This window comes from Procambarus clarkii, chromosome 49, assembly GCF_040958095.1.
Source record: "Procambarus clarkii isolate CNS0578487 chromosome 49, FALCON_Pclarkii_2.0, whole genome shotgun sequence".
In the NCBI taxonomy this organism is placed as follows: domain Eukaryota; kingdom Metazoa; phylum Arthropoda; class Malacostraca; order Decapoda; family Cambaridae; genus Procambarus; species Procambarus clarkii.
Window position 1 is genome coordinate 16,497,725 of NC_091198.1, and position 117,893 is coordinate 16,615,617.

At 39.9% G+C, this 117,893-nt stretch overlaps 4 protein-coding genes and 1 long non-coding RNA gene across 13 annotated transcripts; 3 read left to right on the top strand and 2 right to left on the bottom strand.

The window, feature by feature from the left end:
- Positions 1-24,844: 24,844 nt before the first annotated feature.
- On the top strand, positions 24,845-29,499 carry LOC123763423 (uncharacterized). The gene is made up of 2 exons (XR_011222431.1): positions 24,845-24,984; positions 28,464-29,499. It is a non-coding gene; the product is annotated as an uncharacterized lncRNA (long non-coding RNA).
- A 3,200-nt stretch (positions 29,500-32,699) lies between these two features.
- Positions 32,700-56,020, bottom strand: cin (Molybdenum cofactor synthesis protein cinnamon). 4 transcript variants are annotated; one of them, XM_045750242.2, is made up of 9 exons: positions 55,945-56,020; positions 51,322-51,455; positions 49,688-49,837; positions 47,989-48,149; positions 43,905-44,430; positions 40,950-41,190; positions 34,963-35,237; positions 33,610-33,795; positions 32,700-33,018 (listed from the first exon to the last, which is right to left on the bottom strand). In XM_045750242.2, the coding sequence occupies exons 2-9, from the start codon at positions 51,445-51,447 to the stop codon at positions 32,791-32,793; spliced, it is 1,893 nt and encodes a 630-aa protein (XP_045606198.2). In that variant the 5' UTR covers positions 51,448-51,455; positions 55,945-56,020; the 3' UTR covers positions 32,700-32,790. The 4 variants fall into 4 exon arrangements, with proteins under 4 accessions (XP_045606198.2, XP_045606195.2, XP_045606197.2 ...); XM_045750239.2 differs by having other exon boundaries at positions 55,898-55,994; XM_045750241.2 differs by lacking the exon at positions 55,945-56,020 and adding an exon at positions 55,034-55,164.
- Positions 56,021-64,239: 8,219 nt separating this feature from the next.
- On the top strand, positions 64,240-78,432 carry LOC123763207 (extracellular tyrosine-protein kinase PKDCC). 6 transcript variants are annotated; one of them, XM_045750246.2, is made up of 9 exons: positions 64,240-64,598; positions 66,883-66,982; positions 68,421-68,586; positions 69,684-69,866; positions 71,287-71,500; positions 72,870-73,121; positions 74,693-74,863; positions 77,367-77,526; positions 78,077-78,432. In XM_045750246.2, the coding sequence occupies exons 1-8, from the start codon at positions 64,460-64,462 to the stop codon at positions 77,453-77,455; spliced, it is 1,314 nt and encodes a 437-aa protein (XP_045606202.2). In that variant the 5' UTR covers positions 64,240-64,459; the 3' UTR covers positions 77,456-77,526; positions 78,077-78,432. The 6 variants fall into 6 exon arrangements, with proteins under 6 accessions (XP_045606202.2, XP_045606203.2, XP_045606205.2 ...); XM_045750247.2 differs by having other exon boundaries at positions 64,250-64,598; positions 68,421-68,601; positions 69,729-69,866; XM_045750249.2 differs by having other exon boundaries at positions 64,250-64,598; positions 69,729-69,866.
- A 2,266-nt stretch (positions 78,433-80,698) lies between these two features.
- On the bottom strand, positions 80,699-99,540 carry car (vacuolar protein sorting-associated protein 33A). Its single transcript, XM_045750251.2, has 11 exons — positions 99,382-99,540; positions 97,435-97,628; positions 95,780-95,969; positions 91,794-91,967; positions 89,862-89,979; positions 88,784-89,074; positions 87,022-87,176; positions 85,517-85,770; positions 83,820-83,956; positions 82,847-82,969; positions 80,699-81,591 (listed from the first exon to the last, which is right to left on the bottom strand). Exons 1-11 carry the CDS (start codon positions 99,469-99,471, stop codon positions 81,506-81,508), a joined length of 1,812 nt encoding a protein of 603 aa, XP_045606207.1. The 5' UTR covers positions 99,472-99,540; the 3' UTR covers positions 80,699-81,505.
- A 535-nt stretch (positions 99,541-100,075) lies between these two features.
- Positions 100,076-117,172, top strand: LOC123763209 (enolase-phosphatase E1). Its single transcript, XM_045750252.2, is given in 4 exon segments — positions 100,076-100,208; positions 101,224-101,380; positions 102,805-104,883; positions 104,885-117,172. Coding segments are annotated over 3 exon segments (2,400 nt in total). The 5' UTR covers positions 100,076-100,208; positions 101,224-101,251; the 3' UTR covers positions 105,077-117,172.
- Positions 117,173-117,893: the final 721 nt, after the last annotated feature.

The following is a 117,893-nucleotide window of genomic DNA, read 5'->3' on the forward strand; positions in this document are numbered from 1 at the left end:
ACCATCACGACCGGACAAAATGAGGTGATAGCCGAGGCTATTTGAACCACCCCACCGCCGGCACTCGGATAGTAATCTTGGGCATAACATTTTACCAAATCACCTCATTCTTTGGGGCACACGTGAGGAACACAAATGCGAACAAGCCTGAATGGTCCCCAGGACAATATGCAACTGAAAACTCACACCCCAGAAGTGACTCGAACCCATACTCCCAGAAGCAACGCAACTGGTATGTACAAGACGCCTTAATCCACTTGACCATCACGACCGGACAAAATGAGGTGATAGCCGAGGCTATTTGAACCACCCCACCGCCGGCACTCAGATAGTAATCTTGGGCATAGCATTTTACCAAATCACCTCATTCTTTGGGGCACACGTGAGGAACACAAATGCGAACAAGCCTGAATGGTCCCCAGGACAATATGCAACTGAAAACTCAGACCATTCAGGCTTGTTCGCATTTGTGTTCCTCACGTGTGCCCCAAAGAATGAGGTGATTTGGTAAAATGCTATGCCCAAGATTACTATCCGAGTGTCGGCGGTGGGGTGGTTCAAATAGCCTCGGCTATCACCTCATTTTGTCCGGTCGTGATGGTCAAGTGGATTAAGGCGTCTTGTACATACCAGTTGCGTTGCTTTTGGGAGTATGGGTTCGAGTCACTTCTGGGGTGTGAGTTTTCAGTTGCATATTGTCCTGGGGACCATTCAGGCTTGTTCGCATTTGTGTTCCTCACGTGTGCCCCAAAGAATGAGGTGATTTGGTAAAATGCTATGCCCAAGATTACTATCCGAGTGCCGGCGGTGGGGTGGTTCAAATAGCCTCGGCTATCACCTCATTTTGTCCGGTCGTGATGGTCAAGTGGATTAAGGCGTCTTGTACATACCAGTTGCGTTGCTTCTGGGAGTATGGGTTCGAGTCACTTCTGGGGTGTGAGTTTTCAGTTGCATATTGTCCTGGGGACCATTCAGGCTTGTTCGCATTTGTGTTCCTCACGTGTGCCCCAAAGAATGAGGTGATTTGGTAAAATGCAATGCCCAAGATTACTATCCGAGTGCCGGCGGTGGGGTGGTTCAAATAGCCTCGGCTATCACCTCATTTTGTCCGGTCGTGATGGTCAAGTGGATTAAGGCGTCTTGTACATACCAGTTGCGTTGCTTCTGGGAGTATGGGTTCGAGTCACTTCTGGGGTGTGAGTTTTCAGTTATATATATATATATATATATATATATATATATATATATATATATATATATATATATATATATATATATATATGTGTGTGTGTGTGTGTGTGTGTGTGTGTGTGTGTGTGTGTGTGTGTGTGTGTGTGATTTAGATTGATGATTTCCTTTCATTGTGTATCATCCTTTTGAACTCCAGGAGGTCAATGTCTCCATTTCCATTAATTTAACTTGTATTCACTTCCGGTAGCGAGTTTTCCCTGTCAACTCTCGGGGGAAATGGTACAAACTTTGTTGATTCGACTTTTCTCATTACTTTTGCATCCTCCATTGCAATCCTGCATGCAACCCATGCAGGATTTGACCCCGCTGGCTGGGTCATGGACCTCTGAAAATCATGCTTCTGCTTGCGTTTAAGATCCTGTCAAGATGGGCAAGTTCCTGTCAACTGTCACAGGGATGCTGCTGATGTATCCTCTTGCCATCTCCGCCTTCAACACAAGAACCGTAGCGTGAGAAAAATTAAAAATAAAAATCCGTGAAGGATTTATTAGGGACCAAATATACTCCAGGTTTGAACTTGAATGCAGTTGCAATGTTCTTGACACTCTTACACTCACTCTCTCTCTCTTTCTCTCTCTCTCTCCCTCTCTCTCTCTCTCTCTCTCTCTCTCTCTCTCTCTCTCTCTCTCTCTCTCTCTCTCTCTCTCTCTCTCTCTCTCTCTCTCTCTCTCTCTCTCCCTCTCTCACACTCTCTCTCTCTCTCTCTCGAGTAGCTACGGACATACAGGGTACACAGATAATTCCGCTGCCGTAGACGCACGCTGGCTGACGCATGCCGTAGACGCACGCTGGCTGACGCATACAGCCTTACGGAGGCTGTGATAACAAGAATAATTGAATATTAAGCAAATTTTCAAGCAATTAATTTCAAGCGAATATTGCAATGTGGGGGAGCTGAAGGAGAGTCTTCTCCTGAACCGTGCTGGAGAAGCATCTAGTCATATATGGAGCTAGAGGAACACTTTGCCCGGGATATCAAAATTATTTACAAACGTCCCATCCCACGTACACCTTCCCCTCAGGTGATATCTTCAAGTCCCATCACACACACACACATAAGACGTCTCTTGGACGTAAACATTGGACTTGGTTAACAATGTCTGGAGCTGACTGATCCTGTGTAACGATAATCTGATATTCGAGAGAGACCAGACGCTGCTCAGAGGGGGAAAAAAGCCCAATTGCTCCGGATTTGCACCTCAATATGTAAATGAATAACTAGGTTGAGAGGGGAGGGTGAAAGAGGGATGGGTGGGGGGGGGAGAGCTTATATAGAGAGAGGGGGTGCGAGTGAGGGGGAAGTTATAAGAGGAAGGAGTGGGCTGGGAAGATGTTGAAACACTGATGTACAAGAAAATTAGTGACGGCGGGCGAAAATGACATAATGTCCCGTTTTCTGTTTTGGCTCCTCTGGTTAGGTTAAGACGATTTAGTACGACGGTTTCTTGACGTTGGGGACGCTGACGAGAACGGGCTGACTCCAGCTGAGGGGTCCCCGATAGTACGTGGTGGTAGTTTAGCACATTCAGCCATAAAAATGGTGATTTTGACCCATTCGCGATGGATAAAAACAATCATTTGGACAATCAGGCACTGAACTCTGGCACTCTGAACTCTGGCACTCTGAAGTGTACTCCTTCGCTCTGAGTGTCTTCTGTAACTCAACCCACGAGAGGAAATATTTCTTCATGATTTGATTTTTTAATTCATTTTTCGAAAAGGCACAGGTTTGGTGAATCGTTTATGGCACATATGACTGAAAATGCCAACAAGCCTGAATGGTCCCCAGGCATATATGCAACTGAAAACTCCACACCCCAGAAGTGACTCGAACCCATTCTGCCAGGAGCACTATGTAAGTGGTGTACGTGGTTTTGTACAGTCACTGATGGTCGAGTGGTAGAAGTCTCCTTTACACGTGAAGGGACGACGACGTTTCGGTCCGTCCTGGACCATTCTCAAGTCGATTGTAACACACTAGAAGGTGAAGGGACGACGACGTTTCGGTCCGTCCTGGACCATTCTCAAGTCGTCACAATCGACTTGAGAATGGTCCAGGACGGACCGAAACGTCGTCGTCCCTTCACCTTCTAGTGTGTGGTCTGGTCAACGATCAAGAAGTTGTCCTGCGTTGCTTCAGCGGCAGCTGCCCTCCAAGCTTGCTCCAGCATAAGCTTGTTCCTCAAAGCTTACTCGAGCGCCCAGCATCAGTTCTCAAAGCTAAGTACTCTCACGAGGGCTCCACAAGCCCTTGGGACTTACTGTCCACATAGTCTACCAGGTCTAGGCGCTCAGAGAGGATTATTACTTGTAACTCAGGAAAGTTCCCTGGCTGGCCACTCAGAGGTCACTCAGACGTGGCTATAACTACCCAGTCTGTCCACCAGGCAAATGGTGCAGGTGCGACAGATGTTCTTCAACATCTGCACAGAACAACTGGGTCTCTTGAGGTTATCTTGAGATGATTTCGGGGCTTTAGTGTCCCCGCGGCCCGGTCCTCGACCAGGCCTCCACCCCCAGGAAGCAGCCTGTGACAGCTGACTAACACCCAGGTACCTATTTTACAGCTAGGTAACAGGGGGCATAGAGTGAAAGAAACTCTGCCCATTGTTTCTCGCCGGCACCTGGGATCGAACTCGGGACCACAGGATCACAAGTCCAGCGTGCTGTCCGCTCGGCCGACCAGCTCCCTGGGTCTCAATCTTGTGACAAATATTCAGTGTTTTATTTCTAAAAAAATCGAATCTGTGGGATGTTTTTAACACACAAATAGACTATTTAAATTGCTACACACATTTGGACAATGTGATACTTAGTTGAGATAACAGAAGCTGGAAGCACGATAGCGGTTTCAATGCGATATATAGTTTGCGATATTTTTTTTTTATTTTTTTTGTTTAAGGTGCGATAGATTATTTACGCGTGACTGGGTGAAAACAAGAGAGGTGCGGAAGGCGCCAACACCAGCCAGTGATATACGCAGTGAGTTGACGCGTTTGTGGACCTGATAAGGTTTTTAGTAGTGTCTGTGAGGGTGACGTGGGTCTCTCTCTCTGTCTCTCTCTCTCTCTCTCTCTCTCTCTCTCTCTCTCTCTCTCTCTCTCTCTCTCTCTCTGTCTCTCTCTCTCTCTCTGTCTCTCTCTCTCTCTCTGTCTCTGTCTCTCTCTCTCTCTCTCTGTCTCTGTCTGTCTCTCTCTCTCTCTCTCTGTCTCTGTCTGTCTCTCTCTCTCTCTCTCTCTCTCTCTCTCTCTCTCTCTCTCTCTCTCTCTCTCTCTCTCTCTCTCTCTCTCTCTCTCTCTCTCTCTCCCTCTGTCTCTCTCTCTCTCTCTCTCTCTGTCTCTCTCTCTCTCTCTGTCTCTGTCTCTCTCTCTCTCTCTCTCTCTCTCTCTCTCTCTCTCTCTCTCTCTCTCTCTCTCTCTCTCTCTCTCTCTCTCTCTCTCTCTCTCTCTCTCTCTCTCTCTCTCTCTCTCTCTCTCTCTCTCTCTCTCTCTCTCTCTCTCTCTCTCTCTCTCTCTCTCTCTCTCTGTCTCTCTCTCTCTGTCTCTCTCTCTCTGTCTCTCTCTCTCTGTCTCTCTCTCTCTGTCTCTCTCTCTCTGTCTCTCTCTCTCTCCATTCTTAGATAGATTCCTGGTCCCCTCAACCCCCAGCCATCCCAACTCAAGGATAGTCTGCACGGATAGTTTTCTACAATGCTGCTTGGTATATCCTTCACTATCCGTAGGGAGCTTAAAAGGACTCCGAGGATCATTGTCCCCACGGCCCGGTCTCCAGGTACGCCAAAACCTTTCATGAACACCGAGCAAAGGTTCAAGAGAACATTGATAACACCACACACACGTATGGACCAATTGGAGCTGCCTCATATGGACCAATAGGAGCTGCCTCGTATGGACCAATAGGCGCTGCCTCGTATGGACCAATTGGAGCTGCCTCGTATGGACCAATAGGAGCTGCCTCGTATGGACCAATAGGAGCTGCCTCGTATGGGCCAATAGGAGCTGCCTCGTATGGACCAATAGGAGCTGCCTCGTATGGGCCAATTGGAGCTGCCTCGTATGGACCAATAGGAGCTGCCTCGTATGGACCAATAGGCGCTGCCTCGTATGGACCAATTGGAGCTGCCTCGTATGGACCAATAGGAGCTGCCTCATATGGACCAATAGGAGCTGCCTCGTATGGGCCAATAGGAGCTGCCTCGTATGGACCAATAGGAGCTGCCTCGTATGGGCCAATAGGAGCTGCCTCGTATGGACCAATAGGAGCTGCCTCGTATGGGCCAATACGACTTCGCTGTTGTTGTTATAGATTCAGCTACTCGGAACAAAGTTCCAAGTAGCACGGGGTATGGTGAGCCCGTGAACGACTTGGACTTGTTATCTACGCCATTTACGAAGGGCTGGGTGAGTGGGGGGCCTGGGTGTAGGGGTCGATGGGGGGGGGGGTGTTCTCTGTATCTATACCCTCTCCACCTTCATACATCCCCCCATCCCCCCCTTCTTCCCTCTCCCCCCCCCCTCCATTCCTCCTTCCCCCTCCTCTCTCCCCACCTCCTTCTATCCCCCCTATTCTCTCCTTTCCACCCCCCCCCCCCCCCACTCTCACCCCGACCAATAAGTGGAGTTGGAGTAATTACCCTCCCAGAACCCTTAATTGAGGCACTAATTCCTTGTTAATTATACCCACAGCTGCCGGCATTAATCAGCTGCGGTTCAGCTGAGTCTGATCTTGTAGGGGAGAGGTGGAGAGTGAGAGGAGGTCAGGTGGAGAGTGACAACAGGAGGAAGATGGATAGAGGATAAGGTGAAGTCACAGTGAGAGGTTGTGTTAACCGGAGCTCCTGAGTGTTGTTATATCATCATAGCAATATGGAAGTTGTAGTTAAGGACCTGGTGACTCTAGTGGGAGCCCTGAGGACAGAGTTGGACTCTCTGCGGGAGGAGGTGCGTCAGCTTAAAAAACATCGAGAAGTAACGAAGGAGGAGACCAGCAGTAAAGGGACCTCGTCTTGGAGAGTTGCGAAAGACAGGGGCCTTAAGAAGACTTTGATAAAGCCGCCTTCAAACGCCATAGCAACTTCAAATTCATTTGACGTTTTGGAGGACGAGTGCTGTGGAGAGACTGTGGATCGCGCAAAAGGGAAAGCAACGAAGAGAAAGGAAGCGCAGGCCCCTCAGAAAGTAAAGGAAGTACCTAAGCAAACATTAGTTGTGGGAGATTCCCAGATAAGGTATTTGGATAGAACGTTTTGTGCTAGAGATAGGGGGAACAGGTTAAGGGTTTGCTATCCCGGAGCTGGCATTGGTGATATTATAAACAACATGAATGATATTATGGCTGGTAATGGGAACAATCCCATTATTTGCATTAGCGTGGGAGGAAATGATGTTGGTCGAGTCAGGAGTGAGGAACTGATTCAGAGGTATAAAACAGCCATAGAGTTAGTTAGGAGCAAGGGAGGAATCCCGATCATATGTGGCATTCTTCCAAGAAAGGGAGTGGGAAATGAATGGATATCGAGGGCACTTGGTGTCAATTGCCGGCTGGAAAGATATTGCAAATCAAATGCAATATCTTTCATAGACAACTGGGAACACTTCTATGGAAGAAATGAAATGTATGCTCGTGATGGGGTGCATCTATCGAGAGCTGGGGTTGTTGCTGTTGCGAACTCGCTAGAAGAAGTGGTTAGAGGTGTTTGTTTGGGTTTAAACTGTTAGTAGATAGAGGTATGGGAATTGATTTGGAGGAAGGAGGTAATAAAAGTATGTGTTTGTGGGAGAAAGGAATTGGCAAAACGATCAGGGAAAGAGAAGGTCCGCAAAATAACAATTCACTTAGGGTATATTACACTAACAGTAGAAGTCTAAGAAATAAAATTAACGAATTAAATGCTCTTGTCTGCACAGAAAAAATAGATATTATTGCACTTACCGAAACGTGGATGAATGTAGAAAATAGAGAACTATTAGCTGAATATCAAATATATGGATTTAAACTATTTCACACAGATAGATATATTAGACGAGGAGGTGGAGTAGCCATATATGTTAGGGACAATTTGAAATGTAGTCTCAAAGAGGGAATCAAAACAGAGCCACACACAGAAACTATTTGGATTGAATTAAACGAAAAAGCTAATAATATTATAATAGGAGTAATATATAGGCCACCAAATTTAGACAGAATGGAAGCAAAGCATCTATGGGATGAAATATCTAGAGCATCTAGATCTAACAGTATTTATGTCATGGGTGACTTTAATTTTAGCGGAATAAACTGGTTGAACAAAACAGGGAATAGTGAAGCAGAAGATTTTCTAGAATTAATTGACGATTGCTTTCTTACGCAACACATTAAGGAACCAACACGGGAAAATAATATTTTAGATTTAGTGTTAACTAACAGGGAAACGCAAATTAATGACATCGAAATAGGGAGTGAGCTAGGGAGCAGTGATCACAAAGAAATCAGATTTAGCATAGAATGGAATAGACCAGTAGGAGAAAATTCTGTTAAAGTGCCAGATTTTCGAAAAGCTGATTTTAATAGCCTAAGAAATTTTTTGGGTCAAATTGATTGGAAAGGCTTGGGTATGGGGTGTGGGCCGGTCTTGGAGCGAGACATGAACCCAGCGATAGGTGACTTAAATGGGGATTTCGATGTGGATTCAATATATAACTTATTTAAGAATATTCTAAACAAAGCACAGGAACGTAGTATACCATACAAATTGAATAGATCGTATACTAATGACCCAAAGTGGATAACAAAGAATTTGAAGAACCTTATAGGTAAAAAGAGAGCTTGGTACAAAAGGATTAAAAATGGGGAGGTCACTTTAGAACAGGAATTCGTACAACTGGTTAGAAATGTTAAAAAAGAGATAAGGAAAGCAAAAAGAAACTATGAAGTTCGCATAGCAGGGCAAGCAAAGACAAATCCTAAAGGGTTTTTTCAGTTATATCGTACTAAGACTAGGGAAAGGATAGGTCCATTAAAAACTGAGACAGGTCAAATAACAGATAGTGATGAAGAGATGAGTAGTATTTTTAATAAATATTTTGTATCTGTATTTACTAAAGAGGAACTTAACAATATGCCTTCAGCCGAACAAGTCTATGTGGGTGGGGACGAGGACAGGTTGACGAGTTTAGCAGTTACCAGGGAGGATGTTCTTAAACAAATAGTAAAACTCAAACCAAACAAATCCCCAGGGCCGGATGAAGTGTTTGCTAGGGTGCTTAAAGAATGCAAAGAGGAGCTTTGTGACCCACTGTCAACCATATTTAATAAATCAATAGAGTCAGGCAGAGTGCCAGAGTTTTGGAAAGTTGCTAATGTGATACCAGTTTTTAAGAAAGGAGATAGATCACTTGCGTCTAACTATCGACCAATTAGCCTAACGTCTATTGTGGGAAAGTTACTCGAATCTATAATAGCAAATAAAATTCGTCTTCATCTTGAAAAACATAAATTAATAATTGAGTCGCAACATGGTTTTATAAATGGCCGTTCATGTTTAACAAATTTGTTATCTTTTTATTCTAGCATTGTTGAGGCAGTTGATAGTGGTAAGGATTGCGATGTTGTATACCTTGACTTTAGCAAAGCTTTTGATACAGTGCCACATGAAAGACTGATTAAAAAAATAGAGTCTCATGGTATTGGGGGTGCTATATTAAGCTGGATTAGGGCATGGCTATACCAAAGGAAACAGAGAGTTAGTATAAATGGAATCAAGTCAGAGTGGGAAAATGTTGTAAGTGGAGTGCCTCAAGGCTCTGTCCTGGGACCTCTGTTGTTTATAATATATATAAATGATTTAGATTCAGGTTTGAGTAGCAACATTTGCAAATTTGCCGATGATACGAAAATCGGTAGGGAAATTAATTCGGAGGAGGACTCACTATCACTTCAAGTTGATCTAGATAGGGTTTTGAAATGGTCAAAGGATTGGCAGATGCAGTTTAATGCTGATAAATGTAAAGTTCTGAGGTTAGGTAATGATGATAGAGTTACAAGATACGAGCTAGATGGTGTTGTGATTGCGAAGTCGGATTGCGAAAGGGATCTGGGAGTTATGATTAGTAAGAATTTAAAACAAAAGGATCAATGCATAAATGTTCGTAATAAGGCAAATCGGACACTTGGATTTATTAATCGCAGCGTTAGTAACAAGACACCTGGTGTGGTTCTCAAGCTATATCTTGCTCTAGTTAGGCCCCATTTAGATTATGCAGTTCAGTTTTGGTCGCCATATTATAGAATGGATATAAATTCACTTGAACGTGTCCAGCGTAGGATGACTAAGTTAATTCCCCAAATTAGAAATCTTTCATATGAAGAAAGATTAACAAAGCTTAAGTTGCATTCACTGGAAAGGCGAAGAGTTAGGGGTGACATGATAGAGGTTTACAAGTGGATGAATGGACATAACCGGGGGGATATTAATAGGGTATTAAAAGTATCAACACAGGACAGAACACGAAACAATGGATATAAATTGGATAAGTTTAGATTTAGGAAAGACTTGGGTAAATACTGGTTCAGTAACAGGGTTGTTGATTTGTGGAACCAATTGCCGCGTAACATTGTGGAGGTGGGGTCCCTCGATTGTTTCAAGCACGGGTTGGACAAGTATATGAGTGGGATTGGGTGGTTATAGAATAGGAGCTGCCTCGTATGGGCCAATAGGCCTTCTGCAGTTACCTTTGTTCTTATGTTCTTATGTTCTTATAAGGGAGGTGACTTAAGATATAGGAAGGATAAAGTAGGGGTTAAAGAAAGTGCCCAGAAGGTTGGAAGGTCAAGACGTGATAAGAGAGAGAGAGAGAGAGAGAGAGAGAGAGAGAGAGAGAGAGAGAGAGAGAGAGAGAGAGAGAGAGAGAGAGAGAGAGAGAGAGTCAGAGAGAGAGAGAGAGTGTGACAGAGTGTGAGAGAAAGAGAGTGAGAGAGAGAAAACACTGAGTCAGTCGTAGGAAAGTTTTCTCTGGTCCTCAATTATTCAAGTCCCTCCCAACTTGACTGCTTCCTGAGTACAGAAACTTTGCCCCACATTGAGTTTAAAGATTGAGACACAGCAAGGAATGTGTTTACACAGCCGGATAATACCCATCTGGCCTCTGGGTGTAAACAGGACTCTCTGTTTATGTATTGGTTTCTACTTTATTAGCCAATTTTGTTGATTTTATGGGAATATATGATGCTGCTAGACTTGCAGAGTTCTTGAAACAGAACTTGGAGGGCAATTCAGTGGTTAATATGCTCCGCACTCTTGATTTGCCACTCTAAAAAAAAAAAAGGTCAAATCTCCTAACCAAACCTAACCTAACGTAACGAAGCCTAACCTAACCTAACCTAACCAAACCTAACCTAACTTAACCAAACCTAACCTAACCTAACCAAACCTAACCTAACCTAACCTAACCTAACCAATCCTAACCTAACCTAACCTAACCAAACCTAACCTAACCTAACCTAACCTAACCTAACCAAACCTAACCTAACCTTACCAAACCTAACCTAACCTAACCTAACCTAACCTAACCAATCCTAACCTAACCTAATCTTACCTAACCTAACCTAACCTAACCTAACCAATCCTAACTTAACCTAATCTTACCTAATCTATTCTAACCTAACCTAATCAAAGACGTACGACCACAAGCAACCCTCCCAACCCCATCGAGTCCGATGCATGAACAAGACAGCTATCTGTGACCCGTTACTTTTCACAACAGGTTGTATTTGTAACGGTAACCACAACGTCAAAAACGTGACGTGCTATTTGATAGGACGGGCTGGTGTAGTTTCAGTTTGACAGCAGTTAGTTATAGCTCCTGGAGCCGTTAAACTGGTGAGGAAGTAGAGGTTAATGATGATTTTGTCATTCATAATATTAGTACTCGTCTCTTGTGTGGTGATCATTGGTGAACTTTCTTATATAAGAGAACTTATCTTGGAGATTATCTAACATTATCTTGAACATATCTAAGGTTAGTACAAGTACTCGGTGTTAGTGATTAGTACAAGTGTGGTTTATTCAGATAGACCCGCTTAGGGTGAGGCGTTGTTCTGTGCCTCTCCCTACAACCTGTTTTCCTAATAGAACGTCGCATTTTGACGTACACTCTTCCTAAAGCCAAAAAAAGTATCGAAAATGGTAGCGGCTCGCGAAATTGACATACTGTCCCGTTTTCTGTTTTAGGTCCTCTTGGTAGGTTAGGATAAGGAACGTTAGTATGACAGATTGTTGATGGAGATGCTCTGGAGAAGGGGCCAAGTCCTGCCAAGTCCCTTTCCCATCTCTAAACTACTCCCCCCCATCCTTGAACGACTCTATCACCCCCTCTTCCTCCATTCCTCAATGTCTCTCCCCCTCCTCCCATCTCCCAGTTCGGAACATTATGGGGCAAACAATAACATTGGTCTCTGATACGTACAATGCTCTCATGAATTGGGTTCAAACACATGCAGCATCGCCACATGAGACGAGAATGGCAGGACAAATATCATCGCGTTAGCCATGAGATACCTTGACCATTTCCCGCGCCTTGCTGCTGCTGCTGCTGCTGCTGCTGCTGCTGCTGCTGGGGCTAGTGGTGATGGTGGTGGTGGTGCTGCAGAGATTACTGCCCCGGCTCCACGGTGTGAGGGCCCAGCTGTTCCTCCTCTTCCTGCTGCACCAGTGTCTGTAATAGTGTATGAGGTATGAGGCCGGCCTGCTCCTCCACAGCCTGGTCCACCAGTCTGGTCCACCACCCTGGTCCACCAGCCTGGTCCACAAGCCTGGTCCACCAGCCTGGTCCACCAGCTGGTCCACCAGCCTGGTCCACCAGCCTGGTCCACCAGCTGGTCCACCAGCCTGGTCCACCAGCCTGGTCCACCATCTGGTCCACCAGCTGGTCCACCAGCCTCCCCCCGAAACGTCAAAATATTGCCTGGCTCTCGTCGCAGATTTTCAGTATTAAGTAAATGACTCTTTTTAGCGCCGGTTGACCCCCAGGTTGGGTGCCAGTGGCGCTGGCTTGAGTCTTATTGACATTATCGGCGCTCCCTCGTACCCACCTCCTCTCTGTTTACTCTCTGTGTCTGCACACTCCAGGTATTAGCTCTTGGGCCCGGGATGGTACTGTGTGCTGGCTGGGGTCGATGCTGCCTGCTGGGACGAGCCAGGCTTCGAATCCCGACTTTTGAGCGTTTTTTAATTAATGTTCCCACGTTTTTTTTATTTTAATTTACTTATAAAATCTGTATGGAGTTCCTCTTAGAATCTTATATGTTGTTATCATGTCTCTTCTCCACTCCAGTTCCCTAGCTTTTCCTCGTAGTTCAAGCCCTTCAGCTCAGTGGTGAATCGATCTTGTTACATATTGCTTAGCATCTGCTAATTTTGATGTTCTTTTTCATATGAGGGGTTCCATGCCGGGGCTGCACACTGAAGAGTGAGTCCCACATATGATTTACACAGGGCCCAAAAGGCTCTTTTTGTCCAAGTTGCTAAAGGCTACATTGGCCATAAGTACATTAAAACATAAGAATGAAGGTAACTGCAGAAGGCCTATTGGTCCATACGAGGCAGCTCCTATTTATAACCACCCAATCTCATTCATATATATGTCTAACCTACGCTTGAAACAATCAAGGGGATCCTAATTCAGAATAGCTATGGTGCTTCTTGCATTAGATGTGAGGGTTGCTCTCTGGTCATGTTGACTTTTCTGGTACAAGAATTGTCCTGGTCTCATCCGGTATTGATGTACAGGCCTTCTCCCTCTAGTTCTAATCCTCAGAACTCTTAAATTAACTTTCTAATCCTCATAATCCTGACTTCAGTCCCAATCCTCATAAGGTTTCAATTGGCTCAGTTAAGTTCTAGCAACCAAACTTTAGTCTAAATATATAGGGGGCAATTTCAGTTTTCAGGTCGTTGACATTTTGATAGAAACAGAATGGGTCCAAACACAGATCCTTGTGGTACTCCACACGTAACCTCTCTCCACTAGGATAAGTCCGCTCTCACTGTAATTCTTTGGTTCCCTCCTGAGAGGTACTCCCCTCACATATCAAGCACCCTAACATCAATAGAAGTTTTTCTGGGGTACATTATCAAACGTCCCTAACACTGGCACCCCCTATTAACCCCCCCCCCAGGTCCCTGCCTGTCACTCTGGCACCCCTGTAACCACCCTCAAGGCCCCAGCACCACATTCTGAACTATCAATACAAAACGTCCAAATTTCAGAGGCGAGTGACCAGCGCGAATCTGACCGCCATTCCCATTGGTAATGGTGGTCGTAAGACCCGAGGCTAGTGCCAGGCCCGGCCACCAGGGGTCTGCCCGCCCCCCCCACCTGTCCTCAGGCTCGTTATTCTCACACACCTGTGAGGCCCTGATGGAGGCTGGATATATATATATATATATATATATATATATATATATATATATATATATATATATATATATATATATATATATATATATATATATATATATATAATTAATCTTACCCTTTCTGTTTACCGAAACGGTAAGATTAATGATTCTAACACGAATCTTCTCAATATTTCTTTTGTTTTTCTAGATTGTCGAGGGAAGTTGAAAAATGAACTCTCCAAAGTTTATTTTTAATTTTATATTTATTTTTGCCTAGGGATGCGTTTTGCAAGGTACTCCTTACATTTTCAAAGGCAACTTTAACATGCTTTTGCAAAGGCTTATATTCTCTTTGGGGTGAGGTGGTACAGGACGTGAGAGAGATGAACTAGTGGATGAAATAAGTGGATGAATGGCGTAACATAAAGGATATTAATAGGGTATTAGTTGCACCAACATAAGCAGGTATGTTTGTGCTGCTCCTGGCTCTGTGTTGGCTCGGGGTCTTGAAGTGGGTAGGATGTAATTATGTGTTAACTTGCTGTTGATTGCTGGAGTTGACTTCTTGATGTGTAGCGCCTCGCTGATGTCGAGTCTCCTGCTGTCGTTATATCTGTCGATGATTTCAGTGTTGCTTGTTAAGATTTCTCTGGTGATGGTCTGGTTGCGTGAGGAGATTGTGTGGTCCTTGATGGAGCCCTGTTGTTTATGCATTGTTAATCGCTTAGAAAGAGACGTTGTTGTCTTGCCTATATACTGAGATCTTTGAGACTGACAGTCCCCAAGTGGGTATGTGAAGGCATAGACGACGTTGGTTTCTTTCAAGGCGTTCTGTTTGCTTTCTGGAGAGTTCATCATAGGTAGGTTGGCTATCTTCTTATTCTTGTAATATATTGTTAATTTTATCCTCTGATTGGTGTTTGTGGGGATAACGTTCCTAACAATAATATAGTTCAGGATTTTTTCATCTATTTGATGAGCCGTGGAAAAGACGTTCTGTAAAACAGTGTGATAGCGGGTACGTGTGTTGTGCTGGCTGCTTCTTCATAGACGTTTGGGCAGCGGGAGACATGATACCATTCTTCAACACATTGTTAGGTTCAGGTGAATGTTATTCTTTGATACGCAGGAGCGTGGAAGTCACTTCTAATGTCAAGTTAGGCGTCTCTGCAGTGCTGCGGGAGTTGGGGGCCCAGGATATGTTTTCTTCAGAGGGAGCCAAACCTTAGAGCTGTTGGCATTGGGCTGAAGGGTATTTTTCCCAGTGTGTGTGAGCAGTGAATGTTTGGTGCACACACACACACGCCAGCTGAGTGAGGCCATCTTCGTGATCTGGTCCTAAAGGGGCAGGACCATCTGCTGCCTGTGTGTGGCTCTGTGCTTCTCTTACACTGTGAAGGGGGACCATCTGCTGCCTGTGTGTGGCTCTGTGCTTCTCTTACACTGTGAAGGGGGACCATCTGCTGCCTGTGTGTGGCTCTGTGCTTCTCTTACACTATGAAGGGGGACCATCTGCTGCCTGTGTGTGGCTCTGTGCTTCTCCCCGCACCCCTGGACTTCCCCCATCACCCCCCTCCCTTCCTCCCATCCTATCTTTCCCCTCCTAATCCCCCCTCCTCACTCCCCCTTTCCCCTCCCTACTCCCCCACTTATCCCCTCTTCTTTTTCATAAAATATAATATTAGTGAACAAAGAAAGTACTTGTGGATTTAAGGGAATTATTTTTCAGGTAAAAACTCTTCGGGGATCTCAACCAATGTTTCATACTTGACCAGACTTGAATCCCTGAGAGTCCAATTGGGTGTGAATAATAACTAATATTTCTTAAATCATTTAACTTAGGCAGGTTCAGGGGGTAGACCTATGTCTATCCCACACCACACACCCTTCCCCCTATAAATATGGTTTAGGCTAGTAAGATACATGAGTCTGCCCTCCAACTTTGGATTGGCGTAAAGACACAGACACATTCTTTATTATAAGTAGTGTCTGGGTTCGAATCCTTCAGGAGTGAGAAGTTTTCAGTTATATATATTTATATATATATTTCATGAGATATAAGCTAATGAGCATAGTCCCCTCTGAATGCCAGGATATCGTGGCGTTGCATTTGCGGGTGGATAATTGTCTTCTGAACGTCTTGGGGCTTGGATTATCGAGTGGGTGCATGTAAGGAGTCCTTCCTTGACTCAGGAGGCCACGGATGAACAGGGATTTGATCTCAAGTCACAAGAAGGGAATGACAGTTAACCAGATTAACTTCATTCAATTTATATCGCGTGTGGCTTGAAGCCATTCTTGGTTGTCCTCTGTACTGAGGCTTGAGGGAGCAACCAACACCACCACTATCACTACAGTTCTAGCCATCATCACTGTAGCTAGCATACACACCACCACCACCACCACCATAGCCACCATACGCACCACTACCATCACCGTAGCCACCATACACACCACCACCATCACCGTAGCCACCATACGCACGACTACCATCACCGTAGCCACCATACACACCATCACTGTAGCCACCATACACACCACTACCACCATCACCACCACCAGGGTAGGGAGCCTGCGTTGGGATCAACACCATGATGAATGATAGCGTGAGAGGAGGCCGTATCACTCACCCCGGCCCGGGCCTCACTAACCCCCTCCTCTAGACCCCACTCGGCTTCCTACTCACATAATTAAACTCTGATTCATTGTTTACTCCTTTTTTTAAGTTATAATCACCCTGCTAACACACGTTATTTTTACAAGTGTTAAATGTTTATCACACTGAAATGACATTTTTGTTGATGTTATTAAAACGTTTTTAATTGTTTTAAACACGTTTTTATAACGTAATAAAAGCGTGTTATAGTTCTGTGTTAAATTGCTGTTGTTAAACAATAACAACATATTTGATACTAATAATATATCTCCCTAAACATTATTTCAACAGATTTTGGGGACAATTTTATTGGTTTATCGAATTCAAGATATTTTTATAATTATTATTATGAACTAAAAATAAACAAATGGCCCATTAGCAAGATGAGAGAATGGCGGCAATTTCTCCATTATTAACTTGGTTATTTTTAAGATAATTTTACGTGTGCATGTTAAGGTCGGGAGTAGACGGTCGTTACCATAACTCTCACTTGTTTAAGTTTTAACAAGATGGAGGGAATATGTGCAGGTGAGTATGATACTGTCCTGGGGCAGCATACTCCAGGGGGGTATAATGTTGTCTGGGGCAGCATAGTCCAGGGGAGTATAATGTTGTCTGGGGCAAGCATAGCTCCAGGGGGGTATAATGTTGTCTGCGGCAGCATACTCCAGGGGAGTATAATGTTGTCTGGGGCAGCATAGTCCAGGGGAGTATAATGTTGTCTGGGGCAACATAGTCCAGGGGGGGTATAATGTTGTCTGGGGCAGCATACTCCAGGGGAGTATAATGTTGTCTGGGGCAGCATACTCCAGGGGAGTATAATGTTGTCTGGGGCAGCATACTCCAGGGAGAATAATGTTGTCTGGGGCAACATACTCCAGGGGATTATAATGTTGTCTGGGACAGCATACTGCAGGGGAGTATAATATTGTCTGGGCAGCATACTCCAGGGGAGTATAATGTTGTCTGGGGCAGCATACTCCAGGGAGTACAATATTGTCTGGGACAGCATACTGCAGGGGAGTATAATATTGTCTGGGCAGCATACTCCAGGGGAGTATAATGTTGTCTGGGGCAGCATACTCCAGGGAGTATAATATTGTCTGGGCAGCATACTCCAGGGGAGTATAATGTTGTCTGGGGCAGCATACTCCAGGGAGTATAATGTTGTCTGAGGCAGCATACTCCAGGGGTGGATATAATGTTGTCTGGGGCAGCATACTCCAGGGAGTATAATGTTGTCTGAGGCAGCATACTCCAGGCGTGGATATAATGTTATCTGGGGCAGCATACTCAAGGGAGTATAATGTTGTTTGAGGCAGCATACTCCAGGGAGTATAATATTGTCTGGGTCAGCATAGTCCAGGGGGGGTATAATGTTGTCTGGGGCAGCATACTCCAAGGAGTATAATATAGTCTGGGGCAGCATACTCCAGGGGAGTATAATATTGTTCGGGGCAATCTTTGGAGCCGGTCGGCCGAGCGGACAGCACGCTGGACTTGTGATTCTGTGGTCCTGGGTTCGATCCCAGGCGCCGGCGAGAAACAATGGGCAGAGTTTCTTTCATCCTATGCCCCTGTTACCTAGCAGTAAAATAGGTACCTGGGTGTTAGTCAGCTGTCACGGGGTGCTTCCTGGGGGTGGAGGCCTGGTCGAGGACCGGGCCGCGGGGACACTAAAAAGCCCCGAAATCATCTCAAGATAACCTCAAGATAACCTCAAGATAGCATACTCCAGGTGAGTATAATATTGTCCGGGTCAGCATACTCCAGGGAGTATAATATTGTCTGGGGCAGCTTACTCTAGGGAGTATAATATTGTCTTGGGCAGCATACTCTAGGTTAGTATAATATTGTCTGAGGCAGAATAATATTGTCTGGGGCAGCATACTCTAGGTTAGTATAATATTGTCTGAGGCAGCATAATATTGTCTGGGGCAGCATACTCCAGGGTGTATAGTAGTTTTGGCAGCATACTCCAGGGGATATAATATTGTCAGGTGCAGCATCCTCCAGGGGAGTATAATATTTTCTGGGTCAGCATACTCCAGGGAGTATGATATTGTCTAGGGCAGCATACTCCAGACCAAGGTCACCACACAATACGAGGAAGATTACACTAGTCTGGGCTCCATAACCACCTCCGTTCTCTCTATTTCTCACTCCGTATACAACCCAAAGGTTTTGCCTAACCAGCCTGACGTATCGAAAGGCATAGAAAACGTCAATATTTCGTGCGATCACGAGCACGAATACGTCGTATTTGTAACGAATTTCTTGATTGCGACATGTTAGTAATGAGGGCGGGTGGGATTAAGACGTTCTTTAATAGCAGATGCACTTTTAGGCCCGTAGCCCGCAAGATATCTCGTAGACGACGCTGTAAAATATGGGGGAAACTATCTTAGATCATTGGTGGCCGACTTATGAATGTTTAGGCGTCGTGGGCAGGAGGTTGGGGCATGGGCAAGAATAGAGATGGGCAGGAGGGAACATTCAGTTAAAATACGCGCTCACCCACCTTCATATATTTGCCACAATCATGGTGGCACTACGGGCTCACCATAGCCCGTGCTACTTTGAACTTTGTTGCAGGTAGCGAATCTTTAACAACAACAACAACTTGGTGCTTACTGACGGCCGGTCCTGTAAGGGGAGAGTTCATGGTATTATTATGGACAAGGATTCCTGGTACTGTTAGTGGGGGAGATCCTAGCAGAACTGTTCATCCAAGTGTTCTGGTAGCACAAGTAGGTCATTTTTAATAAAATATTAACAAATTTCGTGAACATTGAGAGTCATCTTCCAATGCTATACCATAAGTGATGGAAGGGGCGCGAATAATTTTGGTGGGCCGGTTTACACTGCTTCAGGTATACTCCGGCAGGTAATGTGAATTCCCAGAAATAGGTATAACAGAGGGTAAACCAAGCAGCAAGTAATATCCAAGGGTCTGTTGATATATTTGGCTGATCCATGTATATGTGGCTCCTGTTGTATCACCGCCAAGGTAGTACAACCCGTTCTCGCACTTTCATTAAGTCAATATTGACATTAAATAAGTGCATATGTGACATACTAATTTATTGTGAATGTTTTAGCTTACCTTGAGAAGCTTCATAGAAAACACCGACCTTACCTAACCTTCTTAGTATGTTAAGATAAGCATCTTATTGCTTCGTAATTACAATTATTACTTAACCTATTATAGGTATAGGTAGTAAGATGATGGGATAGACAATGTTAAAATCACTTTACCAGTTAAAAAAAAAATTGAGATCCTGGTTATATTATCCTGGGATATTTAGATGCAATCCAAAATTATAATAAACGCCATGCTAAGGTTGTTTATCGGTATGTTGAGAATAGTAATGAATTATTACAAACAAATATCCATCGAGACACGTTGTTCCAACATTCAGTGATCACCATTGAAAAGACAATTTTATTGTAATTAAGATGTTCGTAGTATACAAAGTCATTGATAGCATTAAGAATACATTACTTTATGACCGACTTAAGGACTAGCAAATCCTCATGTTTCTTTACACTGCTCGTGAGCTACGTCACTGAGTATTTGTTATGGAAGCCGTACGCAAAGAGAGGCCAGTAAAGTCTTCAGAACGACCCACAACATCTTGACTGACGAGGGCGCTTTCGTGAACGCTACGAGGAGGAGAGTTTTCTCGGGTGAAGGAGATGGAGAAGAAAGAAAATGGAATATGTAATACGTAGAAGGGAATGAGGAGATGGAGGAAAAGTAGAAGATTAACACGAAAGAAGGAAAAACCATGAGACACATCATTATTCCTGCTAACACTGAATAACGAATATAGCGAACAGAAAAGTAGCTGAAAAGAAATAAAATAACAAATCCAAATCAATGTTCTCAATATGTATCTAACCCAAAAAATCACCAACACTGAAAAAGCCCGAAAAAAAGAGAGAGCAGAATAAACAAACCCCCCAAAAAATCCCATGAAGATAATCTTTACGAAAGATGTACCTCCTAGCACACCAAAATACGACTCTCCCGGTTCAGACTCCCATTTAGATATGATTTACGATGCTCCTTTTAAAGTTCCGAGAGGTCTGTAGGATTTAATGTTATCGAAGGTCGTGTTCTGCTCCAACTGATCCTGTATAGTTTATAGTTAACGGGGGAAAAGCCCTTATTGCATTGGTGGTACGAGCACTTGAGCGATGTTGATTGTATTGGTGGTAGATGTACGAGTAGTGGTGGTGGTGGTTATTGGCGTGGTGTATGGTAGTTGTGGCAGTTATTGTTGTCATTGTATATCTGGAGTGTTAGCGTTTATTGTTATCGTTTACTGTCCTACTTGTATAATGATCCCTGTGATAGCAAGAGGTGTGAAAGCCCTCGTTAATGTAGCTATGATGAATAAATAAAGTTGTATCCAGGGGTTGTTCCATGTGGTACCTCATTATAAACTACCCCCGGGGGGGGGGGTTGTTTATAATGTGATACAGCGCCGCTAAACGGTGACGAGCTGTGATCCCCCCCCCCCTGACAGATGGTTCTTGTAGGCCAAGGTCCTTGTCATACACCACTACTATACATTGAGTGACAGGAAAAGGTGCAACACTTGATAACAGTTAAATAACCAGGGGACAGAGATCAGGCAAGACAGTTTGGACAGACTGCGTGTTTTTTGAAGGTATTAGAAAGTCCTTGACACAGTACTACACAGGTTCACAACAGAGGCCAACTCATTAAGTCACAATATCAAAGAGCAACGTCAATTCAACGCAGAATCAACGTTATTAACGTCGATTCAACGTGGAAGCAACGCCTCTCTTGGATATTGTGTAATCTGAAGCAGATAGGATAGACATTCCTCTCAATGCTGTGTAGATAAAGTCAGATTTACGCGAATAAAACAAAGCAGACGAGAAATAAACTACAAAATAATATGAAACCTAACTCAAGTAAGTACCAAGAATGTAGACGAGTCATGACGATATCATAGGGAACACAAGAACATGAGACTGAGAGAACACTGCTGGAATCAGACGTAAAATGAGAGCTGGAGGTTGATATCACGCCGAGCCTGTCACCCAAAGCGGATATAAACGCCTCATATATGCAAGATTATTACGGGCTCACCATAGCCCTTGCTACATGGAAATGTTAGTTCCGAGTAGCTGAATCTTAAACCACAACAACACTGGAAGATTGACCAACGTAAGAACAGTCTTTAGAAAACTTAATGTCAAGCCCGTTGTCTAGGAGACTTGGTAGGTAGCTGCCAGGGTGTGGTGCTCGCTGGGGTGGCATTTGAGCTGTAATATTTTAGCCATATATATGTGCCGCCATCTTTACTAATCTTGTTGGACACCTTTTTCTCTGCTTCGTGTTTATATCTTCCCTCTTCACTACTGCTACTTTGTGGTGAAGCCTGCTGACGACTCGGTTCCAATCTCGAATATTTTGTATTTATTTATATATACAAGAGTTCTTACATTCTTGTACAGCCACTAGCACGCGTAGCGTTTCGGGCAGGTCCTTAATCCTAATGGTCCCTGGAATACGACCCGCCTAAATCGTTTAAGAATCTGGTGTTCGTTCACTGCTGGGTGAACACAGGCGTAGAGTTAAGGAATGGTGCCTCGTTAATCCTCCCTAGCCAGGATACGAACCCAGGCCAAATCACTCGCGAAGCGTAGTGCGAGTGTATTACAACTGCATCCGCAGAGACTTGCGTTTGAGTTTTATGTTCTGATGGAGGACGTGTTGAATACCTCTACTGACTCTTCCCCCCCACGCCTCTCCTGCTTCTGTGGCTGGCATGAGCTCCAAGCCCCCTGTGGTGGTTACCTGGTCCCCTGTGGTGGTTACCTGGTCCTCTGTGGTGGTTACCTGGTCCCCTGTGGTGGTTACCTGGTCCCCTGTGGTGGTTACCTGGTCCACTGTGGTGGTTACCTGGTCCACTGTGGTGGTTACCTGGTCCACTGTGGTGGTTACCTGGTCCCCTGTGGTGGTTACCTGGTCCCCTGTGGTGGTTACCTGGTCCCCTGTGGTGGTTACCTGGTCCCCTGTGGTGGTTACCTGGTCCCCTGTGGTGGTTACCTGGTCCCCTGTGGTGGTTACCTGGTCCCCTGTGGTGGTTACCTGGTCCACTGTGGTGGTTACCTGGTCCACTGTGGTGGTTACCTGGTCCCCTGTGGTGGTTACCTGGTCCCCTGTGGTAGCTACTTCGTCCGCTGTGATGCACTGTAGAATAATGGTTTAAATCATGGGTTGAAACATTTAGTTGACACAGGAATGGAGACTTTTCATAACTTTTTGACCTCTTTCCATTTTAGTAAAGAGAGCATTTAGCTGTCAACAGCTATCACGCTGACGACTTCACTATAATCTTAATTATTAAACCTTAAAATCATCCAAAATACTGAAATAAGAAGCAAATAGGTTGTAACTATGTATTCCACAGATGAACTATGAATATAATGCAGCACTGGTACTCTGAGCACCAGTGCTGCTTCGAGTCTTCATAGGTACTTTGGTTGGTGAGGACGGGACTGAGGACAAAATTCTATCCGTCAATGAAAGCCCTGGCGAATCTGATTTTTCGATCAGGTGGTGTGGGTGTTTGTTGCTGGCTCCTGCGTTGGCCTGTTTTGATGTATTTGCGAATTGTTTTGTGCTTTGCCTTTGTTGTGTATGGGTGTTTGTGTGCGGTTGTGGGTGTTTGGTGTTCTTTCTTTGCGCGCGCCCCGTGTGTTGGGGGTGGCGGGCGTATTGGTGTGGTTGTGTATGTTGCTGTTCCGTGTGTTTGTCGCATGGGTTGTGTGTGATTATTTGTTTGTCATTGTAATTGATTTATTCTTTGTACATATTTTATGTTATTTATGTTCTTATGTGCAGTTTTTGGATTTACTGTTTACTTCTTGTTGGTGTCCGGTTGTGGTCCTGTGTGTGCGGGGTGGGACTGTTCTTGTTGGTGTCCGGTTGTGGTCCTGTGTGTGCGGGGCGGGACTGTTCTTGTTGGTGTCCGGTTGTGGTCCTGTGTGTGCGGGGCGGGACTGTTCTTGTTGGTGTCCGGTTGTGGTCCTGTGTGTGCGGGGCGGGACTGTTCTTGTTGGTGTCCGGTTGTGGTCCTGTGTGTGCGGGGTGGGACTGTTCTTGTTGGTGTCCGGTTGTGGTCCTGTGTGTGCGGGGCGGGACTGTTCTTGTTGGTGTCCGGTTGTGGTCCTGTGTGTGCGGGGCGGGACTGTTCTTGTTGGTGTCCGGTTGTGGTCCTGTGTGTGCGGGGCGGGACTGTTCTTGTTGGTGTCCGGTTGTGGTCCTGTGTGTGCGGGGTGGGACTGTTCTTGTTGGTGTCCGGTTGTGGTCCTGTGTGTGCGGGGTGGGACTGTTCTTGTTGGTGTCCGGTTGTGGTCCTGTGTGTGCGGGGTGGGACTGTTCTTGTTGGTGTCCGGTTGTGGTCCTGTGTGTGCGGGGCGGGACTGTTCTTGTTGGTGTCCGGTTGTGGTCCTGTGTGTGCGGGGTGGGACTGGCCGTGTTGTGGTCCTGTGTGTGCGGGGTGGGACTGGCCGTGCTTGTGTTATAATTTACTCCCCTTTTGTGTTCTAGGGGTGGTTAGCTTTCTGTACATGTGTTGTAATTGTTGTGTATTTTTTCTTGTACATTTTTGGTATTGTAATTATGTCATTTCTTTGTTGTGTATTGTATGCATTCTCTGTCCCATGCTGTCTGTGGGTTTCTTTGCTTGTGTCCTGTGACCTCATGTATGTATTATATGTCTGTTTCATGTATGTATTATATGTCTGTTTCATGTATAAGCCCCATTGTTTGTATTTATATGTTGTTTTGCACTTGTTCCCTGTTTTTGTACTTTGTTTTATATCCAAAAAAAAAGTTGCGTCAAAGTATCGGCCAATTAGCTTCACGTATATTATGGGAAAGTTACTTGAATGGATAATTGCAAATACCTTTCGTCTTCATCGTAAAGAAACAAAAGAAATAAAAGAATCACAACATGGTTTTATAAATGGCCATTCATTTTGAACAAATTTTCTATCATTTTATTCCAGCATAGTTGAGGCAGCTGATAGTGGTAAGGTCTGTGATGTTTGTTGTTAAAGATTTAGCTACTCAGGAGGAAGTGTCCATGTAGCACGGGCTATGGCGAGCCCGTCATCTGTGATGTTGTTTACATTGACTATATATATAGTCATATGAATGACTATATATCCAGTCATATATGAATGGGTGGATATAAATAAGAGGTGCCTCGTATGGGCAATGGGTCTTTTGCAGTTAGCTTCATTCTTATGTTGTTAATGAAGATTATGACATTAGTATATTCACGAATAACATTCGTAAACCATCATCACTTGTAATGTAACAAAAGTAAACTCAGACGTGTCTCTACACCGAGAAGCGGGTATACATGTATATATTTCAGTTTCAATAAATAATTGTCATGAATTACTAAGGTATCCAATTAAGTGGAGCCGACCAATGAGAATAGAGCTAGCGAGAATGTGACGGCAACTGAAATTGGGGGAAGGTGATTGGGTGTTGAGTCGACCTGCTCGTTGGGACGCAACGGAACGTTATTTTGCCCCTGTAGTTGGCCGGGGTTGGAGCTGTCAGTGTTGTAGGCTGAGTTGTGAGCTCAGTTGAGCAGTATACGTGAATTTTAACGAACTATCCATTATAAAAAATACGTTAGTAAGTGGTTTACCTCGGTTCTATTGTGTATGAGTTAAAGTTCAAACATTATAATTTTTGAGAATGAGTTTTAGAAACCCGAATCAGTGGGGGGATTGAGGTTAAATAGAATTACAGTATGGCTATATAGGTAAAATAAATGTACCGTGTAACACATGCTAAGTATCGTTGATGAAATTTGACTTGTAAGGTTTCGGATCTTTATTACGCGTTTTAGTACTAATGCTTAACTAAGGTTTGGTAACGTGAGTGAATAAATCCATGCAAAACAAAAATCAAAGGATCATACATTCTTCGTAAAGTGATGGTGGCAGTGTTAGGAAAAGTAGTTGTTGTCGATATAACACTTTAACAATAATGATGGTTTCCTTACAAATGTCGAGTCAGATAGTGCCTTGTTGCATAGAGTAGGTAGTGTGTGAGGGGCAATGACACGAGGTAGGGAAGTTATATTTGCAAGTAACAATAGACTAAAGGTAAATGTAATAGAGAATGAGTAGGCATTTAGAGCTCGAAATCCTAATGGGAGGATGTTAGTTAACCGTAGGTTACATAGGGGTTGAAAGAATTGCGTTAGTGGGAACGTTATTAAACAGTGTACCGGGACGAACGCTGTGGTGTATATTGAAGTGGCACCCACACTAGGGGGCCAGATGGCACTCACACTAGGGGCCCAGATAAGTGCGTTTAGGTGGCTATACGAAGTGGGATTTAGTGTAGAGTAGGCGAATGTAAAACAAGGGATGAAGCGCGAAGATTGATGACGTGCAATAGAATAGGTGTCCGGGTGGTGTTAGGTTAGTCGGTGAGGTGACGAAAATATGCGGTTTTGAGACTGGATATGCCTAATAATGAACGCTCTATTTCTCTCGCCTCCAGAGTCAGTTTTGTTTAAAATATGAAAGTTTCCGCAATATAATGGGCGTTAATGGAGGAATCATTAAAGGTGGTAATGCAAGAGAGAATTTGAAAGTTTCCCTATTAAGAGGACTCAATAGCTTTGGCCTCGCACACTTGGGGTCGAGGGTTCGAGTCGCCTAGAGGCTATGAATGGAATGTTATATTGCCATCCACAGTTCCCTTGAAATAAAGTTGTGGTCAGTAAAGAGGGATATATAGTTGATGTATGATATATTAGGGGAGAATTGTTGATAAAGGAATGTAGTTAATCAGAGTAAATAATATTTTATTGGGAAGTGTCAGTTATTTTCGGTAACATCTACTACCAAATGCTGCAAATGTAGTATTGTTAGGTCATTGAGTGTAAAATGCATTTACTCTATATAGAGTAAATGGACTAGTGGTAGTTGTTAGCATGGGTACAGTACACGCCTATATGTGGCTGAGCTCTGGGTGTATTGTCCCGGCTCTCAACTGATGTACATGTTCTTGAGGCTACTGAGCTCTTATACTATGTACATATGAAAGTGTGTATGGAGTCAGCCTGCACATCAGTGCCTAATGCATTTGAATTGTCAGTCTTGACACTAACAAAGTTGTAATATATCTGGCTGATTTTGGCACTGAGTTGGCAACGGTATCCCCTATTGCGCGTGTCACTTGTTAAGGAGCATGTCTTGATGTACCTTGTAAATTGGTTTGAGAATGTTATCATATCCCCCTCGGTATATGTTGTCTAGCAACGTGAGGTTTAATTCCCGTACTCTCCTCGTAGCCCTCAGTTCGGGTACTAGTCTTGTGGGGAAACCTTTGAACGTTTGAGTTTAGTGTTATGGTTGACTAGATACGGACTCCATGCTGGAGGTGCGTTCTCGCGGAATCGTCTGACATAAGTGGTATACAAAGTTCTGAATGAATCCTTAGACAAATTTACAAATGGTGGTGACATGGGCTTGAGAAAATATTGAAATATTTTCACATTAACGTAAATCTTAACCGTCCCGTTGTGATAATTGGGGATAGTTTCGTGGTATGCTTAATTGACGTTACCCTGCTGCTGGCCGTCAATTTATGGAATGATTCTGATAGGTGGCGGCGTTTGCCAGTTTTGGTGTAACAGAGGGTACAGTGTCCTTGAGTTTGTGATATGTAAATGGTGAAACGTTTGTGTGAATTGTAGTGAAGGTTAGACAGCATAACTTGTTTCTGTATATATTGGTATAATAACGAGGCGCATTTACCCAGTAAGCAAGGATAAAGGCTGATCCCCGTAAATAGATTGTTTGGTTCCATACATGCAGTATTTGTTTTGCTTCTGGGAATGTTCCTTTTTAGGCGGGATAAACGTGTTTACTGCCTCGTGACACAGTCCATGATGCCAGCCGTTTGTTTCGCAGTTATCTTTTGGGGTGAGATAAATTGTAGGAGGTAGTCAAAGATGGATACATTGTGAACACCCATTTCCAACGGTGCCTAGAAGTTTGTTCCCTGTATGCCACTCGTGTAGGGTAAATATCAGATAAAGCATGGCTTGTTCATGTGTTGGCATAGAAAGTTTGACAGGTAAGCTGCTGGACGTTGGAGCAATGTGTGTGGTTCTCCAGTCGAGTATGTTCTTGGAATGTATGTACTCGTGGTAGAAGTGTCCCATGAATAGTAGTGGTGATAAATTCCTGTTAAAGACGGGTAGTCGTCATGATATGTTATATAACGAATAAGACAAGGGGGGGGGGGAAGAAATTGATGTCCTTCAGGTGCTGTGGTAGCTGTTGTGTATTGACGCCTGAATAAAAACGGGCGGGTTTTCTTAGCAGCAGAGGTATACGACCAGGACGTCATGTTTTCCTCAACACGATATTCGTGTGGAGAGAGAAATTGTTTTTGATAGGTAATATATTGGTAGCCATTGTGAAGGTAGGTAGTTGTATTTGTAATCCCATGTATGTTAGTGTAGATTACGTTGAAGCTTGCTTCTGTTTATTGTCTTGTTGGTGAGCGTTTTGCTGATGGGGGAAGATGTTAGATGACTGGGAGGTCACCACCTGGAACAGTAGTTAAGATTTGTTCCATTTCACCTGAAAGTAATGTATTGTAGTATAAGGTGAATGGGTAATTATTTTGTACCACAGTCATGGCCACACCTGTACAATGGTAATGATCATGTATACAAAATTTAGAGATGGTGAGAAATATAGAACAATGGAGATGTGATAGTTGTGTGGTGTACATAACCATTTTAAAATGAAAACAAATTGTGTAGGTTACATTAAGTGGTCGATGTGTCTTTTTACCTAGTGTAAATAATGTTAATTTGCAAAGGTTAAATGTAATTTTGATGTTCCACAGTTTATACACGCGCACACTCGTGGCTGTCGTAGTGTGAGAGGGTAAGATAACGTGTTATTAATCACCTTTAGTGGTTAAGGTCGATTTCGAAGCTAACGTCCTAGTTACATCATGGGATGTATAAATGATATATTGAATTTGTACACATGTATCAAGTGCTATAGTAAATACAGTTCAGAAATGTAATATTCCCAGTACAGAGGTTGGAAATAAAGGTATACCATTTTTTCTAGTGTGGTGGTTGATTGGCGGTGCAGATACGATGGTTCAAGAGGTGCTACCAGTGGACTTTAAGGTCGAAGAGAAGTATGGGGACGGATGTCAAGAAGACAGCGGAAAGATCGCAACTGACGTCAGATATCATATTGTCCAGAAACCGCAGAGAGAAAGGAAAGACGACGTTCAGGAGTTTTGCCGGAAGAACGGCGACAATAATGTAATAGACTGTAAAATGGGTTTAGTTCGAGGAGAGACGAATAAAGGGCACAGTGTCTTCGATGAGATACATCCGTAAATGTTTGTTTGCTGAAATAATTTAGGCATGAAGAATAGGTAAAGTTGTGAAATGAATGTTATTAGGTGAGGTGTAGAGCTAAAAATTGTTCATAATTTACAAAGAAATAATTGTAACCTTCGTTACATAATACCTGCATTCTTTTCAATATATCAGATAAATATTTAGTCTTAAGTAGGTCAATATGTACAGAGAGGGAAGTAAAGAATGTGGTAGTAATAAATGGTTGGCTCCTGATGTATGTAATTTGACCTTTATACTTTTGTGAGATTGAATAGGGAGACGTATTTGTGTAACCTAAAGACTTTACCTAAGTAACTAAATTAAACCTACTTACAAGTAAGGTTGATGTAGGTATGTATTCCGGTGAATAGTTAGTGTCGCTTTTGAGGTCCCACAGACATTAGGGTGTCTCCAAAACAACTTTCAATAGGACACTCTTACGTTCACTATTTTTCATGTTTGTAATTCATACTAGTGTAAAAATATATATATGGGCATCTCTGTAGAGGTCATATAGTGACATTAGGGTGTTGTATTATTAATACATTTATTTGCAGGGTTGACATACATAGTGATAACTCGGAGAGGGAATATTGATGCGCCAGTGTTCATAACGTTTGCATGTATTACTGGTATAGGAGATTTGAGGTACACAAGTGGTCAGTGTGTTTACCTTTCCTGTTATCACTGGCGTGATGGTGTTACTAAAAATACTAGACAGTGGTAGTGTAAATATATATGACCAAATGGTATCCGACTTGTTTTTTTTCATGTATCAGTACTATGAACTGTTAATTTTCATCATTTCCTCTTGAAATACAGTAAAAGTTAAGATACTTGTGCTTTGTTGGGACAGGTTCGTGTGGAAAATGTTCATACACGTGGCTGAAGTTTGGGACATTTGTCTTGTGCTGATCAGGCAACTTTTTGTATCTTGTTAACAACACCCCCAAAAGGTGCTTAATGTTATGGATACAAAATAAAGCATAGTGAATTGAATTCATTGCAGGTAATGTTTAGTGTTTAAGAAAAGGTTTAGTTCTATAACTTGTAAACACGATTCTTCACTGTTGTAGCTTCACTTTACAGCCCTAATACTCTTTGAAAAGGGGCACACTAACAGGTTGCAGAGAAGCTTAGTTTCCAGTTGTGATGACATCGCCCTCAGGATTGTTTGAGAGGCTGGTCCAAATAGCCGAAGCTCGATACTCATATCTTAGTTTATACACGGTTTTTTAAAACAGATGGAATGCATTAGGCAAAGAGCCAAGCTGTTAACTTTCCACCAATGCCTAGCTTGAACATTGTTTACAAGTCTTCCCCCTCTCTAGAGGCAGCACCTGGAAAAAGTATGTAAGCTGTATTGTGATCTTCATGCAGCTAAAAAAAAACGTTAAGCATCACGATCAGACTATATTGTAGTATGGATAATGTTATTCCGGGGTTGGGGGTGTGCCTAGACTTGTTCCTATATGGAAAGGAACGAAGAGTTCTCTTGCCTGCGCCTTTTTAAATTGTGCCCACACGTTCCTGGCAATGGAGATCAGTAAGGCGGCAGCCCCCCTTAAAACTATACACAATTGCAGTAATAAGCCACTAAGTTTACTTATCAGCCTAGAGGTTGATCATAGATCGCCTATGCAGGATGAATGGATACTTAGTATGGGGGGGGGGGGGGGTGTTAAATAATTACCACACGTTTAAAAGACTTGGTCCACATAAGCAGAACAAGCTAGGGTAAACCTTGTATCCTATGTACTACTAGTAAGACAAACATCCAATTTATATAATACTCTACAACACACCTATGCCAGACAATGTAACGTTCTCACAGACTTGCTGAGTATCAGCAATAAAGAAACCAGGAGGTTCGTTTCACCACAGCCAGCAGAGAAGAGCCTCTCGCTGCCAGTACACTGCTCAACTAATCGTACAGTAATCATATCCCAACTTTCTAAAGTGTAAAGAATTAGTAAACATAGCTTGATTATTAAATAGGCAACAACTCGGTCTTTAAATGTTGTGAAATAAGTTAATTTTTTTTTTCCCCTGAGGACCCCAAATTGCAGAAGATCAAGCCTGTTGTGGCTCTCAAGTTTGAGAACTTTGAAGCATTTACTTGTCATTCACATTTGGGGGGGGGGGGGGGCATCAATACCATCAGTTTGAAATGTAAACTCGTTCGTCATTATTCCTTGTCCTACTGCCTTTTTTTTTTTTAAATCTACGAGCACAATTAAAGCTGTCAGATGCATCTGGCAGTTTAAGACATCAACGGCACTGTTTATTTATTACAGAAAACCATGTCAGCATTATCTAGCTGAAAAAGGGATCTTAAGGAAACAGGAGCTGGGGGGGGGGGAGAGAATTAATGGAGTCTAATTATAACTATGCATTTATGGTGTGTACAACAAAACTAATGGTTTACAATTATTGCTCATAGCGGCCCACAATATAGTTCTATGGATAGAGAAATGTAGGTAATTAAGAAGTCAAATTGGAATAGGGTTAAACACTTGAATGGTGACTAGACTCGTGCTAAAATTAAGTTTCTCCAACTAACTAATGTTTGCCAAGTCTCATTCTAGATACCTAGCAATATCACTGGAAGATGGGCCCAAAATTACTTTCACAGTAATCCACCTACACACTGACGTGTTGGGTGGGTGTGCAAGAGATGGTGTATGTGGTACAGTTTTATAGACAACATTACTGGACCTCCAGGCTAAGGTATTCAAGATGTGCTACTTAATTTACAACTTTGTTACACCACGAAATTTTCTGCAAAAACAATATATCATAGCCTGGTCTTACAAACTGGCATGACATTGCCCGTCATGTAAATCCATTTATAGATGTTCTTCAGTACCAAGACAGTCCTTGTCTCCCCACCCTGGATTACCATCACAACAATTATATTCCTTAACACTTTTGAAGTTCATGTTAACTTTCACAGACTTCTTTACAGCCAAGGAAGCCCTTATGAGTATCTGCACTTAAACAAATATTTACAAAACATACGGGGTGTTTATGACAACTTCAGCTGTGCAATTAAATAAAAACCAGCCATATGGAGAGACAGGAGTTGGTGTAGAACAGTCACCACTTGTCCACATGAACTGTATCCCACCTAACAAAATATGTAATTTTAGAAATTAAACTTCACCATTTGGTAAACCATATTAATCAAGCACAATCATATTTCAAATACCATGTGCATAAAACTATTTTAACACTACTATTTTAAATAAAGACACTAGTAACAAGTAAAATCACTTGTTAACACTGAAGTAGTCCTTATCCCTGTCTTCAATACTAACTAGCTGGAAGCCTCTACAAACACTACCAGTAAGAATTGCCACAAAAATTTTCAATTTACAAATATTGCACACATTTCTCCTTCAGAAACTTGTGTAATAAATCATTCACATTCTTATGACATAAATGAAACTAAAAAGTCTGATATATATATATAAAAACTCATTTACACTCTTGTTTACCAACTACCACACATACAATTAAAGACTTAGTATTTTGGCCAACACTACCTGCAATAAGACTCCACCAATTTGTTTAACAACCTGGTACCCATTTTACTGTTGGGGTAAATGGAGGCTACAATTCGGGATTGACCCCCCAGCAAATCCTCCCCACCCAGGATACGAACTCTGGACAAATTGCTTGCGAAACCCCTGGACAGTTTTACCACAGGACTCCATATAGCACTAAATGCAACAGTTTCATCCACACACTTTCCTACACAGAAATAAAGCCCATTAGCCAATATACAACTTAACCAAAACACTAATTTCAGGTTTTTATTAGCCACCATCTTTGAATAACATTAGATTTCTTATTGGGACACTACTGAATGATGTATTTTCCAACATCACAAGATGCTGTATTTTAGGGAACTTTCATAACACTTTCAGAGACCAAAGAAACTATGTAACACTTTATTAAACATTTTAATAAACTATTGTACATCCCAACAACCAAAATACAATTCTTACCACATTTATATATATATATTTTTAACCATTTTAGAGTGACAGCAGCAATGCATCAACAAGTGTGCCTGCAGGCAAGCTCTCTCTTTCTGGAGTTGCTGCTGGAAGTTTAAGAAGAACCTGAGCCGACGCCATGGAAAGGAGACGAGAAGACAACTGGTTGCCGGTGGAGTGAGCCACAGGAATGTCTTCACCAGAAATCCAAGTGAGAGTAGCTCGGTGGTACTCTGGCCTTGGGTCAAGCTTTACCATTTCTGACAACTAGGAGAGAAATAACAGTTTCAGTGTGCAATACTTGTTATATTGGAAAGTACAGAGGAAGGAGGGAGAATGGTTTAAGGGGGTTTATATGTTATCAATACATTGCTTTCACGTCAACATAATTCCTAATACTGTACTGTACATATACCAAATACAGTACACGCATTACCAACATTAAAGTTCAGCATTCAGTACTTTTGCACGACTACTATTTTAGCTTTTTAACTTATTTTAAGGGTCAAATTTCCATTTCAATTCTACACATTTAACTTTAATCTAAATGATAAATATCTGTACAATGTAATTGTCAAGCACAACATTTATTACCTGAAAAATACATTTTTGTATCCAAAGGGAAACATCTCTGTCTATTCCAGTCAATAAAACAAACTTAACACTAGCAAACACCAATTATTTTACTTTTTTCCCCAATGTTCATATATTGTCCTACAAACAGTTTTCTTTAAAAGGAAAGAGGGACTCCTACAAATAAAGCCATTTCAATTTATTATTCTTCTATTCTCTTACATACTATGTTTACAGCCAATTTAATGGCTTTTTACCCAACATTCAGATTCTATTTGCACATACCTTTGCTCTCATGCATGTATTTTCACAGGCACTTCTGCCACTCATCTTGCGGCATAAGGGCAAGATGAAAAGAGTAGACGTCACAACAGCAGACACTGGATTACCAGGAAGTCCAAGAATCAGTTTCTTCTTGCCTTCAAACATACATGTAGCAAAAGTTGTTGGCTTCCCTGGTTTCATGAAGAGCTGGGAAAAAACATTTGTGCTCAATAAGAGGACTATAGGTCTCACCAAATTTATAGTCAAGTGCCATGCAAATTATGTGCTACAGTCCTTTTATTATGCAGTCAAACACCAAGTTTTCAACCACACTGACACCAAATGAAAGATTGGAAGTCAAAATTTAAACATCCTAGACCAAATATATTGGTGCCAATTTTCTCTTACAACTATCTGTAACAATTATAGCTACACTTTTGCACATGCAAAGTATTACAGACTTTTCAGTTTGTGGATGAAAGAAAGAGCATTAAAATGACAAAGTAGTCAAAATTATTGTCCATGCACAATTTGCAGTTCCTACTATCCTGTTCCAACTTGTCAAAGTAATGTAGGTTGGTTACTTTCCTAATACAAGCTCTACAAGCATGCTCATTACATCTTTATATTTCAATTTCGTACAGTCAGTAATAAACTAATTACTTGTACAGTAATAATTTCTAACTTTCCTTTTCCCAACTTCATAAACTATTTTTGCAAGCATGCTATACTGGCCTTCTTTGTACTGAATACATTCTACTATCAGATTTAAATCTGATCAACTCGTGGGGAACCGGTGGCTCAGCGCACAGAACATTTGACGCATGATCCTGTGGTCCTGGGTTCAATCCCAGGTGCTGGCGAGAAACGACGGGCAGAGTTTCTTTCACCCTGTTACCTAACAGTAAATAGGTACCTGGGAGGTCGTCACTTGTCATGGCCTCCTTCCTGGGGGTGGAGGCCTGGTCGAGGACCAGGGGACACTAAAGCCCCAAAATCATCAAGAATTATCTTCTTGAAGTTATCTTAACATTATCTAACAAAAACAGTTTCCATTATCACCCATAATGCTTCAATACTTTCTCCTTTCAAAGTTGGACATTTAAACCTTTAATGAAGTGTGTTTTAGTAAATGTCCAATATATGAACAAATCCACAAGGGCCGTGACGAGGATTCGAACCTGCGTCCGAGAGCATCCCAGACGCTGCCTTAATCGACTCTGCTATGACATGGTAGCCCTTGTCGATTTCTTCATTTGATGCAATCGCACAATTGTGATTTGTGTGTGTAATGTCCAATTTATCATGCATTCATTGCTCATTATACTGAAAAATCCTATAATTGTCCATGCATTATGGATTCAAAATATTTACCTGGGCAAAATGGATGTCTGCATTAAAATCAGAGACCAGCACAGGCCGCAATATATCACGCTCGCCCATTGACACTCCTCCACTGGTTACCAAGACATCTACACGGGCAAGGGCACATTTCATCTTGTTCATCAGGGCTGTTGGATCATCCTTTGCAATGCCCATATCAATGACAGGATATTGAAACTGCTGCAACAGAGCCTTAATAGTGACCCTATTACTGTCACGGATGTGTCCATATATAAGGGGCTCATTTGGTTCTTGAAGTTCATTACCTAAGAAAATCAAAAGACACACTGCAATATACATTATGATTTTTATAAATCTATTTTATTAATTTAAGTGTTGCCAAATTCTTTAGTATCTAAAATAAACAAAATACCAACTCCCTACTAGGGAAGATGGATATTACCTTCATTTACTTTTACTCAAATTAAATTGTTCAACACCCAACAATATTTTGATTCCAAGGGCTAATGCTTCAAGTGTACACAAATGAACCTAAAATAAATACGTTTTTGAATCATTAGCCTAAAGGGCAAACAATTTATAAATAACTACAGATTCTAACCTCTTTAACCCTCCTGGCCTCCACAGCTATTATTACACAACATTTAAGGCATCATTTCAAGATGCCTAGATGGACCAAACATGTCCGAGTGCTGTGACCAACTGCCAAGAACTTTGCACTTCAAGCTGCATCATGTTCACTGATATCTGAACATTGTAAACACAGCCTTTATCTGTCACGGTCTATGATGCCATCATATCAAATGTACACACATTTCATAATTTAAGGAATGCAGTTGTCACAAGCTGAACAGCGATACTGTTAGCTTGTGCTGCATGCGCCAAATCTTGCTTGCTCACTACCTTCACACCCTGGAACAGTGTCCACTACTGTATTATTAAATGTGAACCCAATGTAGTTGCACAACTTTAATCTTTCAAAATACTCAAACTATTAACGTATACCAGTCGGGCCAAAATCTTGTACTTATAACACTAACAGGGTTAAACCAGTCTTCAGCATAATACTGTATATGACAGACCAAATATAGCTCAGGCATCCTCAATCCATCCTCTTTCTTAGCTAGTACTTATATGTACAATAGTTGTCATTACTGTATCTACTTAAAAGCCAATTTGAAAGTAGAAGCCTGTACTATTCAATTTAGACAAACCGAATGTTTCTGCAAAGAAAATTTAGGCCTAACACTATTCAAGGCAGAATAGTACATATACATGCTATACTAGGCCTAGGTATTTGTTTTTATAGCTTTTTTTTTTTACTAAAGTGAATGTTGCTGAGTTCTACTATGCATGTACTGTACAATAGTCTAGTTACAAAAACTACCACCTAAACAGGAGGAATTTGCATCCTACATTATGACCTAGGAATGTTTAGGTCTAGTTTTAGGCTTATTTTTTCCGTGCATTCTACAGAATATGTTTTACAAAAATGAACATTGTCAGCCGCATCACCCCATTTTTAACATTTTACCAAATAGTCCCTACAGGTACTATACAAGGGGGTGGGGGGGTTCATTTTCACAGGCAAATTAGTAGGCTATACATCTATACATTTGAAGTGAACTAAGTATTTATCAAACCTATTAAGAACCCAATAACCAAACCTATAAATTTATAAAATATATCTCTAGATACTTTAAATTTTTTTATATAAGCCGAGGCCATGATATTGTTTTGTGGTAAAGCAAATGATCAGCAATTGTAAAGTATAGTGTGGCCGTGGTGTAATGGACCAAGAGCAATTGCTCGTTTAAATTGCATAAACAAATCTAAAGCAAATTCCTGCCTTTGAAGCCAAAACATTTCAGCAGGAACGTATACAACACATTGACCTGCCCGAAACGCTGCGCGTGCTAGTGGCTTTACAAGACTAATTACCATAACTGTATCCTCACATTCCTTATGTACATTCTTGTATATGCATAAATAAATAAATAAATAAATAAATAAATAAATTCCTATATCCCTAGCTAGTAAAAACCCTGCATTTTATGTAATTAAACATTCTGGTGGCTCCTTGTAAGCTATCTCAGATGACTAATCTGCCAGTCACACTAGTTGCAAGAATTCAAGGGGCCACCAGATCCAAAACCTGGCCTTTTCACACAAGGCCTAGGGAGCAAATAGCATTCCACCGGAAAAGCATCTACAAAATCAAACCTTTAGGAGACACCTGCTAGGTTCACAAGCCTCGTGTTTACAAAGCAAGGGCCCCCCCCCCCCTCTGAAACGCAGCCATTTCATTCTTCACCAGAAAAGGAGAGCGCGCTGCAGCAACATCATGACGTCATGCTAGTTTGCCAATTTTCATTGGGGAATTCTGGCCACCTGTTCAGCTTTTGGTCACAATTTTACCAGAATAGGGGTTTGTTTTGGGGCGCTTACCTTTCTGGGTGCCTGTCCAGGTGGTGGCAGACATAGAATGCTCCTAACCACACGGGGGTCTCTAGGCCATTGCTCATCGTGCCTCTAGAGGGGGCCAGGTTCTGGCTCGTGGTCCCTGGTAGGTAGAACTCCATGCATTTACCGACGCTACACAGATATACATATCCATCCAGCTCCAGGGAGCCAACGGGGATACCAGCAGAAAAAATGAAAGTACAATAACATACAAACTTAAATTTAAGAAAGGTGTCGGAGAAATGCAAAACGAATGCCAAGCTACTTTATACTACCAGCTGGAAGATAAACAGATGGGAAACTCCCTGCGATCAACATATCTGCATCAAAAAGTACAGTTGAAGAAATGCAGTAATGTCAAACTAGCAAGGAACGTCGCTGAACCAATTCTTTGAAAGAGGCAGAATCACAAAAATGCCCAATTTTAACAGCAGGCTAGATGAGCCAGAAATGGAAGCCAAGTCAGGAACCATAAGAATAACTTCCGAAAAAACCCAGAGCAACAACTGAACCGAAGGAAAAAGTAAATAAACCAATCCATCTGAAAAGCACCTATTATGAGAGCCTCAATCTGCACCATGCTGGAAGGAAGACACCGGTTCCATGCTGGCATGAAGAGATCCGCCTCAGCTCAACCGAAAGTTTTACAACCAGGCTCCCACACAGCTGCTTGACCAACCACCGAGTCACCCTGGGTCAATCTAACACCAGACAGCGATGGAGCAAGGCCAAAGAACAGGGACAGGAATGTTCACCAAGATTCCCAGACAACACCCAGCCTAGTTTGAACCTGGGACAGAACCGACTTCTGCCAGTTCATTAGGAACTCGAACCAAACAAATTGGGAAAGAACTAAATCCCCGGTAAGCCTTCACTGGCTGGGAGCCCAAACCAGCCACTTTTTCAGGCAAGCCAAAACTACCCGAACTACTTTCCCATATCCCTTAACGAGGGCAACAGCAAACGAGTAGTCCTCAAGCAGGGGAATAAGGAGTGCCATCCAAGAACACCAAGAATGCTCAACATGCTACACTATTCAGGCTTGGCATGCCAAGCCCTTGAGGAAAAATATGCCAGGATGGATCTGAACCTCTGATCTAGCCAAAAACGCAATGCCGACCCAAACTCAAAAGGCAGTAGGATCCAAACTCATGGAAGCAAGGTCCGAATTCCACAGGGCATACCGCAAAAGTTCTTTATAACGACTTTATGAGACTGAAGAGGGAAACTTCCGGAAAAAATCTGCAGGACTGAATTGCACATGGAAACTTCACTGTGGTGGAAGGGGGAATGGGGGGGGGGGGGGAAGAGGGCCACTCACCATGGTCAAATCCAATACTGATCAGAAGGACAAGAACCCTTCTCAGAATTAACAAAATACGAAGAAGAATCCACGGGTATCCCAGGGCCCAAATTGGGCTTCCCCTAGGCCCTGGGATCCTGCCATGAATACCAGAGCAGTACCAAAGTCATCATCCAATGACTGCAAAAGGAAGGTGCTCCAATAGAAATGTACACAGGAAGCATGTGGTTTGAGAGATAATGCGGCAACTCTGGCAAGACTAGATGGCTGCACGACATGCTCCAAAAGGAAGAGAATCCCTCAACTGAGCTAAACCAATACCTAAACCCTTTCCCCAAATCCAAAACCCTCAGACATTTTGGAGCTGGAAGCAAGGTGGGAGGAACTGAAGCAGGCCAAACTATGCCTGTCTGGGAAGGACGAAGAGATCTTGTCAGAGCCAAGGTGAAGATCAAGAATACCTCCGATTCCAGGTCCCTGTACACCACACATGGGGCAATCCTGATGTTTCCATCTGAGCCACAAACGCCAATCAAATAAACTTGGCCCGTAATGCAACGGCTGCCTGAAATGCCTACCCCAGAAGTAGGATCAGTGGATCAGAACCTGTGGGGAACAAACAGGATACAGGGTCATAAGCCGTCAACCCAAGAGGCAGCATGACAGGCAGCAATAATGCTAGTCCCCACATAGCAAAGGCAATGAACAGCCTTCAAACTTGCAATGGATGAGAGCAGGCTCAACGGGTTGTCCTTTATGCATAACAGACTTCAGAGAACAGGAAGTGATTACTAGGGCCTGCTGGTAAGTAGCCAGGGGCACTCCCAGGCACTGAGAATGCTTGCTAAAGAAAATGGGAACCACAAGCAGCCCCACTATGCTGCAAGATGGCACCCCACAGCATGCCATATAAACAAGTGTGAGCCCTGATGGCACCCCCACACAACCTAATGAACACCCCTGAATCAAGGGCTTAAACAGATCAGAAGACCCCTGAAATACTCTAAGGCACTACACTCCAGTGGCCTCATCTCAGAAGGGCATACCCCTAAACACACTAGCAAATAAACTTAGTGCAAGGGCAGTGCTCTTTATGAATACCCAGGAAAGTCCACAAAATCAAACCCGCACAGCACACACACGAAGCAAATACTGTAATGTAAAGACACACTAGCAATTAAAAGGAGGCTCGCACAGAAAAGGTCTAGGATGGCCGGTACTTTGCATAAAAGCTCAGGGATTTGCTGCAAGATTATGCAACAAAGAAGCACTACTGTATGGCTCAGGACTAGACATGAGCAGATGAACTTATCCGTTAGTTAACACTGGGCCACACAGTGGCAGTATTCGGTACTACAGTATCTGGTTCTAGCTAGATTTGCATTTTGTTCAGTTATTTTGTATTCTTTTGGAGAGTTACTTGCCAGTAGTTATTTGAGGCTTGTGAACCTAGTAATAAAGCGGTAAATCTAAAGCTTCACCGACTGTGCCAATTTGCTGGGAAAGCATCCAGAAAGTCATTTGCTCTCTGCACCTCATTTGAAGAGGCCAGGTTTTGCCTTTGGGTCCTGGTAGGAAGAACTTTCAACCGAAATGCCCGATAGATAGGAGTAATCTCGGCAAGATAGCTACAGGGAGCCACCATGGGGCTTCCGCCAGAAAACTGTGTACCATTACAGTATTTTTCAGAATCTAGTACATAATTGCAGCAGGTGATTATGTATAGTAATATGGCACTATGCCCATATAGTACCTTAGCTTCGGTTAAGTTTGTAATCTGCTCGTATTTCAAGCCTTTTATCCAATTTACTACTGCCAATTTTAAACTTATAAATACATCACTAATTTATCTGATTAAACTGCTGTGCTGCTACTACTACTATAGTCTTGTGGAACTACAGTATTGCCATTTGAAGATTTTGTATACAGTACACATTGCTGTAAGTTAGTAATTCTAATTCATCTCTGTTGCCATAGGTTTCACTAACTTTCTCCACATTTCAGCAATTTGGACCTTTACTTTTTCAGAGAAGCATCACACAAATTAAGATCAACCAAACCACACACCAGAAGACAAGACGATGACATTTCGGTCCGTCCTGGACCATCATGGTCCATTGTAATAATTATCCAGGACGAACCAAAACGGTATTGTCTGGGCATGTGGTTTGGTCACCAAAGCAAATTTAAACTGAAGCCATCGTTAAATTTTGAGCAAATGCAATTTTAATTTAAACATGAGGTAGCATACCAGTGGAAAGTACAGCAACTGTAGGCTTGCCAACCACAAGCACTTCAACCGCTCCCACAGATGCCAAGAGTCCCAACTCAGAGGGTCCAAGAAGTGTGCCAGAAGCCAAAATCTTTTGTCCCGTTGCAATGTCACAACCCACCGGCCGAATATCTTGCCCCTGCGTAGGTGCTTTCAGTATCTTTATTTCAAGCTCTGTACAATTGTCGTCTCCTGCTTTTACAAGTTCTGTGTCTTCTACCTGAAATTTAAAAAAATATTAATAACTTAACTATGGGTGACAAGACAAAATGACCCAACACACAATTATCAGCATTTCTACAAACTCTTTCCTAATAAACCAAATTTTAGGTTATGCCATCCAACAGCCTGGTTGACAAGTCCAGCAAGGAGGAGGCCTGGTTGACGACTGGGCGGCGGAAACACCAAGCCCTGAAAGCACCTCAAGGCAAGGTATGCCATTTATCATACAGTGCAAGCTAAACCTAGTCTACTAGATCTTTCACCTACCACTTTATAGTAATTTTGCTTGTGCAGTAACATTTTAAAATATTACTCCAAAATATTTAAATCCTTAAAGCTTACTACTATTCTTTAAACAGCATTAAGTATTGAAATTAAATAGAGTAGAAAGACTGGATTGACCAGTACTTAACCATAATGACTAGTCCTATTTTGAAAGCTTTGATCCCCATTATTTACCCATTCTTCAACAAAAGTTTAAAAGATTTAAAGAAAAAGTTTAAAATTTTTTTAAGTTTAAAAGAAAGTGGTTTAAAAGAAAGTGACTGCAGACTTTCCTATAGTTAAATTAAATCTTGTATACTGTACACATGCACAAAAACACAGAATGTGCATCAATACCAAGTACCAAAGATTTCATCCATAAACTAGCTTTAGACAATCTGCATCCTATGTGATAACATTCAGTACAGTAAAAGCTTATTTTCGTTTAACCATTAAACGGCGCAAGTTGTATACAAGATTTTGGTACCATGCAAGATTTTAGTCCCACAGCTACACAGGGTTCACATCGGCTTCCAGTAAAAACATTAAAAAAAACATTGGTACCATTCCCAGGTGTGAAGGCCTTGGTACCTGAGTGAGCAACCAAGGCTGGTGCATGCGCTAACTGCACTGCTGTTCAGCTTTTGACCACAGCATCGCTAAAAATTTTAAAAAATATACATGTAACTGCTGTTATTTAGCAACAATAGCATTACAGAAGAGCCCAACAAAGAGACTTTACAATGTTCAGATATCAGTTAACACACTGCCATTAAAGATATTCACAGTGCTAGGCAGGTAGCCACATCACACTGCCTTTGTTTGGTACATCTAAGAATCTTGAAATGACTGTTCCTTACAAAATAAAATTGTGCAAAAGTATTCATTTACAGGATTTAGTGACCAGGATTCTGATAATAGCAGCATTGTCAAGAGAATTAGCAATGTGCATAGTATGTTGGGAGGAGGAATCTTGCAGCAAGGTAGTTGTCATCCGACTGGTGTGTGGCAGCCACTATATTGTTTACACAAATCACTAAGCTGGAATGGCATGGTGAATAAATGTAGATACATTTATATAACTAATATTCTTTTGTTTTATGAATATATTTGAATCGCTAATATGCACACCATACTTTTGAGTAGCAATGGTTCACACATTATACAAATGCACCACACTTATTACTACAGAGAAATAAAAATTGGAATAATTAGGCAATATCTTTGTGGCAACTCCTGCCTGACAGCTCAGCTGGAGGAGACCAGCCCAGATGTGTACTCTTTCAGGACCATTAGCTTGTCAGACTTCCTCGCCCTATCACAGGCAAAGTATGTCGCCCATGATTTCTCCTACCAATGAACATAGAAGGAACACCTCTTGCATACAGTGTGTTGTCAGCTATTAACCTTTACACTGTTACAGTCTTGGCTGTAAATGGGGGTATTAGCTGGGGCTGGGCAAAAATATATTTGAATTCTGTGAAAATTATTATTAAATGTTAAATAAATCTAACTTATTGGCTTCAAGCATTGTGAAAGTTTCATACCAATATTTTCATAAATGGATTTTAGACAATTTTGTTTAAAAAAGAAGAATGCTTTGTTGATAAGAACAGCTTTTAACTGGAACCGAGGGAATAATGCAGTAATAAAGAGATGCAAACACCTGTGCAATGCACAAAGAAGAATAGTAGTTAGAAGTGCCCATAACGATGGATATGCAGCTGGTGCCTTTATAACATTGCCAAGTAATACATAAAGTAGAGCATAACACTCGTTATTGTTACACATCATACAAATACATTGTCCAATGGTAATACCTCTTTCACCAATGTCCACATTTTTTTTAGGCGAGTTTTTTTTTTGTTTTTATTATCCGATTTTGTTGTAACCTCTACATCCTGGAGAACGCATACCCATCTCTAGCATTGTGAAGATTGATTTATTTGTTGACCAATTTAATTCTATCATAACTGGCAGAACTTGGAACTTTGAATTTTTTGGGGGGGCCAATTTTTTTTTCAGATTTCAAACTATTTTCCTTGTTTCTTTAAATTGTTTTGACGATTCGGGACCAGATTAGGGCTTTTTGACATCAAGTATACTCTAAATATATCCCCCTAAATCATTATAATTATCCCTATATTTTGTTTTTTGGGGGGATTTATTTCTTTACTTCATTTCGACACACATTGACCTACATCTTTCACATTCGAGTATGAATGCCAAACAATGATTATTAAAACGTACAAGTAAATTAATGAATTAGAACTACCTTATACATTGTCGATAACTTCAACTTAAATTATCTCTAAAATTAGTGTTTCAACATTGAGTCAGCTTAAGCAAGACAATAGTCTAATTGTTCAGCTCAAAGCTTATTTTATGTACAACTATAAATACTTTATTCTCAATAAACAGCATCATACTGCAGCCAATGATAAATACCTGAACTACAGCATCAGCTCCAGGTGGTATTGGTGCACCAGTGTTTACTCTCACACACACTCCACTGCTCACTTGGCACTTCTTTGGTTCGCAGCCTGCCGTCGAGTCGTCGGCTACAATTCGTAAACCAGCACCATCAGATGCCAGCACAGCATAGCCATCTTTAATAGAAGCTGGAAAAGGAGGCAGTGAATCTTTGGCAAAGATGTCTTTGGCCAGAACAAAACCTAGAGCCTTGTCCACTCTCACTTTAATATTAGGACACACTTCTGCTCGAGAAAGTACAATCTCTAAAGCTTGAGAGACGGCCATCATTGGATAAGGAGACTTCCTCCATCTGGTACAAATACGAGTAACATCTGCTTTCGAGGGTTTATGATCAGCATGCCCTTTAAGTGTGCCAGAAGTTTGAGTACTAGCAGACTTTACAGTGCCCTGTGCTTTCAGTACATCATGAGTCTTTTCTACTTGTACATTCCAACCCATGAGCACATCAACAGCATGCGATATAGCAGGTGCCACAAACCTGTGAAACAAAGCAATTTTACAAACAAATTATCAAGTGTTAAGCCAATATGGTTATACAACACTGCAAGTTTTAGAATAATTGCCAAGCCATATCTCTCAATACCCACAAGGACATCAGATAACATTCTAGATAAAGATTTTAAAACCACTTTGAAAACTTTATCAAACTATCTTCTTTAATCCAGAGTCACTTGCACATTATGATTTTTAAAAACCCATGCCATACACAGATTTAAACATTAAAAGGGGAGGGGGAATGACGGGGTTGATAAGGCTCAGTTTACATCAAGTGCAAAAGTTATTCTTGCATAGCCAATATTTAACAGCCAAGGAATTGTCAACATTCTATTTAAGTTGCAACAAGGCATTTTTTTCAAGTCAATTTTACAACTTGCAAATTTAATCTAAAACTGTAGTTTCGGGACTAGGAACAGTACCGTGGTTTCTTTAACTACATGCCCAGCACAGCTCTACTCAAGTCTACTACAGGCTCACCATACAGCCTGTGCTACTTTGAACCCTTGTTCCAAGTAGCTGACTAACAACAGCAGCTTCACTCTTTTCTGTTGAGGATTGAAACTTATTTGAATTTTTTTTTTTTTTTTTTTTTTTTACTTTACTGAATAAATAAGCCACATTACCACTTTCTGGCAAATCTATATCCATTATTTCCCATCTCCACTGTTAAAATATAATTTCTACATATACAGAGGCCTCACTTGGAGTTTAGGAAAGTACTGTATCTTGCTCAGAAGGTCCAATTGCTTCATGGGTGAACCAATGGAAGGAAAATAAGATGGAGCCCTATTTGACATTTCTAAAATTTGGGTCAAACAAGTTACAGTATACCAAATCAAGCCCTGGAGGCAAGTAGGTAATTGGTAATTGCATCCTATTACATTCCACTTTTTAGGGAGAGTTGCATCACCTGCTGTAAAATGATTTATATTCCAAACTTGCCTTGGATACAAGGTTTTATTCGGTGGCTTCGAGAGTATCATTTACACAATTCAAGAAGTATTTAAATATGTACATATATAGGACGAAATCTTTTTTAGCGAGTATAATTGGACAGGCTTGTTGCTAAGCAAGGAAGTAAATGAGATTTATGTCAAGTTTTGTGAAATATATGATAAAGGCACAAACAATTATACCAAACAGAAGCAGAACCAGGAAACAAGACAGTTTCCTGGTTCCAACAGACATTTCAACAGAAATTGCAAGAGGGCCAGAGACCAAAAGACAAAAATGTAATCAATGTAGGAAGCGGCCAAACCCCCAAACATACCAGCGATCCAAAGATGCGAGAAACAACTACACGGCAGTGAGGAGAGAAGCAGAAAAATTTTGAAAAAGGACAAATTTAAAAACAGAACCAGACCTATTCTATAAATTCAAACAAATTGCAGGTAAAGGATAACATTCAGAGGTTGAAAATGAGAAACAAATTCACAAAATGAGAAGGAAATGTGTGAAACATTGAACAAAAAGTTCCAAAGTGTGTTTGTACAAAATGAAATCTTTAGGGAACCAGACACTAACACAACACAGAGGTGTCTAGAGACAAAGTGGAAAAAATACCCAAGGAACTAAGCAAGAACAAAGCAGTTGGTCCAGATGGATTTAAACCATGGGTTCCGAGAGAATGTGCACCCGACCTCAGCATTCCACTTCAACCGATTTCTCAGGCGTCCCTGTGTACAAGAGTCATAGCTGATGTCTGGAAAAAGGTTAACGGTTCCAATCTACAAAAGTGGCTGCAGGGAAGATCCCCCTCAATTATAGACCTGTATTGACAAGTGTAATTGTCAAAATATTGGAAAAAAAAACAAATAAAAGTAAATGGGTAGAACACCGAGAAAAATTATACAATATCGGACAGATAGCGTGATTTTCAATCTGGAAGATCCTGTGTAATTAACTTAGTTTCTATGATCGAGCCACAGACTTTACAGGAAAGATGGTTGGGTTGACTGCATCTATCTGGATCCAAAAAAGGCTTTCAATAGAGTTCCACACAACAGGTTCTGAAAACGAACATAGGAGGTATGACAAGCTTCTAACATGGATGAAAAATTTCTTAACTGACAAAAATGAGGGCTGTCAGAGGCAATGTATTTGACTGGAGGAATGTCACAAGTGGAGTACCATAGGGTTCAGTTCTTGCAGCGGTAATATTCATCGTCTACATGCACGATCTACCAGATGGAACAATTCTATGAACATGTTTGCTGATGATGCCAAGATAATAGGGAAGATGAGAAACTTATGATGGTTGCCAGGCCCTTCAAGAAGACCTGGACAAAAGTATATGGAGCACCACTTGGCATATGGAATTTAATGTGAATAAATGCCATGTTATGGAATGTGGAATAGAACAGACCCCACATAACCTTTAAATTATGCCAGAAATCTTTCAATAATTCAGATAAAGATAGATATCTAGGGGTGGTTCTATATAAAAAAAAACTCCGAGGACCACATTAAGAACATTGTACAAGGAGCCTATGCTACACTAACTTCAAAATTCCTTTTAAATACAGTACATAGAAGAAATAAAGAAATTTTTCACGACTTTTTAGACCATAGCTGGAATACGCAGTGGTTGTATGCTGCCCATATCTTAAGAAGCACAACAAATTGGAAAGGTGCAATGACATGCCATTAAGTGGCTCCCAGAACTGAAGGACAAGGGCTACGAGGAGAGGTTAGAGGCATTAATATGCAAAAACTAGTAGATAAAAAAAAAAGGCGATATAATCACTACATACAAAGCAGTAACAGGAATCGATAAAATTGATAAAGAATTTGAGACCTGAAACTTAAAGAACAAGAAGTCAGATTTAAACTAATGAAACAAAGCTGCCAAATAAAAAACATTCTTTTGTAAACCAAGTGGTAAATGGAACAAGTTAGGCGAGAAGGTGGTGGAGGCCAAAACCGTCAGCGATTTCAAAGTGTTATACGACAAGTACTGGGAAGACGGGACACTACAAGCGTAACTCTTCCTGCAACTACACTTTGGCAATTACCATTTGCAAATCTTCACACCATCCAGTGCCACTTCCCACCCTCCATTCTAACTGAGGGAACTCTTACCCTTTTGAGACTAGGGGGTAAACTGCTATTTTGCTCTAAAATTAGAGTCAAAGCACGAACTGACATTGCCAACACACCACCCAATCTCACATTTTCTCCAGTCATAATTCTAAAATGACAACCAACACCCACACGAGGCAAGCTCTGCGAGTGCAGTTTGATGCAATGTAGTAAGAAATGGCAATGGGGGGGGGGGGGGGAATTAATCCAGGTTGTCCAGCAGATAAAACCCCTTATGATTGAAGCCACAGCACACACTGCCATTGCCGACATTACAAGAAAAAAGACGGTCAATATATAACAAAAATCAAGAGAGGAGAGTAGAAAAGGGGAAGCAAGACACAGAGGTTCACAAGTTGGAGATACACTGTGTTTAACTCAATACCAAGTACTGTAATGCAACCAATTTTAATATGGAGCAACAAAGATTAACATTATGTAAGGTTTACAATCTTACCTTAAGCATTCTTCCGACCCCTTCTTGCTTCCTGGCAAAGTTATAATCAATGTCTGGTCTCTGCAGCCACAAACAGGCCTGGACAACATGGCTAGTGGTGTAACCAAGAGGGACTCCATCAGCATGTACAGCGACATTCCAGGTACCTCTCGTTTAATAACCTAAATTAAAGCAAAAACGAATAATAAACTATAGCTAGTTTATCCAAAATGCCACCGATGCTCTAGTACTTAATTAAATACCAGTATTTGTTTTATGAATTACAGTTTCCTCCCAACTCAAAAGGAGTCATTGGGGGGGGGGGGGGGTGTTGGAAGACGACTTATAAAGTTAAAATACTAAAATGTCCACAATATTTATATACTGTATATAGCATCACAAGCCATCACATGTTCTCATAGCTGGTCATGGCATTTATTTAAAGGAATCTTCTATTCCAGACCAACTTTAGTGGATTCTTGAAATTTACAAATCCTTCCCCCCACCCACCCAATTCCAATTCACTAAGAAAAACTGAATTCAAGAGGCAAAACCAATATTTTGTTAGTTTATCACTAATGTTTTGCTCAGTATTTGCAATTACAGTATTCAAAATGCATTTAAATTTTACTGTAAAATTTGTACAAAGTGACTTTGCAAAGACATCCAGGCCATCTGGATGCAAGGTCATGTATACCAAATCTTTCAGTTCGAGCTCTATTTGAGCCTTTTCACTTCCTTTTCCTCAGATACATTAGTCGTGGGTTGAAGCAACGTCATGCAAAAATAATATGGGTATATCAAGAGAAAAACCATGTTCAAGGTAATGTTATTAGGAGAAACCACAATCAGTTGGGGAGGCAGTCAGCAGGCAGGATTTACCATTTGATAATGGTATTGTGACAAAGTACAGAGAGAGTAGATAATAAAATGGACAGCAGTGACAAACTTTTGAAATCCAAGCAGGAGGATGTCGTCTATTTCATTTACCAATGATTTATAAGGTACTAGCCTGGGGGCTAGCTGTTGATATTCTGTACAGTTAAGCGTTTCTGAGAGAAGCTGCATAAAGTAAGAGCATCAAAGTCCAAGATCAGTTCAGGGGTAACTGTAGGGGTTTACCAGACAGTATTAGACCCAAACTTTGCTGCTTTCAAAAGACTTGCCTGTACTATAATAAAGTGAAGACATTCATCTTTCATTTCCAAGTAACATATGCACAGTCATATTCGGATATATACTGTGTGCCTCATTTAAAACTGGCTAGAAGAAAATATTAAGACTAGGTTTCACAAATCAGACTAGTCAAATAATGATCTAGATTTGCAAATGCTACTACAGTATATGCAGGCAACTTTTGTACACATGTCTCTGGGAAGAACATTGTCACATTACTTTTCAATTTATGATCAGAACACGTGTTACTAGACCCACTGATTTTATTCATTCACATAGCAAAGACTAATGCTAAAGCCATGCCCTCAATACATGCAAGGGCAACAAACTTTAAAAATTAAAAAGTGAAATTAGTGCTACCAAAGTCAATAAGATTAACTATATAATTTCTAACCTTTCCAGCTAGAAAGCTTCTACACTTTCAATTTAATTGCTACCAGGAGCATTTGAGTTATTGCTAGAGGCCTACTTTATTTAATAATCAGTAATATCTTTAAACTTTATTTTGACTACTATATAAACTTTTATGAAATAGATAGCATACCTCTTTAACAGCCTCAGGCGTTACATCACGAAAAGCCAGCCCTGTCCCACCTGTAGTCAAAATAAGTTGCAACTTTTCATCATCGCACCACTGTTCCAGGACTTCCTTGATTAAGGTAGCATTATCTTCAACACACAAATATTTGCAAACCTGAAAGTAAATTAAGAGTGGCAATTTATTAAATCTTTCAATCACAACTTTCATCCTTTAGTGTTTAATGCTTGACAAGTTATATTGACAATGTCAATACAACTTGACAGTGTCAAGTTATGCTTCATGGCTAGACATTTACTCTTAAAAAAGTTACGGTACTGCTAGACATAGCAGGGCAAACACTACAATATTCTTAACTCTTCCTATAAAATCAACACTGTACATTCATCAATATACTGTACTGTACTACAGAAATTTATTAATACACTCCCCACCACACTGAAGTTCATTATGAGCACTACCAAAATATATACTGTATATACCTTTAACATCTTAAGGACTAATCCACAGGTCTGTAGCAATTAATACCGCTAGACCAGCTGCTAGGATCTTATTATGTTGTATGTAGACAAGTTTCCATTAAGGTCTGGCTGGAGAATTCTTACTTTAAAAGTTGAAGAAATTGATAGATGAATTAATTTATCCTAACCCTCAAAATTCAGTATACAAAACTGCTCCCCCAAATTAAAAGCACAGGAGGAGAAAAAAAATTCCATCTTTATTTTGGGCTGGACTGTGGTTAATATTCCTCTTGTCATTCTCTAGCATTAAATTGTGATGGGAGCCAGGACCAAAAAAGTTTCTCCATACAAAATATTAAAAGCAAGAAATTTGTGCAAAAGTAAAAATACCAAAACTAATTTTTTTTTTTTTTACTTTTTGCACACTTTTTAGCTTTTGAAAAGAATTTTATCAACCTATAATGTGGTATAGGTTATAAATATGATTGTCTATACCCCGTGCTATAGGCGTGATCGGGAATGACGTGCTAAAGAATGTCCGTTATTTTATCGTTTTGACAACTGGGAAACTACCAAGCTATTTGAACCATAAGTAAAACGTTGGTACTCATTTGCCAGTACTCAACTTTAAAAGGATTAACTCCGTGCACTGGACATGCCACACAAATGAGAGAAAGAGGGAGAGAGGAAAAAACAAAAAAATCTAAGATACAACAGTATATTACAAATCTGAATAGTACATTCAATCTTTCCTAAATAAAAATGCAATTGGATACAGTGATTCAGACATTACATTAAATTGCAACAGGTGAACAGGAACATTAGAAGGTCATTGTGAAAGCCAAGATTCACTGCCGTCTTAACCAAACTGTTCCAACACACAATAGGTCTAAAGATCCAAGATTACCATGTTATTGGTCAGTTTTATGAAAATTTTAAAATTAAGCCATATTACAAAATTTGCTTTGTATTTCAGATAAGCAGTGTACTCATTAATTGCATCCAGATCACATTATGTGATGGTATTTTGACGAGGAAAGTGTAGATTTAAATGTCATGAGAAGGTCTGCAATCTTAGCTTCAGTTTAAAAGAATTTAAGCAAACTATACATTTGTTCATTACCATACAATGAAAATTTTCAGTGTTGCAAGTCTGAATTTTTTCACAAAAATAATTACCTCTCCATTAAAAAGTTCGCCACTGTCAACCAAACCCTGAAGATTACAACCACTTTCATCAACTGCCGAGCCACTGGAGCAGCGGTCGCTCACCGTCAGCACGCCCACTCTGATAATTCTCGACATTGTAAATTCTGGCAAGAAAAAAAAATTTAATTAGTAAAAGTACACTTTTGTATCCGTTTTATACGTCATTTCAGTGTCATTACGTCGATATTTAAACTGAACTGTAAATCTTATTTTTGTTCTCTGCGTATCTTTCTAGTGAAAGAAAGAGCCCTATGGGTTGCTATAAGCAACAGCCCGACTTAAAATGTTATCAAACAAACTATGCTCAATTATGGGTATAAAGCCAACCTATACAAATATATACAAGGCCTTGCCTCAAGGTTAAACCTGAAGTAAACTCGTTTCTTCAGAAACTTTAATTTTACTGTTAAAAACCCAGAAATTTTTTAAAGCCTCTCCAAAATTTAGCCCTTGGGGGTCCATTGTCACGATTCCTAGGCGACTGCAGTTCCAGTAATTACTTGCAGATTTTAGTTATTGTCAGACTTATAGAACTCTGGAACAGTGTTGTAACTCCATTCATCTGGGCTGTATGGGTCTAACCATGGACCCCACGTGTGCAAGGCCAAAGCTCTATTGACTGGGCTACAAGTAGTCGTAAGGGAAGGTTCCAGAAGCAGCGTACTGCTGCCAAACTGGCACTTTCCAGTCTGGCAGCATGATGCCATTTCGGGAAACTTCCCTAATTAAAAGTACTCATAGCCCAGTCGATAGAGCTTTGGCCTCGCACACGTGGGGTCCACGATTCGAGACTATTCACCTGGGCTGCACGTATGTTTATTTCCACGGAAGTTTGGATGACAATTTATATTATAATGCCTTGTACAGCACATGGCTGTAGCAAGTTAACCCTGACCATTGAAATTTTTTATTTTCTTGTTGCCATGATGTAATTGTGAACTAGAAGCTTGCAATCATCAAGTCAATTGGGTTATTCCCACCAACATTGGTTAAACATGTCTGGACAACAGTTCCAGACAATAGAGTAGCAACTCAGGACACCAAGCCGTGTCAGGGACAGGTTAAGTATCATATGGTGTACATACTGTAGGCCTACTTACAGGCCTCAATTCTGTACACAAAGTTGAACAAAATAATTAAGTGAAGCCTTTAACAAAGACCATTCGCCTATCACTAGCCTGAACCACAAGCAGTCAAGCCAAGTATCTTGCCGACCCTCTGATTCCTCAATCTAGCTACAGTGTACCCTATAAAAAAAATATAGTCTGCTTTCCTATCCCTCCCCATCCCCTTCCACAACTGAACCAAGTGCTAAGGTAATTCAACTACCTTCAGTGCAAAACCAAGTAGGCCAGCAGTAACACATTTTACTTAATTTGGGCCATCAAAAACAGGACCAGAAGAAAGGAGTAGGAATCAAACCAACTATAGCAAATGATTTAGTAAACATTCAAAGTAGTACTTATCCAAGTTGGAAACATGGTAACGGTATATAGTAGGCCATTGGTGACTACCTTTGCTTGCCCTCCCAATCACCAGAGAGTTGCCCCAAGCCACTCAGGCTCTTACACAATTTAATTAGAATTTAACACACCCACAGGCGAATGAACAAGCTTTTACTATTTAGCCCCTTTAATGCATCAAACCCTCAGTCATGTCCGAGCCATCTTTTCAATGGTTAAGAGACCACATTCCCAGAAAGAAATTAAAACCGACAGGGGATCACTCAGTGAAGAACTGTCACAAAAAGCAGGACCGAGAAAAGTCATTTGGCAAAGTGCAACAAACCAAGTAGAAAGAGATATTAAGCAAAAATTGCTAAAGCAGCATAGCTTTGGTAAATCCTTAGTACAAGGACACACGGCATTAAAAGGGCGAGAGACCTTAAATGACTTTAGAAAGGCCTTTGAACCTTTAGTCAAACAAGTGTTGCAAGAGGCACCAACATTTAATTACACTACAACCACAGGCCAGAATAACTGGCGAAATAACCTGGAGAAATCATTTTAACCAAAATCATACTATACTAGAAAACCAATTACCCAGTTCAAATGAACATCACACTGATGAAGCCTTACCTTTGCCAAGACTATAGAAAGCTAAAATTCCAGTATTCGAACACTTGGCAAGAGCTTTAAAACATGCATTCCATATATAAAATTAAGTTTCATTACACATTGAAGAATCTTAATATCAATTGGTTGCATTTGTATCTAATTTAATAAATTTGTTCTAGTGGACAATTTACTTCACAAATTAGAGTTACCACTACTGTTAAGTAGTGTGCTAACCACTAAAATGTCATTTGGATGAAAATTATTTCAATTTGCATACTTGATACAATACTGTGTAACTAGTCTATGAAGACCCTTTGCCAATAAGCCACCTTTCTATGGGTCTACCCTGGTCTTTTCCAATTGTTACCTATACACTAAAATAAACTAGTGTAATTCCCCCCCCCCCCCCCCAAACAGAACGTTTGGATTTCTAGATAGAGCTAGTACACACTGTATGCCTAAAGCCACTAATAGGCATAGCATTTCAGGCAAGCTGTGGGAGAAACAACTTAAAACTAATCTACATCAAAAGCAAAGTGAATGGGGGGGGGGGGGGGGAAATATAATATTATAAATAAATAAATAAATAAATATGTTTATTCAGGTAAGGTACATACATACAAGTGATGTTACATTAATGGATTGATATATAGATAGAGCTAGTACATACAATGCCTAAAGCCACTATTACGCAATGCGTTTCGGGCAAGAAAAACATTAATATCTAGAACTTAATACTAATTGAACATAAAGAATAAAAAGTGTTGAAGACAAATACAAATAAAGATAAAAAAAAAGGGGGAACATGACTGAAAAAGCAGCACAAATACAATAGGTTGACAAACAGTGTTGATTAAAAAAAAAATAATAATAACAAAATAACAGACATGGGTTGACAATAAAGGAGTGAGGTGGGTTACAGGGAATTTATAATTACATAAAGGACATTGCTGGGCAGTTAGCTTTGTGTAATACATGCAAAATTAAAACCAGTCTTTTACTGGAGAAGTAAAACTGGAACCATCTTTCTAGCTTCTCTATTCAAATCTGTACCCAATGTACAGTAATTCAATACCAAATTTATATTAAAATTTATCAATATATAAAATTACCCAAAACATGATGCATGTTAGCGGCTTTTCAAGAAAGCCAAAAATGATGTATTCAAACCCAACGTACCTTGTATAAAATAAATTTATATTGGGGCCTAGATTTAAATAGGTTTAGAATAATTAGATCACACGGGAGTTAAGATACCACATTTTAAATAAGCTATATAGCCCCATTTTGTAGCTGTATCCTTTAGTCCTGTAACTTATCAGTGACCAATTAGTACTAGACAAGTCTGGTTACTCTGAATAAACAGTTCCTAAACTGCAGCTGAAGTGGCCTAGTGCAGATATGTAGGAACTAATGAATCAAAAGTAGCCCACTAATTAGGAAGCCAAGAGTGACAAGTGTGGGACGAGGGATGGCCTTTATACTATTACACAGTGTCATGCATCAGGACTGACGAGGGAAGTCCTTGACACTTATCAAATAGTGTCATTCATGTATCAGGATCAAACTAGATAAGGTTAAGCAATGTCAGTCATTCTAATGATATGCAGCAATGTTTAGCTTGCCTGCTCTTGCTCATACACCAATTTAAATTTGTTTTACACAGCAATTGTAAAGACTTCTGCGGGTATAATACACTAATAATGTAGTCAGCTGCCAATTAAAAGGGCGATGAGGTAGTAATGTTTCCTAGTAGTAAAGCTGCCCGGCAGCGGTGACCCCAGTAGTAAACAATCCGGCAACGACGCCCAAAGTATCGTACATTAGGACCTGTCTAAAGCGCTATACTATATGCTATGGTAAAAATTATTCTGCTATGCGCGTTAGTGGCTTTGCAAGAATGTAAAAACTTCAATATTATGTACACAAACTCAATGCATCTTATAATATATAAATAAAAAAATAAATACAACTAATATATGTATAATTTACGTTGTATGCGCCACGAGGGTGCGTAGTAACACAGGACTGCGCGCAACTACCATTTTGGGTTAACCAGGTCATTTGTAGTCTTATTACATAGTGGGGGAAAATTATACGTGGGGATATAAATCACACCCAACGATTTAACCGGCTCACAAAATGTAGAAATTACATAAGACTAGCAATGCCTGCATACGCCTCAAAGCTCTCCTCTAATTGTTTAAACTATCCTTTAGACAATCTAGCCAAAATATATATATACACACACACACACACACATTATACTCGGTACTTTTACATTAATCCGGACGAAATACTCTAGTATGAGAGTGCTTACTGGGCTTTAAAAATATACAGTATATATACATGGAAACACTATGAATACAGGAATGTTTAGCCTGTGTTGCTCATAGACCAATTCAATTCTTGTTTTCCACTGTATAATGAACCCTCATCACGGCCCTTGTGGATTTGTTCACACTACGAACATATTTCCCCGAATTTACCTTCGAAGCCAACACACACACACAAAGTGGAGCTCTTTGCAACCCACCTTAACACGGCAGCAGCCAGAGAGCAACTGGCCATTCAGGGTCAGGGTGACCCTCCTGCCCTCTGTCATACCCCCAGTAACCTCGTGCCCAGCCGATACCCACCCCTCCACCCTAACCCCCCCACCCTCGTCCACACCACCAACCCCCCACCCCACATACATACTGTATTTACAGATAGTGCTAGTATACAATACCTAAAGCTACTAATACGCATAGCGTTTTGGGCAGGTCCTTAATCTAACAGGTAATTTTAGGTAGGTAATTTCTAGCAAAACTGAAATTGAAAAAATTAAATATATTTAACAATATAAGCGTCGAAGCGTGTTTCCCAGCTCTTGTTCTCATAGTTTATATATATATTGGGAGTTCTCACATGGTGGAGTGATTCATTACTTAATTGCAGGTATCTGTTACAAGTAGTGATATGACACGGTATCACTGTCTAATACTCACCTAGTTGTGCTTGCGGGGGTTGAGCTTTGGCTCTTTGGTCCCGCCTCTTAACCGCCAATCTACTGATGTACAGATTCCTGAGCTTCTCGAGCTCTATCATATCTACATGTGAAACTAGTCTAGTAGATGTTTGGAAGTGGAATAAGATGGAAGATGTCTTGGAAGATGTTTCTAGTGGAAGAAACATCTAGTAGAAGTTTTGTGCTGTCCGTACATACAGCACAAACATATCATGCCTCTTACTACCAATGTTTGCTCTCTATTGAGTGTCATGATGTTTTGAAACCCCCAATTATAATGCCGTGTAGTGAGATTATAAGCAATAAAGATACTTAGATCTAGTTCAGTATCATGTTTGTTACAGCCGCGTAACAAACGCCTAATAGTGTCGATAATATTATCGATGATGATAATGATAATAAAATGATAATGTATCTGCCTCGCCCGCGACACTATATTGAGTAATATGTTGACTAATATATCAGGCGATATCAATACAAATGAGATTCTACAAATTGTAGAACGTGACAATGACAATTTTATTTAAAGAAAAATATATATTAAACATATAAAATGAGTTATAGACAGACAATTTTATTTCTAGATAGAGCAAGTAATGTATCTAGATACAGTTCATACAATCGAGAATCTCAGGGCATCGACTTCCGTATAGTCTATACCTGCCTGTATATACACAATACAGTTATCGTCTATAGTGGAATATATTATCGTTATTGTCACTTTTTATTGTCTCTGATTATTCTGTTTTACTTTATATAAGATTTAGTACTGAAAAGTGACTTGGTTCTTGGCAATAGTTGATTTGATATGTTTATTTTAGAATTATGATCTCTTTTATACACTGTGACGTCACACATTTGTGGCAAAGGACAATATTAAACACCTTCGGGATTCTCTAGTTAAATGATAAAGTTAAATGTTCTACTTTATATAAGATTTAGTACTGAAAAGTGACTTGCTTTTTGCCAATATTTTATTTGATATGTTTTAGAATTATGATCTCTTTTATACACAATGACGTCACACATTTGTGGCAAAGGACTATATAAAACACCTCCGCGGATTCTCTAGTTAAACGATATATCTATATGTAAATCTATAAAATAAAATATCTATCTATCCAAAGTAAGAAGTCAGATGCGTGGAGATAACCTCACCCAACCTTCCAAGATGACACACTGGGAGTGTGTGAGTATCACAGGCTAGTCGGGGTCGGCCCCATAGCCACCCTTTACAAATTATTGGCACCTATAGCGACCCCCCTTCCCCCACACCTCTACCCAATTTTCCTCTGACAACTAGAGCTAAAGTTCCAAACTTACCGATTACCTTTTGAACAGAGATCTTGTCGCTCAGCCGTAGGAAGTTGGCAGGTCTTATCAATCCAATCTTCCTTTGGTTGGAGATGGCGGATCCCAATCATGGAATTCAATTCCACAGCCACAAAGAGTCGACTTAATCTCTTTGAAATTCACCAGATCAGACCCACTAAGCTTGTAGTCCCTGTGTCGTCTCTCGTGTGCTGGTGACACACTCTTGAAAAGGTTCTCCTTAAGCATACACATCAATGTACACCATTTGACAATTACGGGGCAACATAGTTGAATCTGGCGCGAAGTTCCCGTAGAGTTTCATCTTGATGTAGTTCTCATTATTACTGTTCCAGTACAGTACTGTATTGTCATCATTCACAGGTCTGGGTAGTACAGTCGGGCTCGTTCTCCACACACAATCGATAATTTCAGGTTCGAATCCCGGACGGGACAGAAATAGTTGTGAACATTTCCTTTCGCCTAATGCCGCTGTTCACCTAGCAGTGAGTAGGTACTCAGGAGTTAGTCAGCTTGTTGTGGGTTTGCTTCCTGGGCGGGGTCAGTAATTCAATCTTGGCGGGGGACGGGGGGGGAGACCTCGATATAAGTCTACCGTGTATGAACACACCCTGGCTTCCTGTCCCCCCGACACAATTATATATATTGTGTCCTGAAAGATATTATTAATAGGAACGTTATCCCCCACAGACACAAATCAGAAGATACAATTAGCAATTTACTACAAAAACAAAAAAACGGCTCATCTACTCATAAAGAACTTCCCAGACACCAAACAGAACTCCTTGAAGGAAACCAAAGTCGTCTACATGCCTTCTCATGCCCACTTGGGGACTGTCAGCCCCAAAGATCTCAGTATATAGGCAAGACAACAACGTCTCTTTCTAGGCGATTAACAATGCACAAACAACAGGGCTCCATCATGGAACATATAATCTTCACACACAACCAAACCATCACCAGAGACATCTTAACTTGCAACACAGAAATTATCGACAGATACAACGATAACAAGAGACTCGACATCAGTGAGGCCCAACACATCAAAAAGTCAAAACCAAGAATCAACAGCCAATTAACACATAATTACATTCTACCCACTTCAACCAACTGTGAGTTTGTCAAATAAACAAACTCACACTAAACACAGAAAAGCCCTACTACATTTTATTTGGTAGTAAATCATCAAATCAAATTCAACTTCAGATAGACAATGTTAATATTACCAATAAAAAGTGAGGGAAAGTTCCTTGGCCAATACAAAGACAAAAAACTGAACTTCAGCACCTACATACAATACATAACAAAAATGTTTCAAAAAGCGGTCGGTATAGTCTCTAAAATCAGAAATTATATTCCCCACCCTATTCTCTCATTATACTATGCGCTAATATATCCCTATCTTACATACGGTATCTGTGCATGGGGTTCAAGCACTGCAAACTACCTCAAGCCTATCATTAATCAGCAATCTGCTATCAGAACTATAACAAACTCTGTCTTCAGACAATACACAGCCCCTCTGTTTAAGTCCCTTAACATGCTAAACATACACTTCACTCCACACATTCTCATGTGCTATCTACATGTACAAAACCTTTTCATAAACTGCTAATCTTGATCTGAAACTTTTATTTGATAGGTGTAGTTGAACCCATGAGCACCACACCAGAAATAAATATATCTTTGATATCTCCAAAGTCAAATTAAATCTGTACAAACACTCCATGCAAATGAAAGGGCCCTAGTCTATGGAACTCACTCCCTAATGAATTAAAAAAAATTCCAGCCTATGCCTTATTCAAAAGTAAAACCAAAAAGTATCTAATTTCATCCTCATAGTTTCCTAACTTGTGCTTCAAACTCACACTGTATCTTGTACTGCCCTCTTCCCTCAATATTAGTACTTAAGACATATCTTCACCAGTGTAATCACCTCTGTCAATTTATATTGCAGTTATATGTTCATATAAATTTGTCTACAATGTACTTTTTCATCTGAGATGTTAGATTAAGGACCTCCCCCTAGACTGCTATGCGTGTTAGTGGCTTTACAAGAATGTACACATACCAATTTTATGTAATCTGAACACACCCATTGTACCTCCTTGTAAATAAATATTATTATTATTATTATTATTATTATTATTATTATTATTATTATTATTATTATTATTATTATTATTATTATTATTATTATTATTATTATTATTATTGTTATTATTATTAATTATTATTATTATATGTTAGGCTACATTGGTCTAGGTTAGATAGGCTTGAAAATCCGTCAGTGAATCGTCATGTGAACTATCTGTTCTGTATAACCGCTGCGCACTAGTGTGTTGCTAGGCAAGTCTGCAAGCGTTGCAACACTTACGTCATCCTCACTTGCATCACCAATTAACTACTGAATCCATTAAATGTTGTTTATCTCCAAGAGTGGAGAATTCGACACGATCTTCAATTGTCTGGACAATCAGGGTGTGGGCGCACCAAAGACATACATTTGAATTACTACTCAAGTTCAAGTTTAAGTATGTTTATTGAGATAAGCAAGAAATACATCTCAAAGAGATAGAGTAGCTTAGGCTTAGGCTACTACTTTCTTTTCCTTAAAGGCAAAAATATGCAGGATTATCCCTTGGGTTTGGTTATTTTTTTGTTTACTGTAGCTCCCACTCATGCGACTTTCAGTGAATGGAGGATTCTGACTTCAAGGTCCCTTTCTTCATCAATCTGCTGCAAGGTAGTGCTGTTAATTTAGTAGTTGTGACGTGGATTGTTATGCCCAACATGCAAGGTCTTGCATTTATCGTTATGAAAACTCATTTGCTTGTCTTCTGACCATTTGTAGACTCCACACCCATTAAGCTTCAAACAGTAAATATTGTTAAGTTATCCTATTATCATATTGGTTATATATATATATATATATATATATATATATATATATATATATATATATATATATATATATATATATATATATATATATATATATATATATATATATATATATATATATATATATGCAGAGATAATGTTAATAAAACAATTAAAATCGTTTAATGTACTCTATATATCATAATAGATTACTTTGAAACCCGTATCAGTCACTAAACAAAAAATTGGGCTACTCTTATTACAAATTCGCTACTTTTAGACCATCAGCTCGCTACTTTTAGACCGTCAGCTCGCTACTTTTAGACCGTCAGCTCGCTACTTTTAGACCGTCAGCTCGCTACTTTTAGACCATCAGCTCGCTACTTTTAGACCGTCAGCTCGCTACTTTTCGACCGTCAGCTCGCTACTTTTAGAACGTCAACTCGCTACTTTTCGACCGTCAGCTCGCTACTTTTAGACCGTCAGCTCGCTACTTTTAGACCGTCAGCTCGCTACTTTTAGACCGTCAGCTCGCTACTTTTAGACCGTCAGCTCGCTACTTTTAGCAATTTGAATCTGGCAACCCTGAGTCAGAATTCGGCTCAATAACCACACTCAGGAGTCAAATTTCCGACATTTCAGATATTTTGAAAACTGCAGGGGGGTTTGGGCAAAATATGACCCATCGCCGTTTTCAGTAATTGGCATATTTTCGGTATAAAAAGTCGTAATTTGAAAATGAAAATAGGTGCAGAGAGTCAGAATTCGGCTCAAAAACCACACCCAGGAGTCAAATTTCGGACATTTCAGTTATTTTGAAAACTGCAGGGGGGTTTGGGCAAAATATGACCCATCGCCGTTTTCAGCAATTGGCATATTTTCGGTATAAAAAGTCGTAATTTGAAAATGAAAATAGGTGCAGAGAGTCAGAATTCGGCTCAAAAATCACGCTCAAGAGTCAAATTTCGGACATTTCAGATATTTTGAAAACTGCAGGGGGGTTTGGGCAAAATATGACCCATCGCCGTTTACAGTAATTGGCATATTTTCGGTATAAAAAGTCGTAATTTGAAAATGAAAATAAGTGCAGAGAGTCAGAATTCGGCTCAAAAACCACACCCAGGAGTCAAATTTCGGACATTTCAGTTATTTTGAAAACTGCAGGGGGGTTTGGGCAAAATATGACCCATCGCCGTTTTCAGTAATTGGCATATTTTCGGTATAAAAAGTCGTAATTTGAAAATGAAAATAGGTGCAGAGAGTCAGAATTTGGCTCAAAAATCACGCTCAGGAGTCAAATTTCGGACATTTCAGATATTTTGAAAACTGCAGGGGGGTTTGGGCAAAACATGACCCATCGCCGTTTTCAGTAATTGGCATATTTTCGGTATAAAAAGTCGTAATTTGAAAATGAAAATAGGTGCAGAGAGTCAGAATTTGGCTCAAAAAATCACGCTCTGGAGTCAAATTTCGGACATTTCAGATATTTTGAAAACTGCAGGGGGGTTTGGGCAAAATATGACCCATCGCCGTTTTCAGTAATTGGCATATTTTCGGTATAAAAAGTCGTAATTTAAAATGAAAATAGGTGCAGAGAGTCAGAATTCGGCTCAGAAACCACACCCAGGAGTCAAATTTCGGGCATTTCAGTTATTTTGAAAACTGCAGGAGGGTTTGGGCAAAATATGACCCATCGCCGTTTTCAGTAATTGGCATATTTTCGGTATAAAAAGTCGTAATTTGAAAATGAAAATAGGTGCAGAGAGTCAGAATTCGGCTCAAAAATCACGCTCAAGAGTCAAATTTCGGACATTTCAGATATTTTGAAAACTGCAGGGGGGTTTGGGCAAAATATGACCCATCGCCGTTTTCAGTAATTGGCATATTTTCGGTGTAAAAAATAGTAATTTGAAAATGAAAATAGGTGCAGAGAGTCAGAATTCGGCTCAAAAATCACGCTCTGGAGTCAAGTTTCGGACATTTCAGATATTTTGAAAACTGCAGGGGGGTTTGGGCAAAATGTGACCCATCGCCGTTTTCAATAATTTGCATATTTTCAGTGTAAAAAGTCGTAATTTGAAAATGAAAATAGGTGCAGAGAGTCAGAAATCGGCTCAAAAATCACGCTCAGGAGTCAAATTTCGGACATTTCAGATATTTTGAAAACTGCAGGTGGGTTTGGGCAAAATATGACCCATCGCCGTTTTCAGTAATTGGCATATTTTCGGTGTAAAAAGTCGTAATTTGAAAATGAAAATAGGTGCAGAGAGTCAGAATTCGGCTCAAAAACCACACTCAGGAGTCAAATTTCCGACATTTCAGATATTTTGAAAATTGCAGGGGGGTTTGGGCAAAACATGACCCATCGCCGTTTTCAGTAATTGGCATATTTTTGGTGTAAAAAGTCGTAATTTGAAAATGAAAATAGGTGCAGAGAGTCAGAATTCGACTCAAAAATCACGCTCAGGGAGTCAAGTTTCGGACATTTCAGATATTTTGAAAACTGCAGGGGATTTGGGCAAAATATGACCCATCGCCGTTTTCAATAATTGGCATATTTTCGGTGTAAAAAGTCGTAATTTGAAAAGGAAAATAGGTGCAGAGAGTCAGAATTCGGCTCAAAAATCACGATCAGGAGTCAAATTTCGGACATTTCAGATATTTTGAAAACTGCAGGGGGGTTTGGGCAAAATATGACCCATCGCCGTTTTCAATAATTGGCATAATTTCGGTGTAAAAAGTCGTAATTTGAAAATGAAAATAGGTGCAGAGTGTCAGAATTCGGCTAAAAAATCACGCTAAGTAGGCAAATTTCCGACATTTCACATATTTTGAAAACTGCAGGGGGGTTTGGGCAAAATGTGACCCATCGCCGTTTTCAGTAATTGGCATATTTTCGGTGTAAAAAGTAGTAATTTGAAAATATGAGTCTGCAATATACAAGAACGAGGTTGTGGATGCAGATCAAGATCTTGGTAATCTTCAACTGTAAAGACGTGGAAGGACTCCACAGCCATTAAGCTTCAAACAGTAAATATTGTTAAGTTATCCTATTATCATATTGGTTAAATATATATATGCAGAGATAATGTTAATAAAACAATTAAAATCGTTTAATGTACTCTATATATCATATATCATAATAGATTACTTTGAAACCCGTAACAGTCACTAAACAAAAAATTGGGCTACTCTTATTACAAATTCGCTACTTTTAGACCGTCAGCTCGCTACTTTTAGACCGTCAGCTCGCTACTTTTAGACCCCTACTTTTAGACCGTCAGCTCGCTACTTTTAGACCGTTAGCTCGCTACTTTTAGACCGCTACTTTTAGACCGTCAGCTCGCTACTTTTAGACCGCTACTTTTAGACCGTCAGCTCGCTACTTTTAGACCGCTACTTTTAGACCGTCAGCTCGCTACTTTTAGACCGCTACTTTTAGACCGTCAGCTCGCTACTTTTAGACCGCTACTTTTAGACCGTCAGCTCGCTACTTTTAGACCGCTACTTTTAGACCTGTCAGCTCGCTACTTTTAGACCGCTACTTTTAGACCGTCAGCTCGCTACTTTTAGATCGTCAGCTCGCTACTTTTAGCAATTTGGATCTGGCAACCCTGTATTGTTGTTGATTGCGGGGCGACCGAGGGATGGGATGCTCCCCAAGATGAACCTTTTTCATCTTGACTGAAGATGACTGCACGATGAGTCGTGCAGTCATCGGGAGGGCAAACCCTTCATGCTAACTGCACCTACTGTCAAGAAGAAGAAGAACCTTAAAGTTGCAGTGGCAGAGATTGTTGAGTTTGGTTAATGTAGAAAGAGGAGGATGGCGAGAGTGTCCCGTCTCGGTGTATATGTGACAGCATACCTGTGCTTGTGTCTGCTTGCTAATGTAGCCCTGGTGGTGATATTCATTGCCGGGAAGCACTGGACATCCTTCACACCAGCGGCCTTGTCAGCTGATGGTCAGTGCTGCTTCTTGTCTTAGCCTAAGCTACTCTAGCCCTTTGACATGTATTTCTTTCTTGTCTCAATAAACATACTTGAACGGGCAGCGATTCTCATTTTATTTTATACAGTAGTTCCATACGCTGTACCATAACAAGAACGTAAAAATTGGATGAAAATGATTTAATCAGTTATCGTCCACTTGACAAAGTAAAAGAATTTGAGATTATGGGCTAGTGGCCCATTATTTTGCCATGATCGTTTTGTTGACATTGGACATTACCTATCTATTAGTACTTACCTATTATTGTGTACAAGGAAGTGAGATCTAGCTCTTTATCTAGCTATAAAATTCAATTTTATACTTTAAACTCAATTAGTATTAAGTTTTAGTCTTTAATGTTTTTCCTGCCCTGAAACACTTTGCGTAATAGTGGCTTTAGGCATTGTATGTACTAGCTCTATCTATAAATCTATCAATTTTTGTAAAATCTCTTGTATGTATGTACCTTACCTGAATAAATATTTATTTATTTATGCCCATAAAGAGCTACCTGTTGTGTTACACCCTAACTACTCTAACTTTCAAGTTCTTCTTGAATCGGGCCTTAAAGTTGTGGATGGAGATGACTTTCACAACTTCCTCTTTTAGAGCATAACACATGTTAACTACCCCATACAGGGTACGAGTTTGGTACTGCCTTACATCCCTTCAGCTCGTTTATGCTTCCAAACTTCTGATGGATATGAATGACTAATGTTGCTATCATAATCCCTTAATCAGTACCAACCGACCAGTTAATAATGTTGATTATATTGATAACACGGTGGTACTCCTGAGCTAAGTGTTTAAATCAATGCTGTTATTTTGATATCCAAACTCCAAAATATTATTTTTAGTTGTAAGGAAGGAAAAATTGAACCACCCTTTGCCACTAAACTTACCCCAACCTATCTGAATGTAACCTAACAGTACACAAAGTCCCCAAAATATAAGGAACAGATGTATACCTGAAGGTCACCATCTTGTGGTTGGAGGATTGTTAGTTCTGATAAATTCCTTTATATTTTACCTAAATAAACATTTGAATTTGAATTTTGAATTAGAATTCTTAGTCGTAAAGGCTTGGCACTTATTCCTGATAGTTCCCATTCCACACATTCTCTTGTGCTATTTACATGTACAAAACCTTGTTCCTAAATGCAAATCCTGATTTCAAACTCTTCCTTGACAGATGTAATAAAACCCATAATCACCACACCAGAAATAAATATATCTTTTTGATATTCCCAGTCAAACTATATCTATCCAAACACTATGCAAATAAAGGGACCTAGTCTATGGAACTCACTCCCTAACAACTTAAAAAGCTGTCCAACCTATCCCTTATTCAAAAGTAAAACCAAAAAGTACCTGATTTCATGCTCATAGTTTCCTACCTAGTGCTTCAAATTCACACTGTATCTTGTGTTATACACTTCCCCAATGTATGTGCCTAAGACATGCAATCTCACCACTGTAATCACTTCTATCAACTTGTATCATAGTTGTTATGTTGAATGCAAATTTTGCTACAATATACCTATTAATAATCCTCAAATTATGCTACAATGTATCTGTTATATTCCTTAAATTTTACTACAATGTACCTGTTACAATCCTCAAATCTTACTACAATCTACCTATTAAGATTCTTCAAATTTTCTTACAACATACCTATTAAAATTCTTCAAATTTAATACAACTTACCTATTAATATTCTTCAACTTTTGCTACAAATTACCTACATAAAATTATCTGTTAGCTTAAGTATCTGCCCAAAATGCTGTGTGTTAGAGGCTTTACAAGAATGTAAAACATCAATGCTATAAACTCTCATAAACCCAATGTACATTCTTGTATATAAATAAATAAATAAATAAATAAATAAATAAATAGCAATTGGCATAATGCTCTCTAAGAGCATGATACTCTGCAGGATGACATGGCATCCATAAAGTTATTGTATTTCATTTCAATAACATGAGACATCTTCACAAAGTGGCTGAGGTTGATTTTCTGTCTTAGTCAATATCCTTAATGTTTTAATGAGATCTTCCCTGTCATGTGCTTTCAGTCTATCCAGTTTACTCAAGATGATTTAAATGGTAGGATACTTTTGGCTAACCTAATCTGCACTGAATTTAGCCTAGTGAAACCCTTCTGTAGAAAGGGTATTCATGCTTCAACACAGTTATTTTATGTTACATCTATATCAATTCTTCCATTATATTAATATATCGAGTTTTGTCTTATTCTAGAATGGGATCCTTCAAGGGGTTGGACTTTTAAGTGTGCTGACCTTCCTTTTATTACCAATCTGAGCATTATTGGTTCCGGATGGACAAAAGCTGTATATAGGTAAGTAATAATGGAGTCAGTTGGCAAGCTTGGAGATAGTTTGTGTTTTGTAGAAATAAATTTCTTCTTGTGTAAGACTTGTTCATCAATATGAATGCCTTAATGATGAATGGTAAATATGAAAATATTCTTTTTTTTTTTATAGAAGTGTTACAAAATATTAGAATATAACACTAAGCAATGTAGGCAAAAATAGGAAAAATATATATTTGGCTTCCTTTTTTTTCTAAAATACATTATAAAATACATTTAAATATATTTAAAATACATTACTTGGGAGGGGCTGTCCTAACATATACATCTTGAGGCAAATCATAAACCAAGTCCCCATAACAAGTGAGGTATGGAAATACACACACGTGAAGCAAACGCTGAACTTGGAAACTAACACACAAATTGAATGGTCCTCACAGGACAAAGTCCAAAGGACAGCCCACACTTACTTAGGAAAGAATGGGACTTGCTAAAGCTGGCAACTCAAGGAGATGCACACTCATTGAAGTCAGTGACAGAACTGAGGGTCTGATGATGTGGGAGCCAGGAAGACTCAATGGTGCTGCCTCCTCTTGGTGGCTAGCCATAACTAGGGGAATTCAATCTAACAACCAAGTGAATTGCTTGCAGTCATTTGCTGCTTTAGTTCCTTTCTCTCAGTGAACCTTGCTGTTGTCTATATGGCTTTGCTGACTTCCTGGATATTTCCATTGGTTAAGGTGATTGTAACAATTCCCTGCTCCCTCTGCCTCGGTGAAGGGGCCAGGTTCTGGCACTGGTCCCTGGTAGGCCATTCAGGATTACAGTATTAAGGCTGATGTGAATCATATGAATGGAGTGACCTCAGTGAATTAGCCTCAGGAAATCACCAAGGCCCAACTAGAAAGGCGCTTTATTACATTCAACACTTGTTTTTTGACATTCTGTTCTCCCCCCCCCCAAGTTTTGTTTTTGCTTTGTTCCTTTCCTTAGTGTCTGTCCCTCCTCTTTTACCCACTCATTTTTCAATTACATAATGAAATCACAATAGCATGATATATGTATGAGAAAATCATCGCAGCAAGAACACGTCTAGGAATACCCAGGATGCTGGTTTGATCTCTGTCCTGCTCCAATGATTTTCCTATAGATATATCATATTACTGTAATTTCATTGTGTATTTGAAGGGAGTGTTAAGACGAGAATTCCATTACCTACACCAGAGTATACGCAGATTATTGGTAAAACTTGTATTGGCTACCAGCTCAGTGCCTCCAGACTCCTAGTGGGTCTGGGCTGATCCCAGGTTATATAATCTTTAGCATATCATGGGTTAAGGCGTGCATCTGGGGATACCCAGGATGCTGGTTCAATCCCAGACCTTCTCCAATGATTTTAACATGTTCTTATAGATTTTAACATGTTCATGTTTGGAGAGAATATCATTATTATATTTTTTTCCAGAGGCCAGTATGGTAAAACTTGGTTGGCAGTTAAGACCGTGCATACCTCTGGCCATGACATGACGGAGTGCCTGGAATCAGTGAGCGTCTGCTATCAGCACTGTGCAGCCAAGATCATAAAGGAAACTCGGCTGTTACAAGAGCTCTCTCATGCAAATGTTATCAAAGTAATGCTCATCGTGGTCAGTTGATATTTTTGTCTCTAATACAATAAAAGTTTAGGAAAACCTCCTCTCTGAGCAGAATTATTTGATTGCTACCTAAGTTAAGACCTGTGCCTATTGGCCATCAGGTAAATTCTAGTAAATAGTGCTAGGGAGGTACTGAGTAATATAGTACTGTGGTCAGGTTGTCTTGCTTCTCAACAAAGCAGCATGAGTTTATGGAATCAAGAAAATCTGATTGTTAAAACACACTAAAATGTTTAATGCACTTTTCTATCTATATTATGGGCTGGATTGGATATTCTCCAGTGTCTCTCTAGCACGAGTATTACCCAGCAGTTAGTTTGAAAAGCTCTTTGTAGTATCGGTGTGGAATGTCAACCTGCACTGGCTGCACCATATCCTAACCAGAAGTTAGTAGGGTCTTGCCTAAAGGAGATATTGAGTGTACTGCTCAGAAAATAATTTACATATTCTCAAAGCTTAATTTTTAAGTACAGTACTGTACAGTACTTGTTTTAAGATTCCACTACACCTTTTAAACTTCCTAATACCTGCAAATTTTCAATATACTGAGTGCTTCAATCATTTTGTTAGCTTAAAGATTTGCCAAAAAATCCTATGCATATTACTGTATTTGTGGCTTTAAAAGAATGTACATATTTTAATACTTTCTTCATAATAATTAAATTGATGATCTCTACTACTAATTTAATTGTACTGTATGTACTCACCAGAGTTGGTTCAAAAACATTGTGTAAATTATGAGAAGGCTTTAGTATAATGAGATGCTACATTTGGAGAGGGGGGGTTGAAATTAAGATTAATATCTCGCAGACATTTATTAGTAAATAAAGTAGAACAAATCCACAGGAGCGGTGATGAAGGTTCGAACCTATGACGTGCTTTAGTCCACTGTACCATGACTTGAACCATGTCGTGATGGGACTAGATTGTGTCTGGGAACATTTAGCTCACAGGTTCGAACCCTCGTCAAGGCTCCTGTGGATTTGTTCTTTGATATATCATATTAATGTGATTTCTCTGTGCATTAAATACAATATTATCATATTTAATAAATTGTTTTTACATTTGAACAGATTTCAAGCTGTAATTATAACAAAGTGCTGTACAATCCATATCAGGTATATGGAGGATGTATTCCAGATGTGGAATACTCTCCTGGTCCCCCCGTGGCTGGCATTGTGGCCATGGTTGCAGAATTAGGACGCCCAGTTAATGTTATTGAAATCCTCCAGATGAATTACGAAGAAAGACTGAAGGTAAGTCTAGCAACACCAGTGAAAGGTTGTTTTGATTGAATAATACTATTTTCAACTCTAATTATAGCAGGAAATACTGTATTTGAATTAGATTCACTGTACTGAAAGGCTCCAATGCCAGGCTTGAGGTTGAAGGTAGTTATCAGGGGAAAGTGCCAAGTCAAGCGCCTGACGGCTGGGTGGACAGTGCTTCGGATTCGTAGTCCTGAGGTTCTGGGTTTGATCCCCGGTGGAGGTGGAGACAAATGGGCAAAATGTTTCTTCACCCTGATACCCCCTGTTACCTAGCACTAAATAGGTACCTGGGAGTTAGACAGCTGCTACGGGCTACTTCCTAGGGGGGTGGGGGGGGGAGGAACAAAAAGGAGGCCTGGTCGAGGACCGGGCCGCGGGGACACTAAACCCCAAAATCATCTCAAGATAACCTCAAGAAGCCATCATGACTGTATAGCATTTGGAAGGGATCAGGATAAGGATTTGGGATGGAATGGGAGGAAGGACCCAATGTCAATGAATTTATAGAACAATATATACAAATGTGGATAAATTTTGTTACTCTTGTTTACCATACTGTTAACTTTTCCAACTCTTAGATGTAGACTGACATTTTTGCTACATCTGCTGTAGTGTTAGCCAGAGACATCATTACTAAGCGTATGGCAAACAGTTTTAAGCGTAGGAAACCATTCTGCATGAACAGGTTGAATTTGAAAAACTAATTATGTCATTCATTTGATCCTGCATCCATTTGTGAGACTGTTAGCTTTTCATTAACAATTAAAAGTACAATAGCATGAGTTGCCCTTTTATTTACATGCAGTAATGGAAGTAAACTTGTGTGTACCATTACCTCAAGATTTAAGGAAATGTCTTTAGGGGTTAAATCATACATAAAATGATATTCATCTAATCAAAGTGTAAACAATTGTGGTGTTTTATTTTAGACTTACCCATTGTATTCAGGGAGGAAGGGTTGTGGAATGACAAAATGGTGTCAGAAGTCTGGGGGTGCCAGTGGTGGGAGATTGTATTAGAGAAGTCTGGTGGTAGGGGATGGTGCCTATACTTTCTGATGTGTTTCTCCAAGTTTTGTTCAGTCTCTGATCCCAAGCGTCCCTTTATCTTGTAAAATAAACCAGATTTTGGTCCAGGCTTTCAGTAAGAGATGGATAGGTTTCGAACACCCGGTATGTTGAACTAAGGCCTGGTATGTTGAGCTAAGGCCTGGTGTATTGAGCTAAGGTCTGGTATATTGAGCTAAGGTCTGGTATATTGAGCTAAGGCCTGGTATATTGGGCTAAGGCCTGGCAGTATCAGAGCTCGGGAAGGTCCTAGGCACTCACCAGAGAAGGTTATTTCATTACATTCGACACTCAATTTTGAGTTAGGCCTGATTGACATATTGGCATTGAATTTCCAGTTAGCAAGTGATGTTGGAAGAATCTTGCACCACCTGGCACAGTCTCCTCTTGGAAGTCTACTAATGAATGATTTCCGACGAGAGCAGTTTGTTATCTCAGATGGATCACTCAAGTTATCCGACATAGATGATATAGTAGTTGGGGATCCCAAATGTACCAGCTATAAAGACTGTGCTATTAAAGATGGGATTAAAGAGAGCATCCTTGTCAACTGTAAGTACTGTACTGTATGATGAAATGCTTTATCTTTAGCTTTTATATTGTAAATCATTGACTTAACTAGACAACATCCATATACAGTATCTGACCTGTGCCACATTCTTGCTTCATTAAGCAAGGTCCTGTGTTTGTGTGGGCAGGACTATGCATAGCCAGGGCAGGTTGACATTTCACACTGATACAGTGGGTATTTTTTTAAATAGTCTTCGTCAGGTCATATGGGTCAAAGGAAATACTGTGTTGGAGAGGTCTCAAAACCCTTTCAAGTGTTTCTTGGTATCAGACTTCCAAGGCTCACTGATAACTATTTCCTTATGTTCTTTGAGCCGACAGACACCAATATTATGTATTTAAGTGGCTTCTGGTTGGCAGCGCCTGATTTGTCCTGATTTGGGGGTTTGTCACCATTTCTGCCTCGTTGCTGTGTCCAGTATTACCTGCATGCTGTCCAAAATACACTATTATTTCTCCAAAACCGATGTTTTTAAACCCTCAAACTGCGACGACTATCGTCAAAACTGACACTTTGCTAGTAATCAGTTATAAAATGTTAGAATTTTTTTGTGGGTCTGGTTTACCTCCATCCAAATAGAGCTATTAAATCCATATTAAAATCTTTGGTATACATATGAAGCAATAATAACAAAAATCATCAAATGAGGAAAATTGCAGTGACCCAGAACTATGACTACATGTTGAGGGTTAAAATGTTCATATAAATATTTCTCTTATAGGATTACAAAGCATAAAAATTACAAATTACAAAATTAGAAATAGTTACTGATACTATTTTTGAAAATAAAATTATAAATTATTTAATAAAGTGAAAATTGTGTTTGTTAGCTAATGTTTGTAAACATGGGCATAATCACATGTAAACAGGTAATTGTGCTTGGGTAATAACATATATTTTTACTTTCTAGTCCTTTTGATAAACAAACTCATGGAAAAAGCATATAAAATGTTAAAATAGTATATATTGACGGAAATTTATTTCCATCTCCTGACGATCATTGTTTATCATAAACATGCCATAAGAATGCAACATGTCACCAAAGAAAATCAGAACATTCATGATTGTTCACAGTAGTTCTTGGCTAGTAAAGTTCAAAGGATTATTATCGATAAATGCAGTTAAGGGTTAATAGATTACAAGAATGGTCCACAAAGTATTCTGATCGATGCTAAGCTTATCTCAGTTCTATAATTACCATACATGTCTTATTTTTACTACATGCATTTCTTTCATGATATGTTTGGACAAAATCACATGTGTGCATGCCCTACTCATTCTAAACTCTTGTGTGTTACTGACTTACCCAGTAATCTGATAACCCATTAAGTCCTATATATTACCACTCAGTGTCGTGTGTGACCGGGCTGTGTAAAGGCTTCAACAGTCGCCTTAATGCTGTTCATGCCAGCCAGCACTTTATGCGTCTGCTGATTCCATATGGAGGTCCAGCAGCCCTAGAAAGTACCTGCCTACGCATAGTGAATCAGCAATCAATCGGGTTGTTGGATTCTGAAGCGGTGCATCAAGAAATCCAGGCTTTAGTGAATAATTATTCATCTGGTGCCTATTTATCAGCTGCTGAGAAGGAAACGATCCACAGTAAGTAACTTTTTTGATAAAGAGTGAAATATTGTTACTTTTGCATATTGGAGAACATGTTCAAATATGATGAAGTCTCAAGCTTTTCCTGTATGTTATATGTCCAAGTTCTCAGTCACCATTCTTTAGTTTGGCTAGCTTTCTTATTTATCTTAACCTTATTCAGAGCAGTGACTTGTTTTGATTGTGACTCGATGGAACTTCAATTTTGGGTTCACCTCCTCATGTTCACCTTGCCTATCTGAGAGAACCAGATTTTGATCCAGGTTACTAATAGGCTGTGTAAGTCTCAAGGCTTCGTATATTTAGGAAGCTCTGTGGTTCTCAGCATCTAAGCTCCAGTGAGTTACTTAGAGGGCTACCATAGAAATAGAACATTGAGTTTAATGAAACACGCTCCTCTCAGAGTAGCACCTTGGTAGCTTCCCTTAGCTTATGCTACCAGGATGATTATGAATATTCCAGCCTACAGGTGACAGTCTTGGCCCACTGAAAACAAGGCTCTTTTCAACCCATCTTGCTCTCTCATTAGGGCATGGAGCTTTGGGGTATCAAAGATCAACCCACTACTGAGATGAACTGCCCACAAAAATATCAAAAGAGGCAGCAAAGCACACTATTTTTGTGAGTGATGATTGATAACACAGAATTGCCAAGCAAAACTAAAGAAGCAAGTTCCCCACAAACCCAATGACTGCCTACCGCCACTAGATTGTCCGATCAACTAAGGACTCGGGAGAAACCATCTCACTTCAGTGAGCCCATCATTTTGTACTGGAAGACTGGGAACAAAGAATGGGAATGGAGTGCTACCAAGTTGCTGCCCAGAAAGGGCATTCCATTACTCTTTACACTCTATTTCACACTAGCCTCCATAGCTTCCCCGAAGCTATGCAAGGGACACATGGTGCCTTGAAGAGGGATTAACTCAACATTATAAATATAAATATACAGTATAAGTAGATACCAGTAACAGCAGTAGCCATGTCCTAGAAGCAGAGGACATATGCAAATGTGTATGTTGGTGAGGCATCTGCCAGGCCTGAGAGATTGCCTGTAGCTCCAGATTATTACTGTGGCTTTGTACATGGATAAAAAAAATGCTGTCTAGACAGTATCTATACACAAGCATGATTTTGTTAAATTAATGTTGCTTTCAGTGAATTGATAGGAAAGAGCGTGATTGTAGTGACAGAGCATGATACAGGGATAAACAAAAAAAGTAAAAGATGATGATTTCCTCTTGTACCTCAAGAAATGCACTAAGAGACATGGAAAGCATGAAGCCTAGGAACACAACCTATTAGACAGAAAGGCAAGGCACCTCACTCCCTCTGCCTGAAATACAACTCAATTACTCCATAACTTACATTCTCAGTAAAGAAAAATGAAGAGCAATAGTTGACACTGTTTAAGTTTTCATTTGGAGGGCTTCATTGAAACTTGGTTCGTTTGTATAATAGTGAGTTGGTCTCTCGGTGGCAGCACAAATTACATTCTCCATGGCAGACAGAAGCCAAGGAACAGTCTCAAGAAAAAGTAATTAATTTCACAAATGCCTTTTTTTTCAGGTTACACTGTCTTGCATGGGTCCACTGTACATGACGCAGACTTCTCGTGTTCTAGAACACTTAGCAAAGGTTGTGTCCAGTCAGTGTCTTCACCCGCTGAAGGAGCCTGGTTATGCTCACAGTTTCCCGAGTGTGTAGCTTATGTTCTCATTGATGAGTGGACCTGGACAGGTAAGTCAGTTTCTTTGATGTTTGTACTCTTGTGTCATAAGTGCCACATACAGCATTAAAAGTATTTGAATTCTGACAGACTATTTGGCTGATCATTATCTTGCATATGACAATATTGCTAGTGATATTTTCTGATCTATTGTCTTCAGCTGCTCCTTAAGGTAAGGACATGCTGCATCAGAGACATGACTCATGAGTAGTAAGGCAGGACAACATTGAGGCACTGGGATAGGTATATTTGGGTAAATCTACATTTTTGTTTTGGGTCATATTTTCTATAAACCAAATATATTTCCAACTTGAATTACATCTGACCATGTGTTATTTTCATTAACGGTGATACTGTATGAAAATATTTTATTTATCTACTGTATATACATAATTATACGAGGATTTAGGATAGTTTTCAGAAAATGTATGTTTTTGTTTACTATAAAGTTAATATATTTCCAACTTGAATTATGCTCAATCATATTCTCTTTTCATTACCAATATTATTGTAGGAAAATATTTTATTGACTATATCTGTATTATATATGTAATCATATAAGTACAGTACAGTACTGTGGATGCTACCTTGTGTTGGTTCTGAGAATCAGTGTTCCCATGGCTCAGTCTCTCACCTGGCCTCTTGGTTGGTGGTCTGGTTGGCCAGATTCATGAAGCAGTTATGCAACTACAGTACTTACGAACGTGTACACCTTTCCTCAATCTTTGATGGCTTTGGTTACATTTATTAAACAGTTTACAAGCATGAAAATTTCTCAATTAACTGTTGTTATTGTTATAAACAGCCTCCTGGTGCTTTGGAGCTCATTACCTGTTTAATAATTGTAAACAAAGCCGCCAAAGATTGAGAAAAGATGTACAGGTTTGTAACTGATTCGTGAATCTGGTCCCTAGTTAGCTAGATTGTTGGATGTGGTTGCTCGCAGCCAGACTTATATAAATCACAGCCCAGCCAGACTTATATAAATCACAGCCGGAAGACCTTGGTGGGCTGTATGTTTTTTTTTGTTTTGTTTCTCTTGGCATTTTCTGGAAAATTATATAGCACTTCTGGAGTCTCTCCAGCTAAGTTTCAGTGCTGATCTCTCCAATGCTTTTGTTACATTCACAGGTCTTCCATGTTTACTCTGCTAAGTTTGTGTGCTCTTGCTATAGTTCCTGCTGTATGAGAGATTTTGCTCTGTCTAGTGTTCTTTGTTTTGTCAACATTTGACTGACTTCTTGAAACACATTATCTGATTGTTTGTCAACCCTTATATCTTTGTTCCATATAACAAGGCTTAAGTCCCATGGCTGCTTCATCAAATGGTTATACTTAGCCAGTCCATTTTTCCTTCTGGGCTCCTTATTTACATAAGTTTGCCAGCTATAAGACATTAGTTTTTATGATGTCTTGCTCATTAATCTGAGCAAGTCTTGTTCCTTTGATTTGATTCAATATAGTGATTGCCAAGATGTATTTACATTATGATTCTAGTCATCATTTATGTGATAACGTTCTTGGGTCATTCCAGTGGTGGTGGTGCTCATATTTCTTGGCTCCTCTCACTGCTAGGCAAGGGTTTTATCACAATGTTTCCTTTAGCAGTGTTCTGCATCACAGGTGAGTACCAACCTATTTGTAGTTACTTCTTTATTTCCTTTCTGGCTGTGTGGTGTCTTTTTGAAGCTTATCATAAGGAACATCTGAATGCAATAGCTCAGAAATAAAGCCTGAATAAATGCAAAGCACTATTTTAAGAGCATAGCTATTCAGTTTCTCCAAGTTCAACTTATTGTCTCATAAATGAAATTTATACACGAGAGAGAATGAGTTAGAAAAAATATGAGGTGATCAGCATTTGGTAACCCTGGGGTAAGCATCAGTGTCATCTGATATAGGTGACTAATTTTGCAACCCGTCCTCACACTAGACTGGTTAAAGCAGCAGCTGTCCTCCCCATACAGATTCATCCATTTTAACATGCTGTGTATTAAAAATTGATTGTTCTTATATATAAATTAATATCATTATACATTAAAATTCTATGTATAGTTAGGCATAGGTTAGGTTAGGTGTTTACGTTCTGTTGGCGATTATTTGTATTTGAAGTACATAGATGAAGTATTTGTAGAATTGTAGTTTGAACAGATGTCGTTATCAAAGCACTTGTTCCGGAAGTGTTCGGACGTCATCAGTTGAGAGTCGTGTGTAAACTGTTTCTCTTTCATAAACGGGGGGTTTGGCGGCTGGATTAACGAGTATTTGGCCTTTGTTTATGAGGATGGGCTAAATTTTGGCAAGGCAGGCAAATATACTGTTGTGAAGCCTGGCTTGGCTGTCATTTCTGATGACAAGTGAGGATTCAGTCAGTCTAAGGTGGATCTGTGCCAGTGTCTGATTGTCATTTAGCTTGACTGTTTCTGACACTGTTGAGTCTTACCTTACGGAGACTGAATGGCTATCATCAGAAAAATACTTTTCATTTTGAGTAAGTCTTATTTTGTTCCTCAGGCCGTCAAGTTGCTGTATTTAAAACCAGAGCAAGAGAGGTAAAGGGAAATGAACGCCACACGTTATATATACGTCGTGGGCAAGGATGAACACCTCCAGTTATCTACTATCCTGATGATATTTGCAGAATGTAAATCTCAGTTGCTACTATTACTATAGTGTAAGTTTTGCACTTGGAAAGCTTCACTTTGACGTCTCATGATGAAATGGGAGTGCAGTATGAATATCTAATATGGTAATGTGGCCCAACATCACTCATATTTTACTGTTCAAATTTTCTAGGTTTGCGTGACGGTAAACAAACATGTGGAGCGTCATCTTTCAATTATTTTATGTGTTGCAAACCCTTAAATTTTGTTTTGTATAAACATATAACACAAAAATGTGATTTCAGTATTAGGGATTCAGCATATGCTGCCATCACATCAATTGAAAAGATATGTTTAATATAATAAGGAGTTACCAATCCTGTATATACAACTTCTTTTAATTAGCAAGAACTGTTTTCAATCTACATTTTTTCACCCACTCACTCTAGCTTTGTTGATACATTTGCTCAGATTTAACAACTACATTTGTTTTACTGATATCAAAATTCTGAAGTTTTACAATGTCATCTTTTCTTCTGGATTATTATTAATGATACAGTATATTTCATGTCCAGTCAACAAAGTACTGTGTGTTGATTTCTCTCTTCTCCTGTGTTTCAGTACTTCAAAGTATACAGAGTGAGATGCATGGTATCTGACAATATTGGTACCAGCATGGATGGTTAGCAGGACATTTCTGACATGGTGTATGCCTCCTTTACTACTTGCTATTAGAAATTAAAGCAAAGAATATTCATAGAGGACCGGCACAGAGCTGCTATATCACTAATAAGTTTGTCATATATCTTAGACAACTGGTGCGGCCTCACAATAGCTACGTTTATGCATGTTCAATTGCAATCAGTAACACTATATCTGATTGAGCCAAGAGCTGTCAGTTAACTGATAATTCAAGATACCATATGCCAGTCTACTTGTAAACAAAATATGTATAAATATAGATACTTATTCTCTAAGTTAGTTTTCATGTTCCCTCAAGATGTTGAACTAGTTGTTGGAGGACTTTCATTGATGAGTTGGGTGTGATATGAGATGTTAAAGTGCCGGGTTTTCTTTATGAATGTGAGGCAGAATGTTCATTTACTGAACCTGAAGCAAGTGCTTCAATGTGAGGTCTCTTAGCATCCTTCTCCCAGCAGTATTTTTTTAAGTTTGGTTTGTTTAATGTTCATGAAGTCAATAAAGATGTTATACATGCTCACAATTTCACTCATATCAAACTCGGTTCCCTTCTACATAAGTTGAAATAATTTCTCATAGAGCACATAATTTAATCTGAGCTTGAAGCTGTTGAACTTTAAAGACGTCTGGATTAATATCCTCCAACTTGTTCAATATTTTAAAGGTCTCGATGAGATCAGCCCTGGCATGTCTGGTTTGCAGCATTGTGGAAAATTTCCACCCATATTATTGAATAACATGTCTCCATGTACTTACATGGTCTATGTAAGCACATGGACCAGGCATGGCTATTTGTAGAACAAGCCAAGCTCTCCCTAGACAGTCAGCATATTTTGACCATTTTGAGAACACCATCCCAGGGAGGCATCTGTAATGGTTCCACACCAGGATATGTAATATAATCTAATAGCTATAAGCATATCATGTTAATACTCCAAAATAAATACATATACTCAATAAATAATTGTTTAAACAGATACGTTTGGTTAATGATTGAATAAATCGACCTTTAAAACAGACAGGGTAACTATACCCTGCATGACTGGGTTTGGATCTAGTTGTCTCCACGCATGACTGGGTTAGGATCTAGTCGTCTCCATGCATGACTGGGTTAGAATCTAGCCATCTCCATGCTTTCTGCCCTTTAAGTGTCGGTAATTATTTTTCTGTCAGAGCTATAGTTTCTTGAAGCAGTATAATTTTAACAGTAGAGCCTGGTATACCTTGTGAATGTAACTGCAGTTACCTGCCAAATAAGTAACTAATGGTCGGAAGACTGACAAATGCTTTTTAATATATAAAAAATGCAAAACCTTGTGTGTGGCCGTAACAATGCACATCCTAACTCCCAAATCAACAACCTTGGAGCAGGTTGATGAAGAGATTAAAGAACCTGTCAGCATCCACCAATCTGAAAGTTGCATAGGTGAAAGCTGCATTAATGATAAAAAAGGCAGCCAGACCTTACGAATGGTCAAACAAACCTTTCACTTTAAGGAAAAGAAGGTATCTTGAGATGGTTGTCTCGAGATGATTTCAGGACTTAGCGTCCCTGCGGCTCGATCCTCGACCAGGCCTCCTTTTTAGTCACAGCTGTCAGGCCCCCAGGATAGTATACCCCCATGGTATAACTAAGATATAGTTATTCAGCTGTACAAATCTCTGATGCATCCCCCACTTAGATTATTGTATCTCAGCATAGAGACCTCATCTTCAGAAAGCCATATTTGCTTTCATACAGACATGTTCATTAAAAAAAATCAACAACGACAAAAATCATTCCAGGAACAGTTGAGAGGCCACAGGGTTATCTTGAGATGATTTCGGGGCTTTAGTGTCCCCGCGGCCCGGTCCTCGACCAGGCCTCCACCCCCAGGAAGCAGCCCGTGACAGCTGACTAATACCCAGGTACCTATTTTACTGCTAGGTAACAGGGGCATAGGGTGAAAGAAACTCTGCCCATTGTTTCTCGCCGGCGCCCGGGATCGAATCCGGGACCACAGGATCACAAGTCCAGTGTGCTGTCCGCTCGGCCGATCGGCTCCCTGGGTTAACAACACTGCAAACCGGACATGACTGGGCTGATCTCATCAAAAGCTTTTAAAATACACTGTACTGAACAATTTGGAGGATACTGATCTAGACCACATCTTTAAAAGGTCAATATAACACAAATAAGGAACAACAGTTTCAAACTCAACAAGCTATAATGTATGACAGAAAACATGTTTTTTTTTCACCCATAGGATTATAAACCAATGGAACTGCCTACCTGCTGAAGGAATTTGTCTAATTGAAGTGCTACCTCAGGCTTATTAATCATTGAATATTTGATTTCAATTGCTGTAACTTAATAATTTTTTTTCAAATTCAACAAGCTTTAATCCAATGAAATATGAGTTAAAACTACTATCTGACAAACAGAATATAACTTGATAATGAATAATTGATATTACTTAAATTTGTTTAAAGTAGTATGGGCTCTGCTGGGACAAGTGCTATAATAGATTTTAGTTAATAGGGAGAATAAAATCAAACATACTATTTATGATTACATTTTTATAAAATTATTTGTCATAAAATTCCATAAAGGCCATATACTAATAATAGTCAAGTGTGTTTATTTAGTTCTGCATACAGCATGTATGCTGTATTGTGTATGTACAGTATGTATTTGGCCCGAAACACTGTCCATATTAGTGGCTTTAGGCATAGAAATCCAACATTCTGTTTGTAACTCATCTTGTATGTACACGTATGTACTTTTACCTGAATAAACATTTATTATTTATTTAAAACTTGTATATATTTTTGTATATATATATACAGAGCTACACAAATAAATGAATGTGTGTAATGTATATTTGCGAGCAAGAGAGAGAGAGGCTAGGTGTCCGTGTGTGTACAAGTTTGGACTTACATTGAAAATTCAAGTTTGTGTGTTTAAGTTATACATAATTAACAAGTATACTGGTAGTCACTCTTTTTTGTACATGTGCACTGAAAGCACCATTGTTAAAAATTATAACTACAGCTTTCACATCTTTGTTTCAGTTAATATTTTATAATTATATATAGTACTCCTTTACATTACAATACAAAAATTAGTTGAAATCTCATAAATCTTTAGAACACATTTAATTTAATTATTACATTAATACATTTGTATTTTCCTAAAACACACACAATAAATTATTCTGGTGAAAAGTGTGCCAGTGTAACCTGACACAGATCTCAAATGATATAGTTCGAAAGAAAATAAACAGCTAACATAGGTTTACCTCGATCATCCCTCGCCTCCTTGGTATCATATTTTAAAAATGGAAAAATCATTCTTCGTAGAGAAAATTATGGGACAAGCTCCTCAGATAGAGACTGAAGAAATGAATTTCCATTGATGATCTTTGTTGTTGCAATGACATACTCTGGTCCACCTGGTAAACATTAAAAATTCATTAAATTACTGTCTTATATATTCAACAAAAACTGCGATGGAAAAATGGATGGTTTAAAGCAGTTTGATTATTGTCTCTGATGGAGGCCCCATGTAAAGATCATTTATCCTAGAGAATTTACCAATAAACATTTTAAGTCAATGCCTACATTGATACAGTACTGGTATTTACTACTTCAAGCAACACGAATGGCTCACAGCTGAATTAGCTCATAACAATTCTGCTATGTCAAACTGCAAATATAATATAACTTGGAGCTAAGTTGTCCTGTTTAACTGGGCAAATCTCTCTATTAATATACAATAATATGCATAGACATATCAAAATGTAATGAAATGCCCTTTTCTGGCGGAGCTCTCATTAGATCCCCAAGCAAAGTGTTGGTGCCAAGTTCCCTGAACAAAGACTCGGGCAGTTGCACCATGCTTCCGAGACCCACTGGGAGCTAGGTTCAGAATCTGGTTCTCTCTACAAGGTGAGGTGGAGGAGGAGGGGGGGGGAGGGACATAAGGATTAGCAATAAACCAAACATCAATGGAAAAAATCTCACCAGCATGTATAAGTATAACAAAACAAACAACTGCTTGAAAAAAATTAGTTACCTGCAAGGGTAAACAATACCATGATGTATATGACTTGGGTATCTAGACAGTCTGCCTCATCACTCAAAAGTCACCCAAACCAAATCCCTCTACCCCATAGGAAAGAAAGGAACAGGGAGCACCTGAGGGTCCCACCTGAAAAGGGTTATTTCATTATATTCAATGCATGATTTTTGGGAGGACCCCTCAGTAGCTCCCTGAGCCATCTCACAATAGTGCCTCAGCAGAGGAGGCATGCATTTCTGGAAAAGAACAGAGCAGTAAACAGAAAAATATCATGTGTGTGTGTGTATGGAAGATTATGGCAGAAGAGAAGGTCCAAGGCAGAGCATCGACAGCATGCCAAATGTCGAAACACATCACGTGCACAGCAAAACCAAGGGCTACCCTTAACAAAGCCAAAGGCCAACATCCTGGTGGACCACCCAGAACAAGCCCTGAGCCAGAAAAGCAAAAGTGTGCTACCCACACCTCAGAGAACCAGATTCTGATCCTGCCTCCCAATAAGCAAGGGTGGGTCTCGGGTGTTGTGAAACTCCAAGACGTCGCTGGACTAGCACTTAACTCGGAAAACTACTAAGAGTCCCTCCGAGAAAAAGAAAAATTATAATGCTGCATCAATAAAGTTTTACCTTGATCAACCCTAGATGTTAAGAAGCGGAGCGCAGCAATCTCGGAGTAGGTGCAGCCCCCAATGAAAAACACTAAAGCTGTCCCACCTTCACTTCCACTTTGCACAGAGCCTCCTGAACCTCCTGAATGTGAAGAGAAGAATTTGGATTAATTCAGCTAAGAATTATGTTAACATGATTGTCTTTTGAAGAAAAATTACAGGAATGATATCATAGATTATAATAGACATGCATCAGAAATAACTTTAAGCAAAAATTTAAACCGAGTGTACAGTAATGTAACATCCCTTTCCAGGTGGCACGTCAGAGTCTTCCCCAAGCTTATGTCACCTACATGTTAGGAACTTTATGCATATGCCAGACTCCTGTGACTATTTCTACCCACCACAGACAAGGCCTGTATCAAACAGTCTAGTTCCCTCAATAGTGCAGTAGCACACCAGGATCAAAGATCATCCAATTACCGATGTGAACTGCCCACTAAATATCAAAAGAACAGCACAAAACTCCTTCTGAGAAATGCATGGCAATTATGGAACCACCAAACAAATTTTTGCAATGCACTAACAATGCACTGCACTGTTAGTGCATTGTCTTCTCTCATCCTCTCGTCTTCTACCAGTTTGTGTTTAACTACATAAGCATTCTTAACCACAAATTCCTTGTATACCTAACACATGATTTTAAGATCCATGTTAAAAATTTGCTAGTCAAGGATTACTATATTTTTTTTTTTTTTGTGCCTACCAGCCAACTCTTTCTCATTTAACTTCTCAACTTGTATATCTTTGTGGGGGGGGAGGGGATACCATCATCATCCATTTACCATTCAATATTTTCTTGCATAACATTATTATGTGACCAAATAATATTTCCAGATATTCCTCTTATAATTTGTGAATCACATACATATGCTAACATGCTTCTTTCTACAAGTACAGTACATATTATTCCAAGCAAAAGAAAATATTACTTCTCTGCCTGAGGGCACTAGGCAATTGTTGCGTCTCGGTGAGGGTTGTTCCCGGAAGAAGCTGAAGGACGCCAGTGATTGCCCGCCATCCTGGCCACTGCAGAAACTCCACCAGTCGTGCACTCAGTGGAGCGTACCTATAACAAAGCATCTTCTTAAGTCAATGTTAAATACAGTATATTAAGGAGTCATAGCAAGTCATATTACACAGAGAAATCACAAAAACATGATATATTAATGAACAAATTCACAAGTGAGTTGATGAGGATTGTGGTACAGTTGACTAGAGGGCGTCTGGAAACATCCAGCGCACGGGTTCAATTCCTTATCAAGGCCTCTTGTGAATTTGTTTAAGTCATATTAGCCTTGTGCAGATAGTTAATCACTGCTACTACTGCTAACCACCAACTTCTATTTGACTGCCTGGTTACTACTTCTTCCCACCAGGTGACCTCACTGGCTGTAAAACCATAAGGCACAGTCCACCTTCTTTTCATCTCAATGTACCCCAGTAAGTTCAAGTTCAAGTGTGTATATTGAGACAAGAAAAAATACATCTCAAAGGGATAGAGTAGTTTAGGCTATTTCTACCCCCCTCACCCCTGTAAGGGCTCAAGGTAAGCTGGAACAAACAGGAGTGACCAAATGATCTGCTCAGAGAGATTTACATTTACACTCAAAACATGAATTCTGAGCTTCAATCACTTGATTGCTCTAAGGCAAAAATCCCCACAGCTAAAAAATTTAATAAAATAAAATATATGTGGAACGTAGCCAAGCCACGAGAAAGATATAGAAGAAGCTACAAAGAAAGAGAACTGCAGCCCCAGAGCATCAGACATCGAAGGTCAGAGCCATTGCTGAAGAGTGGGATAGCAGGATAAGGCAGCCAGTGCCACACAAAGGCAAGTAGGTATGGTGCGGCATATGCGCAAATTCCCGGGCACAAATGTCAGCACAGGTCACAGCAGGAAAGAACACCTTTAGGGGTCATGAACTTCTGAAGGTCACAGTCCACATTTTACATCTCTGACTAACTAAGCTTCACAAGCCTTTGGAGCAGCTGAAGCATGTGTGCTTTAGAACATGGAACAATGACATGTAGGCTAAATGTGGTAAAATGCCTGAGACACCAGCAAAGAGCAGCCACAGGTGAGGATAGACAGATGGCCCCACAAATCATACCCAGCTTAGAATTGGGCTCCATTAAACGAATGAAATTTCATTCCTCGCCAAGAATGAGGGATCATGATAGAACCATACAAAGATGTCACTAGGACCAATGACAAAGGTTGGACAACAAAGAAAAGCATGAGGCTCCCTAACATGGCTGCCAGTAGCCAAAGTCTGTTTGTGTATCTATAGCCCAGATCAACCACACCATGTGACCAAACATATATGGTTCACCTTCATGCACAGTACTTCACATTGCTCAAAGAACCTATGTTATTTCAATGTTTATAGCTAATGTATTTACTGGCAGCTACGACCATGTTTTTGATACATCACCAATCAAATATATATGCTATTTACATGCTCAAAATTATGTGTTCTCATAAAAAAAACATGAAAATCACTTCCAATAAAGTATGATGAAACATACAAACATTGTTTTCCACAAAGTACCCACATGTATTTGGTGCATCTTATATGCCAGCAAATACAACAGTAATCAACAAAAATCAAAGCTAACTAACCCAGAGTGAACATAAGACATATCAGTGGGATCATGCTCACTGACATCGTCCACTGTAAGCTGCATAGTCTTGCGGATTGTAGCATACGTGCTGCGTCCTTGCTGAACGTACAGGAGACCAGCTTTTTCCAAGTTCTCTAGGGTGAGGAAATGTTCAAATCCATAAGTGTGTAGTATATCTCTCTTGTAGTGCTCCAAAACCTTGGGCTTGAACCCACTGTTGACAATACACTGGAGGCATATCAATCTCAACACCTGCAACAAAGAGATCAATATCTGTGTCAGCTTCATCATTTAACAAGGTACATCCATGGCAGTTTAAATTGTAATGCTGAAGAACTGCTATTACTAAACCAAGCTGTTATATTTATTGTGACTCATGTACAGTTTTTACACTACTGTACTTGAAAAGTATTTTTAGGATAAAAGTAGCAAATTAAAATAAGTCAATACAGCCAAATCCAATCTTCGTTTAAACTACTACTGTTACTTTAATGATTTTGAATAAAATACAACTAAGGGCAGACCAGGTGGCTTTAGTTGCCAATGGAAATGTTACTTTCAGTTTTCCGTAACTCTCTGGCTGTGGCACTTGACTACATTCACCAGATTTATTACAAACAATTTACTCTCTTGATATACTCGGCTACATCCCAGAGTTTGAGCTTGCGTCTCAAAATGAGTGAAGCCTGGATGTGAATGGTAACACAGTAAACATACCCACAAAATTGTATTACAGCTGACACACTAAATAGGTCAATGTAATAGACTACTGTACCATGTTAACCTATCTACATGTATCTATATGCTCTGATTCCTTGTGTTCTATCAAGGAGCTTCTTTTCCCCTAAGGGTTACCTCATGTAATCAGTCCCCCAAAGCCATTTGAAGTATGTAATATATCTACTCTAAATATTAATGATTCTTTGATCTCATATCACAGTTATAGATGTTGCCAGTTATTCACAGAGAGAAACAAAGTTAAGGTTTAGGAAGGTTGAATACTTCCATCGAAAGCACATCGTGTATGTACTGTACATATGTAAAAGCATGTAGGGTGAAGACTCCGGGGGATCTTGATCTTGAGATGATTTCGGGGCTTTTTAGTGTCCCCGCGGCCCGGTCCTTGACCAGGCCTCCACCCCCAGGAAGCAGCCCGTGACAGCTGACTAACACCCAGATACCTATTTTACTGCTAGGTAACAGGGGCATAGGGTGAAAGAAACTCTGCCCATTGTTTCTCGCCGGCGCCTGGGATCGAACCCAGGACCACAGGATCACAAGTCCAGTGTGCTGTCCGCTCGGCCGACCAGCTCCCTCGGGAGACTTTCGTATGCCCCCCATCCGACCGGGATGGGGGGCATACGATTTATATCGTATATACGTGGTTTGCTGTGTATAATACGGCAAACCACCAAATGGTTCTGCCGTGTGCAACAAATCTCTTAATAGGAAACATTGTTGCAGTCTTCATAACAAAAAGGACAACATTAAAACTTCACCTACTGTATTCAAGGATTTCTTTTGTGCAATGCAGTCTTCTATGAAAGGACTTATCTTATCAGTTTCAAGTCCTTTCAAAAATTCTTGCTCCATCTGCAATGCAGGTCGGAAAATGTCTAACGCTATTTGTTCCTGAATCAGTTCAGCAATTGTTGTATCTGTAAAAAAAAAAAAAAAAAAAAAAAAAAAAAAAAAAAAAAGGAATTTAATTTGAATACAAACCCTTTCAAGACATCAATATTCTTTATAGTTACTACAGCTTCATAAGCTCTAAGCTTCATTAGAACCCTAATGCTACACAAGTGTTCAACTGGTACAAAATCCCATCGGAGACTGGTAGTGCCAATCAGTAATTAAAGAAATAACTCAATGATACAGGTCTGCTTATAAGTCTCATAAAGCTGTCTTAGTGAGCCAAGTACTAACTAAGACCAGTTAACAACATTGGAAAACTATTAATCAGTAGATTGTAGTGCACAAGAATTATTAGCATATAGAGTACAGAACTTGACAACCGACTAACCAACGTACAGTGCCCCCTCGGAGAACAAGTGAGCAGGCCACCCACTGAAAACACATGCAATATACAGAGAATATGCAGTATCTTATAGCTAAGTAAACTAGTGTATTGTATAATTTTAATTTTATAATGTAATTAAACATATACATGCAATGAACAATTAAAAAAAAACTAAATAAATAAAATATTTTGGGTGAGTACCCCACCTTGGGGCCTCGTAGCCTGGTGGATAGCGCGCAGGATTCGTAATTCTGTGGCGCGGGTTCGATTCCCGCACGAGGCAGAAGCAAATGGGCAAAGTTTCTTTCACCCTGAATGCCCCTGTTACCTAGCAGTAAATAGGTACCTGGGAGTTAGTCAGCTGTCACGGGCTGCTTCCTGGGGGTGGAGGCCTGGTCGAGGACCGGGCCGCGGGGACACTAAAGCCCCGAAATCATCTCAAGATAACCTCAAGATAACCTCAAGATAACCACCCTCCAGTGGGGCAGAAGCCAGCTGATCAAGTAAACATTGGTCTCACGGCAAGAGCCAGAGGACTAATACTGTACTGTATTATCAATAAAATAAAATATACACTATACTGTATATCATTCTGCTAAGTAAATAAGACAACTTAAAAGCGGCAGGGATGTCAGTAAGCTATGATAAATGTGGCTTATGATCTTAAGATTTCCTCGGTCAGCTTATGTGAGGCCTACAACAACCAGGAAATTGACAGCAAAGTCCTCTTCCACTTTTCTACATTAAATGCTCAGTAAACTTAAGAGTACCATTGAGAATAATGATGAAACATTTGATGAGAATAATAATGAAACAATTGATGAGAATAATGAAACAACTGATGAGAATAATAATGAAACAATTGATGAGAATGATGAAACCAGCGGATCAGAGGAAGGAAACCTCCAGAAGGATGAATCCAAGATACCCAAAGGCATCTGGAAACGAACCCAGGGGTAGCCCGAGGAAAACTCATCATCTTACTGCATATATTTTCTTAACCTTTAAATGGTCAAGCTAATTAAAAGTCCTACATTGAGTGCACAGAAAAAGGTATTCAGAATACATAAGGACCAATCACACATGATTGGTCCTTGGGGGCAACGTCAACGTCCAATTTGAGTACAGGTGGTAACAGTAGCTAGTAATTGCACCCATTTAAATGCAGGAAAAAGTTGCCTGCATATACAGATAGAAGCATTCAAGTCCAGTTACAATAATACATGACAGAGAAACAAGACTTACGTGTAGCTACAGATTGCTTGTAAACCTCCATTTGAGGAATCTTTTGGACAAACTGCTTTAATTCTCCCACAGTTTTTGCAGCGTGGCGTTCCTCATACTGAGCCACTACAGACTTAGCATGCCGAGAGAGACGTGGTCCCACTGCTGAGAAGTTGCAGTCCCTGATCTCTGCATAAAGTACTTCTGAGGAGAACAGTTGTACTGTTTGGATTTCCAGGAATGATGAGTTATCAGGCGGATTACTCTCAGCGCTAGTCTGTGCAAATTTCTCACCAGGCAATTTCACAGTACCTACAAACATAGAAAAAACCTACTTAGTTCAAAAGTTGATCATGAACAATATTACACTCATTTTTATGCAAGACAATTTTATTGTCCAGTACAGTACTTGTTTTTTAGCTTTACCTTTCAATACAGAACATTATCATAATATAAAAAACTTACAAGAATGTAATAAATTATTCTTCAAGTCTAGTAAAACAACAATTTATAAAGCCAGCATTGAATGTAATGAAATGCCATTTTCTGGGTGAGTCCCAGAGACTCCCTGGAGTTTCCCAGGCTCCCGGAGGCTCCCAGGCTGAATGGATATGTATAACTTTCTGGAATCAGTCAAAGTGCGGGCTCACCCTTCCCCCTCCTGGGGAGGGGGGGGGTAGAGCAGACGGCGGCGGGGTGACGTGGTGACGTTATGCTAGTTTGATAATTTTGTTTGGCGAGTTCTGTCCACTAGTTCGGCTTTCGGTAGCAATATTTTAGTCAGAATAGGGGTTTGTTTTGAGGCACCTACCTTTCTGGGTGCCTGTCCCAGTCAATGGCAGACATAGAATGCTCCCAACCACAGGGGGTTTCTATAGGCCATTGCTCCTCGTGCCTCTCTGAGGGGGCCAGGTTCTGGCTCGTGGTCCCCAGTAGGCAAGAACTCCAAGCACTTTGATGCCAGAAAGTTATACATATCCATTCAGCCTGGATAGCTCCAGGGAGCCGACGGGGCTGCCCCCAGAAAATACTGTACTTCCTTTTTTACCATTTTGGTTATGAATGAGAAATGTCCAAAAATACACCAAAGGGAACTTACTATTAATGATCCCATAAAATTGGTCTATTAAGCCATCATATGTTAGCTGTGTTGCCAAAGGTGTGATCAGATCTACAGAACGATCAATGAGGATTAGTTGATCTATCTGAGGGGTCACCTGCAAGAAAAAACAAGACATTGAGTGTAGACGAAATGCTTCTTTCTAAGCTAGTCCCTCGGTCACTATGTCAGATAATATTCCACTTCCCATCGAACATCGCAATCTCCAGTCTAAGCCAGAACAATTTTTCATCACTTGATGCAGTGAAGAAGGTTTCTAAAAGCCCCTGCCAGACCATAATAATAGCAAAGGAGACACTTAAGAATTCTCAATACAACCTTGAATGACCATCTTAAGATACATTCAACAATCAAAAGTCTCCTCCGAACAACATTTAAAATCAAATAAGACTGACACAGAATTGCTCTGGTATTCCCAACAATTAATAAAATTTGTCTTCATGGATGCTGGCACTACCACTCACCAGGCAGCAGCAAGTGTGTGTAAACAGTCTGCCAGCAAATGCACCTCATTTGCACATATGCACCCCACTGACAAAGATCATTGTCAAACTCGGTGGTAAGGTCATGAGAGCAGAAGAGTAATGACATGATCCAAACTTATGTATATTATTTGTACGTTCCATATTTCACCTACACATTTCATGTATCTCATAAAATTGGATCGTGAACTAGTCTCTCTAGGCCAACATTATTAGAAGAGGTACACCCCTTCTCCTGGAAGGAGTACTCACACTCCTGGAATGTGGAATAGGAAAACATAGACCCCACACATCCTATAAATAATGTGAGAAATCTTTAAAGAATTCTGATAAAGAAAGAGATCTAAGGGGTGGTTCTTGATAAAAAAACTGTCACCTGACGACCACATTAAGAACATTATGCGAGGAGCCTATACTACACTTTAAGTACAAAATTGCTTTTAGATACATGGATGTAGAAATACTAAAGAAATTGTTCACGACTTTTGTTAGACCAAAGCTGGAATATGCAGCAGTTGTATGGTGCCCATAAATAAGAAGCACCTCAACAAACTGGAAAAAGTGCAACGACATGCCACTAAGTGGCTCCAGAACTGAAGGACAAGAGCTACAGGGAGAGGTTAGAGGCATTAAATATGCCAAAACTAGAAGGTAGAAGAAAAAGAGGCAATATGATCACTACGTACAAAATATTAACAGGAATTAATAAAATTGATAGGGAAGAATTCCTGAGACCCGAAACTTCAAGAACAAGAGGTCATAGATTTAAACTAATGAAACAAAGCTGCCGGAGAAATATAAGAAAATTCACTTTTGTAAACAGAGTGGTAGACGGTTGGAACAAGTTAGGTGAGAGGGTGGAGGAGGCCAAAACCGTCAGCAATTTTAAAGCGTTACATGATAAAGAGTGCTGGGAAGATGGGACACCATGAGCGTAGCTCTCCTTCTGTAACTACACTTAGATAATTACATTTAGGTAATTACACACAAGATCCGGATGAGTTAAAACACTAATGATAAATATATTATATATTCTCATATGTTTTAATTATGTTCCAACACCACCCAGTGTCCTAATTACCCTAATCACTTAATTACTAACCAGCTTCTCTACCAGGTAGTGACCTAGGTCACCTGAGGCTCCTGCCAGGCAACCCCTTCATTCACTCATCTCGTCTCACATGAGAAACTCGCACCACTGTCTGGCCCCATCCTACTGCTTCACAGTTACAATAAATGGTGCTGCCTATTGCTGGAACATTTGTTCCTCTAGGAGCCTTTATTACCTGCATTACTGTTATTTTATCTACCTATATTGTTCATGCAATATCTTACACTGAAAACAGCATTATGCATAGAATATTCTCAGGCTATAGGGGTAAGACTCCATAATAATGTTTGTGAAATATTTTATATATCCTTAACGTACCTGTGGTTCATTTCCACCCATCTCTCGCCTCATTTGTACCATCAAGTCATATATTTGTTTGGCTGCTGGACCTTTGCCATAAATGTTGGGAATAAGACCAAAGATACCTTGAATGGTCATAAGAGCTTGAGCTACTAAGAAGAGACTTGTGGGGTCACTATCCAACTGCAAGTCCTGAAAAAAAATAAGCACTGAATATAATGCAACACCCTTTTCTGGAAAGGCCAAAATGGCTCCCTAAGCTCATGCACTGGTACCCCCTAAAGCCAATATCATTTCACGAGGTCTACAACCACCTTATAAGAGGACTAGGAGCAGGGACCAGACATCTGCCCCATCGTAGAGGTGGAAGAGTTGCTGGTGTCATTCCAGCTTGTGCAGTAGTCAAAACTATTAGCCAGGTGTGCACTAGAGAGAATCATTACCATTTCATTTTTATTCTTTTCACAGTTCCTCACACCCTCTCATGGGGTTCAGTATTTTTATTCCGTATGTGCATTCTGAACTGAAAGTCGGAACAATGAACACAATCTAGTCTTCCAAGCTTCAGGAAGGTTTGTTTACCTTAGTTCTTGGCTAGTTGTCTCCCCTTCACCCAGTTCAGTCTGACTGCTGCATGCTTGGTTCTTCTCAAAGAGCCGAGTACCCCATTTGCCTTAATTTATTTCCAGCTGGATTTTAAAATTTAACAGAGTTTTGATGGGTTGTGCCACTGCTGGGTTTTTCATTTTTGAGATGTGTGAGGTGGAGTTTTCCCCTCTTTGTGTGGCTCCTCATGCCTTTTCTCATTTCAGGGTGCCAGATTTTGGTATTTCAGGGCTTATCTTGTTTTCTTAGCTGGATGGCCACAATGTCTTCTCTTCTCTGAATCTGCTATGGTATTTACACAATTCTTTGGGTGTTCTAGGAGTTTTATGGCCCCTGTTGGATACTCACATTGCCTGTGTTGCTCCTGTTGGAAAGCCAACAGAGTTGTTACTCTACAAGGGACTGGTTTTTGCTAGGGAAAGGCAGACTTGTCTGCCTATGGTGTGGAGGAAACAAGTTTTCCTGTCTAGAGGTCAGTCTTGGGGTTTTTAGTGTTGTATTTTTATTTCATGATTTTGACCCTTGCTGCCCTTGTTTTCTTCAGGCTATTAATCTTGTGCCTCAGGTTTGCAGCTCATTTAACCTTCCACCTCTAACTGGTCTTGATTTCTTTGCTTAGCTATTACCAGGGTGGGTCTGAGGCATCAGTCTCAGTGTTGCCCTTGTGGAGGAATGTGGCGGCTGATTAGTGCCTCTTTTGGGTTCCTCTTGTGTTGTGGCCAAACATTCTGGCTCAGTTCTTGGGGGGCTGTGGTGGCCATGATGAGTGGCTCTCCCTGTGTTACCCCTGGTCAAGGGGAAGGGAACTATCAGGAGAAAGCACCAAGCCATTACAACTATATAGCACTGGGAAGGGGTCAGGATAAGGATTTGGGATGGGATGGGGGGGGGGGTTACAATGGTGCCCTGTAATTTACAATAATTTTGGAAGTAGGCTCAGGTCATTTAAGGGTTGTTTCCAAATTGGGTTGTGACCACCTAATCAAAATTAGGTGGTCCTCGGTCTTGTGTTTTAGGTTCTGGTGCTTCCGTTTCCTTCAGCCAGGTCTGGGTTTCTATTCCTCAATGTCCTTCAATGAACAGTGGTTCCCAAAGCCTATGGTGGTTTAGTTTTTGTTCAACCCATGTTCCATGAGCTTCTGGAAGTCTGTCAAATAGGTAATCTTGGTAAGATATGTTGCTCTCCATTGCAGGGCTGTGGCTATGCATCTGCAAACCTGCCTTTTTTTCATCGAGACATTGTTTTTCCTTGGGGGTCCGACACCTTTCACGTTGTACCCAATGAGCTCAACAGGGAGGGTTTTTTGATTGTGCCACCAGTGTTCCCAGTGATTGGTTGCTCTTGGCCTTGAGTCTGCTTTGGTCCTAGCACTGTTATCATCTAGTGCTTAACCGTTGGGTTTTTGGATTCCGTTGTCTTTGGACCAGGATGCGTCTGGTTTTTTATGCCTCCCAAAAGACACCTCCATTATCAAGGTTACCTTCCAGCATTCTGTTATATGGTACCTCAGAGCACTATAATGACCCCTGTAGAGGTGGTATACTTCCTGTGGCACCAGTGCATATACAGGGTGTACATATATCATCTTGCCTAATTGCAACAGTAAGCAATACTAGGCAGTCAGGAATGTTACATCTTTGTTAACAGCATAATGACTACAGTATCTCAAATTTTGCAAAAACAGAAGATATTGGTCGAGTAATTACAAAAACCATATTGACCTACCCTGGCTTTGTGCCCTGGAGCGGACATTTCAGCCTCGACAACCCGAGCGCAGCTCCATAGTTTCCCCGAGACTGAGGCCTACTACTACTACTAATTACTGTACATATATTTACCTGAATTTACCTGACGGCCACTAAAACACTAGTGGCCTCAATGAGGACAGGAAACCAGCAGCTTGTCAAAGGTTCCCCCCCCCCCACTCCGCCTCATTTGCCCTGATAATTTATTTCCAGCTGGATTTTATTAATTAAGATTTAACAGAGTTTTGGCAGTTACGGCTTCGGCGGGTAGGCAGTTCCATGGGTTCATAACTCTTTGGGGGAAAATGCATCTGTTTTCAGTCCTACATTGTGGCTTGAAACTGTTGCTCCTTGTTTGTGTTACATCTGACCTTTTGAAGAAATTATCTGAACCAACATCCTCTAAATTGTTCAGTATTTTAAAAGTTTCAATGAGATCTGCCCTGTTATGCCTGGTTTGCAGTGTTGTTAGCCCTGTGGCCCTCAACCGTTCCTGGTATGGGAGTTGACTTAGTTCTTGAATAATTTTTGTTGCCTGGTGTTGTACTTTCTCCAGAGCAGCTATGCCCTTCTGAAGATGAGGTCTCCATGCTTTGATTCAGTAATCCAAATGGGGGCACACCAGAAATTAATATAATTGAATCGCTATCTTCTTTTCGTTAAAGTCACAGGTATGCTTGATTGTTTATACATATGAGGAAGTTAGAAAGTGCTAGTAACATATAATACAAGAATGTATAATAACAGATAGATTCGCTCCAGCAGGCATTTGATATATTTAATAGCAAAATTAGAAATAACGAAATTTAGCAAATATATGGCTATTAATGTGTTGTGGAGCAATACGCGTTAGAGAACTATACATTTTGTTTTAGAAATTTATTCAATATTAATTATAACCGTTCCACTGGTGTTTGTTAAAACCATGTTATATAGAGAAATAAAAGAAATAGTACTGTAACTATCACCAAAGATAGAGAAGTTTGTGAATTTAGAAAATTATATTTATTACTACCCAGTATAGTACTGAAATATCTTTGATTTTTGTATACAAACACATTATCATGAGCTCAACACTAGAATTAATATGGTAGAAATTAATTCAAACTTGATCCAATTACTCAATACCCATACTCATACCCAAAATTAGAAATAAAATGGCAAGCACAGCTCTATAAATCACAAATTATGCACTTTATATGAATACTTTACTATAACATGAATATAGCAATGAATGGCACTTTAAACAAATATTATAGATTACAATTTGAAAGTACCGTACATATAATTCTAAATTTTTTTTTTGTTAAAATAGTAAGCCTTTGATCTGTGCGAGTTTGCAATATGTGAATTCAGAGCAGCACAATTTAGTTGTAACACAAACCCTTAAATAGCATTACAGTGGGCGTGTTCATTCACAAAATTCACGAATCACAATGATTTGACGAGTTTTAACAACCTAATTTCTATACCCTGACTACATGACCCATCATTTAAAGTTAACTTTGCTCTATGCAAATTCACTTTGTACAGGTTTATTCTTAAAAGCATTCCTCATGCACATCAGGGCCAGACTATAAAACACTGTACTATACTGAAATAAGATAAAGGTCAAAAACATCCGATTCAATCATTTTATAGAAAAAACTAACCCGATAACAGAGAGGTAGTTCCATCGATACCAGATCAGACTCCAATCGAAAAAGTAAGAGCGGCAACTCCTTTACAGATGCAAAGGATCCCCGCACGCCATGTTCTTGTAGTCTGCGCTCACACAGGAGAGAGATCCGTGGCACTAACCATAGATGGTAGTCCTTCTTTGCATTTCCCTGAAGATCTTCCCTGGTATGATATAATAGAATATTTGTTATACACGTTATTTACTGTTCTCAAATGCAAATTCTCTTCATTTCCAAATAATATCTTATGGTTATTATTGGGAATCATACATTTAATGTTGGATTTTATTTTATATATACAGAATATGCATCTTAGCAGATATAGATGTACTCAGTACAGAGTACTGTACTGAGTTTATTGAAAAACAGTACCCTTTTTCTGGGGGAGCCCCTTTGGCTTCCTAGAGCTATCCAGGCTGATATGAATGTATTAGACCCTGGTATCAGTCAAGGCGAATGGAGTTCTAGGCCTACCAGGGCCCACGAGCCAGAACCTGGTCCCCCTCAGAGAGGCACGAGGAGCAATGGACTATAGAATCCCCCTGTGTGGTTGAACCATTCTATGTTTGCCATCGACCGGGTCAGGCACCCAGAAAGATAGGCACCCCAAAACAAACCCTATCTGGTTAAAAAATTGCTAGTGAAAGCCGAACTCCCGGTCGACATTTTTTTTATGTGTTTTGACATCCAGCCTCAGAACTGAAAGGTGGATAGCAGGCACACGGGTCTGGGGCTCCCCCTTCCCCCTCCCAGGGAGGGGGGAGCTACACAGACGGCGGCACGGTGACAGTTGTGATGTCATGCTCATTTGCTCATTTTTCGTTTGGGGAGTTCAGTCCCATAATCCGACTTTTGGTAGCAATATTTTAATCAGATAGGGTTTGTTTTGGGGCGCCTACCTTTCTGGGTGCCTGAACCGGTCGATGACAGACATAGAATGCTTCCAACCACATGGAGTTTCTATAGGCTATTGCTCCTCGTCTCTCTCTGAGGGGGGCCAAGTTTTGACTCGTGGTCCCTGGCAGGCCTAGCACTCCATTAACTTTGACTGATGCCAGGGGTATAATACATTCATATCAACCAGAATAGCTCCGCGGAGCCGTAAGGGCTCCCCCCAGAAACATGATGTATATGAACTACATTTAAATAGCAACATAAGGGTAGTACCCTTGTGGCAACAATTGTTTGCTATACTGTATTTACCACAAGACTAAAATTTCCATTCAACCAGTCACTTGTTTTGTTGCGACTCACTTTTCTGGTTAGTTTTTCTCTTGGTTTCTGATAGATTTCTAATGCCTCGGTTCCCATCACCTCACAGAGACAGCCTGATTCTGGTCCTGGCTCCCAAAAGAAGATAAAGAGAAAGAAGAAAGGAAGAAGAGGGGAGGAGAAGGAAAAAACAGGAGGATGATGATAAAAATAGTCTCCCTCTTTAAAGGATCAACACTTAATACCAGACCACAACATTCTGAATTTACTTGAGAGCCACCATATCTCTAATGGCCTCAATGAGGACAGGAAGCTGAAAGCTTGTCAAAGGTCCCCCCACCCATTAATTATCCTAATTGAATATACAACAGTAGAACAAAATACCAAAACACTTGGTAAAAAACAAAATGTCTTACATTCTCAGCTGCTGGTTGATTAGGTCCATTATCTGTGTGTGAGGTCGTGCAAGAAAGATGATGTGGGCAACGTTGTTTGGAGGAAGCTTACTAGATGTAATGTAAAACATCTTGCAAACATCATGTGTTCGTAGAAAGGCATAATCAGCAACATAACTGAAGGTTCCAGCAAGTTTTTCATCCCACACAATAGCCTGAAAATTAAAGACTTGAATATGTTGAAATCCTTATAAAATTACATGGCCATAAATCTATAACATTGACTCATCAATAATACAATGATTGAATACAGTGTTGTTAGCCCTGTGGCCCTCAACCATTCCTGGTATAAGAGTTGACTTAATTCTGGAATGATTTTTGTTACCTGGTGTTGTACTTTCTCCACTGCAGCTATGTCTTTCTGAAGATGAGGTCTCCATACTTGGATACAATAATCTAAGTGGAGGGTGCACCAGAGATTTACACAGTTGAATGACTACCTTCTTCTTCTTCTTCTTTGCAATAGGTGCAGCTTGTATGAAGGTTTTTCCTCCCGATGGCTGCACGAGTGGTGATGTCGAAAGATGCGGCACTCACAATGGTGTATCAATGTTCAGAATTTGGCAGAGATTTGAAAGTTATTGATGTCTTCAATTTGTGTGAGGATAATGAAAGAAATAAACATATGAGTGGAAATGGACTCAGGATGGCAAAGATGAGGAGTTGTGTTAATGGTGGTATCAAAGTAGTGTTGTTTTACAAAAAGAGTGAGGTTAGGCAAGAGCCTGAGTTTGTGAGTCAAAGTATGTTCGGGAGTTAAGTCACAATTCAGATAGGTTAGGATAGATTATGGTTGGGTAAGGTAGAGTACAGTACATTTAGTAATATGTGGTTAATGTGTATAAGGTTTGGTTAGGTTAGTTGAAGATGGGTTGGTATGTTGTCATATTACACATTTTTTACGTATGGGATGTGATTACATCGGCCGTTTTGGCATGGCAATAGTACACTATGTTGAATATCTGGGAGTGGTTGGAGGATGTATCGTGGGAGAATGTAGTTTATGTGGTTTTTCAGTCATGGTGGCAGGTCGTTGGGAGGTTTGTACAGCTGGAGGTTTCTTACTCTTGGTGCCGGTGGTTGGGGTTTGTGGCAAGTCAGCCTGGGGTGGCAAGTCAGCCTGGGAAGTGATTTTAGTAAGGTGTGCTAAGGAGTCATTTAGGAGTTTTTCCATCATCAGTTCAAACGATGTGTATCCAGCAAATGGTAGCTGTGTTAGGGCGGATGCCATTATCTGTAGATGTCAATGGGGGTATCGTTGGATCAGCCTCAGGGATGGGTTGGATTGTGTAAAGAATTTAGTTAGGAGTTGGTCCAGAATCTTTTCTGGTGCATTTTCAATGTGAGTGATAAGAGTCTCAACACGATCGGGACACAGTTGAACATTTTGTGGGAGAGGAATCGATTATTCCTAGGAGTTTGGTTAGTTTTTTACTGCCGCTCCCACTTACCTGCTTGAGACCTGCTTGATGGGGATTCTGGCAGGTCTACTCCCCAAGCCTGGCCTTAGGCCAGGCTTGACTTGTACAACTTTAATGAATGATGGATTCTGAAGGGTATTGACCCACACCACTTACTTACAAGGTCAGAAGTAACACAGATAAGGAGCAATGGCTTCAAGCTCAACAAACCACAAAGCAAGACAGAAAACTGGAGATGCTTCTTCACCTACAGATTATAATGGACCCTCTCGAGGCTGGATAAAATCCCCAAGACAGATGGGGAAACCTTCGCCAAGCCGCTGCCTTCCTGTCCTTGTCGAAGCCATTAATGAGAGGGTGATCCTCCAGCAAATTCATTTGCCTTCTCAAAGACCTCTTGAACACCCAATACGCCCACCCTTCATAACCACTTGTTACTAATATAACACGTGTGAACCAAGCCACAATAACAATCCCATGCTCTTACCTTAGAGCCAGGAATACTATCCAGCAGTTTGACCAATTCTATCCGCGTGGTTTCTTTAATTAGAGCAAAATCCACCTTCCCGCCTGTCATTTTCCAGCTTCCATACACACGAAATTCCACAGATCGCAGGAGGCGTGGCGGAGCCCACCAACATCACCCTCGGGATATATTACATTTACTGAATTAATTGTCTCTGTTTACAAGTTGCTCTACTTGCTTCAAGGTGAAAACCTTTACTAATTTTATTGAATTATTTGTATATTATTAACATTAAAATATATTTATTACTATTTTTATTTATTATGTACAGTATTATTATTCAGAGTTGTATTTATTCATTATGCTATTACTGTTCATTTTAATAATACTATTGACTAATGTTGTTAGTATTTTATTTTTATTGTGATTTTTTTGTTACCGTGATACTTTTGTCAGGTAAGTAATGAAAAACAAATAGAATACAGTACTCGAATTTCTCTATCGGTAGAATTCCTTACTTACAATTATCATCCAATATTTGTTTACGATTTGAAACTTGGCTTTGTTTATCCAGAATAATATAATAAAAGCATCCCTACTTGACCCGAACCTATGCAAGAGCAAGACTTAAGCGAGAGAGAATCGAGAGTCTCTAAACCGATTCCGAGAGAGAGGTGTTTCCCCCTACCGGAGTCTATTGTTTACAGCACCTGGGCAGACGACCCGGGGGGTGAGAGGCCTGCTGCTCGCCAGTCTTAGTCAGGAAATCTAACTTCCGGGGCTGTACTCTGCGCTCCTTCCTACACCTGTTGAGAGGTCGCCTTGTCCAAACTCCACCATTTCTGAGTGTGAGTAGAGGTGCTGCCTGTCTGTTCGTCGGGAAGTTCAGGTGTTTGTCTTATGTGGTCAGATGATGCACAATCTGGACAGCCTGATTGGCGAGATTGAGGTCTATACGAGGAAAACATATTTCTTTATCTGTTGGAATACAGAGACCTGAGAAATTACACGTAAATAGTTTCCAAGTGACTTTGAGGGTAATGGCACACGTTTTAACTATTTATACGTATCACTGAGTTATTCAGGAACTATCTAAATATTTCAGAAGTTTTTTAATTTTTGCTACTATGACTTCTTTTTTTGTTTTGTTTTTGAACAACATTCAGTGCAACATTAGGGAAAGGGCAAGTGGAGGTCCAGCAGAATATTGTTGTCAGGGATTATCTATGGTGTGATACCTTTACCATTACCCCCGTGCCCTTCCTCTGCTGAGCTGCTGCTGCTTTCTCCAATAAGTCCCCATTCCTGTTACTTGTTTTCAAGGAGTTTTCTGGTACCACGGTGAGAAGGCATTGTGGAACTAACGAGGGGACCTTAGTCAAGAATATTGCATCGAGTGAAATGAAACGCATCTTGTTGAACTGTTGTTTTGTCCCTCCTTACCCAAGCTTAGTCTTGGATACGCTTGGTTTACAAGGTAGTGTTTTCATCTAGCTGTGGTCATTGTTATGATTGGAGCTTTGGATATTTCAGGATGACCCCTTTTTAAATTTTCAAATGATCACCTACATTTGAAGAGTGTTTTTGAATGTTTTTTTTCTGGGTGAATTGAGATATTCTCTCCATTGAATTTCCTTACTGATAAGAATGGGGATAAGACAGTTGAAAAAGTATATTGTATGTCTTTTAGGGCATAAGGTTACTTTGGAGCCTGGCTCGAGGAGGTCTTTGTGCTTTGAGGGGTAATTGCAAGAGGCATAGAGGAAGTGCTGTTCAGAAAGGGGCATTTCATTTAACTTGATGCTTTATTTTTATATTAGTCATTAATTTTTATTGTAATTATTAAATGGCTTTATTTTTCAGTGCATCAGTATGACGGATATAAACAAAGATGGTGGACAGTGTGTCTGCTGAGACCAGAATAAAGGAGTTATTAGAAGAGTCTCGTGGCTTCTCGTATCCAGATGATACCAATGGCATTAAACGGCGTTATAAAGACACTGCCTTAATTTTGTTTAAGGTTAGTCATTTTCATTGTCACTGAAATAGCATGTGAACCAAGGTTTTGGAGTGTTGGAAGATAAAATTACTACAGTATTTTAGAAAGGTGTCATTGAAGATGACTGTGTTTTCTCTGGGTGACCCCTCAGTAACTTCGCTTGTGAAACGTTGCTGACGACGACAACGTTTCGTCTTTGTCTGATGTGCTTTGATGTGCTTGTCTCCTATGTATCCTGATGTGCCTTGTCTCCATTCCTACTCTGGGGTTTTCTTGCTGTACAGTTCATTTGTCATACCTGAGGCCTGCCGCTGTCATGCTCAGGTCCTGTTGTAAAGGTTCCTTCTGCCTAGGGTTAGTCCCATACTACTATCATGACAGTATCCGCTTGGGCTGGACGGTAGAGCAACAGTCTTGCTTCATGCAGGTCGGCATTCAATCCCTGACTGTCAAAGTGGTTGGGGCACCATTCCATTCCCCCATCCCATCCCAAATTCTTAACCTGACCCCTCCCAAGTCATAATGGCTTGGTGCTTTCTCCCGATTGTTCATTCCTTCTTTCCTATCTTTCTTTTTCTCTGCTCTTTATCATTATTTTATTGAGTTATCACAAAAGGGCAGGGCTACCTGTGATGGGTATCTGTGGTGAAGTTGCACAAGGAAGCTACTGAAGAGGCTGCCAAAAAAAAGTACATTGAGTGCAATGAAATGCCCCCCCCCCCCTTTCTGAGCCCTGCCTTATTATTATTAGACTACTCTGTTTGCATATGGTATAGCTATCTTTTTCTGTTGCAGTAGGTTGGGCTTGATATTTAGAGTTAGATAACCTACTCCCTTTATCCCAGTGTAGACCAGGCTGCTACCAGGTGGTGTAAGGAAGTCATTGGATAGGTTTGATAGTTGTCAAAGTTTTGATTTGGTTGTTCTGCACTGAATGCAAAATGTTGGAATGCAAAAATATTTCTTTGAGGAAGGATATTTGTTTTGTGACCTTTCTAATGCTTTTTCCAGGCAGTTTGCCTGTGTCCTGGGTTGATCTCTGATCCGTATATGTACTTTCCACCCAATATAAGGGCAAGGAGGATTTGCAAGGTTGGTAGTCTTTTTGGTGTTCTGTGTTGGCTAGTATTTCTGGTAATGGCCAGAGTGTAAGCACGGGGAAGCTACCAACGCATCGCTCGAAATGAGGCATTTCACAGCATGTTAATTTTTTTCTTTGATATTGTCAAGATGGTAGTATGTAATAGGGATTGTACTATAAGCCGACAAAGAGTCAATAACATGGCTGAAAATATGATGATCAAACCACACATCAAAGTGAAAAATGTCAGTTTCTTCATTTTTTTTATGTGGTTCGGTCATCTTAATAGTACTGTACTATAATATGTAATAATAGTATTCTTAAGAGTGGTTAATCGCCACTAAATTGTTATTTCCATTTACAGCAATCGCACGAGGAGGAAAACCCCAAGAATTATCTTTCATTTGGAACACGTAGGTCATCTGCTGTTAGTCAGTATGGTAACACTCCAATCATTGTTCGTCGATCCCGTAGTTCAAATGGTGAGCTTTCAACTGTAGTGGAACAGGTGCCCTCTATACGGGGAAGGTCTTCAGTTAGTGACTATACATTGGTAGAATCAAAGGGAAAGGATGATGATGATGATGATGATACAGACACTGAAGATGAGCTTGAAAGTAAAAAGCTTCAGAAAAGTGAAGAGACAGTAGAAGAAAATGAAAGCAAAGATTCCAAAAATGAAATTAGATCGAAAGATAATAGCCTTCAGATACATGCAAATGAAATTTTGATAAAAAATAAAGCTGAAAACCAAGCAGATTTAACACGAACACAAAAAAATGACGAGACCAATAATGGACTACCGACTCAAGCTTGCGAGAACAGAAAAAGTTTCAGCCATTATGACTTGCCAATACAGAGGAACAAGGATCATGATGAATTGGAGACTAAAAGTTGTGAAAAGGAAATTGAAGAGAAGAATGAAAGAAAAGTTGAAGAAATTGATCATAAAGCAAAATTAGAAAATGGGAAATTAGCAAACGAAAATGAGGACCTTAGGAAAGTTTCTGAAAAGGAAGAATTACCTAAAGTTGAACATGACAATATAAATGACACAAAATGCCATGAAAGTAAGAGCTGTCTTGTCTCGGAGGGCAATAAAGGTAGCCAGAGTACATTATACTATCAAGAGAGTGATTCAAAAACCAATACATCTCAAGATTTAATTGAAATTGCAAAGCCAGACTGCCCCGATATAGATCACGAAGCTGTACTGAGAGCTTATGTTCAACAGTCTGCTGCAATAAATAAGTCGCTACAGGAAGGGCTAAGTAAATCTTGTTATTCAGATAGTTATCAAGAAAAATTACCTTCTGATAATAAATATGTTGAATTAAAGATAGTTGAATCTGTGGATAAGCCTCTAAACAGTGGTTTAGATAAAGGTTGTAGTACAGTTACAAAAAATGCTCTTACTACCGATATATTGAAATTTGGTGAGGATGATGATGTAATATTTATTGATGCAAATTCACCTTTGCTTGCGAGAACAAAGGCCAGATGCGAATCGTCCATCGATTCAAGTCAGGAATTGCTGAAGACACAAGATAATGCAGAAAGTTGGTCAATAATAACTACACCCACTCCAAAACATAAAGATCAAAATCTTTGCAGATCTTCTCCTCCTTTAATTGAAAGATCTTCAAAGCCTGAGAGCCCTCAGTATCTAAAAGGAGATAGCGTAGAAGATGTAAGTAAATATCTTGAGACAGAAAATCACAGTGGGCTTCTTGATCTGCCAATGAGATGTCCCACACCTCCAAAGAGAAGCCCCAGAAGATCTCCTAGAGTGCCTAAAGAAAATGACAGGAATAGGCAGGGCTGTTCATCTTTAGTTCTTCCTTCAGATGATAAGACAGAAGAATCTTATCCAAAGGTAACTAAATCTGCATCACCCACTTCAAACTCTAAGGAAGCATCAAAATTTTTCTCTTTCTCTCTCAAAGGAGAGAAGAGCAAAAGTTCTTCATCTCTAAGTTCTAAAAAAGGCAAAGATAGAGACAGAGTATCTGCACCAAGAATTGAGGGCAAAGGCCTTCCAACCCAGGCCTCTGGTGTTATAAATTCTGTCACTGAAACTGATTCAAAAGTTGGTCAGCTTGAGACGTTTGGGAAAAGAGTTGGTGTTCGTAGTATGGTAATTGATGGTACAATTAAACGAAATTTTATTGTAATCCATCCATCTGATGACTCTGAAACAGTTGGACTTGCTCCATTGTCCTCTGCTTCCAATGGTAAAGAGAATTCTGTGTATACTTCAACAGCATTATTAAGCATGAAAACCCACTTATCTGAGCCGAAAAAAGATAATCTTGAATCGGTGAAGAGAATATCTTGTAAAGCAGACCTAAAGGAAGAGCTGTCAGGTATGTCTGTAAATGATGGCATTTCTTTGAATATCGGGCAAATGTCGAAAAGTTTAAGAATTAAGAAGAAAATTACTTGGACGTAAAATTGTGGGAAGCTCTCAGAGTTTATCAAGTGAATCGACAAGCTTTAGTTTTGCAGATTCACAAGCAATTTACAGGTCTTCACTTGTCTTGCCTGATGTAGATACCAGCTCTGTTGTTAAATCTTCACAACACTTAAATAATAGCTCGTCTAGAACGGTATCAAAACTTTGTGTAGTCATGTGAATGGTTTCAAACTTTTATTTCTATGGTACTGTTTATTAAGCAATACCAGTTCAGTGTACTTTTTAAGTAGCATATGAAATAGCAAAAAAATATGTATATATAATATATATTTAAGCATTAATGGTAATGGTTGCCTAGCGGATATTGCTATTTGAACTTATTAGTAAATATTTGGTATTATTGCAAAGTTACAAACGACAAAATGCATTTTTTTTGTTTTGTGGTAGTTAAAACATGATTGTCACAAGGTATTTCAATTGTGATCCTAGGTGTTGGGTCACATCCAGGCAAACCAGTGAAAAAAAAAGTAATTATGAAGATGAAACTTCCAAATTGATCTGATGGAGTTGTCGAGTATGGTCTATAAAAATATTATTTATAAATATTATGATTTTTTTGTTTTGTTAATAGAATTTTTTTTTCTTTATTCACAAAGCTGTAATTTTATTGTCTTGTTCTTTTGCCTGTGTGAATGAATTTTATTTTTTGTTTTAGATGGGGTATATGGTAATAAAATGTTTAATGAAAAATGAGTGCATGTTTGCAGGAAGTTTGAAAATGTTCTATGTTGATATTCTCATTTATTTGATTTGCAAGCTATGATTTTTTCACGAGTCGTCGTGAGGATATATTACATGCCACCTTCACGGTTCGTATATATTTAATATTAATAGGATGGGGGGGCAGAGATAGACCGGAAATATAATTAATAAGAAAAAATAGTTGCTCGTGAAATTAGCGTATTGAATGTTGTATTGTTTTCTCCCATAATGTATATTGTTGACGAGCTGCAGGAAAGTGTGTGTGTATATTTGGCATACTTTGCCTGTGTGTTTTAGGCATATTGGAATATGGAAGCGTGCTATTGAAAGGATGTCTATCACGATTATGGAGCAAAAATGGCAGAGTCGGTGACAATTTTTATCAGATACAAAGTGTAATGTGGTTGTGAAGTCAAGCTCAATTTTAGCAGTAGAGGTTGGAAACTGATAATTAATTGAAGTCGCTTTAAGATGAGGTAAATATGTCGGTACTGAAAGCATTTCAAGATGAATTTTAAAACAAAATTCAGTTGCTTTGCTTGTACAGCACTGTACTATATATAGGGGGGGATATTGAACATTTTAAATGTAAACCCTGAAGAATGCTGCACCTTGATACCACTTGACAATTGGAGTTTTTTTTTTCCGAATTACACACAATATTATATTTCCTTTTTAAACCAATTATGCTGCCTTTTCATATTAAAAAAGAGTTATCATCACCAGTGTAACAATGCTGACTGCACATAGTGTACTGTACAAATATAATTTGCTATCTAAGGTTGCCACTAATGAAGTTCTGACCATTCATGGGTCGCAAAAACATGTCTTTGCACAATCTTTTTTTTCTAGTCTTGTGTAGATTATATCTCATTTATCATCAATTTTGTATACGTATAAAGACGGTACCTATCATGCCAGTAAAATAATCCCCCATTTCCTTGTGGTAGTTGCAAGGTACCTATCATGCCCGTAAAATAATCCTCCCTTTCCTTGTGGTAGTTGCAAGGTACCTATCATGCCAGTAAAATAATCCTCCCTTTCCTTGTGGTAGTTGCAAGGTACCTATCATGCCCGTAAAATAATCCTCCCTTTCCTTGTGGTAGTTGCAAGGTACCTATCATGCCAGTAAAATAATCCTCCCTTTCCTTGTGGTAGTTGCAAGGTTCTATGTCCTCGTGACCTGCTCTCTCGTCCTCTTCCACCCCCTGGTGAAACAAAACCGAACACCATAAACATTTCTCCACTCAATACATCACTTGGATCTTTCTCATATCATTACATCTTTATTAAGTGTTCTCTAATCAGTGGTACCATTTCTTTGAGACGGTGGGTGATATTGGAGATATGGTGTGCATCTGTTTATTCATTTTTTGGCATTTTCTCTATAACAAATGTAGGTAGTGGCCTGGAGGTGGCTTCAGTAAGTAAAAGTAAGGAATGGTAACCAGGATGATGATCATCTTGTTAGGAGAGAAGGGTTTAAAATCCAGCTCTATATGTTTTTTGTCTCTTCAATTTATGGTTTATATGTAAAATCATTATTTTATGCACAGACTAGATTAAGGTAAACAGTTTTGTTGCGGTTGATTATTTAACAGGAATGGAGATGACTAATGGTTTTGTATACAAGGATAACTCAAGATGTAATCCTTCCTGGAGAAAAATAATACCACTTTAGCCTCCAGTGTCATTTTTAGTTTATATTTTAAGTGGCTAATGTGGCACAAAAGACTGCCTTGCCATATTGACTTTAAAATTAAAATACTGAAATATTTTAAACCAAGAGAGTGGCTATTATAATTTTGCAGTGTTTCCTCATGGTAGTTTTGGTTATATTGATGTGCAAAATCTTTGTTGTGTTCACTTGAAACCAGCACCACTTACCTTATGTATGATCAATACAACTGGGCTTTTTGTTATTGGGAAGTGTAGGCCAATGGCAACTACACATCAACCTGTAACTGCTCTTTGGTAATTACATGTTTTCTTCTTAGCCTTAGGAGTCATCATTCTGACTTGAAATCTAAAACATGTATGATGATAAAGCTAAGCTTATTTTAATTTTTAGGCAGCTGCTGCTTTTATTTGATAATATTTAGGTTCACCGCGATATAATATTTTTAAAATGGGCAGGGTGTGTCTAGTTTTATGTCTAGTGACGTTAATCCCTGACTACAGCACCTGCCAGCTCTACCCCAATCTCCGTCACTCCTACACCACCACCAATAACCAGTCACCCTTACACTATCACCCACCACCACCTCTACACCACCATCACCCCTTCACAACCATCCATTACCACACTTCTACTCTCAACTTTCACCAGATCATCCCACCTTCAGCCACATCCTTACCCTCAAACACCTGTTACATCAGTGACGCCACCATTTATATACCCACCCCATTCTCATCCCCATTCACTATGCACTTATGTGCCCACACCACTTTTTTTTTTTTTTTTAAGATATATACAAGAGTTGTTACATTCTTGTACAGCCACTAGTACGCGAAGCGTTTCAGGCAGGTCCCTGGAATACGACCCACACGAAGAATCGTTTTTACAACCAAGTACCCATTTTACTGTCGAGTTAAACAGAGGCTACAGTTAAAGATTTGCGCCCAGTAAATCCTCCCCGGCCAGGATATGAACCCATGACAAAGTGCTCGTGGAATGCCAGGCTAGTGTCTTACCACTACACCACGGAGACTTCAACCCCAACCATTTATTCATCCATACATCCAGCCACATATTCAAACATCTACTTACCCTCCTTAGCATAATGAGAGCAACCACTCTACCATCTGCCTCTACTAACGCAGTCAAATTCCAACCATACCGAACCAGCACCCACTGTTCCCAGTTTTCACAGTAGCTACTTGTTTGCCCCATACTGTACTTTTTCCCCCATCCCCGCTCTAGCAATACCCGCCCTTCCGGCACCCATGCACCGACAACCACCCACTCTTGCATCAACCACATAAACCACACCCATTGTTTTCCCCCCTCTTTATGACCATACTTTAATGTACTTTACATATAGAGATAAGAGGAAAGGAGTATTTTCATTTAAGTGTTCATTATATTGTTTATATCATAAGCTATGCCCGACATAAGGACCAGGAATACCTCTAATTGGCTGCAGTCTAACCACGTCTGGATCTTCCCTTCTCCATTTTGTCCCTTTCCTCTCCCTCCTTCCCTTGCAGACACTGTTTGTTTTGTGTGGCTCATCAAGGAAAGAGTTTGTCATATCTGTATTGCTCACCAGTGCCAAGTCTGTACCTGTTTGTCTCCCGAGTTATCTCTAATATAGGCCTAACTTATCGTGTTTGCTGTGTATCATGTTAATGAAACTATCTCATTATACTGTACATAATATTTTTTTATGTAGCAAAATCAGTTTTATTTAAAATAGTCTAGCTTACCCATAAGGTTCCTAACAGTTCAGTACTACATAATGTCTAGGAATGCATCCCTACTTAGTACTGGGAGTTGAATGTTCTAAACTGTGAATGACTAGATGAGGAGAGGAGGAAATGTCTAGCTCTGTGCTTCGTCTCATCTCTTGTATCCGGTGCACCTCTAAATCACATTATAGTATCCCTACATTTGCTGTCAACGTTGCATTTCCGGCTTCGTACCTTCTTTTGATAATTGGTCTGTACGTTTTTGCTTTTAAAGCTGTGGATGGCGATGTCTTCCATAACTTCTTTCAGTTCATTCCAATTGTTGACTAATCATACATAGTACGAGTAGGGAAGAGCACGTATGGTTGGCTTCCCCCCCCCCATCCTTTCCCCTTAGTTACACAAGTAACTAAAACTTACATATTTCAAGAAAACATACGTTGAAATTAAAATGTCAATCTGTGAAATAAGCACCACAGCCTAATGTGTATACTCATTCAATTTGATAACAGTCAATTTTCATGTTACATCGCTCATTTTGGTATCAAATTGTGCGCATTTTAAAGGCGCTTATTTTGAAACTATCCCGAGGTCGATTGGATAAAAAATGATTTTTATACAAATATTTTTGTAGTGGAGGCAAGTCCTGTCCATGGCTAGGACTCGGGAGTAAAAAAAAAAATGGACGCGGGTCACGTCCAAAGAGAACGATAGTGTTAAAAAAGCTGTCTTGACTATAGCAATATATATGGTTTCAATCTCCCTGAAATCCTACCGAGTCTGTGGCTATGTGTTGGTCCAACAGGTGTGTACTAAGCACTTGCTTACTATGAATAGTTTTCTAAGACAGCTATGAGGAGGGAGACAAGTGTAAGAATGGGGGGGGGGAAGGGTGGACCACACCTGCTCCTGTACTGCCCGTTCTTAAAGTTTCTCTACTTGCCGCCTATTCTTGCATTTCTGCCAATGTTGCCATACAACAACTTGTTTCTGTTTGTCTTTTTTCGTTGATGTGCAGCGTCTGGAGAATATTGTACCTTAGGGTGTTCACTCGAAAGGATTTGTCAGGTTTTGATAATGTAATAAAGTAATGATAATGATAAAGTACTGATTCATCATTTATCATAGTTAGTCTACTCCCAGTTTAATGTAGAAACGTTTTTCAAAGAACTCCACAGTTCGCTGATGTGCTAAGAAATTTAAGGATCCTAACACAAAAATAAGATGTTCCAAGATAGAACTTTATTACATTCACAATATTTTTATTACAATGTTTATCATTAATGTTTAACGGTACAATGCAACACGGTTAAATATATGCAATGTAATTATTTGTACTGTAAATGTTAAAAGTAAAGTACAGTACTACACAGTTTATGATGGTGTAACAAATTTGGAGTGGTGAAGCATTATAGGGTACACTTAGTTAATATGAACATATTACTAGGGGTGCCTGTGGGTCATTTAACAAGAAGTGCCATGTAAGGGTGAAATAAAAGAGTAATAGTGTAGTGGCAGACAATCAGGGGCCAGAGTCACGAAGCAGTTACGCAAGTACTTACTAACGTGTACATCTTTCCTCACTCTTTGACGGCTTTGGTTACATTTATTAAACAGTTTACAAGCACAAAACTTCCCAATCGGCTGTTATTGTTACAAACAGCCTCCTGGTGCTTCGGAGCTCATTAACTGTGCAATAATTGTAAACAAAACCGCCAAAGATTGAGAAAAGATGTACAGGTTTGTAAGCGCTTGCGTAACTGCTTCATGAGACTGGCCCCAGAATCTTCGATAAACAGAGCAGAAGTAAATGTGAAAGGGAGGGGAGGGAAGAGAGGTTGAGAGCTTGAAAGAGTGAAAGGTTTGTGTTCGTAGAGTCTCCTGAAGCTACTTCCCTGATGAGGGAGATCATCAGCGAGAGTAAGGTATGGGTTGTAGATACTGCTCATAGTAAAAAAAAAAAAAAAAAAAAAAAAAAAAACTCATTGGTTGTGTTATGAGTACTAGTTAAATTTTTACACTCTACTATTTCTAGGGGATAAACCTTAATATGAAATTAAATATATGAGCCTTTAAAGCCATTTCTAATTAAAAGTGGAAAATATGACATCCATAGTACCAATACATCAGTTAAAGGTGTGTAGCAGTTGAACTATTCGTTAATTGAATTGAAGCAGTTGACTCGTTCGTTAATTGCATCAGTCCAATTAAAAGGTATGGTTTTTACTACACATTGTAGTTGTACATGTCGACTGTATCGTATGGAATAAGATAAGCAGACATTGCAAGTGTTTAAAGAGGAAATTGTAGTGGAACAATAGTTTTCTGAATGTGGCTGCATTGGTTTCTCCCTTAACCAAGGCAGTGGGTCTGCTTGTCACTACCAGTACTAACATTCTAGACTCGTGGTGGTGGGGGGGGGGGGAAGGGGGACAGTTTTAAGCACTACAAAAACAAGTAACTTTTCAAGTGTTTTTGTCCCTGGTACTGGTGGTGCTCCAAGTCAACCAGTATCTCATGCTAGCGGTGGCCTTGGTAGACGTGTGCGCCAGGTTTCATCAGTCATTTAAGTATCCACTTACCAAACCTGTACATCCTTCCTCAATCAAAGTGGCTAAGGTTGCATTTATTAAACAGCTTATGAGGTTGGTAACAATAATAACCTTGGGTTGTGAAGTTTCGAAGTTTGTAAACTGTTAAATAAATACAGGCTGTCACCACATTCGAGGAAAGATGTAAAAGTTTCATAATTGGACATGTAAATGCTTGATTAATCCCGGCCCAGCAAGGGAAATAACATAGCTGCTACACAACAGGGAGCGTTTCATTCCACTTGGTGCCATATTTTTCATTATAGTCATCCTTAAAAAAAAGGGGGGGGGGGGATATTTCCATCTAGGTTTCATATTTGATATATTTTAGAAGAGAAGGTTCTACTTGGATGATATAATTTAATATTCTTGAAGTGTTTTCAGAGAATCTCCTCTTGGTACAAAATTGTGGTTTAAATTCTCTCTCAAATTGTAAACCTGTCAATTTGACTTCACTGTGACTTAAAAGAATAACTGTGATAAAAACAAAAAAAAGAGGTCACTTTATTATTAGCTATTATTTTACTGGCATAATAACAAATTATGAACAAATGGACACTAATACATTTTAGTCACAAAATACAGGATATGTTCACTCAAATAGTGACAAAAAATATTGTCCTAGAGCCAAAGCCATTGTCAGTACATTAAAGTTTTGTCAGTCTTTGTTGAAGCGCAAACTTCGCTGTGTACTGGGACACTAACTTTTCTATTTCTGTAAGGACAAACTCTGCAGCTGATAATATTGAGAAATGTGGTTGTGGATTGCATAGCATTAGGATAACATTTATCAATTTAATTGTTCAGCACTTTCATATCATAACCAGCTTTAATTTTACAAAATAATGTATGTATATTGCATTTTTGTTGTAACTGATGTACTTGGGAAAATACCTAGGTGTTTATACTTAGGAAAATCCCTAGGTATCTTGGTTTTTGTTTGAAATATAATAAGGGGCATGTTATGCTTTGTGCTACAGGTCATTATCACCGCTTAGAATTTCTTTATTATACTGTACCATATATCTGTGTTCAGTATTATTACATACATTAGTTTCATTTGAATTATATAACTAGATTTACATTACCACAAAAATTACATTTTTGTTGAGTTCTTGCATTGTGCACGTGTTGCTTCAAGGTCTCTCAGTATATTCTGGGTGTCTTTGGTAGCTGAAAATGTGATGCATTTATGTAGTGGTATTATCAGTAAGACTTCCAACTTGCCAGGGACCGTCTACTCGAGACATTCTGTATGCGCTTTCTTACAGAAAGACATGCAGGTCTGCAGTGGCTACGTATCATTTCTGTATCTACTTTCAATGATTGTTTCATTATGACAATTTTGCAATAGAAAATAGGGGATGTAAATACAGTAATAATTTGTAATAAGAGTGTTTATGCAGTGAAGTGAAAGGAAGCTGTGTGCATGTATTTACGGGTAGTGACAGTAAGACTTCTTCACACCGACATCAAACTTGTGCAGTGCTGTCCATGTGCGTGCAATCATGACAGGTTCCTAAAAAGTGAGCCTTACAGAAATTATAGTTTCTCCTCGTATTTTCTGTAATAAAAATGTTTTCCAACAGTCTAATTTACCCGTGAATATTTGCATCATGCTTATACTGTGTTCATTTTACTGGAATTTCATGCAATGATTTTTTTTTTTTTTAATTCTGTGCATGTGGGACTATGTTATTTCTTTTTCAAATACTGTATAATATTTATTTTTGTCTTTGCAAAAATTTCTTTTACATTTTTATGGGGTTTACAGCTATAGTACGTCTCTATGGGGAAACTGGGTGCACCTAGCCTCTCAAATGATTCATTTGGCTGGAGTAAATAGAGTACAAGTATATGAATTTCTTTTCCAATTTCTTTCCATCCGAGATTACTGTACTTTAAAGTTAGACCACTACTGCATGCAGCTAGGCTAGGACTGGCGTGCAAGCCACTCGTAGTATTTATCAACGACGTAAAATGCCTAGAGCAACGGCACAAGATCTTGAGATCTTGCTAGATATAGGTTGTTTCTCATTTCTACCGGGTGGTGCAGGAAAATCAGAGTACTGTAATAGGTTCAACATCAAAACAATTTCTAATTCGACAAGACTAGTATATGGCAGAGGATCCTTTTACGAGACCTATCCAACAAAAGTCTGCAATATGAGGGGAAAAAAAGATTTCCCGAAACCCCATGTACTTAACATACAAATTTATTCACAAAGAATCGGAGCATAAAACGAAAATGTATTTACGCATATGGAAATGGGATAATTGTCTCTACAAGGTGTCATGGGCAAACCTCACAGTACTGTACTGTCTCTTACCAACAGTACTCGGATGAAGTAATGCAACCTAACATTAACACAGGTAATAATGACCATCTCAGCAATAACTGCTGCCTAACACCACTGCTTCATGCAAAAGGACAATTTGGAGCTTGAACGTGTGCTCGGGACTTAAATTGCATGCACAATGTATGCAAAGACTGACATATGTTGGAATAACATTCACAAACATGTGCTTGGTCCAGACTGGCATTTCACGAGACGTTTTGATCTAAATGGACTTGCCAGACAGTCAAAACTATCCATCAGACTCACTGTATTGCAGTTAAACACCACAAAATGTGAGTCCGATTGTGTACACAAATTTTAACAAGTACTCCCTTTACATGCTTGTAGCACTCTTTGTCAGTTTTGCAACTGGAGACTTCTAAACCAAGGTGACCGGGAATTGATACTTGTAGTTTTGAGGGTAATGGTGCTCAAAGAGCTTAAAAAGAGTACACATGTGTCTCGAGAATGAGGCAGGAGAGCTAAAGGCATAGGAGCCAAGCTCTCACACTACTCATTTACATTAAAGCTTACAGAGAGCCCACCAATCAGAATGCCGTTTCAGCCATATACACGCCTCTGAATGGCTAAGCTTTGAGCAGTACTAGGTGTGGCGAGAAGAAGAAATGGGATTACTATTGGCACACGTTGCCGAGAGTCAGGTCAATGAAGTGACCCATACTGTAGCAATCTTGCTCAACAGCTAACTTGGGGGTGCACCCGCCCCCCCCATGATCTAACCTGCTAGTTGTATAAATTACTCTTATTGTATGACCAGGCATCGTATGTCAACACACTATTCCTGAACTGCTCGTGCAATTCACCATCTGTAGACACCTCAAACGACTCGTGTCCACAGATATTTGTGAATACAAATGTTCACGTGCACAGCATTGCTCAGCCCAAATACTTCGTGCACACAGCCATGGGGTACAAGACTAGCTCTCTCTCACTTTCACACTATTGTTTTAGAATAATATTTAGCATCATAAGTGGTTTCTCAGCTATACAGTTCCACATTAGCATTTTGTATGTCTCATCTTCATATTGCAGATCACCACCTGGTGAGTAAAAGGGGACTGCTAAAGATGAGAATGCTCACCTGTTCCCGGCATGCGCATGTAATTTGATGATAGATAAAACACTGAGTACCATGTTCTTGAGTAGTTAATTTTATGCAGATGTTGTTCCCAAGTTCTTTTGTGGCCCTGTGATATGGTAGTTCCAAAATATTTCCCACATTAATCAGATCAGGTCATACACACAGAAATCACAATAGCGTGATATATCAAATGAATAAATCCACAAGGGGGGCAGTGATGAGGATTCAAACTTATGTCTGGGATGATCCCAAACGCGCCTTAATCATCTGCGCCACAATATTGTATAAGAATTGCAACCAGGATTGCTAGTGCTCTCACACGGATCCCACAGTCTCTCGGAGACAAAAACCGGGGTTTTACACAGTTGGCACAGTCGATTAAGGCGCGTCTGGGATCATCCTGGACATAAGTTCGAACCCCTCGTCACGGCCCTTGTGGATTTATTCAAATCAGTTCATTGTGATCATTTTTCCTGATCCATGTGATATGCTTCTTGTACTGTATTTGGGCTATTTAAAATGGCATACTGTAATATCTACTGTTGTACACAATTAACAGATTCCAAATTAGTGGTTCAATTGGTAAATACAGTGGGGCCTCGATTTATGATGGTAATCCATTCCCAGAGAAGTATCGTAAGTCGAAGCAATTTTTCCCATAAGAAATGAAGGGAATTGAATTAATCCATTCCCCACCCTCCAAAATATTAACTTTCAAATACAATTTATACTGAATACTGTACAATTTTTTTCTCTAATTACAATACAGTACATATGTTTTTCTTACCTTTATGGAGGACTCTTGATGGCGTATGGAAGATGGTGATGAGGGGGGAGGAGGAGAGGTGTTACTGTTTGAAAGGAGAGTCCCCTTCCATTATAACATCAGGCAGTGATGATGTTTCTGGGATACACACACTGGTATGTTTTGCCTGCATACCACTAGGACCTGCTTGTGGCTCACTGCTTGCTTGTCTTACTAAGACATCACATTGTCATTTAAAGGTCAATGCAATGGCCTCCTACAGCTTTATTTGGGCTGAGTTTTTTTAACAAAACTTTGCAGTTCTTCCCATACTTCACACATTTTCTTAATGAGAAAAGGACATCCTCTACTGCCTCTACTCACAACTATTTTCTTAGGTTAAACCTTACCACTGACTTTCTTGGGACCCATGGCATGATATATAATAATCAGTTTTATGTTCAAAAAAAAAAAAAATCAGCCGCAAAAACGGAATATCTTATAGGCGTGATCGTCACTAAGCAGGCAGCTCTAGTAAACTGAGGCAGGTCGGCCCGCGTAACCAGGAACCACGAGCTTGGGCGACCCAAACGTGTACTAACAAATATCGTTAGTCGACGACACTATCGTAAGTCATTTTTCGGCCAAATTTACATTGTAACTCGAAACTGTCATAAGCCTGGGCAATCGTAAGCCGAGGTACCACTGTAAATTCCTCATTTTCTCTAGACAGTATTAACTATTTTTTGACCTGGTTTGAAAATATTTATTTCGTGCAATTCTGCCCAGTTCTGCCGTAATGATGAACCCTAGCTAGCACAGATATGTAATTACTAATTGCTGTATTTTTTTCTTTTTTGTGATTCATTGCTTTCTTTTAACTAGTCATAAGTCAGGCAAAAAGTTTCATATAACTTGTTAGGCTAAATCATGGTAAGATTACAATTTATTCCCTTTATCTCTTATTCTGTCATTGGTCTCTGACATACAGTATCTTACAAATTTATTTCTGCTGTTTGAATTGAGGTAGAAACTGCAGCACCCAGTAAGCTTAATTGTATCTTGATTTACAGTACTGTATATATTTTTTAAACTACGGTAGTAAGAAAATTACTGTAACCATCTTCTTGCCGATTATAACAGTATTAAATATCCGAAAAAGAAATAACAAAATCTCAGGGATTTAGTATAAGCCAGTGGATAAGTGATTTTGTTGTTCACGATTAATTGTTAGGAAGTTGCTGAAGTCTTCCATTGAAAATTCCTCTAATACAGGATCCAAAACAGAAGTATTTATTAGTTAAAACTAAGTATTTTTCATGTAATGAAGCTCAAGCACTGTAGTATTAAATATATTCCACCTTAACATTGTTTTTTTTACTTTTTACTTACTTGCTAACCCATTTTTAAGGTACAATAATTAAAATTATATATAAATGGTAATTATTAGCTAAAAGTTATTTTGTTTCTATTCAATTTAAATTATCATAAATAAGAATACAATTTAGTGCAGTTTTATTGAATGGTTTTAATGAATTAAATTTTTTGAATTGATTGCATTTTTACAATGCACTCAAGCATTGTAAAATGTCAAATCTTTTGGAGTTGGTTTACCAAGATTTGCAAAAGGAAATTGCTAGACTGGAAGGAAAGCAGACGAATTAAGGAAGAATTGGCAGTGAATTACACAAAATAGGATTTTGAGAGATAAGAGCAAATTTGAGGCTAGAAAACAAAGATTTGAGAAATGCTGTTGAAAGTTTTGGGGTAAATGTAAGTACTACTTTAAATGATCAGTTCGGCAAGAATGTTTTGGCACATTTCATTACACCTGATGGTACTGTTCGCATATCAGTAAATAGCTACTAGAGTTAGGCAACTGGTGTGGGTTGCATCCTGTGGAAAGTCGGTCCTTGTCGGAGCCGGTCGGCCGAGCGGACAGCACGCTGGACTTGTGATCCTGTGGTCCCGGGTTCGATCCCGGGTGCCGGCAAGAAACAATGGGCAGAGTTTCTTTCACCCTATGCCCCTGTTACCTAGCAGTAAATAGGTACCTGGGTGTTAGTCAGCCTGTCACGGGTTGCTTC

Coding starts and splice junctions, on each gene's coding strand:
- cin (XM_045750239.2), bottom strand. CDS start 55,979: ATGGCCAGTTGCTCTCTGGCTGCTGCCGTGTTAAGGTGGGTTGCAAAG. Junction 48,150..49,687: donor CGCCTGAGGCTGTTAAAGAG/GTATGCTATCTA, acceptor GCTTTAATTTAG/GTTATTAAACGAGAGGTACC. Junction 33,019..33,609: donor ATACATGCATGAGAGCAAAG/GTATGTGCAAAT, acceptor TTTCTCTCCTAG/TTGTCAGAAATGGTAAAGCT.
- LOC123763207 (XM_045750245.2), top strand. CDS start 64,460: ATGGCGAGAGTGTCCCGTCTCGGTGTATATGTGACAGCATACCTGTGC. Junction 66,983..68,420: donor TGGACAAAAGCTGTATATAG/GTAAGTAATAAT, acceptor ATTTTTTTCCAG/AGGCCAGTATGGTAAAACTT. Junction 73,122..74,692: donor TGAGAAGGAAACGATCCACA/GTAAGTAACTTT, acceptor CTTTTTTTTCAG/GTTACACTGTCTTGCATGGG.
- car (XM_045750251.2), bottom strand. CDS start 99,471: ATGACAGGCGGGAAGGTGGATTTTGCTCTAATTAAAGAAACCACGCGG. Junction 87,177..88,783: donor CAAGCAATCTGTAGCTACAC/GTAAGTCTTGTT, acceptor TTTTTTTTACAG/ATACAACAATTGCTGAACTG. Junction 81,592..82,846: donor AACATCTAGGGTTGATCAAG/GTAAAACTTTAT, acceptor AATGTTTACCAG/GTGGACCAGAGTATGTCATT.